General features: G+C 56.1%; 57 protein-coding genes and 1 non-coding gene across 58 annotated transcripts in view; 29 read left to right on the forward strand and 29 right to left on the reverse strand.

Moving 5' to 3' along the window:
* Nucleotides 1-4,717: 4,717 nt before the first annotated feature.
* On the reverse strand, nt 4,718-5,815 carry VTJ04DRAFT_522 (uncharacterized protein; the record flags this gene model as incomplete). The annotated part of the gene is made up of 2 exons (XM_069363312.1): nt 4,718-5,440; nt 5,501-5,815. The coding sequence occupies 2 exons, from the start codon at nt 5,813-5,815 to the stop codon at nt 4,718-4,720; spliced, it is 1,038 nt and encodes a 345-aa protein (XP_069223132.1).
* A 1,756-nt stretch (nt 5,816-7,571) lies between these two features.
* VTJ04DRAFT_523 (uncharacterized protein) lies at nt 7,572-8,679 on the reverse strand (the record flags this gene model as incomplete). The annotated part of the gene is made up of 2 exons (XM_069363323.1): nt 7,572-8,312; nt 8,374-8,679. 2 exons carry the CDS (start codon nt 8,677-8,679, stop codon nt 7,572-7,574), a joined length of 1,047 nt encoding a protein of 348 aa, XP_069223133.1.
* An 838-nt stretch (nt 8,680-9,517) lies between these two features.
* On the forward strand, nt 9,518-9,787 carry VTJ04DRAFT_524 (uncharacterized protein; the record flags this gene model as incomplete). Its single annotated transcript, XM_069363334.1, has 1 exon — nt 9,518-9,787. One exon carries the CDS (start codon nt 9,518-9,520, stop codon nt 9,785-9,787), a length of 270 nt encoding a protein of 89 aa, XP_069223134.1.
* Nucleotides 9,788-9,821: 34 nt separating this feature from the next.
* On the forward strand, nt 9,822-10,605 carry VTJ04DRAFT_525 (uncharacterized protein; the record flags this gene model as incomplete). Its single annotated transcript, XM_069363345.1, has 2 exons — nt 9,822-9,842; nt 9,982-10,605. The coding sequence occupies 2 exons, from the start codon at nt 9,822-9,824 to the stop codon at nt 10,603-10,605; spliced, it is 645 nt and encodes a 214-aa protein (XP_069223135.1).
* Nucleotides 10,606-10,925: 320 nt separating this feature from the next.
* VTJ04DRAFT_526 (uncharacterized protein) lies at nt 10,926-12,109 on the reverse strand (the record flags this gene model as incomplete). The annotated part of the gene is made up of 2 exons (XM_069363356.1): nt 10,926-11,456; nt 12,047-12,109. The coding sequence occupies 2 exons, from the start codon at nt 12,107-12,109 to the stop codon at nt 10,926-10,928; spliced, it is 594 nt and encodes a 197-aa protein (XP_069223136.1).
* Nucleotides 12,110-14,819: 2,710 nt separating this feature from the next.
* On the forward strand, nt 14,820-16,267 carry VTJ04DRAFT_527 (uncharacterized protein; the record flags this gene model as incomplete). Its single annotated transcript, XM_069363367.1, has 3 exons — nt 14,820-15,265; nt 15,291-15,837; nt 15,899-16,267. The coding sequence occupies 3 exons, from the start codon at nt 14,820-14,822 to the stop codon at nt 16,265-16,267; spliced, it is 1,362 nt and encodes a 453-aa protein (XP_069223137.1).
* A 1,227-nt stretch (nt 16,268-17,494) lies between these two features.
* Nucleotides 17,495-20,857, reverse strand: VTJ04DRAFT_528 (uncharacterized protein; the record flags this gene model as incomplete). Its single annotated transcript, XM_069363378.1, has 9 exons — nt 17,495-17,711; nt 17,778-17,834; nt 18,327-18,532; nt 18,616-18,822; nt 18,885-18,958; nt 19,028-19,068; nt 19,122-19,297; nt 19,360-19,624; nt 19,689-20,857. 9 exons carry the CDS (start codon nt 20,855-20,857, stop codon nt 17,495-17,497), a joined length of 2,412 nt encoding a protein of 803 aa, XP_069223138.1.
* Nucleotides 20,858-21,603: 746 nt separating this feature from the next.
* On the forward strand, nt 21,604-22,030 carry VTJ04DRAFT_529 (uncharacterized protein; the record flags this gene model as incomplete). Its single annotated transcript, XM_069363389.1, has 2 exons — nt 21,604-21,632; nt 21,688-22,030. The coding sequence occupies 2 exons, from the start codon at nt 21,604-21,606 to the stop codon at nt 22,028-22,030; spliced, it is 372 nt and encodes a 123-aa protein (XP_069223139.1).
* Nucleotides 22,031-22,297: 267 nt separating this feature from the next.
* VTJ04DRAFT_530 (uncharacterized protein) lies at nt 22,298-22,774 on the forward strand (the record flags this gene model as incomplete). The annotated part of the gene is made up of 1 exon (XM_069363401.1): nt 22,298-22,774. One exon carries the CDS (start codon nt 22,298-22,300, stop codon nt 22,772-22,774), a length of 477 nt encoding a protein of 158 aa, XP_069223140.1.
* Nucleotides 22,775-22,849: 75 nt separating this feature from the next.
* On the forward strand, nt 22,850-23,260 carry VTJ04DRAFT_531 (uncharacterized protein; the record flags this gene model as incomplete). The annotated part of the gene is made up of 1 exon (XM_069363412.1): nt 22,850-23,260. The coding sequence occupies one exon, from the start codon at nt 22,850-22,852 to the stop codon at nt 23,258-23,260; it is 411 nt and encodes a 136-aa protein (XP_069223141.1).
* Nucleotides 23,261-23,555: 295 nt separating this feature from the next.
* Nucleotides 23,556-24,995, reverse strand: VTJ04DRAFT_532 (uncharacterized protein; the record flags this gene model as incomplete). The annotated part of the gene is made up of 1 exon (XM_069363423.1): nt 23,556-24,995. The coding sequence occupies one exon, from the start codon at nt 24,993-24,995 to the stop codon at nt 23,556-23,558; it is 1,440 nt and encodes a 479-aa protein (XP_069223142.1).
* A 1,023-nt stretch (nt 24,996-26,018) lies between these two features.
* On the forward strand, nt 26,019-26,394 carry VTJ04DRAFT_533 (uncharacterized protein; the record flags this gene model as incomplete). The annotated part of the gene is made up of 2 exons (XM_069363434.1): nt 26,019-26,032; nt 26,193-26,394. The coding sequence occupies 2 exons, from the start codon at nt 26,019-26,021 to the stop codon at nt 26,392-26,394; spliced, it is 216 nt and encodes a 71-aa protein (XP_069223143.1).
* A 25-nt stretch (nt 26,395-26,419) lies between these two features.
* Nucleotides 26,420-26,968, forward strand: VTJ04DRAFT_534 (uncharacterized protein; the record flags this gene model as incomplete). The annotated part of the gene is made up of 4 exons (XM_069363445.1): nt 26,420-26,527; nt 26,587-26,665; nt 26,731-26,801; nt 26,870-26,968. The coding sequence occupies 4 exons, from the start codon at nt 26,420-26,422 to the stop codon at nt 26,966-26,968; spliced, it is 357 nt and encodes a 118-aa protein (XP_069223144.1).
* Nucleotides 26,969-27,197: 229 nt separating this feature from the next.
* On the reverse strand, nt 27,198-27,675 carry VTJ04DRAFT_535 (uncharacterized protein; the record flags this gene model as incomplete). The annotated part of the gene is made up of 3 exons (XM_069363456.1): nt 27,198-27,404; nt 27,474-27,533; nt 27,625-27,675. 3 exons carry the CDS (start codon nt 27,673-27,675, stop codon nt 27,198-27,200), a joined length of 318 nt encoding a protein of 105 aa, XP_069223145.1.
* A 1,707-nt stretch (nt 27,676-29,382) lies between these two features.
* VTJ04DRAFT_536 (uncharacterized protein) lies at nt 29,383-31,347 on the forward strand (the record flags this gene model as incomplete). Its single annotated transcript, XM_069363467.1, has 2 exons — nt 29,383-30,689; nt 30,768-31,347. The coding sequence occupies 2 exons, from the start codon at nt 29,383-29,385 to the stop codon at nt 31,345-31,347; spliced, it is 1,887 nt and encodes a 628-aa protein (XP_069223146.1).
* Nucleotides 31,348-31,490: 143 nt separating this feature from the next.
* Nucleotides 31,491-31,715, reverse strand: VTJ04DRAFT_537 (uncharacterized protein; the record flags this gene model as incomplete). Its single annotated transcript, XM_069363478.1, has 1 exon — nt 31,491-31,715. One exon carries the CDS (start codon nt 31,713-31,715, stop codon nt 31,491-31,493), a length of 225 nt encoding a protein of 74 aa, XP_069223147.1.
* A 340-nt stretch (nt 31,716-32,055) lies between these two features.
* Nucleotides 32,056-32,988, forward strand: VTJ04DRAFT_538 (uncharacterized protein; the record flags this gene model as incomplete). The annotated part of the gene is made up of 1 exon (XM_069363489.1): nt 32,056-32,988. The coding sequence occupies one exon, from the start codon at nt 32,056-32,058 to the stop codon at nt 32,986-32,988; it is 933 nt and encodes a 310-aa protein (XP_069223148.1).
* A 2,254-nt stretch (nt 32,989-35,242) lies between these two features.
* On the forward strand, nt 35,243-36,018 carry VTJ04DRAFT_539 (uncharacterized protein; the record flags this gene model as incomplete). Its single annotated transcript, XM_069363500.1, has 3 exons — nt 35,243-35,265; nt 35,408-35,633; nt 35,923-36,018. The coding sequence occupies 3 exons, from the start codon at nt 35,243-35,245 to the stop codon at nt 36,016-36,018; spliced, it is 345 nt and encodes a 114-aa protein (XP_069223149.1).
* Nucleotides 36,019-36,663: 645 nt separating this feature from the next.
* On the forward strand, nt 36,664-37,491 carry VTJ04DRAFT_540 (uncharacterized protein; the record flags this gene model as incomplete). The annotated part of the gene is made up of 2 exons (XM_069363512.1): nt 36,664-36,739; nt 36,806-37,491. The coding sequence occupies 2 exons, from the start codon at nt 36,664-36,666 to the stop codon at nt 37,489-37,491; spliced, it is 762 nt and encodes a 253-aa protein (XP_069223150.1).
* A 352-nt stretch (nt 37,492-37,843) lies between these two features.
* VTJ04DRAFT_t6 lies at nt 37,844-37,943 on the forward strand. The gene has a single exon. It is a non-coding gene; the product is annotated as a tRNA-Leu (tRNA).
* Nucleotides 37,944-38,884: 941 nt separating this feature from the next.
* On the forward strand, nt 38,885-41,094 carry VTJ04DRAFT_541 (uncharacterized protein; the record flags this gene model as incomplete). The annotated part of the gene is made up of 3 exons (XM_069363523.1): nt 38,885-39,570; nt 39,620-40,500; nt 40,574-41,094. The coding sequence occupies 3 exons, from the start codon at nt 38,885-38,887 to the stop codon at nt 41,092-41,094; spliced, it is 2,088 nt and encodes a 695-aa protein (XP_069223151.1).
* Nucleotides 41,095-41,518: 424 nt separating this feature from the next.
* On the forward strand, nt 41,519-42,820 carry VTJ04DRAFT_542 (uncharacterized protein; the record flags this gene model as incomplete). The annotated part of the gene is made up of 1 exon (XM_069363534.1): nt 41,519-42,820. The coding sequence occupies one exon, from the start codon at nt 41,519-41,521 to the stop codon at nt 42,818-42,820; it is 1,302 nt and encodes a 433-aa protein (XP_069223152.1).
* A 335-nt stretch (nt 42,821-43,155) lies between these two features.
* VTJ04DRAFT_543 (uncharacterized protein) lies at nt 43,156-43,502 on the reverse strand (the record flags this gene model as incomplete). Its single annotated transcript, XM_069363545.1, has 2 exons — nt 43,156-43,335; nt 43,422-43,502. 2 exons carry the CDS (start codon nt 43,500-43,502, stop codon nt 43,156-43,158), a joined length of 261 nt encoding a protein of 86 aa, XP_069223153.1.
* A 706-nt stretch (nt 43,503-44,208) lies between these two features.
* VTJ04DRAFT_544 (uncharacterized protein) lies at nt 44,209-45,334 on the forward strand (the record flags this gene model as incomplete). The annotated part of the gene is made up of 3 exons (XM_069363556.1): nt 44,209-44,301; nt 44,391-44,485; nt 44,578-45,334. 3 exons carry the CDS (start codon nt 44,209-44,211, stop codon nt 45,332-45,334), a joined length of 945 nt encoding a protein of 314 aa, XP_069223154.1.
* Nucleotides 45,335-47,669: 2,335 nt separating this feature from the next.
* Nucleotides 47,670-49,738, forward strand: VTJ04DRAFT_545 (uncharacterized protein; the record flags this gene model as incomplete). Its single annotated transcript, XM_069363567.1, has 3 exons — nt 47,670-49,174; nt 49,266-49,640; nt 49,711-49,738. 3 exons carry the CDS (start codon nt 47,670-47,672, stop codon nt 49,736-49,738), a joined length of 1,908 nt encoding a protein of 635 aa, XP_069223155.1.
* Nucleotides 49,739-49,780: 42 nt separating this feature from the next.
* On the reverse strand, nt 49,781-50,049 carry VTJ04DRAFT_546 (uncharacterized protein; the record flags this gene model as incomplete). Its single annotated transcript, XM_069363578.1, has 2 exons — nt 49,781-49,890; nt 49,953-50,049. 2 exons carry the CDS (start codon nt 50,047-50,049, stop codon nt 49,781-49,783), a joined length of 207 nt encoding a protein of 68 aa, XP_069223156.1.
* A 21-nt stretch (nt 50,050-50,070) lies between these two features.
* On the reverse strand, nt 50,071-50,849 carry VTJ04DRAFT_547 (uncharacterized protein; the record flags this gene model as incomplete). Its single annotated transcript, XM_069363589.1, has 2 exons — nt 50,071-50,243; nt 50,732-50,849. 2 exons carry the CDS (start codon nt 50,847-50,849, stop codon nt 50,071-50,073), a joined length of 291 nt encoding a protein of 96 aa, XP_069223157.1.
* An 891-nt stretch (nt 50,850-51,740) lies between these two features.
* VTJ04DRAFT_548 (uncharacterized protein) lies at nt 51,741-53,932 on the forward strand (the record flags this gene model as incomplete). Its single annotated transcript, XM_069363600.1, has 5 exons — nt 51,741-51,827; nt 52,184-52,267; nt 52,400-52,461; nt 52,539-52,720; nt 52,821-53,932. 5 exons carry the CDS (start codon nt 51,741-51,743, stop codon nt 53,930-53,932), a joined length of 1,527 nt encoding a protein of 508 aa, XP_069223158.1.
* Nucleotides 53,933-54,590: 658 nt separating this feature from the next.
* VTJ04DRAFT_549 (uncharacterized protein) lies at nt 54,591-56,498 on the reverse strand (the record flags this gene model as incomplete). Its single annotated transcript, XM_069363610.1, has 1 exon — nt 54,591-56,498. The coding sequence occupies one exon, from the start codon at nt 56,496-56,498 to the stop codon at nt 54,591-54,593; it is 1,908 nt and encodes a 635-aa protein (XP_069223159.1).
* A 1,265-nt stretch (nt 56,499-57,763) lies between these two features.
* Nucleotides 57,764-60,521, forward strand: VTJ04DRAFT_550 (uncharacterized protein; the record flags this gene model as incomplete). Its single annotated transcript, XM_069363622.1, has 7 exons — nt 57,764-57,939; nt 58,008-58,811; nt 58,876-59,288; nt 59,347-59,507; nt 59,563-59,628; nt 59,709-60,148; nt 60,350-60,521. 7 exons carry the CDS (start codon nt 57,764-57,766, stop codon nt 60,519-60,521), a joined length of 2,232 nt encoding a protein of 743 aa, XP_069223160.1.
* Nucleotides 60,522-63,805: 3,284 nt separating this feature from the next.
* VTJ04DRAFT_551 (uncharacterized protein) lies at nt 63,806-64,385 on the reverse strand (the record flags this gene model as incomplete). Its single annotated transcript, XM_069363633.1, has 2 exons — nt 63,806-64,215; nt 64,265-64,385. 2 exons carry the CDS (start codon nt 64,383-64,385, stop codon nt 63,806-63,808), a joined length of 531 nt encoding a protein of 176 aa, XP_069223161.1.
* Nucleotides 64,386-64,684: 299 nt separating this feature from the next.
* Nucleotides 64,685-66,844, reverse strand: VTJ04DRAFT_552 (uncharacterized protein; the record flags this gene model as incomplete). Its single annotated transcript, XM_069363643.1, has 1 exon — nt 64,685-66,844. One exon carries the CDS (start codon nt 66,842-66,844, stop codon nt 64,685-64,687), a length of 2,160 nt encoding a protein of 719 aa, XP_069223162.1.
* An 81-nt stretch (nt 66,845-66,925) lies between these two features.
* Nucleotides 66,926-68,663, reverse strand: VTJ04DRAFT_553 (uncharacterized protein; the record flags this gene model as incomplete). The annotated part of the gene is made up of 5 exons (XM_069363654.1): nt 66,926-67,139; nt 67,185-67,380; nt 67,429-67,648; nt 67,851-68,265; nt 68,545-68,663. 5 exons carry the CDS (start codon nt 68,661-68,663, stop codon nt 66,926-66,928), a joined length of 1,164 nt encoding a protein of 387 aa, XP_069223163.1.
* A 4,540-nt stretch (nt 68,664-73,203) lies between these two features.
* On the reverse strand, nt 73,204-73,443 carry VTJ04DRAFT_554 (uncharacterized protein; the record flags this gene model as incomplete). Its single annotated transcript, XM_069363665.1, has 1 exon — nt 73,204-73,443. One exon carries the CDS (start codon nt 73,441-73,443, stop codon nt 73,204-73,206), a length of 240 nt encoding a protein of 79 aa, XP_069223164.1.
* An 829-nt stretch (nt 73,444-74,272) lies between these two features.
* On the forward strand, nt 74,273-76,007 carry VTJ04DRAFT_555 (uncharacterized protein; the record flags this gene model as incomplete). Its single annotated transcript, XM_069363676.1, has 3 exons — nt 74,273-74,318; nt 74,552-74,592; nt 75,339-76,007. 3 exons carry the CDS (start codon nt 74,273-74,275, stop codon nt 76,005-76,007), a joined length of 756 nt encoding a protein of 251 aa, XP_069223165.1.
* Nucleotides 76,008-76,210: 203 nt separating this feature from the next.
* On the forward strand, nt 76,211-76,435 carry VTJ04DRAFT_556 (uncharacterized protein; the record flags this gene model as incomplete). Its single annotated transcript, XM_069363687.1, has 1 exon — nt 76,211-76,435. The coding sequence occupies one exon, from the start codon at nt 76,211-76,213 to the stop codon at nt 76,433-76,435; it is 225 nt and encodes a 74-aa protein (XP_069223166.1).
* An 877-nt stretch (nt 76,436-77,312) lies between these two features.
* VTJ04DRAFT_557 (uncharacterized protein) lies at nt 77,313-77,721 on the reverse strand (the record flags this gene model as incomplete). Its single annotated transcript, XM_069363698.1, has 2 exons — nt 77,313-77,360; nt 77,530-77,721. The coding sequence occupies 2 exons, from the start codon at nt 77,719-77,721 to the stop codon at nt 77,313-77,315; spliced, it is 240 nt and encodes a 79-aa protein (XP_069223167.1).
* Nucleotides 77,722-77,996: 275 nt separating this feature from the next.
* VTJ04DRAFT_558 (uncharacterized protein) lies at nt 77,997-78,881 on the reverse strand (the record flags this gene model as incomplete). Its single annotated transcript, XM_069363709.1, has 1 exon — nt 77,997-78,881. The coding sequence occupies one exon, from the start codon at nt 78,879-78,881 to the stop codon at nt 77,997-77,999; it is 885 nt and encodes a 294-aa protein (XP_069223168.1).
* Nucleotides 78,882-79,205: 324 nt separating this feature from the next.
* On the forward strand, nt 79,206-79,999 carry VTJ04DRAFT_559 (60S ribosomal protein uL23; the record flags this gene model as incomplete). The annotated part of the gene is made up of 4 exons (XM_069363720.1): nt 79,206-79,230; nt 79,432-79,496; nt 79,558-79,850; nt 79,912-79,999. The coding sequence occupies 4 exons, from the start codon at nt 79,206-79,208 to the stop codon at nt 79,997-79,999; spliced, it is 471 nt and encodes a 156-aa protein (XP_069223169.1).
* Nucleotides 80,000-80,314: 315 nt separating this feature from the next.
* Nucleotides 80,315-80,584, reverse strand: VTJ04DRAFT_560 (uncharacterized protein; the record flags this gene model as incomplete). Its single annotated transcript, XM_069363732.1, has 1 exon — nt 80,315-80,584. The coding sequence occupies one exon, from the start codon at nt 80,582-80,584 to the stop codon at nt 80,315-80,317; it is 270 nt and encodes an 89-aa protein (XP_069223170.1).
* An 84-nt stretch (nt 80,585-80,668) lies between these two features.
* Nucleotides 80,669-81,190, reverse strand: VTJ04DRAFT_561 (uncharacterized protein; the record flags this gene model as incomplete). Its single annotated transcript, XM_069363743.1, has 2 exons — nt 80,669-80,919; nt 81,055-81,190. The coding sequence occupies 2 exons, from the start codon at nt 81,188-81,190 to the stop codon at nt 80,669-80,671; spliced, it is 387 nt and encodes a 128-aa protein (XP_069223171.1).
* Nucleotides 81,191-82,927: 1,737 nt separating this feature from the next.
* On the reverse strand, nt 82,928-83,452 carry VTJ04DRAFT_562 (uncharacterized protein; the record flags this gene model as incomplete). Its single annotated transcript, XM_069363754.1, has 2 exons — nt 82,928-83,140; nt 83,198-83,452. 2 exons carry the CDS (start codon nt 83,450-83,452, stop codon nt 82,928-82,930), a joined length of 468 nt encoding a protein of 155 aa, XP_069223172.1.
* Nucleotides 83,453-83,484: 32 nt separating this feature from the next.
* VTJ04DRAFT_563 (uncharacterized protein) lies at nt 83,485-86,373 on the reverse strand (the record flags this gene model as incomplete). Its single annotated transcript, XM_069363765.1, has 2 exons — nt 83,485-84,256; nt 84,320-86,373. 2 exons carry the CDS (start codon nt 86,371-86,373, stop codon nt 83,485-83,487), a joined length of 2,826 nt encoding a protein of 941 aa, XP_069223173.1.
* Nucleotides 86,374-89,889: 3,516 nt separating this feature from the next.
* VTJ04DRAFT_564 (uncharacterized protein) lies at nt 89,890-91,134 on the forward strand (the record flags this gene model as incomplete). The annotated part of the gene is made up of 3 exons (XM_069363776.1): nt 89,890-89,938; nt 90,097-90,554; nt 90,622-91,134. 3 exons carry the CDS (start codon nt 89,890-89,892, stop codon nt 91,132-91,134), a joined length of 1,020 nt encoding a protein of 339 aa, XP_069223174.1.
* A 1,026-nt stretch (nt 91,135-92,160) lies between these two features.
* VTJ04DRAFT_565 (uncharacterized protein) lies at nt 92,161-93,453 on the reverse strand (the record flags this gene model as incomplete). The annotated part of the gene is made up of 3 exons (XM_069363787.1): nt 92,161-92,600; nt 92,657-93,037; nt 93,096-93,453. 3 exons carry the CDS (start codon nt 93,451-93,453, stop codon nt 92,161-92,163), a joined length of 1,179 nt encoding a protein of 392 aa, XP_069223175.1.
* A 72-nt stretch (nt 93,454-93,525) lies between these two features.
* VTJ04DRAFT_566 (uncharacterized protein) lies at nt 93,526-94,024 on the reverse strand (the record flags this gene model as incomplete). The annotated part of the gene is made up of 2 exons (XM_069363798.1): nt 93,526-93,791; nt 93,997-94,024. 2 exons carry the CDS (start codon nt 94,022-94,024, stop codon nt 93,526-93,528), a joined length of 294 nt encoding a protein of 97 aa, XP_069223176.1.
* Nucleotides 94,025-94,314: 290 nt separating this feature from the next.
* Nucleotides 94,315-95,562, reverse strand: VTJ04DRAFT_567 (uncharacterized protein; the record flags this gene model as incomplete). Its single annotated transcript, XM_069363809.1, has 2 exons — nt 94,315-95,370; nt 95,431-95,562. 2 exons carry the CDS (start codon nt 95,560-95,562, stop codon nt 94,315-94,317), a joined length of 1,188 nt encoding a protein of 395 aa, XP_069223177.1.
* Nucleotides 95,563-96,519: 957 nt separating this feature from the next.
* Nucleotides 96,520-97,239, forward strand: VTJ04DRAFT_568 (uncharacterized protein; the record flags this gene model as incomplete). The annotated part of the gene is made up of 3 exons (XM_069363820.1): nt 96,520-96,549; nt 96,672-97,049; nt 97,123-97,239. 3 exons carry the CDS (start codon nt 96,520-96,522, stop codon nt 97,237-97,239), a joined length of 525 nt encoding a protein of 174 aa, XP_069223178.1.
* Nucleotides 97,240-97,672: 433 nt separating this feature from the next.
* On the reverse strand, nt 97,673-98,550 carry VTJ04DRAFT_569 (uncharacterized protein; the record flags this gene model as incomplete). Its single annotated transcript, XM_069363831.1, has 3 exons — nt 97,673-97,764; nt 97,838-98,306; nt 98,371-98,550. The coding sequence occupies 3 exons, from the start codon at nt 98,548-98,550 to the stop codon at nt 97,673-97,675; spliced, it is 741 nt and encodes a 246-aa protein (XP_069223179.1).
* Nucleotides 98,551-99,879: 1,329 nt separating this feature from the next.
* Nucleotides 99,880-100,447, forward strand: VTJ04DRAFT_570 (uncharacterized protein; the record flags this gene model as incomplete). The annotated part of the gene is made up of 3 exons (XM_069363843.1): nt 99,880-99,964; nt 100,035-100,159; nt 100,226-100,447. 3 exons carry the CDS (start codon nt 99,880-99,882, stop codon nt 100,445-100,447), a joined length of 432 nt encoding a protein of 143 aa, XP_069223180.1.
* Nucleotides 100,448-101,949: 1,502 nt separating this feature from the next.
* VTJ04DRAFT_571 (uncharacterized protein) lies at nt 101,950-102,855 on the reverse strand (the record flags this gene model as incomplete). The annotated part of the gene is made up of 1 exon (XM_069363854.1): nt 101,950-102,855. The coding sequence occupies one exon, from the start codon at nt 102,853-102,855 to the stop codon at nt 101,950-101,952; it is 906 nt and encodes a 301-aa protein (XP_069223181.1).
* Nucleotides 102,856-104,965: 2,110 nt separating this feature from the next.
* Nucleotides 104,966-107,539, reverse strand: VTJ04DRAFT_572 (uncharacterized protein; the record flags this gene model as incomplete). Its single annotated transcript, XM_069363865.1, has 1 exon — nt 104,966-107,539. The coding sequence occupies one exon, from the start codon at nt 107,537-107,539 to the stop codon at nt 104,966-104,968; it is 2,574 nt and encodes an 857-aa protein (XP_069223182.1).
* A 116-nt stretch (nt 107,540-107,655) lies between these two features.
* Nucleotides 107,656-108,785, reverse strand: VTJ04DRAFT_573 (uncharacterized protein; the record flags this gene model as incomplete). The annotated part of the gene is made up of 2 exons (XM_069363876.1): nt 107,656-107,957; nt 108,743-108,785. The coding sequence occupies 2 exons, from the start codon at nt 108,783-108,785 to the stop codon at nt 107,656-107,658; spliced, it is 345 nt and encodes a 114-aa protein (XP_069223183.1).
* Nucleotides 108,786-112,867: 4,082 nt separating this feature from the next.
* VTJ04DRAFT_574 (uncharacterized protein) lies at nt 112,868-113,091 on the forward strand (the record flags this gene model as incomplete). The annotated part of the gene is made up of 2 exons (XM_069363887.1): nt 112,868-112,894; nt 112,954-113,091. The coding sequence occupies 2 exons, from the start codon at nt 112,868-112,870 to the stop codon at nt 113,089-113,091; spliced, it is 165 nt and encodes a 54-aa protein (XP_069223184.1).
* A 767-nt stretch (nt 113,092-113,858) lies between these two features.
* VTJ04DRAFT_575 (uncharacterized protein) lies at nt 113,859-114,191 on the forward strand (the record flags this gene model as incomplete). Its single annotated transcript, XM_069363898.1, has 1 exon — nt 113,859-114,191. One exon carries the CDS (start codon nt 113,859-113,861, stop codon nt 114,189-114,191), a length of 333 nt encoding a protein of 110 aa, XP_069223185.1.
* Nucleotides 114,192-117,061: 2,870 nt separating this feature from the next.
* VTJ04DRAFT_576 (uncharacterized protein) lies at nt 117,062-117,522 on the forward strand (the record flags this gene model as incomplete). Its single annotated transcript, XM_069363909.1, has 2 exons — nt 117,062-117,267; nt 117,399-117,522. 2 exons carry the CDS (start codon nt 117,062-117,064, stop codon nt 117,520-117,522), a joined length of 330 nt encoding a protein of 109 aa, XP_069223186.1.
* Nucleotides 117,523-122,232: 4,710 nt separating this feature from the next.
* On the reverse strand, nt 122,233-124,741 carry VTJ04DRAFT_577 (uncharacterized protein; the record flags this gene model as incomplete). The annotated part of the gene is made up of 4 exons (XM_069363920.1): nt 122,233-123,614; nt 123,671-123,813; nt 123,866-124,651; nt 124,719-124,741. 4 exons carry the CDS (start codon nt 124,739-124,741, stop codon nt 122,233-122,235), a joined length of 2,334 nt encoding a protein of 777 aa, XP_069223187.1.
* Nucleotides 124,742-125,543: 802 nt separating this feature from the next.
* The window catches only part of VTJ04DRAFT_578 (uncharacterized protein), a gene marked incomplete at both ends in the record, with an annotated part of 1,929 nt that continues 274 nt past the window's right edge, over nt 125,544-127,198 (forward strand). The window contains one exon of the mRNA XM_069363931.1: nt 125,544-127,198. This exon is cut by the window's right edge and continues 274 nt beyond it. Coding sequence (XP_069223188.1) covers nt 125,544-127,198 — 1,655 coding nt within the window.

Below are 127,198 nucleotides of genomic sequence, written 5' to 3' on the forward strand. Positions count from 1 at the left end.
GGTTTTCTTTTTCGGTGCTTTTCGGTTTTCTTTTCGGGCGTCGGGATGCAGGAGGGGATGGAGGGAGGAGGCACTTGTATGAGATAATTCAGTTCTGCGCATCATTTCGCTCGGGTATGTCATGGAGTATGTAACAACAAGTGTCTCATCACTCTTCCGTCCCCATGTTCTCATGAGTTCTCTCCAATGACACATGTTTTTGATTCGGTCTCCCACACTCTCGTCCATATCTCTGATCCCGAGGATTTGGGCTCAAACACACTGTAGACCTTCCCTTTCGTGCCCGGCTCATCTTGGCTGTTGTGCTTCTTCCCTCATGGTCAGTGTTCGACCTGGTGTCAGTGGGTGAGCAGGGCAACCGGCGGTTGCACCCTCACTTGACCGACGCCTGTACCCGTCATCAACTCGATGCTGATCGGCCATGTACTCTCCAGGCGCCTACGACGTCCAAAGATTCTCTCACGCAGATTCGTAGCTAAGATATTCCGCACTTCCTCCCGACTTTTGCATGAGCAGAAGGCCCCATCTCGACGGGTCGATGGGGTGAACATGGTTCAGGCAATCACCATGGCCCGAACCCTGCCTGCTCAGCGCCCCTCGTCACATCCAGAGGCCTTGCGCAAGTGGACTTGCTCCTCAGTACCAAGGTCAGGCCTCCGCGGCTGGGAAACGGCCTCAGGTACTGTCGTGACCACAAGATTGACACCCTACCTCCGTGAACACTGGCGCTGGAGCTAACCATCTCTTGAGGCAGCCAGCCATCCCTTTCCTTACCTACAACGAGCATCTTCTAACGACGCCGGCTCTTTTTAACGGCACTCCAGATCCTCAACTGACCAACCGACCACCAAGACCGACTCGTCCGAAGCTGCTCTTCTCTGAGAGTTCAACTGGCCGACCTCATCTCCAAACGGGACCGATCTGACAACATCTGGAACTCGGTGATGGGTAACATCCTTGACATCCTTGACGATCGACTGGGGAAGGTGACAGCTCGGGCAGCAGCCGGTCGGATGGTTGGGATACCGGGGGAGGGCTCAGGAGAGTAGCTGCTTTACGTAAGGAGTTCCGGCTTTGCTGGGAGAAATGAGGTGACGGAGGGCATTTACACGGAGGAAGTGGCAAGTGGATGGAGGGAAGCCTTAGCCGCATGGTGCTTGAGGTAAGTGTAGGTAACTAGCTGATCATGTACCGGTATTTCAGGCGGCCTGGTTCTTGGGATAAGCGGTGGGCTGGCCTTTTGCTCATTTGCACATGGGGCTCAGGCAGCAGGGAAAGCCATTCATTTATTAGAATCGACTCAACTTCACAGGACCGTTCCCTTTTCTCTGCTCTTCTCATCGTTTACATCTGGAGCAGTGTACAGCTCTCATGCCCATTGACTACTCAAACATATGCTTCAACAAACATCGCGGCCCGATGACTCCTCCAGATCCTGAACTCCGGTTGGCGATCTCAAGACACAGCCCCGCGCTCTGCCCCAGCGGATGGATGGATTGGGCAGTTAGAGGAAGGGAAATGCTGAGCTGCGGCTACAGCCGGCAGAAGAAGGGGTCAGCATAACGAAAAGGTTGTAGTGACGGACACGTTTGTTGGACCTTGTGTCCTAAGACTGGCAGACCAACTCCCATGGTTCGGTGACTGGCGATGGCAATCCAGGACGAAAACACAAACAACACCCCCATTTGCGCGTTGGATTTGCCGGTGTTCAGGGCCCGATAGTCAGCACGTTCTAACGCATCATTTGGTGCTTGTCATGGTTTGTCCATGGCACAAGCATGACCATCAGGTGGATTTCCTCATTGTCGATAGCTGTCCTCCACGTCTTTTTAAGGTTGTCTCTGTGACTCACGGCGAGAGACAACATCAAACCTCAGGAAGTCTCATAAGTCTGCTCAGCTGGCGGTCCCAATGACAGGATCTGTGGCTGAGAGAGTTTGTGTGGCAACACGCAAGGTGAAAGCACACTTCAGATGCATGGATTGGATGGACGCGAGCTGGACAAGGCTGAGTCAACACACAGCGCTTGTTATGGGACTGTCTCCTACTTGCTTCTGAGTGTGACTCTATGGGGCAGGCAAAGCCATGTATAGGAATGTCGGACATGTTCCTGTCCCGGGCCTTCCAAGAGGCCACACGCCAGAACAGCCACCATCACCAACCCGATCATCCATATCACACTATATACCCACTACATTTCCTGATGCTACTACTACGACCCCGCACCCGTCCTCGGACTTGGATCGCTTATCCAATCTGGAACGGTCCTTATCATCTCACAGCCGACTGCCGCAAGGATTTGGAACACACCTCGATTTTGGGACGGCCGAAGCTGGAGCGATAGTCGCTCCCTCAGAAATCGCCATCTCGTTATAGAGAGCGAGCCAAAGGCGGCGACGCAGTGGGAAACACAGCCCAGTAAGTAGCATGGACCCCAGTGATATAAAGGCAGTCCAGTTTAACTTCCGCATCACTCTAGGCGGTGGAACCCGGGTCACCAGAACTTTTACCAACCACTTCCGGCCGTACAAAACGACGGTGGTGTGCCAATGTCAGCCAAATCCAGGGACGACATGATCAACGGCCAAAGTTATGCGCCCGCAGTCGAGCGTGCTTTGGGCTATTGCAAACCTGACAGGCCTGACACCACGTCCGGCCATCTGGAACGGGGGGATTACCATCACTAATGATGGTGGTGTTGCTGATGTTAGTCAAGTTCAAGGATGGTCCAACGTGGTGGGCGTGCCGCACCCGGCAGCCGCTGCCTCCCCGGATGCCCCTATCCCGGTCCCCCCGGCCCTGCCCAGCGCTCCGGCTGTCACTCTTCAGAGCAGGCCCCGGCGCTTCGGGTGCCGTTCCAGGGAGTAGGGGCGGGGGAGGGTAGAAGGTCCTGCTTTGAAGGATGAGGTTGAGTAGGGTATTTGAGGAAGCAAGCATGAAGAGGAGCACGGAGGGGTACGATGACGGAATAACGGGGTGGAGGTCCTGTCCGATGACGGAGAAAGAGGAGGACTCAAGATGTGTTCAGAATGGGCATGGACAGGACGATGATGGGGAGGAGGAAAGCTTGCCTTACTCATACGGCTGCTGGGCCAGACCAGAGGAATTTGGGATTGATCAGTCTCGTGAGTGCGTTTACTAAACTTGTCAGCTCTCTATCAGAATCGACTTCTTAACCAAGGTTACAAGTCATAACGAAATGTCCCCAAAAAAAACTCCCATTATCTGCTTGAGGATATCCTCTGTCCTGGTTCAAAAACCTGACGACGATCCTCTCTCCAGAGCTCCTTAAGGCCAACCTCGTTCATCTCTACCGTGATCACCCCAGACCACAGCATGACAACCTTCAAACAGGGTTTCAAAGAAGCCACAGTCGTCTCGAGAAGAAAACCGTCCTCCTCGTCATTTCCTATGCTGCTGCCTTACCAGGAGAGAAAACAAGATATATATAACAATGATACAAAATACTTAAACAATCTCTGCCAGCGCTCTCTATCCCCTCCACTTCCTCCCCTTCCTCTGAACACTCCTTGTAGTTGACCGATTCGTGCTTAGGATTAGTCCTGATTACGCAGAAGGCGCGATTCCTTGCAATTCGGTGGGGGACAGGCCCGGCGGTCGGTGGCAGTTGGGATGAACAGAGGCGGGCGCGGCCGGGTCAGCGTCCGAGCGATGAATTCTCGTCGAAGACTTCGGCGAAGTTCCCATCGTAGTACTCGTCGTGGGCCTCCTAGTAGTCCTCGACGTAGTCCTCGGCGGCGAATTCGATGTGGGGGAAGCCAAGGGTGCCTGCGAGGGCGGCTGCGTCGCCGATCTGTGCAAGGTCGGCGGGTTTGGGAAGGGCCGCAGCGTTGCCACCAATCTGGGGAACGCCAGCGGGAGCAGGAAGGATAGTCGTCACCAAACTGGGGGAGGCCGGCGGGGCCAGGGAGCGCCGCAGCGTAGTTATTCTGGGGAGACAGAACGATGATGGGGTAGAGCAAAACTCACCTATTCATACAGCTCACTGGGCAGACCGGGGAACTTTAGGATTGATCAGTCTCGCGAGACATTCACAAAACATATCAGCTTTTGATCATAGACCGACCAGGTAGCCAAGGTTACGAATCTCCGGAAAATACGGTCAAAAGAAATCCCATTAACCGACAAAGGTACCTAATCTGTGCATCTGTCCCGCTCCATTAACCGGACGATGCTCCTCTCTCTAAATCACCTCCACTCCAATCTCGTTCATCTCGATGATTCCTCTCCCAACCAAACCATGACGACCATCAGAGAGGGCTTCAGAGAAGCCACAGTCGCCCCGAGAAACTTGGCCTATCCTCTTCATCCTTGCCTTTGCTCCTAATCTGCTGGGAAGGAAAACAAAATAATACATGATCTGACAACCGAAACTCAACAATTCCGTACCAATTTTTCCATCCTCCCTATCATTTCCCCTTTTTGCAATCCCGCCCCTAGAAATCACGGACCCGTGCTCAGAGTACTTGAGCTCCCCTCCGCCGACCTCAGTGCTGTCTTCATCGTCCACTCAGATCCATCCTCCTAGCCTCTTAAGTTGTTGGTACTTCGAGGTTGGCCTCTGCCGCCGTGGTTGGAAGGGCACCGGTTGCGAAACAGTGCTGTCGCCTTGGTCGAACCATTGAGGGGGAGAAGGTCGGACTAAAACTTGGCGATCCAGAAGCGGTCGCAGTGGCGGGAGGTTATGCGCAAGGGTTTAGGGAGCGGGAGGGAAGGCAGCCGGAGGGTAAACACCGGGAGGGTAGGCGGCCTGAGGGTAAGCCATCAGAGGGTAAACAGCCTGCGGGTTGGCACCCGGAAGGTTGGCGGCCGGATGGTTGCCAGGGTTGGCAGCCAGAAGGTAAGCCATGAAAGGGTAGACAGCCGGATGGTAGACAACCGGAGGGTAGGCAGCCGGAGGGTTGGCAGCCGGAGGGTTGACGGTCGGACGGTTGGCAGGGCTGGCAGCCGGAGGGTTGGCAACGGGAGGTGCCTCGGCAACAGCTTTGCCGGCGAGAGCTTTCTCGGCAAGAACCTTCTTGAGGAGCGCGTCGATCTCGGCAGGTGTGCCGGGGAGGGCGACTGGGGCCTCCACAGGACCAATGATACGCATAACTGAGCTCCAGACTTGGACTTGGGCAGACCTCCCCACGGCATTGTCATTAGTCATGACGTAGTCAAGAGGCAGCCCGTCCCAGATGGCGTTCCTGGGGCGGAGTTTGTCAAAGTTCAGAGCATTCCAGGCGATGTGATGGCGCACGCGGGTCAGCGTCCCCGTCAAGATGTCGTTCAGAGTGTAGTATGACGTGATGATGTATTTCTTGGTGTCAACGGTGAAGCTGATTGTCTTTTTAATCAGTCCATCGCGCTTGGCGTTTGCCATGCCGACGTGGGCGGCCAGCAATGGATGGTAGATATTCTTCATTTGGGTTTCCTGAGTCTGAAATCATTGTCAGTATTGTGTGAGGAGAGGATACTGTTGACGCGTACTGGGACCTACCGTGTCGTGGACAGGCTCATCCTTCTTGGCCTTCTCCCGGAACACCAAATATCCATTCTTGAGACGGCGGCTGCTGCTCCAAGAATGGCCATCGCGGAAGCGATTCTTTTCGTACTTGAGCGACGTCTTGGGCCTTGCGATGATGATGATCGAGCCACTAGCAACCACGTCATTGAGGAAGTTGGTTGAGTCGGGGTTGTCGTGCACCGTGATCTTTCCCTGCAATGCCGCCTCCAATAGCAGCATGGCGTCGTAAGGAGTCGCCAGGAAGCCGTGAAAGGCCAAGCGGGGATCAAGGCCCGGGATGAGACTCATGGTCGGTATCTGCGGGTGAGAGAGAAGGGAGAATCGTGGATGAGATCAGGTCAGAGGTGAGGTTCGGGTTGAGTTGTGCTGATGCAGGTTCCAGGTTCTGGATGCCTTGGCAGGACTTCTTGGAGTTCAGGGAAGAAGATCTTGTTGGCCTGACAGAACTTGTTGGAGGAAGAAGGAAGAAGTGTGGGTGAGTACTGATGTACACTGCAAGTAAATCCTCTGTTAGAAAGCGACTTGCCGGCGAATGGGGCAGTTAGGTTCAGGCTTGTGTAGAACCTAAGGAATAAGGTATTTATTCTTATCCCAACTCAAACTACACTTGCTAGGACACTAATTAATCTTGAGGAAGCAGAACCTAATCTTAGAAAGATCTACTCTTAAGTTGAGATAAATAGAAGAAAGGACTCTGCTATCGTCGATGACGGCAGCGAGGGGAGGACTTTCCAGGCTGAGGTCTGGACGAACGTGATCGAGATTCAAGGCCCTGGGGCTGCTGCACCAACTGGCGCTGATTCCCCTAGGACGATGACCTCGCCGCGCCCCCTTCCGACCACCCCAACTATCAGCCAGATTAAGAATGTTTGAGAAACTCTATGCATTGAACACCTCTCTTGATGGACAACCGCTGAAAATAGAACAGGTCCCCTCTTGCAGAAAGGAATCCTGTCCTCGGGTTGTATGTTGCGTCTCTCCAAATCAGCGGAGAGAGACAGATAGCCGGGCGAGCTACGAAAGATGGGCAGTCTGTTGGTACAACGATTGTTCAGCGACCTGTCCCTCACCGTATTTCTAGGACTTGCGCCTCCTGCCCGATTAAGACTACAGTCACTGCTTCACTCCAGGCGTCTATCCGGCACTGCAGCAGGAACTGCTGAGGACAACCGACCGCCAACCAGACGATCATGAGGGATTAAGATGATGGACTCCCGTCTTACGAGGACGATGAAGACGACGGTGAGGTTGACAGAGGAGCAGCCGACTAACCTGAGCACGACTCAGTTATTGGCAGGGAGGGGATCAAAAGAAGAGGAGGAATTGGAGAGGATAGTCGCACTGGTGTGAATTTGTTGAGCTTCAATTCTCATTGTGATTATTACCTAATCTTGTGTTCTTTTCTGCGAAGTTGGTAGCACTGGAAAGGATGAGGAGGACTGACTTTCCTTCAAGACGACTGTGGCTTCTCTGAAGCCGTTTCTGACGGTCGCCGTACTCTGGTCTGGAAGATAATGGCTGAGACGGAAGAGATTAGTCTCGAGGAGGTTTGAAGAGAGAACATGGTAAGCAATGGCACTAGAGCAGGGCAAGCGGAAAGAACAGGTCACTGAGGCTACACGATCGCTGATAAAAGTCAAAGACACGCAGAATCGCGGGCGATTGCGTATCACAACTGTTGGGATAACAGGAAAAGGCGATACGCTCGATGAAGAAGGAAAGACTGGTGAGATATAATACACTCATCTGACGACCACAGGAGAAGAATGCTACCCGGCGCAGCTGAGATACAAAACATCAAACAGATACAAACTCCTCTCATGCCAGAGCATCCACTCTGCCCTCCTCATCTTCATCATCAAATATAAAACAATGCTCCCCGTGCCAGTTGGGGTACAGAACGTCCAACAGATAACAACCCTTCTCTCAGATCGAAGCACCCATGATATCCTCACCACGCTCGTCCTTAAAAATCCCAACTATCCTCCTGTCTCATCATCCAACCACACGTTCCACCTCGCTGGTACTCTGTGCAATATCCATCTCAAAACTCCTCATCATCGAGTTCATCCTCCCCGTCACCATCTTCCTCTTCGCCTCCAGTCCCCGCCGGCGCAACGGGGGCACCCGGAACAATGGGAGCACCCGGAATGCTTGGGTAGATGGCGGCCGAGAGACCAACGCTGGCCGGGATGTTTGAAGCGACCGAGAAGGCGGCGGCGAGCTGAAGGCCGGGATGGGCAGTGGTGGCCGGAGGGGCCGGGGCGGCCGGACCCACTGGGAAGGCTGCCGAGGGACCAAAGCTGGCCGGAATGCTTGGAGCAGCCGGGAAAGCGGCGGGGCCCGCTGGGAGCGCGGCTGGCTGAGGGCCGAGCGGGGCCGGTAGGATGGGGGCGAACGGGGCTGGTAGCATGGGGACGATGGGGGCGATTAGGGCGACAGCAGCGGCGGGGGGCGGCACCTGAACCACGTTTGCCCATCTTTGCACCTGGTGAACATGGGCAATACCACCATCATTAGTGATGGTAATGCCACTGTTCCAAATGGCCTGACGTGGTGTCAGGGCCGCCAGATTCGCAATAGCCCAAAGCAGGCTCGACCGTGGCCGGACGAGCTGCCCATTGACGATATCATCCCTGGTATAGTAGCAATTAATGGTATACTTTGTGCCGGCAATGACGAAGCTTATCGCCTTTTTAACGAGACCACCTTGTTTGAACCCGTTCCGGCCGAGGTGGGAACCGAGGATAGGCCTGTATAAGGCCGGTGCGCCCAGCTCGGGTGCCTAAAGCAATATATAAGTTAAACTGGGTCGTCTTCATGTCGCTGGGGCCCGGGCTACTTACTGTATTCTCAACAGGGTCCGCGGCCCTTGCCCTCTCTCGGTATACCAGGTAGCCGTTGCGGAGCGAGCGGCTGTCGCTCCAGCTCCGTCCATCCCTGAACCGAGGCGCGTTCCATATCCTCGCCGCGGTTGGCTGCGAGATTATGAGGACGGTTCCGGATTGGATCAGCGATCCAAGTCCGAGATTTGCTGGAGGACTGTGGTAGATCGGAATCAGTCCGCGAAGGCCCAGCTCCAAGAGAAGAGCTGCGTCGTAATTCGTGGCCAAGAAGCCGTTCCAGGAAGGTATGACAGGTGCGGCCGCCATTGTGATCGAAGTGAGAGTCGCCGAGGGTGAATGCCGAGGCGAGTTCAAGGGAAATGAAATTCTCTGGTGAAGAAGGATTGCCAGGAAATTATGTGATGGTATGGCTGGAAGAACTCCACTTTCTCCAGGAAGGTGAATGGAGGGGTTGGAGAGTTGACTGGTCGGTCTGGAGATTTTGGAGTTGGGAAAAGAAGTGTAGGTGAGTACTGGTGCATCCTGGACTAAATCATCTGTCAAAGAGAGACTCGCCGGCGAGCGGGGCATGTCCGGGGGAAGTTATTCCCGGTGTTTAGGTTTAGGTCTGTCCAGAATCTGGCACCAGTTCAAAGGGGGATGTTTGCTTTCTATCCCAACTCTGGCCATGGTTGCCAGGACACCCACAGACACTTGAGAGCAGAACCTAATCTCAGCAGGACATACTCTTGGAGTTAAGATGAATAGAGCAAAGAACCCTAACCGCGTGCGCCGGTGACCTCGCCGGCGACACGCTAGTGAGGCCCCCATCTCGTCTCGCCGGCTAGAGTGAGCCACCCTCTTTTTATCTGGTGTTTTGAAATCCATCTGCTTCTCTCTTCTTCTTCCCCAAGCAAGGCCAGTTGAGAGCTCACTCGGTTGTCAGAAACAATTTCGACTCCCTTCATCACTTCTTTGCCTGCTTCTCACATCTCAACAGCGATTCATCCTCACCACTCACTTCTGTCCCTTACACCAGCTTCTGTCACTTTACTCTCCGCGACCAACCTGTTGAGCCAAAGCCTTCCCTCACGGCGACGACGCCCCTCTTGAGAACTCCTCGCAGCCACACATCCCTTCTTGAGACCAAAAGGACCCGATCAAGATGAACACCCCCAACCAAAACCCCGACCTGGTGCCATCATGGTTCGGATTTCTGGCCACCATGGTGGACGCCGCCATGGTGGTCCAGGCCGCCATCGACGGCCGAATTTACCTTTACCAGGCCTCCCCAGGCCAAGACGTCCTCCGCGAGTCCATCCAAAGCGGATGGATTTTTGTTATTGAAACAATGCTAAACTCCCCCAATGCTATCCAACGGTGGAAGGACGGTCTGTCCTGGACGGACCGCCGCACCCTTCCTTCTGGTATTTGATCTCTACGGGGAGGTCACCACTAATCCCCACGAAATGGTCGGGCCCTACGGCCGGGTAAGTCATTCCTTCCTGCTCCCAACGCTCTTCCACTGTCCATGCTCCTGCTGGACCTCTCTTCTTGCTCCGATCCCCATCCCATCACTTTTCCATCTCCTGCTCTTCTGTGTTCAGCCGTCACTGACCATCGTCCCAGCAAGTTGAGCTCGACGTCGCTGATGGCTGGACACCGTACACCGGGTCACACGTCGGTCATCCAACGGCAAAGCAAGGCGGTCTCGCGAAAAGAATCACCTTCTTTACAGTGGGCGGCCGCCGATTTGGCGTCGTCGCGTACTATTCCGTCGCAGACGCCTTGGGGAACGACGCTTGGCTGCCTCGGCCCCGACATCACCCCCGTTGGAACCTCGTCGGCACCACCGTCGCGTCGTTGGACCCCGGCCTCTGGGGTCCGATCCCCCGAGGTCAGGGCTTCCGCCCACGCCGAATGCGTGACGACAACGGCATCGGACGAACAAGCGAATTTGAAGTTTGGACAAACGGCAACGATGTCCCCGTCCCAGCAGCGCCCCCTCAGGGCCAGGCCAACGCCGCCCTCCCGGCTGCAACCGGACCGTGGCTGCTCAGCGATCGGTCGTTCCTGACCAACGCCGACATGTCTCCACAGCCAGCCCCCGCGGCGAACCCTCCTGCCGCTGCCCAACCTCCGGCTGATGGCCAAGCTGCTCCCCAGCAGCCCGAAATCTTAGAGAACTACTTTGAGGACTCCGATGTTGAAGTGTGGGATGGGGATCTGGAGGCGGAGGAAGATGATGAGTAGAGTACGGAATGGGGAGTTTGAGACGGAGGAGGATCGTCGGTGCCTCGGGAAAGGATAAGATGAATGATGTTGGTCTGATGACTCTTTCATCGCGAGGATTTGGGATGTCATGGGGGGAGAGATGCCCAATGCTGTGAGAGCTCTGGCTGAGATTGATCGCGGGACACGGGGAAGAAGATGGTCGGTGGTGATGTGATGATGGATCATGTACAACCTTTTCACGAGATCCCGGGGAGAGATGAGAGATGATGTACAATACTTTTCTTTCCTGTACTAAGCTCACTGGGTTCTGGCAAAGTGCCTGTCCCGGCAGGCGCCCTTCACCCCATCATTGCGGCCTCGGCTCCCACCGGTTCGTGGCTGCGAGCAGCAGTCAGGCGATAGTCACCAGCGCCGACCTGCTTCAGCGAGCCGGTGTCGCTCATCACCCGGCCGTGGGCCAGATCGAGCCAGTGGTTCCGCCGGTCCAGACCCTTTAGCACCAAACCACAGCGTCCGCTCCGCTCAATGCCGGGAGCCAGATCATTCCACAAGTCGTCAGCCAAGTTCTGTCTCAGCCTACCCAGCAGGAAGCTGCCGGAGCGTCCGTCGAAGCATGTTCCCTCCAAGACCGGTTCGGCATCCGGCTTGGCCAATCGGTCAGCAAGCGGCTCTCCAGAAGCTCGGCGATGGTCGACTACAACGAAGAGGTTCAGCGTCACGGGGTCCTGTCCGAGGTGGATAATTATTTCGAGGAGAATTCCTAGGAAGATTATCAGTGACAGGGGGAATACGAGGACAGATGGGAGAAAGGGTAGCTTGGTGATAGAGACGGTGGTCGCAGCGGCATCTTGATAAGGTGGGCTGAGGTTCTGCGTCTCCACGATGTTTCAGCACATGGTGTTGCTTGTCTTTCGGGGTGGGACGGTTCAGGGGATGACCAGGAACAGGGACAGAGAGGATTGAGATGATGGATCATGTATTCGATATTTTCCTTGCCGTACTGATTCCTAGCACTTCTGTGATTTTTCGGGCATCTCAACACATCAAGGGTCAGGAAGTCGGTCGACCGACCAAGCGACCGACTGTCAGTGGTAATTGACTTTTGGCCCAACCTCTCCATCATTCTGTAGCACAGGAACCTTGTCTCGTGATGTCTTCATGCAAGCCAATTCTGTCCCACAGTTGTCGCTTGAAGCCCAAAACCTGCGCAGCTCTCTTCATCATCCATCCTGCAAGCCCGGAGGTCAACACTCACCAAGATGTCTCGCCAAAGCCAGTGTCTTCCTTCCCTTCCCCAGCTTGGTTGGACTTCTCGCCCTGGGGACTGGAGCAGAACTTGATCTTCGATTGTGCCCGCTCGAGTTAGAAAAGTGTTGCGTGGACCACTGCTTGTGGCCATGATGCTGGCCATCGTCTCTCCCATCTGGAGTGCAATGTGTGACAAGCTGAGGCTTCAGACCTGGGGTCCTGGCCCAGAGAGAGGCTCATTGGACAGCTTCACTCCGGTTGTGATGTTGCGCATCGGTCTTGGGGCAAGGACCCCAGAAGGTGCCGTACCAATTGCATGCATCAGACAGCATCAGGCTCTCTTGAAACGGACTTCATGTGTCCAGAGAAATGGTTGCAGACAACAACACGACTGGAACTGCACCAGGTTGACTAGAAGGGAACCAAGGCAGTGAATGGCTTGGGCATTCTGCCGCGCCCCATCGCCCTCTGTCAACTTGCAAGAACGTGAGACCAAAGAGCTGAGCCAGCTTGCGGCCTCCCTCGCTCATTGATGTTGCCAGCGGACTTGACGCGTCCGAGTTCTTGCCATCTTCAAACGCCACCGAATCTCCAAACCCACTTTCACCAAACCATTCAGGCCCCACTCAAAAACCCGAGTCTTAGATGTTTAAAAACATGCTTTGTTTCCTGCCGTTATTGAGGTACTGGCGGTGATGCATACTCTGGACGTTGCAGGCCAAGACGCATGAAGTCGAATTAAAGTTGCTTGGCAAGACAGATCCGTGGGTCCTGTGCTTGGCTGCGGCTCCCCTTGTCTGGTGTGGGGCTGTCAAACAGAGCCGCAGCGGGGCCAAGCAGGGGTCAAGAACCAGGGTATCCCGCTGCATTCCAACATCCGCGACGACATGCATTCCAACGCCATGCAGCCTGCATTCCAATGCCTCGCAACTGAGTTCCAACGCCCTGACAGAATGGTGGGGTGGACTTCTTTATGGCCGGACAGAGGTTGATGACGGTGGATGAGGGCCTCAGTCCAGCTCTCGCGCTTGTGTGCGTCCCGTCTCTCTTGAGTCCACTCTCCAGGGACACAGCAGTCTTCATGTCACTTCTCAGCGGGGCTGCCCACTGTCCTGCTTTGTTCCCACCTTCCTTCTGCTGGCTGGAGATTACCAGAGGGTTGGGGCCAGACAAAGAACGAAAATCGTTAGGGGTCTAAGCAGTGCTCACAAGTAACACGCTCCAGTGGTACAGGATAAGATGAGCCTGGCAGATGGTGTTCAAGATGTTGAAGTGCCCGGTCTTATCACAAAAGTGCGAGGTAATCCTGAGATTTAAGTACTGCCCTGGTGTGCCTGTCATGATGGAGAGGACGGAGATTAAGCAGGTAGATAGTTCCTTGAGTGGGACTTGGGATGACTGCTCTACTTAGCGCGGTCCTCCCGGGTAATGAGGGCTGGCTTATCACGGTCATCCCAAGGAATTAAGGTTTCTCTAATCATAAGGTAAGGTTGCAGATATGCTTAAGTTGTGGAAGTACCTTGCTGTTGCTGATTGTCTTAAATTGTCGCGGAAGATGCTGTAGAAAGAGGTTGTGGGAAGGTTTACTCAAGGTCACACACGCCGCGGATACGCTCTGAGGAAGCCCTTGGCATGCTAACTTCCTACTTTAGGCTGTCTTATCGGCGGTCTTGTCTCGTTGAGGTCATTTTGGCTTGAATCGTTTCTAAGGGTAAATTAGTAAGTTGGTACATGAGAGTCCCATGGTTTGTCCAAAGTCTAGGAACTCAGTCACCAACAACACCATGAGTAACAGAGCCACATTGGGGACAGAGCAACTTTAGGAGCAGAACAGCAAGGCTTGTTTTCACACATTCCTAATAACTTCGTAGATCGTGATCATTTAGTCAAAATCAACCAAGATTGCTTAACTGGTGGAAGGAAAAAGTGGTAGTGACCCAAGGCATGAGCAGGAATGAGAGGATCTCAAACCTCAACACTTGACAGAAGGCCTGGTAAGGAAGTAAACCATCAAAAGAAATTAAGATCCCCTTAAGGATGCTCCTACATTAAGGGAGTGTCTCGTCCCAAGACAACATTTGAGGTCTGGAAAGGAATGTCACTGATGAGCCATCTCTCCCACCATGAAGTGAAATGGAGGTGATATCGACCTGTTGACGGGGAGGAAGTCAAACATCCAAGGAGGATGGCTTCTTAAGGGTGTCTCTACGCTGAATGGGCATTTTGAAAGCATTATTTAGGATCTGGAAATGAAATCTCTAAGACCATCTCTCTCACCATGAAGCGAGATGGGACCGGTACGGCCTGTTGGAGTGCAGCTCTCTTCATCAGCCTGTTGTTTGATATTGGAGCATGACTTGGAGCCTGGATTGAAAGGAATCTCTCGTAGAACCATCTTTCCCATCATCAACCTACCGGGCTGATGTCGGCCTGTTGGAGTTACACACTTGCCCTCAGACCGTTGAGACTCTTCATCTGAAGATGAGGAGGGCAACAATGGGATCAGGGGAAGGGCACCTATTGTAGGTAAACAAAGGAAGAGATCAGACGATGGAAAGAAAAGATCAGATGGTGGTTGCCCGAATGGGGGCTCTGGCGCGGTTCATCCTTCGGAATCCGGCTGTATATAAATCCGGCTCTACCCATCTTAAACGCGGTTCTTCCCATTTGGTACCATTATTGAACGCGTTTCTTCCTGTTTACCATTATTCAACGCGTCTGCTATTGTACTCGCGGTGGTCAATGCGTCAATGGGTGCCCATTAGGCCAACTCCGGCAGAATCCCAAGATCCGGGTCGATAAATCCCGAAAACCTTTTCGCTCTCGCACACTTCCTACCTTTTCCTCTTCTCTTCCCCGAACCTCGAAACAAGTTTTCCGACGACCCCAACAACCTCCTCCGCAATTCTCGCGCGCTTTTTACTTTTTTCTTTACAACAAAAATCCGCGGCTCACCCGCCAAAAACTTTTGTCTTTTTTTAAACATGAACCCTTGCCACTTCAAGGAGGAGGACTCGGGGGACCAGCCTGCGTCCCCCTCCACCCAGCAGTACCCCCCCGTTCCCGGGTGGGGCTACGCGGGGGAGGGGTACCAGGGGACCCCCCCCGAGGACTCCGGCACCCCGGCCGCCGCCGCCGACGCCGTCACCGGGCTCGGCCCGGCAACTTTGACGCCCCTCCCGCCGGCCGCCCCTGTGCTCGCCCCCGCCGCCGTCCAGCCCCCCGCCCCGGCCGGCAATGTCGTTGGGCATGTTGGCGACAACATGCCCTTCGACCTCCGGCTGGTCGACCCTCGGCTGTTGGGGACCCAGCCGGGTTCCCCATCGGCTGAGGGTCCGCAGCTGGAGGCGGGCCAGCAGCAGCAGCAGCAGCAACAGCAACAGCAACAGCAGCAGCAGCAGCAGGACCAGCAGCAACAGCAGCAGCAACAGTGGTGGGCTGCTCATCAGCAGCAGCAGCAGCAATTCGGGGGCCTCGCCCCACCCCCACCATCACCACCACCACTACCACCATCACCACCACTACCACCACTACCACCAGCTGCAGCTGCAGCAGCAACCCCAGCAGCAACAGCAACAGCAACAACAGCAACAGCAGCCGCCGGCCCTGCACCCTCACCAGGGGCAGGTGCCCTCCCAAGGTCTTCCCGGCCCACGTCAAGTGATGTGGGCGGACCCCGTCGTTTTCCCCGCCCCGCTCGTCCCAGTGGACGACCAGCAGCAACAGCAGCAGCAGCAGCAGCAAGGCCCCCCGCAGCAAGCTGCTGAGGGGGAGAAGAAGAAAAAGAAGAAGAGACGCGCCCCGCCCCTCCCGCCCAAGGTCATCGAAATGGCCAAGAAGGACCCCAAGTACCGCCGCCAGCTCGAGGAGATGAGGAAGGAACTAAAGCGGTGCTCGAGGTGCAAGTGCTTTCACACGCTGGACAAGTTCATCTCCAAGAGCGGGAAGACCGGCCGGCTCTGCGCAACCTGCTGGGGGTGCCGGAGTGCGCCCAGAGCTGGGGTAAGTGACCTAAGGTTTTTTTTTTTTCCAGACCCACGAAAAGATGCTAACCATCGTGTAGCAATGGCCAGAGAGGAAGCCGGAGAAAAATAATCACGGTAAGAAGGGCAAGCTCAAGCTGCGCGCCGGCCGCAAGAGCCGTCGTATTGCCGAGCCCGAGGACGAGGAGGCCGACGAGCATGACGACGAGCCCATGGACCAGCCGGAGGACGAGGACAAGGACGACCAGGATTCCGAGCCTGGCGAGAGCGACCATGATGAGGATGAGGATGAGGATGGGGACGCGGATGGCGAGGCTGATGATGATGATGATGATGCCGAGCCCGACGAGCCCAAGCAGCCTGAGACCCCCAAGGGACGCAAGGACAAGGACGGCGATGACAGCTCGCCGCTGAGCAGTGCAAGCTCGGGCTTGTTTGTCACGCCTTGATCCGGAAAGAAACCCACCCAAGCCAGGGCGAGGGCGACCATGACCAAGGGCCGGGATCGGAAGGATTGGGAAGGGTTGAGTTCAAGTGTGCAATTGGCAGGGCCTGTCTTTAAGGAATCAAGTAGTTGGGATGTTTGGGTGTGTAGTCGGTCCTCTGAACTTTACCCACCAGAGGTACCGCACCCACTTCCCCGATATTTCTCCCCCGGGTCGGTCAATTGTTTGTTTGTTTGGGCGCTGGGTTGTTTTAAGGTTCTGGGTCTGGTGGTGGGCTTGTGATGAGTTTTAAGGAGGTCGCGGAGAAATCTTGGCCGCGGGTTGAGATGTTGCGGAAAGTCAAGAGTCGCGGAATTGAGCTGGTTTCGAGCCTTAAGTCGCCCGCTGTGATTAAGCGATTAAGTTTGAGGTCTCATGTCGCGAACAGTGCTGAAGCTGTAGGGATTTAAGTCGCGGACCACGATGGAGGTTGGGGATCTTCGGATCGTCGCAGGCTCTCCTCATATTCCCGCTTTCCTAAAGTCAGAAGTTAACTTTCTTTTGGTATGCTGAAGCAGGCCGCCGCGGACGAAGTGGTTTTGTTGTTGTTAGAGTAGTCAAAAAATCAGTGGCCGTGAAGCCAGAGACGCACTTTATCACCGGCTTCTTATGGCCGTCCCGAGGCGTATGGCGCGTTGAGTCAATCCATCAACCTAGCCCATTTTCCTGGGCTTTTCGCGATCCTATTCCTTCTCCAAGTGAAGGGAAGATTCGAGTAGTAACCCTGCGTCTTCAAAACACCATCGCCGTGATTCTACGCGTAATGTTGCCCACCGATGTCTTTAGAGCAGACAGCCCATTGGCCCGCACCCATCGATCTCGACCGATCCAAGGACATGAACTGCCTGCTGACGGGATCAGCACGGCCAAAACCCCCAGGCGCGACGGGATCAACACGATCAAAACCCCGAGGCGCGAAGGAGTGTCTGATCGATGATTCTCATTATTACACTCAAGGTAGAACTCATCGACCTCGACCGATCAAGGGACTTGAACTGCCCGCCGACGAGATCAGCACGATCAAAACCCCCAAGGCGCGAAGGGGTACCCGACCAACGACTCTCATTATTACACTCAAGTAGGTCTTCACACGATATCACGTACCAGACAGGGTGAGGAATCCCCTCACTCACCCAAAGCCAAAAGCAAACACGCCAACTCAAGCCCAACGCGATCCTCAACCCCGCATCTTCAGTTCTCCGAGTAAAACCAAGGCGTCACTGCAGCTGCGCTGCCACCACCACCACCACCTCCCGCCGCGAACGACCGACCAGGCCACTCCATCGGGACTGGCACTCGACCATCAAACACGGCGCTCAGCGCGTTGGAACTGTTCGCGACCGGCTGCTCCAGCTTCACCTCCAGACCTGGGACATCGTCACCCACGGGGATGAGGACACCGCACTCCCTTCATCATGTCAGTCCTCTCGCTCACATTAATCAGAAGCCCATCGAGCTAAGCCCAGGTACATACCAGTTGCGGCAAGTCATCTTGGGTCGGCCAGTGTTGGCATCTTTGACGAGACGGCCCCTGTGGTTGACATCGATTCCGTTAGCAGCGTTACCCAAGCAGATGTATTCTCGAGCCGTCAAAGCCAGTCTTAAACGCGACGTAGACAAAAGGACTCGGCGGTGGACCCCTTTCGAGACAACAATCGCACACGTGACTTTCACGTGATTCTCTCAAGACACGATCAAAGCCGTGACCTTCGAGACATAATCGCACGAAGTGACTCCCGAGAAACAATCAGACGAAGCGACTCTCAAGAGGCAATCGGACGAACAATCGAACGAAGTGGCGCTCAAGAAACAATCGGACGAAGTGACTCTTGGACGAAGCGATTCTCAAGAGACAATCGGACGAAGTGACTCTCGGACGAAGCGATTCTCAAGAGACAATCGGACGGGTGACTCTCTCAAGACACAATCACACTTGTGCCCTCGATCCGTCCAAAGACCCGACTAACAAGGCCCGGTCATCTGCAAGAAAAAGCATGACGACAAAAAAGAAACCACCACTTACCAAGCACTCTCGGACAGGTTCGCGCTGCCAACATACGCAAAACTCTTCGTCCGCGACGTAGCAGCCGGGACACCGCTGGGCCGGACAAAGATCATCTTGCTGTGCATCAGCACGCCGGGACGGACATTCTTGCAGTCGCGAAGGAGCTCCTTGGGGAAGGTCGAGGCCTGCCACCACTTGGACTGGAAACAGATCGTCCCGGCGCCCTAGAAAACATCAAGACTTTCCATCAGCCATCCTGTACAACATACACCAAGAGTAAAGAGAACACGGGTGTGTGACCGCTCACGTCTTTACCGCCCTTGCTCTGAGCAACCGTCTCGAGCGAGGGGAAGAAGATGCGCGTATGCGCTTTGGCAGCCGCAACGGCTTGCCCCAGGGCCCGTCCTTGGCCTTTTGACGTGCGAAGCTCGTACTCCTTGAGTCCGGAATCGCCCTGACAGGCGTGATAGAGAGCCGTGATGAGGCTGTTGTTGACGTTGCCAAGAGAGGCGCACTTCCCCATGGTCAGCAACACCTCAGTCAGACGCTCAGATTGTTTCTCAAGACGCCACGTACCACGATGTCCATGTCGATGGGATCCGAGGTGCTCAGCCCGAGGGCGCAAACTGCTCGGCCAAGGCCACAATAGCCTGCACCATGCTCAGTCAGTCCTTCTCTCCATAAGGTCACCACACAACATGGCACGGTGCAACACCTACCAGTTCTCTTCCAAGCATCCTCCGAGCCATGAGTTCCGGCACTGGCAAGGTCAGCTCGGCTATCACCCATGAAAAGCAGACGTGCTCGACTCACATGGTATGAACAAACTGATACCGCGCCGTCTCGCTGAAGTCATAATGCCGCAAGCTGGCGATGAGCTTATCGTCAAGCCCCTGCTCTCCGAGGAAGTAAAGCAGCTCATCCGCAAACGGCGTCATCTTCTGTTCCGCGTCGGGCTGAAGTTTCGGGAGGTCGATGAGGAACACCATCTGCATACCACCTCGTCAGCACCCGTCATTCATCCGCGCAGAGAAGAGAGCAAGCAACCTACATTCTCCATCGTCCCCGTCTCTCCCCAGTCGTAAGACATCAAGTTGCCCGTGGGCACCACAATCCGAATGTACCCATCAAACTTGAGAATCATCAGCTTGGAATGCATGCTTCCCATAGTACCCATCGGCGGGAAACAGAACCGGATCCGTTCCCGGGGCACGTTGGCGCGCATCTGCTCCTGCTGGATCTCGTCAGCCGCGTAGGCGACCAGGATAAGCTTCGTGCGTGAGATGTCGATCTTGGAAAGGAGCCATTCTTCGTCCCTGGAGAGCATCAAACGTCAGCACCAGCCAGTCTTGGGTTCATGCACCGGAGAACGGAACTTACCACTGGTACGAGCTCAACACCGCCAGCTGCAACTGCCCCTTCTGCAGCACCTCCTCGATCTTGATATCATCCCCACGTCGCGGCTGGCCAAAGGCCCAAGTCTTCTTGACCAACCCGCGCGGGAAGGGCACCGAACCCCTCGCAGCCTGTGAAGTTCCCGCCCATAGTCCAGAACCTAGCCCAGTTGTCGATGTTGCTGCCGGCACCGTTGGGCCCAACATTCCACCAGCCGCTGAGCCCTCTCTCCTCACCGTCACCGGCTCCGATGCTGGAGACACAGGTTGAGCCGACCCCAACACCCTTCCTCCCCTTAGCCCACCACCATCACTCCCCGCCCCCGGCGGAGGGGGAGGGCGAGAATAAGGCAGATTAGCATAAATCACCTTGTCCGAAGCTGTCACCGACGGCGGCGGAGCCGGCGGTCCTTTGTATGCCGGCGGGGCAGGCGGCGGGTTTGACGAGTCCGACGGAAGCGTCGCGAAGGAGGAAGATGATGCGGAGGAGTAGGACGGGACAAACCATGGGTTCGCCTCCAGTCCGAGGATGTCATCCATGAGACGGGGGCGTTGGGCCGGTCTATTAGCGCTGGATGATGGGGTTGAAGTTGTGGTTGATGATGAACCGGAGACGGTGGTGGTGGTGGTGGGCTCGGCGGCGCCCAATTCGGCGGCCTTGCGCTTCCTTATGCGCGCGAGGCGTTCTTCCTCCATCTTGCGCCTGTCGAGGCCGAGGGCGGCGAAGACGGAGGCAGGTTCGCCTGCGGGTGTTGCTGTCCGAGAAGGCTGGGTTGGATGTTGGGTTGCCGGTTGGACTGAGGGTGTTGATGTTGGCATTGCTGTCGCAGCTGCTGGTGGTCGCGATGAAGATGGTGCTGGAATTGAAGAGGCGGATTTGGTGTTTGTGCTGGTGTCGCGACCGACGCTTCCACCCCGTCCACTGCCGCGTCCACTACCGCGGACAGCGACATCCCCATCCTCATCGTCACTCAGCGTCAAATCAATCACCGCACCACGCCCACCCGCTCCAGTCCCAGTGCCGCTGGCCCTCTCATCCTGCACCGCCGTCCTCCTCTGGCCAGGATCCTCCCCCAATGAGAGGGCGATGGCGATTCTCAGAGCCTCATCCTCGTCTTCATCGCCATTGATGCTCGAAACCCACGGATCCGCCATCTCGGAACTGCCGCTCAGTCGATGACTAAAAGTCCCAAATAACGACAAGCCGGGTTTTGGATGGCGGTGGCACTAAATCAGGGGCAGGCGACGCTCAGGAGTTGTCGCCCAGCAGGAGGTGAGCGATGAGAGATGTCGTTGGTGGTCACGTGACAGCGCGTTCCCCAAGACCTGCACGGGGATGGGGGAAAACGAAAGAACGCGAAGTCGGATTATTTGGGAAGAGAGTTGAACGGAAAAGGAGATGCGCATTCATGCGCAAAGCGCGGCGATTCCTCAGGACTGTTGAGTCGAGATCTGGACGGAAAGTTGATTGTGTGTGGGTAGTTTGTGTTGGGAGGAGATGAAAAGGCAAACCGTTGACTTTGGACAAACAAGGGCGCCCCAGCAACACTTCCGCAACCCCTTCTCGCAACCCCTTCCGCGACACTGAGGTTCCGCAATACTGTCCGCAACCACCCCCTCCATCCCATTTTTGACATGACTGCTCTTGGGCCCAACCTTGAACCTTATCCTGTTGCGGATACCAGATGAGGTAAATCAGCAACTACAAAACCTAAGATCTACGGAAGACTACAGAATACGACGGAACTACATCTGCCAGACAAAGCCATCCTCACTGAACCTCAACCCAGCAACACACAATGGGAGACAAGTCGTCCTCATTCATGACATCTAAAGACTGCCCTAGCTAGGTACGTAACAAAGCCCGCAACGGCGGCGACGGCGCGTCTAAAAGTGCTATCATGATCATCTTGCCCGGAAAGTCCGACCCGTATATGCCTCCCAAAATATTTCTTTTTTTTCTTCTTTTTTGTGTCCGTTTCTAGGTTGTCCGGTTTTTCTGATGTGGCTGTGTCGTCGTATGCCCCAGAGGTCGTTGATGACGATGATGAAGGTGTTGATGATGTCAAAGTCGGGTCGTGTCGTCTTGTGAGAAACCGTAGGAGGTACCGGGAAGTCGGGGGCTCTGGGGCGGCACAGGCTCCGGACAGTCCGTCGTTCAACGACTTGGAACAAGACTCCCTCCCCAGCCGCGCTCGATATATCCTCCCTCCCTTCCCAACCGGGGAGAGGAGGTTCCAAGCAGCAAAGATGGTGAGCAAAGTCCAGGTCCACGAGGGACCTGCCTTCCAAGGCCGTTCAAACCGGACATGTCCAGGGACAGTCTGAACAGCCCCAGGCCGCTCTGCGGATCTTCCCGAGCTTGGATCCCCGCCGATGTCCAGGAAACATCCCAGAACCCGGGGCGTCCATCTCACGGGCTGTAATGATAATGAAGAACCAACCCAAAACCCAATCCTCCTCCTCCCAATCCACCCACCCATCCATCTTCCACACCACCACCTGCAGAACCAACCACCCCATCCCATTCCAAACATATCTTTCTCCAACAAGAAAAAGACAAACCCGACATGACACCGAAGAACCCAAAGACAGATGGCTCGCCCAGCGGAGCGGGATGTACAGCACGTATGTCATGACCCGAGGATAACCACGATCCCTGCCCTTTTGCGCCAAATGGTTGAACCACGCCGTCCCCAAATCTCCAACCCCGCCATCACCATCCATCCCAACCCCAGTGGCGCCGATCCACAACCTTCTTGCCATCCCTCTCCAGATCTGTCCATCGATCAGAGTCATCCGCCGGGCCGAACCGAGTCCCCGACCTGTCCGTCCGCCACCACTCCCACCATCAGTGTTGATGGGTATTTCTCGTGGGAAACACCACACCGTGAGACATCGGGTGCCAGAACTGAGAAGCTCCCTAATGGAGGCCGAGATCTTGGAAACCCGTCGTCTTCATCGTCATCGTCGATCTCGTCGTCGACGGCGGGGGGTGGCAGCAGCGAAGAGACCAGTCATCCAAGGACAGCGCACCAGCAGATGAAAACCGAACAGAATACTCAAACATAAAAACCAATCCCACACACTTCACCAATACACTCCTCCCCCCACAAATCCCTACCAGAACCAGGCCCCCCCAAGCAAATGCATCCCGATGCAAGCGATCATCAAGAGAGAGTGTGCAAAGCCGTAGAGGAAAATGACAAGACAAGCCGAGACAAACCAAAAAAACGCGACCGCCGTGCGCCCGTGCACCTGTGCCGATGTGATGACGATGATGAAAAGCGACCGACCAACCAACAACACAAACTCACACAAGGGAACCCGTGCGCCCGCGTCCAAGAGAATCCGTCTGTGCCGTGCCGTTTTCCCAACGCCCCCGCTTGCGCCGAAAAAAAATGCCGATGCCGTTGTTGTTGCGTTCGAAACCGAAAACCCCGTAGAAAGAAAAAACAAAAACAATCCTGCGCCGTCGCCGTGCCCGTGTCCCGATTCCACGCCCTCCAGCAACCGCCGAACCGCCGAACCGAGAAAGACCGACCGACCCGATTGTAGAGAGAGAAGAAGAACCGGAGGACTCGCCACCAACGCCGAGATGAAAGCATCGCGAATAAGAAAAAAAGGAAACGAAATGTAAGAAATGAAACAGAGAACGAGGAAAAAGAAACATAAGAAAACAAACAAGATAACTCAAACATCCACGACTGGATAGAATATCGGCCGCGAGTCAAACTTCACTGGGAAACTCACCCAGCAGGAAAGCTCATGTCGGACCTGCCATAGTAGGAATCCTCACAGAGCCAACCCCACGTGAATCCCCCCCAGAAGTCATGGCCAGCGTCTCCCACATCTAAGAGCTCTGATACCCGCTCGGAGGAACGGTGGCTGCAGGTGCTCCACCCAGGTTGAGAATCCGCCTGAGACTCTCCTCCATGCGCATGATCTCCGCCGCGTGATTGTTCCTCGAAGGGCTGCTTTGCAGATATGGCGCAGCAGCAGAAGCAGCAGCGCTGGCAGGCGCAGCGGCGCGCGGAGCGAGAGGGGGCGGGATAGTCGAACCCTGCGGCGCGAAACCAGGAGAGAATGGAGACTGCGGCATGGCAGCACCGTTTGGTGGGAAACCCGGGCTAGCAAAGGGCGAGGCCAAGTCGGCAGGAGGCCGGGTTTGGTTGCCGTTCGACAAGGTCAGTGGAGGCGGCACGCCAGAAGTCAACGGCTTCGACAATGGCTGGACAGGAGGGGCGGATTGCTCATCCGTGACAGACGGAATGGCGAGGAATCGCTTCAAACGCTCCGTCATGTCCATGGCGGATTCCTGCTGGGCCAGGTTGGGTGGCTGCTGGGCTCCATTGGGCTGCCGCTTGGCGTTCAGCGCTTCACGGATGCGCTCCTGGTACGGCTTGGAGAGGGCGGGCCCGATGAAGTCGGATGGAGTACCGTTGAGCTCGCTGGCGGGAATTCCACCCGAGGGTGTGCGCTGGAAACCCGCGCGGCGGTTCCCTGCAATGCCCACGCCATTGGGGACGGTCTTGGGCTCCGCCGGAGATCGAACTTGGGAGGGCGGCGAAAACGCGAGCGTGGAATTGCCAAGAATGTTTGCGGAACTTGCTCGGCGAGCGCGCTCCTTCTCCTCACGGTCGGCCCGGAAAAAGATGTCGAGAGGCGACTCTTGGCGATCGACAGCCTGAGCGAGAAGACGGTGCTGCGGAGTTGGGACGGCCTCAGTGTCGGTGGCTGGGGGAGAAGGTTCCCGAAGGACGCGGCCGTTGGCTCCCGCCGCGGATGGAGGCGAGTCGAGCGCTTTGGCCAAGAAGCTCGGGATCGGGAGCGATGAGGGCGCCGGAGAAGCGTGGAAGGTGGCGCCAGCGAAGGCGGCTTCGGCGATCGGTTTGGACGACGCTGACTGAGGAGGAGTCGTCCTGCCTTGCTTAACTGGTGCTGGAGACGCCGGTTGTTTACCGCGCCGGCCTCCATTCCCGTTTCCGTTGCCGTTACCGTGACCGTGACCGTTCCCAGTTCCATTGACATTCCCATTCACGTTGTTGTTGTTGTTGCTGTTGTTCCGTGGCGGCCTCGGTTTGGACTGCGACTTGGATTGTGATTGTGGGGCCGGGCTATTGGCGGCCGACTTTCGCGGTGTCAGCGGACCCCCCAGCTCCATGGGAAAAGTCACCTCGTTCGGCACGTCATTCTCGGAGGCATAATTCTTGCGGGCTGGGGAGTTGACGGGCCGTTTTTGCCGACGGCGAGCCGGAGTGTTCCGTTGAGCCTGTGTTGTCGGTTGCTCCATCAGGGGTATGACTTGACGGGAGCATTCACGGTGGCGGAGAGTTGTGCTAACGAGGTTGGGAGACGATCCTTGCGAATGGGGAAAATCGTCAAGAGAGAGAAATGGTCGATCGAAGGGTTGAAGGTTGTGTGTATGATGAAGTTGAAGCCGGAAGGAAGTGTCGGAAATTGGAGTCTGGCTCGCTGGGGTTAGGTTTGGGGTGGCCTCAGAGTTGTTGCGTTTGCGATCGGCGGGACAACGAACCTGTGATTGGCGCAGGGCAACCCAAAGCAAAACCGAAGGGACGCAGCCCAACCTAACAGACGACGAGGAAATGGGAAAAAATAGGCGTTGAAGAGGAAGTACCAGTCGTGCAGAGAATTCTAGGTTGTTCTCAAACCGTTTTTATGGCATGGTCGCGTGCTTCTAACTGGTGAGGTTGTTGTCAGGGAGGCGGAGAGAGAGGGAAGGAGGAACGAAAGTGGGAGGTGGGGAGGGAGGCCCTGGGTCTTTTGTTTGGCGGGCTGCAGGTGACAGGATCGACAGCGGCGGTTGGTCGCCTGGGCAAGACAAGGCTGAAAGCGCAACCCAAACATGGCTTGGGCAGTCACCTGAACCTCACCTTGACACACCGAGGTCCTTCGTCCTAGCAACAGACGGAAGCCTATAAAAGCCCCAAATAAAGGTGATGTCCACGGGTGGGAACAGCTGAGTTTCTGAGGATTGTCTGGAAGTGGTAAGTTAATGTCTGGAAATTTCCAACATTGTTGCCGGTCATAGAAATAAATGGTCTCCCTACGAGTACTTAGTCCGCTGGCAGTGTGGAGTTCCTTCGGCCGGGATGGATGTTGTTGGAGAGAGTACATCAGCATGCAATTTTCCAGGTTTTTATGGGGAAAATTAAAAGAAAAATAATAAAATAAGAGAGACAAAAATGTACTCGTGGTGCAAAGAAAAAGTCAGATTGTCTGGGTGTAGTAATATGATGTCAAAGCCTCGTTGTCTTCCTGTCGTTGAAGAGTGGTGCAGAGGAGCGCAACAGACATGCGCGTATCGGGGTGCGATAGGCAAGATAGCGGGGCTTGGTGCCTGCAGCCTCCAACATCAAGCTGCGGCTGCTTGCCTGTGGTCAGAACTGCCCTGGACCTCTTGCTAGCCTCTGACCGACCACCACCAACTCCCTCCTTCATTTTCCTCTCTCTGTTGGGTTTCTTTTAGCCGAGCAGGCGTCGACCTATTTCCAAACCACTACATCAAATTTCTTCCCTTCCCGACCAGGTTTGCCACCACCAAACCCCAAAACAACACCCATCAAGCCGGACCCCGCGACTGGCCAGCGCCCAAGGCATCCATCCGACCAACCGCTCTGTGTCGCGTGCCTTCAGCCCAATCTTTGACGGCATCTATTACCATTCTCTGAACTCGAGACCGGAATATCCAAAGCCATGGCCGACGTCGAAATGACCGACGCGCCCACGTCGGCGGCCGTCACCAAGAAGAAGGGCGGCGATGGCGAGGGGAAGGAGGGGAAGAAGCGGTTCGAGGTCAAGAAGGTACAGGGAGCTCGATTCCCCGCTGCCGCTGCGTACGGTCGCTGACGATGATGCTCCAGTGGAATGCCGTTGCGCTCTGGGCGTGGGATATCGTGGTAGACAACTGCGCCATCTGCCGGAATCACATCATGGATCTCTGTAAGCTGGCCCCCTTCAAACTCGTTGTCCCCATGCTGCTCGCTGACCGTCTCTCTCCCTCACAGGCATCGAGTGCCAAGCGAACCAAGCATCCGCTACGAGCGAGGAGTGCACAGTGGCCTGGGGTATCTGCAATGTAGGACCTTCCCCAGCATGATGCGTTTGTGATTCATCATAGCTTACTGACCAAACCTCCGTCTGTAGCACGCCTTCCACTTCCATTGCATCTCTCGGTGGCTCAAGGCACGTCAAGTCTGCCCACTCGACAACCGTGATTGGGAATTCCAGAAGTACGGAAGGTGAAGAGTGGGAGAGTTTATTACACCAGCGCGAAACAGCCAGAGGTATCAGGGAGGGCAGAAGGCGGGAAACTCGGATATGGGCGCCACCAGCGCCGTTCTTCGACAGCGAATGATAATCCATCCATGGGACACACTGAGACGCACAATAAATGGCGGGGAGTTGGTCTTTTTGTGGTTTAATCGCAAAATGCATCCCGTTCCCTGCCTGCCCAACTATGTTTTCCTCTCTCTCAGGTGCGCGGCACCATCTTTTCATCAATGACCAAGTTTGCTGGAGCTGTGAATCCCCCTCCAACGGGCAACCATTTTACCGGGTTCCGGTTGTAGAATGGCCATGGCGGAACGACGAGAACAAAGACGGCGGCGGTGCCAATCAGACCAATGTAGACAGCAAGCTTGATGTCTTGGAGGACGTAGCCCACGAGGAAAGCGACGGCCTGCGGGAATGGGAAGCATCCAGGTTAGAGGGTGACGGGAGTAGGGCACGCAGAAGCGAGAGAACATACCCCAACGAGAGACAGGGCGACATTGACGATGAGCTCGACCAGCTTTTGGCCCTCAAAGTCCTGCGGACGTAGATGTGTTAGTGGATCCCTAATAGTCTGTGCTGGAGCTGGAGAGGAGAGGTGGTGTGGTGATGGGGAGGAAAACACGGACAATCTGCCCCTCAACCACGTCACGGATCTGGTCCAAGAGTTGTTCGGCCATCGCGATGACACGGCGAACCTCGGTCGTGTCTGTGTTCAAGAATTGGAAGATGATGGAGGACCAACCGTCGAATTGCCGTCGCCGTTGAAGATCCAGGTCCAGGTCCAGGTCACGTTCACTTTCTCCAAACGTGGCTTCTGAGTGAGGACGGTCCGCAGCTGCAGACCGTCTCGCTGGCCAATCATATCGCCACAAGACATCAGTTGCGGGACCCACCGTTTCCGGGTTGACTTCCCCCCTTTCCGCAGCCAACCCTGGACTGGATAAAAACCCCTGCCCCCCTAGCAAGCGTCACGTTCACGCCCAATGCTCCTGCATTTGCGCTGCAAGTGCCGACTGCATCCAGCCTATGATGCAAGTCTGATACTTATCAAAGATTCCCGGTGCGTGGGTGCGGAGGCCTCGACTTGCTGGTTGATTTTCCAGGCTTTCTTTGGCGAAAACATGAGCATTCTGGATTCAACCAGCTCGGACCGAAGACGAGCAATTATTGCTGTCACTCGTCTCTCGGGCTGAGCCTCCGCATGGATACCCGACGCGGCGGGGAGTATCCGATGACTAACAGTTAAAAGGATGGGGGGGGCTTTGCGGAGTGGCGAAACTTTTGCCCCCATTGTCCAAGGAAAACCCTCATTCCTTTTCAACATCAAACCACAATTCTTTTGACCTCGAATCTGTACTCTTGTAACTAACCCTCCCGACTCAACTTTCGATTTTCCTGTTGCAAGCCGGCATCCGACTCGCTTTTTCGCCCATGTGCGACCGTGCTTTGTGCTAGTTAGTCTTGTTGGACGTGGTTCTGTTTGGTTGCGCGGCGCACCCTCTCCCTCGCCTCGACCTCCAGCTCGGTTCCCTGTGCTGTGGCACGCTCCACAATCTCCCGCGAGATCAAGGAAAAGGGGGACGTCATTCCACCATTCTGCCCGCTGACCGCTCAGCCTGTTTCTTGACGAGAAAAAAAATCTCTCTCTTCTAAACCTTCTAAACCCATTCTCCTCTCAGCTCTGGACAAATTCAGCCCCTAGACAAGCTTCACTCGACGACTCGATCCTATCTCTCGCCTTTGTTTGCCTTTGCATCGCTACTACTACACGCTCAGCTCAGCTCACTCGCCTCCGACGACAGCTCGACCCGCGCGACGCCTCTCCTGATCCGGACGTCGCACGTCGCCGACTGACCGCCTCGCTCCATCGAAGAACGAAAGCCAGCAAGTTGGCGGCCATCAACTGCACCCAGTCCTCTTCTCGCCGTTCACTCCTCGGGCCGGACCTGGTCTACAGCGGAGTGAACAAGCAGCCTCCATAATTGGAGCTTGGTTTCCGCCCTTCTGCGATTTTGACCTCCCGCGCGGCAACCGTTTCCAGCCTCACTCTCCTGCTCTATATTCGCCCATCCTGTTTGTGGGTGAAGCTCAGCTCAGATACCGACCACCGCGTTGACGCAACCACGCCCCGTCTCCGTCGCGGACGGCGTCCGGCCGTTCGCTGCCTGCCGCTGGTGAACTGAAACCGACGACATTCGCGCACGCCAATATGCGCCCGGGCTAAGTTGGCCCAAGGGCGCGCTTCGAGGGCTGTGTTTTGGCAAGGAAGGAAGGAAGTCGGATAAGGACAAGCAACAAGAGCCACGAGCAGCCAGGAACAGCGACAGTTGTCCGAGTGTCTTGACGACCAGTTTGTTAGGAACGGTGAAGTATTACTAGCAGCCATGTCGTACCACGAGGAAGTCGCCGCGAGCTCGGGGTACTCGACCCCCGTCCCCGAACTCGACGATCACCGCAACCAGACGGCATCCGTCCAGCGCCCCGACCGCGCTCGCCGCGGCACCTTCGACTCGCTGTACGGCGCCCGTGTTATGGCCCCGGGCGGCTCCGTCAGCGAACCGAGGGTTCGCGATTTCGAAGAAGCCATTGCTGATGACGATGGCGCCGGCGCCGGCGCCGGCGACCAGTCGCCCACCGCGCGTCGCGCCCGTCGCGGGACCATCGGGTCGGTCTCGGAGAGGTCGCAGTCCCCGCCGAACTCGGTCAAGGCTTTCGCCGAGGCCCGCCGCCGCGAGCGCGACATGTCCTTCTCGGAGCCCCGGCAGCAGGAGCGCAAGGCCGAGGAGTGCGAACTGCAGCGCACCGCGTCGGTCGCCAGCCGCCAAAGCTACCGCAGCAGACAGCACACGGTGGCGACCGTCGGTCCGGCCAACGATGCCGCCAGCCTCGCCACGAACAAGTCGGCCGAAGAGGATGTCTGTTTCCCCGTCCAGAGCGAGCAGCGGGGCGATCGCCTCCACATCGACTTCGACTACCTCGAGAACTTTATCCGCGCCGAGGCCGAGGCTCGCGCCGCAGCTCGTCGCCCGTCCGCTGCCCCTCGCGTGTTCCCCGACTTGCGCCCGTCGTCGAGCGAGCCTGCCTTGCCCCTTCCTACGCTGACCAGCGAGGGGGACTATGTGGGCACCCCATTCGGCAGCGAGGGGCACAACGAGAAGGAGAGAGCAAGCGAGGAACAGGAGAAGGCTCCGCCGCCCCCTCCCGTGGACCACAGCCGCGTCAGCTTCTTTTCCTCTGCCTGGGAGTCGACCATCCACGCGGCCGATCTCGAGGGTCTGATCCTCCCCGGCGAGGATATTCGCGGGCTCTTCACCTTCCCCAAGGGCGAGACGGACGGCGTCTGGTGGCTCAACATCAACAAGCCGCCCGAGGAGGAAGTCCGCGCCATCTGCCGCGCGTTTGGCGTTCACCCGCTGACGGTCGAAGACATCACCACCCAGGAGTCACGCGAGAAGATCGAGCTGTTTCCCTCGTACTACTTTGCCTGCTTCCGGTCGTTCTGTATCGAAGACGACCCGGAGACTGGCGAGCGCGAGTTTGTGCCGTTCAACATTTATGTGGTCGTGTTCCGCGAGGGCACGCTGAGCTTCAGCTACGCCACGAACCAGCACGCATCGCATGTGAGGAAGAGGATCGCCATGTTGAAGGATTACGTCTCGCTGAGCAGCGATTGGATTTGCTATGCTTTGATGTAGGCACTTCCCATCCCATCCCTGAGTCATGCTTCATGCAAAACAAGAGCCTTTGGTTTACTAACTGCTGCCGCTAGCGACGACATTGTCGACTCCTTCGCCCCCGTCATCAGCAAGCTCGAAGTCGACACGGACCAGATCGAAGACGAGGTCTTCGTCGCGCGCACCGACGACATGGCGCAGTTCCTGCGCAAGATCGGCGTCGCGCGCAAGCACACGGTGGCGCTCATGCGCCTGCTGGGCGGCAAGGCGGACGTGCTGCGCGGCTTCACCAAGCGCTGCAACGAAAACTACAAGGTCACGCCGCGCATGGACATCGGCCTGTACCTGGGCGACATCCAGGACCACGTCGTCACCATGATGAACAATTTGGGGCATTACGACAAGATGCTCTCGCGCGCGCACAGCAACTACCTCGCGCAGATCTCCATCGACGGCATCGCGCAGGGCACGAGCACGAACCGCGTCCTGAGCAAGATCACGCTGCTCGCGTCCATCATCGTGCCGCTCAACGTGGTCACGGGCCTGTTTGGCATGAACGTCAGCGTGCCCTGGCAGAACGAGGAAACCCTCGTGCCGTTCTTCACCATCCTCGGCTCGGTGGTGGCGTTTTGCACCATTTGCGTCTTTTTGGCGTACAAGCTGCGGATGCTCTAGTTGGGTTGGTGGGATGAGTGAGTGGATGGTGAGGAGGTGTCCAGTTCACTGTCTCTTTTTGTTGCTGTTGTTCGCCGGTTGATGTTGTGTGTGTGAGATTTCTTTTTGGATGGTCTCTCTGCTCAACTCATCGATTTTCATGTTCATGGCGGCGCGGAAGAGGGTGTTAATGGTATTGCGAGTAATGGAGTTCCGGGGGTTTTTGTCTTATGTGTTGTTTGGTGTTTTGTAGAGTTTGGGGAGTCCCCAATGAAGATGACATGGTTCATGACTGTTGTTAGAGAGGAGAGAAGGTTGGGGTCATCATCATGGGTTGTGCTGTGATATGGGAGATCTAACGTTTCAACACAGATCAAGACTACTATCATACGTTAGGGATAAAAGCATCAGACTTGACAAGACAGCTGCTTTGGTCTTTCTATTTGATGGCATTCGCGCATCCCCGTTTCTGGTTTCCAGGCAAGTGGGTACTCCTTGGTCAGATGGATTGTTGAGAGGAGCGTAGTAGTACGCCTACTGGGAGCAGAGTGAGGCTCTGCCATCAGGCTGCGGCCGACGTGGCACAAATGACCCAAGGGCACTGCCTCCTATGAACAGCCTTCGAACTTAACTCCTCATTGCGCTCATCTGTTGAGCAAGATAAACACCAAAAGACTCAACTCCGGCGCACCTCGCCGAGTTCCTCCCCTCAAAGACTCCTCCATCGATATGCTTTTACATCCGCTCCCTCGAATCCAATCCACCTATGCGACAGCAGCAGAGCACATCGACAGATGCAGCATCAGCGCGGACCTATACGTCGCATGGCCCAGCTCCATTCGCCGACCGAACGGCCAGTCTATCGATATCTCGCGGGTAGCCGTCGCATTCGAAAACTCTCCTTCTCGGGACCGTGCCGTCTACCTGCGCTTCGCCCGCCGCGGCGGCCACCCGGGCCTGCTCTACTCCTTGGTCCCGGCCGACCGCATCCCGCGCGTGGCGGAAGACTTTGGGCTCGACGGGCCTTGCGAGACGAGCATCGGGGGGTTTTTCAGACGCCGGATCGCCGTCGAATCAGGGGATGGTGGTCGTTATTGCCACGGCTGCAACAGGTATGGCCACCCGGCGCAGGACACATCAGGCTGGAATCCGGACGCGCAAGCGGGAGAGGTGAGGGCGGTGCCGCCGCGGCTGGCGCGCCAGTGGGCGATCCAGATCGCCGAGGCGATGGCGTTTGTCCACGCCTCGGGAGTGGTCCACCGCAGGTTAAGCTGCGAGACCATCCTCCTGGACCGGGAGCTGTGCGCGAAGGTGGTGGGGTTTGGGTTTGCCTTGTTTGAAGATCCGCCGACGGTCATGAACATACAAGAGGATGTGGAGGCGTTTGGACGGGTGTTGTTCGATATTTTGATGGGAAGGCCGGACACCGCGAGGGGGACTGTGATGGGTTGTCCAGCAGTTTCGTCACCCCCGGGAAGGTTAGCTCGGATGCTTGTCCAAGCGGAGAATCTTGGGGAGTTGGGGCGGGTGGCGCGGAGGTGTTGGATTGGTTATTATTCGGGGTTCGATGATGTTGTGAAGGCGTTGAAGGAGGTGGATGTGGATGGTGGTATGGATACGAAGCGTGGTGAATTAACGGGGTTGGCGAGGGATTCAATTTAGGGATGGTCTGAACCAACTTCCGGTGTAGCTGGGAAGTGTTCCTCGTCCCATTAACACTTTCACATTCTCCGGGAGGAGGAGGTCGGAGTCAGAGAGACAGTTGGTTAGTAACTGTTTACGTTCTTAATAATTACTAACTGTGGCACATGCGGTATGGTCTAACAATGTTTGGGGGGCCAAGAGACTACACAGAAGCCAACTATCACCTCCCTCTTCTTGGGCTGCTTTCTTGGGCCTCTAGAGGACGAGGCTTGGGATAGGACGAGAGGTGTGGCTGTGCCATCTAGCCCGGACCAAGCCTTCTTTCCAACCAACCTCCGGCCTCTCATTGCTGCCCAGTCTGCCCAGTCCATGACCAACAATGTCCTGAAAGTAGTTGGTTGGACATGCTGCTGTCGTCCATATCCATAACCTTGACAAGATCACCTGTACTATGCAATGTTTCTACAGCCACTTCCACGGATCAATCCCACCTCGATCAAGGCAAGTCCTCATCACATTGACAAACACATGCCCAGGCTCTGTGTGTCTTGGCTCAGCCTGAGGCACAGAGAGAGATGTTCGGTCGTCAAAATCCACCGAGCACTCGCAGAGACGAGGGATGATGGTGATGAGAAGAGCGACATCGAACACACCGTGTACTTACGCTTCGCAAAGCGCGGCAGCCACCCCGGACTCTCTTGCTTCTACGGCGAGACCAGCGACGCCCCGACAATTCCGGCCGGCTTCGGCCTCAGCGCGTGGCGGGACGTGGACCTGAGGAGCTTTTACAACTGGCGCCTGAAACTGGACTATGTGCGGCGTCGTTACGATTTTATGGCACCCCGTTCCAGAAGCTGACTTGGTCTTGGAAGGGGTGGTGACGCGGAAAGTGGCGCGACGTTGGGCCGTCCAGATCGCCGAGGCTATGGAGTTTGTGCACTCCTGCGGAGTGCTGCACAATCACCTGGACAGCCGCAGCATTCTTCTTGCTCACAGCACCCGGCTTGGCCTAGGGCTACAGCCCAAGGTGGCCGACTTTATGCTCGCGACGCTGGAAGATCCTTCCCTAACGCGTGACCAGACACGGGAGGATGTGGTGGCGTTTGGGTCTTTGCTGTTCGAGATTGTGACGGGCAGACACGTAGGCCAAACTGCTACTGTGGTGATTTGGGGAAAGTATAATGACATGCAAAGTGATCTGGAAGCTCTGGGGCTTGGGGTACCGGATACGGGGAGTTTAGGGGGGTTAGGGGAGGTGGTGCGCAGCTGTTGGGCATGTTACTATTCTGGGTTTGATGAGGTGGTGAAGAGTTGAAGGACTTGAGTGTATTTGGGGATATGAGGAGGAAAGATAGCGAGTTGGGACGTGTTGAGGGAGGTTCGGCCGAGGCACGGTCTGAAAGGGCTTCCAGCGGATTAGCTGGGAAGCCTTCCTCGTCTTGATGGCACTCCATTTCATGTTGTTTGTAGAGAGGAAGGACGGGTTGGAGTTAGTGAGGCAGTCGGCGAGCATTATTCACATATGGAACATGCAATAATTAAAACCCAATGAGTTGGCAAGATACCACGCAGTGGCCACCCCTCCCACACCGAGAATCCAAGAAAGGTGTACCCGGGGTCTCGACAACCAAGCCATGGATCTTAGGGTTGTGGAGGAATTGAAAAGATTCGATGACATGGAGGGGGATGGTGAGATAAACCACAACCAGAGGGTATAACCCGATGTACTGGGACAGTTTCCTGGGCACCTAAGATGGATCCATGATGGGGGACCGGTGAAAGGCCTCAGGCAGTGTAAGCAAGAGGTTGGAAGGGTAGGGATGGTCGAGCAACAAGAACAAAGACGGCTTGTCAGGAAGCGGCTAGATGGGTAGGAGAGTGGCTGTTTGTGGTTCTCGAGGACGATGCAGCTCTGGTGATTGAAGTGGTAGCACCATAGATACGAGGCTCATATTGCCAGGGGCGGTTTATATGAGGAGATACGACTCTAAGCAGCCCAGGGAGTTGGGCCGTGCTAACTATCAGTGGGCAGAAAAGAATATCTGCCTGGTCGGAGGAAAATCTACCCGAAGACAGACCTGTATATACCCCAGCACTGAACATATCACAGATCTCGAGTCAGCGCTCAACAAAGACCATCTCTGGATCTGGCCGGTCTCAATAATCTCAATGCCCTTCAAAATGCTTTTAAATCTCTTCCCAAACTCAACTATATCCAACCCACACCGAAAAAAGCTGCAGACCATGTCAACAAAGCCAAACAACCACTCAGATGGGAAGACAGAAGGGACGGCAGTGCGTGCTACGCATGGATATCTAGAGACCCTCTGACGAATTATACGCTGGCGATCGATATCCACCAGTTCAGTGATCACCGGTATTATCAAGGAAGCCTGACCGGACCGAGGGATAGATTCGCATACAGACGGTTCCGCAGGAACGGTGGTCATCCGGGCCGCCTCTACTACTTCGGACACCCCGACTACGCTCCAAAGACGCTGGCCGACTTTGGAATCGATGCTAGGGAACGCGCAGACATGGCATGCTATTACCATCCCCATCGCCGCAAATACTACTTTCGCCCGGGTTCAGAGTCTGAGGGCCCCGTGACGCCAGAGATGAAGCGGCGGTGGGCGCTTCAGATCGCCGAGACCATGGCTTTCGTTCATTCCTGTCAGTGGGTCCATAGAAACCTGACCAACTTCTGCATCCTCATAGACCGGAAGCGGAATGCCAGGGTGGTGGACTTCAGATACGCAAGTTGTGCTGACTTCTGGAAGAGAAGGGAACGCTATATGGATATTTCTGCGTTTGGGATTGTTGTATAAGCTTCTCACCGGGAGGTAGATGGGTTGGCAACCAGTTAATTATCTTTGCCTCACGGTTCCAGATGCTTCAAGCTTGGGGAAGGTGGGTGAGGTGGCGAGGAGATGTTGGACTGGTCAATATCAGAGCTTTGACGAGATTGTGGCGGACTTGAGGAAGATCGGTGCTTGGGAAGGATACGTCAACGTCGGCGATCTTGCGACCGGGGGATCCGGTGAATGAGGATGGTGTCTATTCGGCCCATCGACAGTTGTACTTTGTTGTTGTGAACACGACCTGAAGTACTCTTGGGAGGAGACATGTTGGCGTGATGCTCGACGAGACACCGGGAAATGTACCTAATTTTTCCTGCGTAAATGAGTCACCCGCTCGCTCTTCGGGTCTCCAAAGCCCTTGAGACGTCGGCAGACCCGAAGGGTTTATAGACTCCAATTAAAGTACCATTGTGGGAAGATGGGGGGAGTTTCGGGTAGACTACCATATGATGTTTTGACACCTATATCAGGTAAGTGAGGAAGGAGATGGGTGTTGATCTTGGAAGGTTTGGTGGTTGTGGCAGGACGGGAGGGGTGGGGAGTTGGGAAGGCTGACTGACGCTGGAAGGCTAACTGACATTGAAAGGCTTCCGACTAACATGTCTGGCCTTCCACGCCCAGAGATTTTGCCAGCAGTATAAGATCTCTCCAAAGCGGGGCTGTGCTAAGTCTAGGCAGAAAGACAACCGATGTGACCACAAGGGACTCTCTGCATTAATATCCAGATCTCCAGCTGCCCAGCAAATTTCCAGGATGGACATCTCATTTGATCTTCAAAACTAAACAACCCCATCTCTGATGAATTGACCTCAACAATCTCAATCCCCTAGCTATGCTTCTACATCCCCTTCCCCGGACCACACCCTTCCAAAACACGGGTACAACAGCGGCAGAAGACATCGACAAAAGTAAGTCCAACGACAAAAACGACCAGTTGTGCCTATCATGGGTATATACGGCTGCACTGCGGGTAGATATCCAGCAGACGATTATCTACCGTGACAAAAAGAACTACCTCTGGGGTCTTGAGACAGCTGCATACGCACGGTTCGCCGAAAGGGGTGGATATCCGGGTCTCCTTTACTACTACGGGCATCCCAACTATGCCCCAAGAACGCTGGTCGACTTTGGACTAGATGGCCGGACACGCGCAGATGTTCCGTGCTTCTACAAACCCCATGACCGCAAATACTATTTCAGATTCTATTCGGCCTCAGAGGACGCTGTTCCCCAAATGCTGAAACGGCGATGGGCGATTCAGATTGCCGAGACCATGGCATTCGTCCATTCTTGCGGTGTGACCCACGAGCGCTTGAGCTGTTTCAAGATTCTCATAGACAGGGATTTGAATGCCAAAGTCACCGGCTTCACGAACGCACAGGTGGACTCTCCTTGGATTCTGCGAGATATACATGCGGATCTTGTTGGGTTTGGGCTTGTGTTATTTGGGCTCCTGACAGGAAAATGGCCGGGTTTGGATGTGTGGCAGATGTTCCAGGATGAACGGCGTTGGGGAAAGCCTATTGACATCAACACGTTCCCTGATACGGAAGGCATGGGTAGGCTAGGAGAGGTGTCGAGGAAATGTTGGAGCCGCCAGTATCAGGGCTTCGAAGAGGTTGTGGCGGACTTGAAAATGGTTGATGTCAGGCTGTGGTGACGTTGATGATCTTGCGACCTAGGTACCCAACGAGCGAGGTACCCTGGGGAGTTTCAATAAGGATCTGAACCATCAACACGAAGCTCCGTTGACTTGATGTCCTTGAAACATTAAGCAATCTACAGCTGTGTTCCGTCACGGACAGCCACCTCCCCAATATGGCTTTAAGCAGTTCAAGTCACTCGAGACACTGGCGAGTCATGAAGGTCTACAATACCCAACTGGAACACGCGATTGTAGAATAAGTTGCTTTGTTGTTGATCTTGTCAACGTGGGGTGGAGGAATCACTCAGTCCGTCATCCAGTTACAGTCTCTGTAGCACGATACCGTGCGGAACTGCCGCAAAAGTTTGGCAAGGTGGCCGAGTGGTTAAGGCGCTGGTTTTAGGATTCGGCTTCGGCTGCAATCACACCAGTGGGAAACCGCGCGAGTTCGAATCTCGTCCTTGTCATGTTTGTTTTGCCTTTTTGCCTCGATCAGGTAAAGGTCATTGAAGTAGACAACATACAAACAAAAATGTTCTTGTGTGTCTACTTCCCGGTCATTTGTTCCCAAACCACCTTTTTAGAATGGCAGCAATGTTACTAGGGTGGGGGGATCTGGGGCCACCTCAAAAAACAAAGATGCCCGTTTCCAACTTGGGAGCCAGACAGCTTTTAAGGGACGTGCAAGCTAGGTTTGAACAGACAGCGCCGTTTTCTCTCTCACTTTGTGTAAAGCCAACAATCGAACACATCCTCCAAACTCGTAGAACTTTGTCGACTCGAGAGGAAGTCCCGGAGAGGAGACGGAGCAGCGTCGGCCCCGCGCCGAGACCGCTTATCCGGGCAGCCCCACTCACACGGGGCTCATTCGGGGGCCCCCTCGGCGGGGTAAACAATGGGATGAGCTTCTCCGATGAGGAGTGGAAACATTCGAGGATTGAGTGGTCCCTGAATTCTCGGCGTCCTGCTGGTGTCAGGCCTGGCCCCCTTTTCTCAAGCAAAGCTGCAGGTGGGGTTTGGGGCGGTTGGCAGGTGGGAGGTATTCCCGCTCAGGACAAACCCCCTCTGTTTCAGCTGCTGGACAGGATGCAGAAGTGAGCCCAGCGTGATCCTGCTTTGTGTGACTTGACTTGGACGCCTGACGCAGCAGCGCTGCTGCTGAGCCTGACCACCAACCAACTTGCTTCACTTCGTCTCAGTCACTTGCAACTTTGTTCCTACCTGACCGTCAGAGGTTCTCAAGTGAAAGAAAGCTGCCCAATCCCCCCCTCGACTGCGTGAAATTGGTTGGCAGTCTCATCTTGATCAACACCTCCTGAGCAGACTCTCGAGCTGTCCATCTGTCCTAACGCCTCCTTCAGGCCCAAGGTAACCCAACTCGTAACAGCACCACCTCGACTAAACCACCATGGCATCTCGCAAAGCTCCTCCCACCCATGCCCTTCCTGACGGGAAGCATCAAGCCGGCGGTGGTGTCTCAGGAAAGGTTCACACCATCCGCACTCTGAATCCTACTGTCACCGCCCAGCTCAAGAAGATCTACGCAGCCCACGCTGGCGGCGAGGCAACCTGGAGTCCCGAGAAAATTGCTTCCTTCGTCAAGGACGTTCAACGCGACACTGATGCCGACCGCACCCCCGAGCTGGAGAGCGGAAAGCCATGGGACTTTGACGCCTTCGTGGGATACATGACGTCGCACGTTGCCAATGTCGTCGCACCCCCTGCCCCCGAGGACCTGTCGTGGCCGCTGTCGGCCTATTTCATCAGCTCCAGCCACAACACCTACCTGACGGGCAACCAGCTGTCGAGTGACTCGAGCGCCGAGGCGTACAAGAACGTGCTCCTCCGCGGCTGCCGATGCATTGAGATTGACGTATGGGATGGTGACGACTCGGCTTCTGAATCCGAAGAGGATGACGACGCTACCAGTACCACCAGCAGCAGCAGTAGCAGTAGTAGCAGCAGCAGCAGCAGCAGCAGCAGCAGCAGCAGCAGTGATGCTGAGGCCAAGGGGGGGCAAGGCCAAAAAGAGTCGCCTGAGCAAGATGAAGGACAAGCTGTCGCTCAGCAGCCGATTGGAGAAGACATCGTTGGGTAAGCACTTCCTGGTCAAAGTCATGAAAGGCATTGGCTTACCATGGAGTACAGACCCCAAGTCGAGCCCAGCGGCACCACCGGCTGAGGCAGCTGTGGCAACGAAGGCCGAGGAAACGAGCAGCACGGCAACTCCATCCACCGCCGCGGCTGCTCCCCCTGCAGATACCAAGCTGAAGAAGACGCCGAGCCAGAAGGAACCGCGCGTCTTGCACGGCTACACCCTCACCAAGGAGGTGTCGTTCCGCTCCGTGTGCGCCGCCATCCGCGACTATGCCTTTGCTGTGACCGACACGCCCCTCATCGCGAGCCTGGAAGTGCATTGCAGTCCCGAGCAGCAGGAAACCATGGTCCAAATCATGAAAGAAACATGGGGCCACCTCCTCGTGCCCGAGCCTGCGGAAGACGCCAAGGAGCTCCCCTCGCCGGCCTCGCTTCGCGGCAAGATCCTCGTCAAGGTCAAGTACGTTCCGCCCGAAGGCCCCGGCAGCCCGGGAGGTGCCGACAACAACGACGAGCCGGTCGAAGGCGCCGCGGCCGCCCCCGCCGGCAGCGCGGCGGCCAAGAACAAGAAGCCCTCCAAGATCATCCAGGCGCTCAGCCGGCTCGGCGTGTACGTGCGCGGCGTGTCGTTCAAGAGCCTGACGCAGCCCGAGGCGAGCATGCCGACGCACATCTTCTCGCTGTCCGAGGGCGGCGTGATGGACGTCCACGAGAAGACGCCGCGCGAGCTGTTTGAGCACAACCGCCGCTTCCTCATGCGCACGTACCCGTCCGGGTTGAGGATCCGGTCGTCGAACCTCGACCCGCCGACCTTCTGGCGCAAGGGCATCCAGATCGTCGCGCTCAACTGGCAGTGCTGGGACGAGGGCATGATGCTCAACGAGGGCATGTTTGCCGGCACCAACGGTTATGTCCTGAAGCCGGAGGGTGCGTTTCGCTACCTCCCCATCCGTCCCCGTATTACCACACATCAGACTGACCTACTAACCACCATCCACAGGTTACCGCATCCCCAGACCCCTCCCTCCAGGCACCCACCCCAGCGTGCAAACGGTCAAGCACTACACAATGGACCTCGTCATCGAGGTCTTCTCGGCGCAATCCATCCCTCTCCCGATCGGCGACACCAACCCCGCCGGGTTCCGGCCGTACGTCAAGGTCGAAGTGCACGTCGAAGAGCCCGGCGAGCGCCACGGCACCCATGGTGGGGACTCGGCCGCTGCCGCCGGCCACGCGCACGAAGGCGAGTACAAGGCCAAGACCAAGTCGCTGAAGGGCTGCGACCCGGACTTTGGCGGGCAGGTGCTCAAGTTTTCGGGCGTGGCCGGGGTGGTGCCCGAGCTGTCGTTTGTCCGGTTCCTGATCCGGGACGACGAGGTCGGCCGCGACTCGCTGGCGGCGTGGGCTTGCGTGAGGGTGGATCGGCTGAGGGAGGGGTACAGGTTTGTGCACTTGCTGGATGCGGAGGGCGTGGAAACGGAGGGCGTGGTGTTGATTCGGGTGTCGAAGAAGTTGTATTAGATGTTACCTACGGAGTACAGGAGTCATGTACGCACACAGAGGAGTCGATTGAGCGATGTCAGAGGGAATCAAGGGAGTTTATGGTGTTGGTCAAGAGTGGATGCATATGACTGGAAGTTATCACACATGGAGGTGTTCGTGATGTCTCACCAGCAAGCTCAGAGCCATCAGTTTGCGAGAAACCAATATGAGGCAGACGGGAGTTCTGACTCTTTTTATGTACGGTCCCAGGATGGCAGTGCAAAAACAGGCGTGTTGCCTGGTCTTGGTACAATTAATTGAGCAGGTCTGATGACTCAGCTGCGCCTTGGCAAGCCAAGAGCAAGACTTCAGTGGGCCGCCAGACGTCATCGCGCTTCAAAGGTTCGATGTTTACTTCCCCTTTTTTCCTTCAGTTTGTTGCCATCAACCACAACCCAGCATCATGAGCAAACCATTCTCCTTCGGCCTGAAAAAGGCCAACCCCCTGGCCAAACCCGCACCTCCACGGAAACCAAACGCCTTCAACAAATCCAGCGCCTTTGACACGCCCGCCGAAGCGTCCGACGGCGAACCCCAAGAAACCAACGAAGTCGAAATCACCGAGCTCTCCACCACCACCTTTTCCTCTTCCACAACCTCCAAAGGCGACGACAAGAAAAAGAAGCTCTCCAAATCCACACAGCCCCCATCACACCCACCGCGCCCCAAAAACGCGCCCCCAATCGAGTCTTCTTCCACCAACAACCCCTACGGCGACCTCTCCAGCGCCATCACCTCGCGCAAGCACGCCGAATCCGCCGCCGCCGCGGACCCGGATATCTACGACTACGATGCGGCCTACGACAAGATCCAGGCCGCGCGCAAGGCCGCGCGCGCCGCATCCCAAGAAGCCGCCAACCAGACCGACGAGCACGGCAACCGCAAGCCGAAATACTTTGACGCGCTGCAGGCGGCGGCGCAGCAGCGCGAGCGGGACCGGCAGCTGAACGAGGAGCGGCGGCTGCAGCGCGAGCGGGAAAAAGAGGGCGGGCAGTTTGAGGATAAGGAGAAGTTCGTCACGGAGGCGTACCGGAAGAAGCAGGAGGAGTTGAGGAGGTTGAGGGAGGAGGAGGAGAGGAAGGAGTTGGAGGAGAAGAAGGCAAGAGAGCAGGGGAGGGGGATGGCGGATTTTTTCAAGGGGGTGTTGGCGAGGGAGGAGAAGGAGCATGAGGTTTTGGTGAAGGCGGCGAAAGGGGAGATTGAGTTGCCGACCACGGCGGAGGGAGAGGTACAGGAGAAGAGCGCCGAGGAACTGGCCAAGGAGATCAACGCCATGGGCGGGAACGTGCTGGTCAACGAGGATGGCGAGGTGGTGGATAAGCGGCAGCTGCTCAAGGGCGGGCTGAACGTGTCGGCCAAGAAGCAGGCCGAGCTCGAGCGGGAGCGGGAGCGCAAGCGGGCTGCGGAAGAGGCGGCCGAGCGGGCGAGGAGGGAAGCGCGCGAGCGTGAGGCAAGAAATCGCGCCGTGTACGCCGAGGGCGGGAAACGGGCCATGCTGGAGCGCCAGGCGAGGATGCTGGAGCAGCAGCTCGAGGAGTCGAGGAAGAGGGCCAGGGAAGAGGCAGAACAGGAGGCGGCGAGGCTGCAGATGTCGACCAAGAGCAGGAAGACGGAAGCGGAGATTTCGAGCGCCAGGGAGAGGTATCTGGCGAGAAAGAGGGCGGCGGAGGAGGCGAAGAAGAATGGGCAGGCGGAGCTGCCGTGAGGATTTCCGGATTGTCCGTTGTTTTGGAGCCGGAGCAATCCGACATGTCCAGAGGTGTATCTTGTATTAGAATGGTCATGCCAAAGGGTATGTGGCCAACTTCTGGCAGACCAGTGATACCCGAATTCACTTTTTCGACATATGCCCAACACGTCTGGGTATCATGTTTCCCTCTAATTATCGTACAATTCCACCCCAACCCCGTCCTGTCCGGTGTCATCTCGAGCCGCATTGATCCAGCCCGATGCTAGAGAACCATATCAAACATGCTGTCATGGCCATGTCGTTGCTGTCATTACGTAGACATCCACCAGCGCTCTGCCCCTCTTAACCCTTCAAAATCCTTGCTGTCCATTCTGCACCTCGTGTTGTAACCTCCGCACATAGGCGTTGTTCACCTCGTTCCAGGCCTTGATGTACTTCTCCATGCACGACTTGACGCACTGCTCTTCGCCACTCGAGAGGGAGGAGCCGGGGGTCGGGACGCAGTATTCGAAGCAATGCTTGTTGATTCTCTGTTCCGTCAAGGTGTGTCAACAAACGAGGGAATGGCCAGACATAGACAGGGTTGGGAGGTTGTGTGTGTAGGTTGTTGGCTGACCTGCATCAGCATCCGGGCGTTCTGGCCGGCGATCTCGGCTTGGACGCCCCGGAGGAATTTCTTGGCTTCTTCGGACTCCATGGCTGCAAGTTGGATGTAAATTCTGTTTAGTTAAGGGCGTCAATTGGTGTTGACGAGGCCGGGATAGAGTTGAGTTTTTGTCGATGTTATTGGTGTTGAGCCTTGGAAAAGTTACCAAAGTGTGGCGCATCAACCGGGCAGTTGAGGCTGGTGTCGGCGCAACTGAGCCCCACCTCGCCGATGGAGTGGAGTCTTCCGTCCAGCAGGCAGTGGACCGATCAGGGTAGCTCCAACAACGCCCGGGCCGGAGCCAAGACAGGCTGCAAGGGGGAGAGAGGGACACTGCGGCTGCTTGGGAAAAGGCCAGCTAAGGGAATCCGTCACAAGTCCCGACGGCAACGAAAACGACCACAACACACACCACGACCGACCGACCGACCCTCTGGCCGGCTGATCGTCCCGAACGGCTACTGGACACTTTCGCGCATTCGTTCGGGTAATCCCAATTGGATCTTGTTTTTTTTCTCTACTTCTTGTCTGTTCTTTTGCTGCCCCGTGGCAAGCTTATTCTCGACGATATCCCGAGGTCTCTATCAGACCTACAACCACACCACTATTTTTTTTCCTTGAACGACTGGGCTACCCTCTTGGTCCTCCTCTCGGTTTCTTTCTCCCTTGTGCACACACAAACGAGACCCGGCCGTTATCCACCAGACCTACGCCTCATCTTCAGCCCAATCGTCCTCCGAGCAGCGCCCGAGCAAACATGTTGAAGTCGACGCTGTCAGCCTTGTGGCTGGCCACGCTGGCCTGGAGGGGGGTCCATGCGTTCGAGGAGGATAACATCAAGAGCATAGGGGTGCGGTAGCTCCTTATCTGCGTTGGTTGGTATGGTGTGGTCGCGGAGACGGGCATCAGTGCTGACGGGTCTGGCTGCGTATATTATAGCTGCGAACACACACGCTCGTCCAGCCGTACCTTGACTCGGACATGCAGAGCCGGTGGTATGACTTTGGAGGCGACACGATTATCCGCACCGATCAGTACGATCTCCTCCTCTTCTTCTGAACTGGGTCGACTCCGATAATGGATGAATGAACGGATGGGATAGCCTAACACTGTACTACAACCACAGATACATCCGCCTCACCAGCGACCACCAGTCACAACGAGGCTGGCTCTTCTCTCGGGTGCCGCTGACGGCGACCAACTGGGAGATTGAGGTCGAGTTCAAGATCCACGGCAAAAATGCGCTGTACGGCGACGGCTTCGCCATGTGGATCACCAAGGAGCGCGGCAAGCCTGGACCCGTCTTTGGCATGAGCGACTACTTTGAAGGACTGGGCATCTTCTTCGACACGTACAAGAACAACCGGCCCGGCGTGGTGTTCCCCTACGTCATGGCCATGGTGGGGGACGGCAAGACGTCGTACGACAAGGACACGGACGGCAAGAACACCGAGTTCGCCGGCTGCTCGGCTCGCGGGATCCGCTACGCCAACGTGCCGACAAAGTTCCGCTTGACCTACTTCCAGGACAAGTTCCTCAAGCTGGAGCTCCAGTACAAGGCCGACGGCGAGTGGACCCTGTGCTTCCAGACCACCAACCCGCCGGCCATCCCGCAGGTCGCCTACCTGGGCTTCAGCGCCGAGACGGGCGAGCTGAGCGACAATCACGACATCATCTCCATCAACGCCAAGAACCTCTACCATGCCCAGCCCAACGACAAGCCCACGCCCGGCAGCAGCCGCGCCAAGAAGCTGGTCTCGAAGGAGGGCGGCAGCTGGACCTGGTTCTTCACCAAGGTCTTCCTCTTCTTCCTGGTCCTCGGCGGTGGTTATGTCGGATATACGGCGTGGCGGGCTCAGAAGGCGAGCCGTCACCGGTTCTGAGGGGGGTTGGTCAGAGGATGGAGCAAGGTGAGAGAGAAAGAGAGAGAGGGAGAGCTTTGGGGAACCTGGAAGGGAGACTGGAGGAATGTGTTGGACGTTAAAACACGGCCAGACAAACGGAACCGCACAAAGGATATACCGCATCTATGGCACACCGTCTGGCTCTCCTGGTTTGGTTGGCGGCCCATGTGAGTCTGTTGTATTGATATGGACTTGTTTCTGTTGAGGTGTCTTTTTATGGGATAGGTAGGGTAACGGCGGTGTTGGCATTCTCTACAGTGTGCAGTACAGCGAGGTTTTTTCTTGTTTCGTCTTTCGTTTGTATATTTTGGCTCGATGGCTTGCATGTGACTGATGCTTAGTGAGCAATGACGCTGTTGCGTGCTACGTGCGTATGCGTAGGTATTAGTATGTACGGTGTATGTTCATACGACAAGCCAAGGATGGGATGCTGGGAATGACAGGCTGTGTGGGATTGGGCTCGAGACTCGGTCCGACGACCCAGCAAACCCAACCACATCGCTTCGAACTCACACAGCACACAAAACCACAAGGGATATATGGCATGTTTGATTAACGTTGGGGGCTTATTCTTTCACTTGTACTAGGTGCTGTTTCACTGGCGCTGACCGCCTGTTTCCTCGCCTCATTTCCCTCTCCGTTCAGGTTATTTTTGGAGCAAAGGATGGCGTGTCTTGTCAGTTTGCTGTCAGTTTTGGAGACGGATTGGGCCCCCGGTACCTCCAACTTCGATGACGATGTGAAACCCGCCATCACTCGATCTGGTCAGGCGCTGATCCCTGCGCAGCGGAACTCGACCCCACATGGGGGAATCGAATCGACGTCGGCGGGTGCTTGGGGCGTTTCAAGGGCTCAAGGGGAGCTGTTTTCGGGGGAAAGAAGAGACAGGAGGAAAGCAAGGCTGGATGGAAACAAACAAAACAGGCGATGCAACGGCTGAGGCAATGTCTGGCGATGGAAGGGCTGGAATGTGCTGGATCCAATCAAGAAGCGAGCGAGGAGGAGGAGGATGGGTGAAGTCAGTGAGCTTGTCTCCCCCGCAGCAGCAAGGCGAATTCGATGCCAAGAACTCGGGACAATGGGGCCGGTGCCGACGCCACGCTGGATGTGTCCACACGGCGGGGAAGAAGCTGTCTGATCCTGTTCTCCATCGACCTTCCTGGAACTGTGACATGGTCTTCTCAGGACAGCTCAGCACAGCTCTGCTAATCTCCTAAAGCTCCAAAGGTCCAGACCGGGGCACGCAAACCCTGAGGTGAGGTGTATTTGGGGAAAATCGAAGATCGAGTGCTTGAATCTATCCATCTCGCATCCCTTGACTCGTCCTCTCCGCCATTTTTGATCTATTTTGATATTTTTATTCTTTCCGCTTCGCTACCTACCTACCTGGCCTGACCTCCAGATCTACTGACCTAACCTACAGCTCTTTGAGTCTCGCTCCACATTGGCATTGGCATTCTCTCTACCCTTACGGCATCATCTTCTTTCTCACTCAAGCCTTGGCGAACTGACAAGCTCCAACCCGCACAACGCAAGGTGACAGACGGATAGCCGGGACACGCGCAGACAGCGTCGTGGCAGCGGGCGGCTCATATCTGCGCATCTCCCCGGGCCCTGACGCCCATCGCCTACACCCGACGGGGACGGTACATTGTCAGTCTAGGTCCCGCAGCCCCCTTCCGGGCCGTCTCAGACGACATCGATTGGCCGATTGTTTCTCTTTGTGCCCCTCTTGTAGTCGATCCTCCTCTCTTAGGTCTTCAAGCCTCCGTTTCCTGTCGACGTTCCGTTCGCCGAGAGCAGCCGGAGAATAATTGCATGCTGCAACGCCGCCTTCTCCTCGTCTGCTCCACCTCCACCACCTCGTCGTCATAACGGGCCGAACACCTCAGTCTTTGCCCATTCTTCCTCCGTTTCGATATCAAATTACTACTTCCTGGATCAAGGCCAGATCTGGCTGATTATTTCCTGGGGTCAACATCCCTAGAGGCCAGCAGGCCCTCAGCACCAGTGCGGCTCCCTACCCCCTGCGCTGCGCCAACAGCTTTCTTTACCCCTCCGTGTCACCACCCCGCATCCATCACGACGTGCTCGGCCGGTCCAGTCCACCACCACATCACCCTCGCTTGGGAGTGTGAGCCGGCACTGGCCCATTGGCTCGTTCCTTGATTGTTGTGCAGCAGCCCCCTCGCCCGCACCGCTGCCACACCTTTTTTACCCTCCCGGTCTCTGGGGAACAAGCGCGCGCCCCTTTGTCCAGTCAGACGGCCTGGGGCTTTCCGCCGGTCGCCTGTCTCCGCATAACCACGCGTTGATGCACGCTCTCGGTGGCCTGCTCAGGAGGAAACGGACGAGGGAAGACAAGGCCGGCCATCAAACCCCGAGCAACCCCACGAGCCCTGTGTCTCCGCCAGCAACAGCTACCACTTTCGACCGTCATCATCACCCGCCGCAGCCGCAATCTTCTCAGCAGGTACCCCGCGGCTCCCGCTCCAGCGCCGCATCGACTCAATCCGCTCAACACCACCAACCTCCCACCTCCACGCCCGCCGCTGCCGCCGCCGCTGCCCCTGCCCCTGCTGCGGCGACCGCTCCGATCAAGCCAGCCGACGCGGCGGCCGAGCAGCAGCAGCAGCAGCAGCAGCAACAACAACAACAACAACACCAGCAGCAGCCTCACGAAGAACCCCACCTCCACCCTCTCCAGCAGAAAGGTCTCGAGCAGACGCAGCAGGCCCAGGAACATCCTCACCTCCATCCCCTCCAACAAAAGGCTCTCGAACAGCAGCAGCAGCAGCAGCAACAGCAGCAAGCCCAAGCTCCAACCCAATCACACACACAAATGGATACCCTACCAGTCCAGCAACCTCCCTATCAGGCGGTGCAGCACACCCCATCGCCAGGGACTGACCCACAGAACGTCACACGCATTGCGAATCTGATCAACCCGCCTCAGCCAGTGTCCGGTGGTTATCAGGAGCAGAATGACGGACAGTATACTTATTACCATACCAGCAACACCGCGGCAACGACAATGCAACCAGGGCTTCACCAGCAAGGGCTAGCCCTCCAGCAACATCACCAACCGACACAGCAGCAACAGTATCAGCAACCATTGGTTCAGGCCCAGGCTCAGACACAGGTGCAACCGCAGCAGCAATATCAAGAACAGCAACAGCAGCAGCAGCAATTACAGTTACAACACCAACGCACACAATCCTCGGCGACTCAACCAGGCGAGGGCCAGGGCCGCGTGACCAAGGGCAAGTACTCGCTCAACGACTTCACGATCCTGCGGACGCTGGGCACGGGCAGCTTTGGGCGTGTGCACCTGGTGCAGTCGCAGCACAACCACCGCTTCTACGCCATCAAGGTCCTCAAGAAGGCCCAGGTGGTCAAGATGAAGCAGGTCGAGCACACCAACGACGAGCGCCGGATGCTGGGCGAGGTGAAGCACCCGTTCCTCATCACGCTGTGGGGCACGTTCCAGGACTCCAAAAACCTGTACATGGTGATGGACTTTGTCGAGGGCGGCGAGCTCTTCTCGCTGCTCCGGCGATCCGGCCGCTTCCCCAACCCCGTGGCCAAGTTCTACGCGGCCGAGGTGACGCTCGCGCTCGAGTACCTCCACTCGCGCAACATTATTTACCGGGACCTGAAGCCTGAGAATTTGCTGCTCGATCGCCACGGGCATCTCAAGATCACCGACTTTGGCTTCGCCAAGCGCGTGCCGGATAAGACCTGGACCTTGTGCGGTACGCCGGATTATCTGGCCCCGGAGGTTGTGTCGAATAAGGGGTATAACAAATCCGTGGACTGGTAGGTTATTTGTTTTTCTTAATCCCTTTAAACTCAATTCTTGTTTTTTTGTTCCCCGCAAGCCAGAATTGCTCACCTCAAATTTCTCCAGGTGGTCCCTCGGCATCCTCATCTACGAAATGCTCTGCGGCTACACGCCCTTCTGGGACAGCGGCTCGCCCATGAAGATTTACGAAAACATCCTGCGCGGCAAGGTCAAGTACCCGAGCTACATCAACCCGGACGCGCAGAACCTGCTGGAGCGCCTCATCACGGCCGACCTGACCAAGCGCCTGGGCAACCTGTACGGCGGGTCGCAGGACGTGAAAAACCACCCGTGGTTCGCCGAGGTGACGTGGGACCGGCTCGCGCGCAAGGACATCGACGCCCCGTACTCGCCGCCGATCCGCGCGGGAGCGGGCGATGCCAGTCAGTTTGATCGGTATCCCGAGGAGACGGAGCAGTATGGGCAGACTGGGCCGGATGAGTAAGTTTTGTTCCCTTTGTCTGGAGCTAGCTTGCTTGTGACGAGACGTGAGTGCTAATGTGGGAAACAGATATGGACACTTGTTCCCCGACTTTTGATGGATTGGTTGGTTCGAACGAGATTGTTGTCGTCTCTGGTCGTCACGAATTGATGAAAACGAAGAACAGAAAGAAGATGGGAAAGAAGGCGTTGTTGTACGAGAACTCGACATGCAGGCCCCTCGTTCCACTGATGGGTTGTTGTTGATTTGCTAGAAGAAAAGGAGGCAGATACACGACGAGAGAGGATTGAGAGTGTAAGATGGCGGATCACCGCGGATAGGAGTTGAATTGGTTGAATGAGGGAAGAGAAAGGTGACACGATCGATCGAAGGATGGATGGAGAATGGACAAAAAAAGATGGAAGGCATGGAAATGGGGTTACGGAATAGTCAACTATGGAGTTTGGCATGGACATTGGATGGCACCAGGAGATGGATGGTCAGGGGAGGGGATGCAATGGCAATGGGGATGGTGTCCTTACAGTTGGAGGGGACCTCTGTCTTTGCCTTCAGACATTTGTTGTCTCTCTCTCTCTCTCTCTCTCTCTCTCTCTGTCTCGTGGCTGATGGCAGTGGATATACTTAGTCATGTCACAAGTAGTTATCCATTCATTCAATCGATCAACCAAGCCCTGATGTTGCACTAAGGTACCTACTATGGAAGTATGTATAGCCGTGACTCCCTGTCGATGTCTTGGGCTACTTTGAGTCTACGTATAGTTATGTACTCATCTGCTTCACACAGCAAGTGGTTACCTTTTGGTTTGGCATTCTTCAGGGGTGAGTGAAGAGACAGACATGCTTTCGGGGTTTGTGTCTCTGGAGGGTGCAGCAGACTTTGCTGGTGGGGATGGAAACATTGAGTCCAATTGACATTTTGATGATGGGCGATGCCTTTTGTGGAAACCCCGTGTCAATCTGGGGACCGCTTAATCTTTCCCTCCCTACTCCCTTTCCCTACCCCTTGTCACTACTTCAAGGAGGTGGTAACGTAGAACGTAGTATTGTTCTCATTATGAAACGGGATGTTGACACAACGTATAAAGTATACGTATCCGTCGTAGCAAGGCGTCCTGTTGGGCAGAGAACGAGACCTTCACATCCCGCGCGGATGCTGCCGTGATGGAGGGTGGGCTGGGAGGCCTGAGGGGCCTGTGACCGGGTCCCATTTCCTGTGTGAAACAGTGTTGGTTATTCATTCATACTGTCCAAATTATGAGGTTGACAGACTGACTCCCCCTGATGAGTTGGCAAATCTCGCACTGTGCGTAGGGCTACGCGGTACGTTACATCGCTGGACCCAAAGCCAGTTTCTTGGAGAGTCGGGAGGGAGGAGGGTGGCTGGGGGATGGAAGCTCTTCATTTTCATGAGCCGAACCGAGGATTTGCTTGGTTGGCTTCCCGCATTCTCTTCATGCACGCAGAAGCCCAGCTGCTGGAGCTATTGATGGAGGAGCATTGGAGCTAGAACCGGATTCTGTATGGATGGGATGCAAGTTTTGGGGCTTGACTTTTGCATCATCGCTGAGAAGCCAAACTTGAGAAAAGTTTGTCCAGTTGTGTTGTGCTGAGTTTTGAATCTGGAAAACCACCTCCATCTTTTAATAACTAAAAAAGGGGGAAAGGGGGAACGAGACACAGTCGGTGTCGTGATACCCACTAAGTAAGTGCCTGGACTCCATTACTTACCGCCGACGGACTCGGACCCAGGGTGAGCTCTCTCCCATCCGCATCAAGACCAAACAGCCAATGTTTTTGCCTGCCCAATCGTGAGCTTACACATCTGTTACAGAGTCCCTTACCTACCGCTCAGCTGTGCTGCAGAAAAAAGAATCATCACACACAGACGAATGAGGCTAAACCAAATAATCATCAAGCTTCTTGTTCCTCTCCTCCCAAGCCTCTGAGCTGAAAGTTCCTGGGCACAGAGCTTCCCCCCAAAACCCACCAACACCCCGACCGACGCCCCAGCCTTGGTGAATGAACCACCACCCTGTCGACCTACTTAGCCCCAGCGACTTAGCCACAAGCCAGGAGAGAGACCTACGGAGCCAGGCAGGATGGACGATTACATGTTCCGCACCTACGTGCGGGAGTGCAAGTGTGTGAGGGAGAACACCAGCTATTTGGAGATTTTCAACTACTCGGTACGTACTATATAGATTCATCTTTGTTCAAGTGTGCCAAGTCCCGGTTCCATTGTTACTCCCCGATCCCCCACCCCCGATATCCAACGCCGCGCCGCGCCGCGCCGGATCCGAATCCTTTTGCGGACGCATCCGATGCTCGGGAGTGGCAAAGCTGGGTGCTGGACTTGAGGTGGCTCGGCGCAGTTGTTGAAAGTATCCTATCCAGTCGGCTGGGTGCAAGTGAAGACACAGGCGGTCGGCCGTGGTGCTGTGAGCTTGTGTGCTGGTGCTTGTGTTCGCGCTCGTGTAGGATGGAAGACAGTTAGTGACTACGTACGGACACATGACTGACTGATGTGTGTGCTCAATACTAGGATCCCACGTTCAACTCCTGCGAGGAACATAGGTTTGGCCAGGATGAGTTGGCCGATGAGTTCTCCAACTGGCTGCATCGGAGGGTGAGTGAGCTTTTCATTTATTTCGGCCTGGCGAGACTCATCATGTCGAGTTTTTCCGTCTTTCATTCTCATCTTGAGTCAACATCCATTCCAGTTTACAACAAGCATGGGCCAACTAACAAACCTCGTCAGGGAGCCTTCGAGCCACCCAAGCTTCCTCCAGGGGTCAAGCTGCTTGGTGGTATCCGGTTGATGTGAGTCTCCCCCAGAGTCGCGAGTTTACTCAACAGTCAGTCAGTCAGTAGAACTGACACTAAATGATACGTAAAAGCCTCCAGCTGGACGCCAAAGACCCAAACACCTTCTCCCCGGCCTACATATCTCTGACACACGATGCGTACGAGGAGATGGTGCGCGTCCTGCACCTCCCGTTCCGCGCCATAGAAGGCAACAGCGTTGTCGGGCCATTCTTCTGGAGCTCCTTTGACCAAGATGATGAAGATCCGCATCTCCGTATGCTCCCTCCATCCCTTCCCCTCTTATTTTTCCCTTCCTCCCTGTGCGCCATTCCCATCCCGTCCACCCGGCTAACCGTGTCCACTCCCTCCCCCAGAAATCATCTTCCGCAAATCTGACGTCCGCAAGCGCGGCTACACGCGCGGCTGGGAGCTGATGCTGTCGCACTCGTTCCGCACGGGCATCACGTCGGGCTACGCCAAGGGGACCGCGTCGTCCGACATGATCGAGAGCATCCGGCACCTGCGCGCGTGCGCGGCCCAAGTCCAACACCCGCTGCTGCTGCCCGCCATCGTGCTCAGCCACGAGCTGTCCATCAAGATGGACCAGAAGCAGCGCGAGACGCGCGAGTGGCTGCGCCAGCTCGAGTACGCCGTGAGCATGCGCACCGAGGTGCTCGAGCACGAGTCCAAGTACATCCGCGCCGACGCCGACAACACCATCGACCTGGACCAGCTGAACCGCGACCTGGTCGAGTGCCACTCCCAAGTCCTCTGGAAGCGGCCGCAGGCGTACCAGGAAATCGTCCGGGCCATGGGCCAGGCGATGGAGCGGTTCTGGTCGCGCGCGGCCAACGACCCGAGCTACGGCGGGCCGGGGGGCGAGGTGGACAAGCTGCACCGCAGCCTGCTGTCGCGACTCGAGTTTTACCAGGCCAAGCTCAAGGGCATCGAAAACTACGCGCACATCACGCTCGAGCGGCTGACCATCCAGCGCGGCGCGCTCTACAACATCATTGCGCAAAAGGAGTCCAAGCTCGGCTTGCAGATGGCCGCCGAGCAGCGCCGCCTCGCGCACGCCGCGAAAAGGGACAGCACCAGCATGAAGATGCTCTCCCTCATGGGCGCCATCTTCTTGCCGGCGACGTTCATCGCGGGTATCTTCTCCATGGCGTTTTTCGATTTCATCCCGGACACCCCTGATGAGGGTGGTGGAGGAGGAGGAGAAGACCCAAACGGTGGTGGTGGCGGCGCTGCGCACTGGCAGCCCGTCTCGCCGCTGATCTGGATCTACTTTGTCATCACGGCGCCGCTGACCGTCGCCATCGTGCTGCTGTGGCGGTGGTGGGACCGGCGGCGCGAGGCAAAGTACGCCAAGGAGGACGCCGACATTGAGGCGGGCATCGACAAGATGGAGGCGCAGATCATGGCGACCATGCGGAAGAGGACGCTGAGCAAAATGAGGACGTGGGATGTCGGGGGTGCTTGATCTCGCTCGTCGTTGTTGTCTCCTTTTCCAACAATGGTCTTCTTGTCTGGTACATAATAATACTCCTGGGCGGCGGCGTGTTGTTGGGATTCAAAAAGAGAGGAGCTCTAGAGGCGTGAAGGGTAGAGGAGAGGGAGGTATGGCAGTGGGGGATGGATGGCAAAGGGTGTTCATATGGTTGGAGGACCACATCTGGCTGATATCACGGCGACTCGGCGGGGTAGTGTTCTGTTCTTTTCTTTTCAGCTGGCCTCATCCGCAGGAGGGATGAGGTCTGGCAGCGTTGATACCCTCATCATACTACTCGCCTTATGACTGACGATCCTCCAACGAGATAGATCTGAGAACTCTGTACATAATACACAACGGAGTCAGGGGCGAACAGTTTGGATACCAACAAAAAGGTAGCCCATTTTGGAATCAGATGGGCCAATATAAACGACCTTAATAGAAAAACAGGAAGAACATGAGTGGAGAATAGTACTTCAGACGCTTCCCTGCCAGAATATGTATGCCATTTGCAAAGTCGTCTAGAAACCAGCCCAGTTTGGTATCTAACCCTCTCTATATCATCATGCCTCACATAATAAACGTACACGTATTCTTACAACACATACATGTGGCGTCATAGCATCATATCCATCCACCATCCCGCCCTCTAAATCAAAGCCTGGCCCATAAACATGCTTTCCTTCACCTCAGCCACCACATCTCTCCTATCATTCTTCCCCACGAGCACAATACCCCGTCCACGGCGACCCATGCGACCCGCGCGCCCAAGACGATGGATAAAATCAATGGTGGTATGCGGCACATCAAACAACACCACATGCCTGACACCCAGCGTGTCGATGCCGCGCGACGCAAGGTCGGTAGCCACGAGGACCTTAGTATTGGGAAGGAACCGCCGCGGGGCAACGCCGCCCGGCGCCTTGGCTGCGAGCTGCTGCCTCGCCTTCTCCAGGTCCTGCTCCGTCAGCTTGATGGGCTCGTTGCTCGTGAAGGCCGCGAGCATCTCGCTCTGCCTGTTCTCGGGGGTGTCGCGGTGGAGGGCGACCGCATCAATTCCCTTGGAGACAAGGTAATCCGCCACCTCCTGCGTCGTCTCGCGCTCGTTCACAAAGACCATGACCCGCCGCACGTCGGAAACCTCCTTGGGACTCTCGGCCAGCGAGGCGTCGCGGCCGATGGTCCAGATGGCGTCGGCGCAGGCGAGGAGCTTGTTGTTGCGGTAGGGGTCTTTGGAGACGTCGACGACGCCGAGCTGTACGCGGCGCGGGATGGCGTGCAGGTTAGGAGTTGTGATGCGGACCATGTTGGGGAAATGAGCGGCGAGATAGTTGTCGAGGCGGCGCGGGATGGTGGCAGAGCAGAGGACGAGCTGGCGCAGGGAAGGAGACGAGCGGTCGAGGATGCGGGAGGTTTCAGGCGCAAAGGAACGGTCAAAGAGGGAATCCGCTTCGTCGACGACCAGGTGCTGCACGCGAGAGAGGATGTTGCCGTCTTGTTGAGCCATGGCGGCGAGGAGATGAGGAGTGGCGACTATCATGTCAACACCGCCGGCGCTGTACATGTTGTTTTGGATCTTATGTGGCTTCATGTTCGCCGAGATACCGCGAGCCTTGAGTTTGACCACGTGCGAGATCTTCTTGGTCACGGCCAGGACTTGGTCGACAAGTTCGGCTGTCGGTACCAACACAATAGCGCGGGGCCGAGCCTGGTAAGGATGCGGCTCCCATTTGTCAAGCCATTCGGAAGCGGGAACGTCGCCGCGCAGCTTTTTCTCGGCCTCGAAGCGTTCATTCCAGGCCTTCACAAGCTCGTCTTTGGCTTCCTCCTCCTTGAGAGCATTGATGATGGGCAGCAAATAGGCAAGAGTCTTGCCAGACCCAGTTTCGGCGGCCAGAAGAAACTCTTTCCGGGGCTCTTTGGCTGCGGGCTTGCCTGACGACTCAGACTCGAACTCGGACTCGGATGCGGAGCGTCGCCTGCCGAGCTTCTGGCCGAGGAGTGCCGGAATAGCTAGGCGTTGTACCGGGGTAGGTTTGACATCAACCATGCCTTTTAACACCTCATTGTACACGGCCTCTTTGACGGTGGGTAGCAGGTCAAACTGCTCGAAGGACTCGATGTCGGTGATGCGGGCCTTGACCCGGACGCGTTCGCGGTAGGGGATGGTAACCAAAGCCCTCTGCATCTTGAGGGCTTTGCGCGGGTCATTGTCGAGGGACTCATCCTTCTGCCCTCTGCGGGCGGCCGGCGGGGGAGGGCGTCGTCGGGGATCGATATTGGCAACCGTCCTGTTCGTGGCACCCCAGGGACCCTCGGGTCTATCCTTTGGCTTCCTGGTAGCTCTGGACGGACCGGTAGCGACAGTGTCGGACAGCACCATGTGGGAGGGCCGTTCCCTCGCTCGGAGGGCGGTGGTGGTCGAGAGAGCCCGTGGGCCTGGCCATGACGTCGGTGCTGGCGCTGATGCTGATGATGGTGACTGCCGAAGTGCTGGCCGGGCCGCGGCGGCCGAACGGCATATCAAGCACACCGAATCGCGTGCCGTCCTCCACATGGTCGAGAATGCGGGGGGTGGGTTCGGTATATGAGGGTGGTGATGTTCCCCTCCTGTCTTGTCTTGTCTTGGTGCTTTTCCCAAATTTGCCCATGATCCAAATTCAAGGTTTTGGCGGTTACCTTGGAATTCTGCCCCGACTTACCGCCCAGAAACCCCTGCACATTGGCAGAATCCAGCCCCGCCATGCCGCTTGCTTCATGCAGGATTGGGAAGGCGGTAAGGCTGCACCCCGCGGATGCATGATGCATTTCAAGCGCGCAAGCGAATCCCGTGATCGAATTGCGATAAGAGATTAGAAGCTTCTGGCGGTTTATCAGCGTTTCTGCCGTTACTTCACATGACAAGAACCTTTTATGCCCCGAACTCCTGCAGCATTCCCTGTCATGATACGAGATAACCCAGACGCAACGATAACCTGCTTGCAATCCCCCAACGCAATACCACAAAAACACCACCTGATGACACATTTTCTTGTGCAATTTTGATTCATAGAAAAACATGCGACCCACAATATTGCTTGGCCTTGCCCCCGTTCCCCTCATCCGCGTCTCCGCAGCCCCTCATCCGTCCCTCAAGCCTACGCGGGAGAGGCGCTGAGGTCACGCACTGCGGAAGCAATGCAACATGACGTTGATAACTTGCCGAGTCACAAAGCTCCAGGCGGCTCAACCTGCGTCCAACATGTTTATCGGAAGTATCTCCTGATAACCTCGAACCTGGGGCAGCAATGTTCTGGATCAGCCTCGACACTACCTTACCTAAGGCGAAACCGAGCCAGCCAAAGGTAGTAGTGTAGTAGTAGCAGTAGTAGCTCTACCTAGCCAGGGGAGCCGAGCTTGATCGCACACGAGCACTTCATCCATCATCATCACCCATCACCATTTACCAATTCCATTCTGGTCTGCCCATTGTTGGCTGGCGTTTCATCCCATCCGTTACCGGCGCCACCTGGTCAAGAGCCCAGTCCAGATCGTCTCTAGTTTCTGATGTTGTGATCGCTCCACCCTCTCCACTCCGGCTCTTGTCTTCACCACACCAACGGCGCTACATCCCTGTTATTTTCTTGTCTTCGTCGTGAACCGCTCGACGGGGGAGCCTAGACCCGTCCTGGGCCGTGCGGACTGACCCGGGTGATGCCAGTGTTCCCTGCGTTTCTCCGTCTCGACAGCGTTGCGGACGACCTCCCTCACCTCGCCACCCTCGTGTCGATACCAGCCCAGAAGACGCTGTAGGGTGAAGGCAGTCCCAGTCCCCGGAGAGCCATGTCGAGAAACCCGACGACCTGGGATCAGTATGATCGCGGCCGCCTGTCGCGTACCGGCAGCGTACTGTCGACCGCTGTCCGGAGTGTACAATTCGACCCAGACACTCCTTTCGGACGCAGCCTTGATTCAAACAACGAAGATGTAGAGTGGACGCAACAGCTACGGAGGAGAAGGTCCGTCGCGTCTCTCTAGAGAATTCCCCATTCCCCGTGTTATAACCACCAGCTAAACGCTTCTCCAGGTCCTCCCTCACCAACCGCCTGACTGCCCTGACCGACATTGGTGGCGTCAACAGCATCCGCTCCTTCACGCGTAGTTGGCAGCGCGCCGCCGGCTTCACCGAGGTCATTCCCCAGCGACCTTCCTTTGTCTTTGCGACAGACCAGGCACCGATCGCCCCTACATCCGCCGCCGCAGTAGAGGACATTGAAGAAGGAGGAGCGGCAGCGACACCAGCAGTGACACGGCCAATCCAGACATCTCCATCTGGTGGTTCTCCCTCCCTCATCCGTCAACAGCTCGAAGCCGCCCTCCACGGACCCGGTAGCGGCCGTCTATCCCCTCGACCCGAAAGCCCAGACCGCACCACGGGCCGAGACGTACAGCATGAAGGGAAACCGCTCCTGGAGGGTCTCAGCGAGAGGGGGCTCAGCGAGCATTTGCAAGCCGCGTTCCGCGTGGGGAGTTACGGCACCGGGTCCGGCCCCGACTCCATCTTTGGCACCCCGCCGCATCTCGCCACGCCGCCCATTATCGGGAGCTATGGATCCGTCGCCGCCGAATACTACGACTACGGCTCGCTGCGCTCCGAGGGCAGCCGCAGGTCTATGGCGCAGCTGTGGAGGCAACAGGAACAGGAACGGGCCCAGCAAGAGGCGGCCATCTCAGAAGGCATCATTGGCGAGCCTGCTCTTCCTGCGGCCGTCATAGGCCCTGACGAAGAGCTCCCGCCCATCTTGGTGAAGGAGGTGGAGCAGGATGGAAAGATCGTGTTGGCTGTCGAGGGACAATCGACGCTTCCACAGACCGTGTTCAACTCGACAAAGTACGTTTGTTGGCCCTCTGTTTCGTACCGAAGTCATGAAACCTTACTGACCTCTTTCCCCCAGCGTCCTCATAGGCGTCGGCCTTCTCAGCCTGCCCATGGGCGTCAAGTACGCTGGCTGGCTGTGCGGGATGCTCATCCTCTTCCTCTGCGCTGCCGTGACGGCCTGGACCGCAAAGCTCCTGGCCAAGTGCATGGACCTTGACCCGAGCCTCATCACCTTCTCAGACCTCGCATACATCTCCTTCGGCCGCAACGCCCGCATCGCTACCAGTATATTGTTCACCCTGGAGTTGGTCGCCGCCAACGTCGCGCTCGTCGTGCTCTTTGCCGACTCGCTCAACCTGCTTCTCCCTGGCCTGCTCTCGGTCAATGGATGGAAGGTGTTTTGCGCGGTGATTTTGATGCCGTTGAATTTCCTGCCGCTGAGGTTGCTCAGTTTCACGAGCATCCTTGGTATCTTTTCTTGCTTCACAAGTGAGTGCTCCTCGTAAACAGGTGTTAGAGTGCTCAGAACATGGCTGACACTTCATAGTTGTGGTTATCCTCGTCCTCGACGGCCTGATCAAGCCTACAGCTCCGGGCTCCCTCATCGAACCGGCCAAGACGTACATGTTCCCAGCTAACTGGCTCACTCTTCCACTGGCATTTGGCCTCTTGATGTCCCCTTGGGGCGGCCATAGCGTGTTCCCGAATGTGAGCTTTTCAAGTTCAAGCCTCCTGAAAGCCCCGAGAGTCTAACTGTCTCTAGATCTATCGTGACATGCGGCATCCGTATAGATATGCTCAGGCCGTCAAAATCACCTTCTCCTTTACAGTACGCCAGGTCCCTCCCATCAACTATCGCCAACTTGTTACTCCAAGGGTTTGATGGCCGGCTACTAACCGCCTACGTAGTACCTCCTCGACACAACCACCGCCGTCGCCGGCCTTCTCATGTTCGGCGACGACGTCCGCGACGAGATCACCTCCAACATCCTCCTCGAAGCCAGCTACCCACGCGCCCTGACCCTGCTCATGTGCATGTGCATCGCCATCATCCCGCTGACCAAGATCCCGCTCAACGCGCGTCCGATCGTGGCCACGATCGAGGTGCTCCTGGGCCTCAACGACGGTCCGTTCGGCCACTCGCACCATCACCACCATTCTCACGACCCGTATGGCCACCATCCTCATCTGCAATACAGCCCCGCGACCCAACGGCTCCGGACCCTCGCGCGCGCGGCGATCCGTGTGGCGGTGGTGCTGGTGTTCCTGGTGATCGCCATCGCCTTCCCCGCGTTTGATAGCATCATGGCGTTTATGGGTAGCGCGCTGTGCTTTACGATCTGTGTGACGTGAGTTGCCTGCCCACACCCAACCTCACTACTACCCCCTCCTTTATGTACATCCAATACGCGACAGATAGCGCTCCTATTGCGCAACATTGGTCACCCTACCCACCTCGTTCCCACCCCCTTTTCCCCCAACCCAAACCAATCTATCCACCATTATCGAATAAATGTTGCGCATTAAACGGCTGACACGGATCGATGCAGTCTCCCCTTGGCATTCTACCTCAAGCTCTTCGGGCACGAGCTCTCGGCCCGCGAGCGCGCCTTTGCGGTCTTTGTCATGGTCGTTTCTTCCGCCCTGTCCGTCATCGGTACGATCTGGGCGTTCTTGCCGAAGAGCTTAATCGGGGCAGAGGTGGCTCCGCTTCAGCTATGATGGTGATGAAATGATGGATTAGGGGCGTGGGATATTTCTCTTCTCTGTCTCCACTTCCCTACTATGTGTTCTCTATCTACCGAGGTATGGACTACGTATTGCATGTTTCGATGGGCTTGCTTTGGGATTGGATATGCTTGGGCATTTTCACGTATGGGGAGGGTATGGGAATTCCCTGTAATTGGGAAACGTGTGTCTGGATGCTCGGTCTTGTCAAGTTCCTGTTGGGTCATCATGATTTTTGGGCATCTGTTTTTGGTTCGGCTGTTCATGGTTTGATGTTCGTCGTTGTCATTCGTAGCTGTATTTGTACGTCTACATAGGTATCATATCCGGTTTTTGGTGCGGATCTTCAACGGATTCATATGGGAAATCATGTTTAACTTGATCTCCGTGTTGTCCCTGGGGTCTGAAAACGCCGTTCTCCCGCTGACTAACAATACGTCTGACTATTATTCCTATAAAGGTATCTATATCGATGACGTTTTCCATCTTGCATATGTAGCATCACAACTCCTCTGTTGATGGCAACCTTGTCTGAATGGGCCCCCAATCACAATTGTTCAGGACGATCATTCCCTAGGTAGACACTGACATCCCACACTCCTCTGACGCAAGATCATGCACATCTGTTGACGTTGCATATGTACCGTGGTGATGCGGATCCTCCTCTTCACGCGAATCGTTTCCTCACAGCTTGCTGCGCTTCCTTCAGGTTCTCATAGCCACTTGCAATTGTTCCCGGTACTTGCAACTTTCTCACATCGAGGAGAACTAGATGACATAGTTCCCTCCACGACCCTAATTCCTGCTCACCCGTTGTCAAGTCTTGCATGATCCGGTTTCCGTTCAACTTCCATATGACGGCAGCCTTCCAGATCGGCAGAACTTGGGGTTGTCGCTGCTTGTGAAGTTGTCCGGGTCTGGGATCTTTGCGGTTTTCTCGGGCTTGCTCTTGTCAGAAGTTCCACCCCCTCAATCTCGATGGACTGGATCGATCGCCTAGTCGGGGTCGGTGGTCAGGTCGATCAGCTCGTCATCTCCCGCGTCAGCCACGTTGATCGAGAGCGCTTCCGATGTTCTGGGTTTGGATCCACGACTGATCTCGCGCTCGAATTCCGGCAGTAATTGAGAACTTCTTCGCCGGTTGGACGGCCCATGAACTCCCGGTCCCAGTGGTTGGTGGTCTCGCTCATGGACCCAGAAAAACCAAAAGAGCAAAAGGAAAAGGACAGGGGCCGATCAAAGCTCCTGTGGCAGGAGGAGACCAACCACACCTTGGAGGAAATAGACTTGAAGCAGAGATATCAAACGGATCCAGCAGGAACCCAGTGTCCACGTTTCCTCACCAACCTGGCGAATGGAGGGACCCCCAACCACCAACCTCGTCGCTCGTCTCAGCCTTGTTCAGAGTTCGTTGGCATGATGCCGGTATCGTAACATTCGGTAATAACTATGAATGTGAGATAACAGTGAGAACAGGCGGTCCCGGATCGTGTCGCTGTGCCCCTGTGTTCTCAGGCTGGAGGGCAACGCTGGCCGCCGTCGATAAATCCGAACCATGACGGGTGGGCGACCTCAGGCCAGGAGCTTGTGTCGGCACCGTTGACGAATCTGCACGCCTCGGATTCCGAGAAGCCACTCCTCTAATGGCAATACGACATTGTTGATAATAGCTAGCAGCTCCTTGTCATAGATGTCGTAATTGCACTCCTGTGCGGAGTGTTCACTGCCCCAAAACACGGGCCGGTGGCAGTACTCTGTCGTGGTGGTTGGTCTGCAGCGGATCACCACGCAATACCGCCCGTAAGAGGCGTAAGTTTAAAATTGTTTTATATAGCAAGGTATTTGTGACAGAAGTTTGTTTTTATGTGGAATGGGAGCATGGGTCGCAGAAATTTGAGTCGGCCGTATTCTCCATGGAAACCCCTAGGTTGACAGTCCTCGCTCTCCGTCAGAATATCCCCGCTCAAAGATGGCCACGGCAACCCGAGAATCAACCTCGCAATTCTCGAGGTAGTGTTTCTTGAGGGAGGGTCTTCTTCCCCAATTCTCGTCGAAAGTCTACGCCTTCAGAGCTACGGCAAACTGCTGACGGTGGCGCTGACCTGTTTCAGCCATGGACCTAGGTAGTTCTAGGACCCCATCCACCGACATCAATGTTTCTTCTCCAACAGCTTCTCGGGCGTCAACTTATCCGGCGTCGTCTGCATTAGCCCAGTGCTGATGCCCTGAGTACTTCAGCGGTCCTTGCGCGTCCAAGACGTCTTTATGATACGCCTTACTAAAATCGAATCGCAAATCTGTATGCATATAGGGGGTATATCTATCCAGTAAATTCTACATACAACGTGGAGGAAGCCAAAGGGGGAGAGAACGACACCGGGCTATCACGGCAAGATATAATAAGATACAGGGCAACGTATTTCCTAATAATATCGCGGCAGGCAGCTCTCTACCTGTTCCAAGCCGCTCCATACTTATCTCCACCTAGCATTAAATATCCAACTTATTTGCTTCCCTCAAGCTTTCCCTCACTATCTGATTGCAGGCGTGACAGAGTGACGTTCACACGAAATGACTCAGTCCTGTGTTGGGGTGGGTGGTCCAGTGGACTGCTTACTATACTGTAGTAATGGGGGGGGGTGAAAGCTGGCAGAGAAGAAATCCGTAAGACTCGCGCGCTGCGCATGACAAGCATGGCATGGGATGCCTATCCAAAGTTTGCAAGGTAGAATGCTAGTAGGGTAGGGGGATAGGATGGAGGTGTGTTGAGCTCGGACGCGAGATTTGTGAGGAAACATGGAGCGTTGGTCCGAAGTTAGAGGACACAGGATACGACGGCATACTTCACATCAGTCAAGATTGCTTCATCCGACCTGAGTGAGCCCCCAACCTCCAGGTTGCCATACTCTTCTAAAATAACGACAATCAATCCAGTCCCCAATGGAAACATTGGGATGGGATGACACATCTCACAATCGCAACGTTGGCACACAATAGAGTTCGAGTGGGTAACTTCTGGTATTCAAACCCTCCCATCTCTCACCCATGCAAGAGATGAGCAAGGCTATCTAATACACAGAAAGCGAGTTGAAAGCCGAAAATGACCATCATCATCCTCCTTCCTCCCCTTCCCTCCATCCTCCTCTTCCAAACACCACCACTTACATATTTGCCCTTTGTGTGCCCAACTCAAACCACTCCCATCCAGAGTAGTTCCAAACCAAACCAAACCATCCACCATCCCAACCCCCTTTCTTCCCTCCGACCGATCGATCTCGTTATATATGTGTAAGAGTTGAGAGTTGGTGAAAACAACAAACACAATAACACACAGCAAGAACCAATGCTGACACCTTCCTTTCCCCGCTTCGTCTCACACAAAACACCCTCGCTGTCGCTGTACTGCTGCTGTGCTGCTGCTGCTGGTTGTCCATCCCATCCCGTCCGCTCGGCGTCCATCTCCAAATCGCACCGAACAGACGAGCTGAGAAGAAATGAAAATCATCCACAAATGAAACAACACAACACAAACCAACCCAACCCAAGACGCCCATCCCAAAAACCCGACCCAAAGCTCCGTTCAGCGCCGAAGAAAACCCAAGTGCCTCCCGAAAAAAATGCTGATGTGTTTTGCGTTCGTTTCGTACTGTTCTAACCGACCGCCATGCTATGCTTCCAACCCGCGAGACTCAAACAAAAAAGAAAATAGTGAAGTTTGAGTGAGAGGATGGCTCGACAAGCCAAAGGTTGTTGTGTAAAAAAGATATATGTACCAAAAAGACGTCTTCGACTCGCCTCCCACAGGCATATCGATGACGAAGCGAACAGAAACAAACGGTCATGGCGCCAAGCGCCCATAGAAGGTAAAAGAGAACCGGACAGGCAGCAGCAGCAGGCAGCAACAGTCAGTAACAGCTAGGGGTCAGCACTTCTCACACTAAAAGGAAAAAAAAACAGGACAAAATCCGAGATCGATCGCTCAAGGACGGTGAAGACGTCGAGAGTCGTCATAGACGAGGTGAATGTTGGCCGGCGACGGTAGCGGTAAGTGTCGGTGATAGTGGTGATGGTGAAAGCGGTGGGCGGCGACGATGATGATGGTGATAGGCCCAACCACAAGTGGTGACCGGCACTCGAAACGAGGACTCGCTCACAGATTAGGAGCGAGCCTCTTGCCAGTTACCAACCCACCCGAAATAGCCCAAGCCGGGGCGCTTCTCCTTGCGCCAGTCGAAGTTCCAATTCCATTCTCTGTGCTGCTGATGATGATCCCGGTTCTGCTTGGGCTTGTTGAAGGGGCACTCCTTTGCCCCATTGCGATTATTGCTCCACCTTCCCTGGTGGTTATTCTGAGAATGATAATGATGATAATTGTTGTGATGAGCTGAGTGGTTGCTAGAAGAAAACGAAGAAAAAGAAGACTGCGGAAAATCACGGTGGGTATCCAACCCGTTCCGTCCCTTGATCGGCGAGTTTCCGAAGGACGGCGGCCCGACTTGCCGGCCCGCCCGGAGCGGCGGAAGTTCGGGGACTTTAGGCGGCGAGGTGCCATAGGCGCGTCGTCGCTCTCCGAGGAGCGCCCACTTGTCCATGTCGGTGCGCCGTGACGAGGTGCCAGCGTGTCGTGGGTGGTGTGGGAACTGCGAGGGTTGCGGCTCCGGCACCCGATGCGACGACTGCTGCTGGTGATCCTCCTCCTTGGCAGGAGGCGGCGCCTCGTAGAGGAACAGGCCGTCCAGCTCGGGATCCTCGTCAACGACTTGAGACAAGGCAGCGTTGAGGGACGCCGGGAACTTGTTCTCTTCGTTGTCGCGGACCGGGCAGACCGACTTGGTCGCGGGCGACAGGCTCTGGCGGGGAGTGTCCTCGTTATCCGTGGCGAGAGACGGCGTCGCGGTGCTCTCGTGGCTCCACGTCCTCGAGTTCATCTCCTTGAGGGCCTGCAGACGCCTCTGCTCCTCCAGCTCCTCCTCCTCGTCCTCATCCCACAGGTCGCTCCAGCTCTTGGAGACGGGCTCCTTGCGGAAGAGAAGCGACATACCAGACGGGTTCCGGTTGCGGGACAGGTTGATGGGCAGGGACGCCGGCGCCGCAGCCTGCAGCTTAGCAACAGCCTTGGGCGGCAATACGGGGCGGAAGTTGGGGGGAGTGGCGAGGGACTGCAGCGACGCGCCAAAGTTGGACTCGAGGCACGACGACATGGACGGGGTCTGCGCGGTACCCGACATCCAGTCGGTGGCGGCGTCCGACTTGGCGAAGAGGTCCTCCTCGTACAGCTCGTCGTCCGGGATGACGCTGAGCTGGCGCGCCTGCTTGGGGACTGCCTGCAGGGCCTTGGCCCAAGGGAAGGCACCCGTGTCGACTTGCGGGCTCTGGATGGAAGGCGTGCGGAGGGGCTCCCGGTTGGAGGAGGCGACGACCTGGCGGTCGGTGGCGCAGAACTCATCGTAGTCCTCGTCAAGAGTGGTGAAGCTGACGACGCGCATCAGCGCTTCGCGAGCTCCGGCCAGGGAGCGCTTCTTAGGGTCAAGGTTCATGCACTGCACGATGACCTCAAAGGTGTCCTGCGACATGGACGGGAACACGTCGAACAGAGACTGCTTGTCGCGGGAGAAGTCAAGGAACAGCGGGTCCTCCTCAGTGGGCACCGTGAAGGGGTTCCTCGAGAACAGCACGTTAAGCAGGCAGACGCCGATGGCCCAGATGTCCGCCTGGGCGGGCGAGTAGCCGGCGCCAGCTGAGTCGTACTGCTCCGGCGACATGTAGCGATCACTGCCGACGGTGGTCTCGTATGTCCACTCCTCCGCCGTGGCAAGCCCGAAATCACCCAGCTTCATGGACCCGGACTGGGTCAAGAAGATGTTCTCGGGCTTGATGTCGCGGTGGTAGATACCCTTGGAGTGCATGTAGGCGACGGCATCAACCAACTCAAGCATGAAGCGCCGCACATGCTCCGTCTCCAGCGGGCCGCAACCACCGCGGATCGCCTCGTACAGGTCTCCGCGCGGGCAGAACTCGAGCACCAGGTAAACATGGGCCTCCGTCTCGAACGAGTCGAGCAGGTTGACGATGTTGGGGTGGGAACCCAAGCGGCTGTGCAGGGCGAGCTCCTCCGACTTGTCATCGATGGCGAAGTCGCCCTGGAATTCTGGGGAAGCCGACTGTTTCGTCAAACACTTGATAGCCACCGTTTCACCCGTTACCGTGTCCTTGGCCTTGAAGACCATGCCGAAGGAGCCATGGTTGAGCGGAGAGATGGTCTGATACCGGCCGTTGAGCAGGACGCCATCGTGGAACTTGTCGCGAAGGCATTCCATGGCGAATCGAGTCGAGAGATCCGAGCGGGGTTTCGGTGGTGATACAGATGTCCGAGACGACAGTCCGCGGAACCCAAGCCGTCAGCGTCGGTCCGGTGTTACCTGATCGAGTAGAGGCGATTCGAGTCGGTACGACAGATTGCGGTGACTGAGAGGCGAACCGGAGAGGCGAGGAGTTGGGAGAGCCGGGTTTATGCGATAAGTAATGAATAGAGAATAGAGTCGATATACAGGAGCACAAGGCGACAAAGCAAGAAAGCAAACAAAAAAACAAGCAAAAATCCGAAGTCGTTCACTGTCCGAGGCTCATGGGAGGGTATTTTGTTGAGATGAATCCGACAAAGGAAAAGAAAAGAGAATAGAGAGAGGGCGGGTGGAGGACGAAGTCGTCAAGACAACAGGACTTGTGGTCCCGAAAGAACAAGAACGGAAAGAGTCGTTATAACATCGGTACAGACGAATATGTGGCTGACGTGTTGAGTCTGGCGAGGTTGAGTCGAGCGAAGAAGAGAAGAGGGGGTGGCCGAAGGGAGCGACTCAGGTGACCAGGTAAAAATGTTGGTGATGGGGGACCTGCAGTCAACCGAGAAGTCCCGTGGTCGGGGTGCGTCGGGTGCAAGAAGGATGAGTCGAATTGAGCGACGAGTCGTTGACCAAGCGATGTGAGAGTGGTGTCAGGCAGACGGGACAGATGGTGTTTTTGTTGTGGTTGTCGTCAGGGGCACTGGACAAGACAGCGTCGTCGTAGTTGTCGTGGGGGCGCGAGATGTTGGGAGAGGGACCAGGTGGTAGCGGACAGCAAGGCTAGTTGTTGAAGAACGATGCACAGCTATAGGAACACCTGGCGTCTTGTGGTCGAGGACATGCGGGAGCGGCGGGGGGGTCTTTCAGGAACACAGGTGGACGAAGAGGATGACTCTTCGACCCCCTTGTTCGACCGGCGATTGCGTGTGATTCACAGCCGGTGGAGACCGGGCCTTGAACGGAGCGTTCGTTCGGCAGTGACGGAGAAGTCGGGCAGAGTGGGACGACCGGGTCCGCTTATCAGACACGAGGGCGCTCGAAGGGGAGATTGCCACGGGGCGAGACGCGAGAGCGGGAAGAGACGTCGTAGATGGTTGAGCTGGCCTTCGCCGTCTGGCTGCTTGGGGGTTTTGGAAGAAGCAGAAGACGAGGCGACGAATGCGTGGTTTATACGGCAGGATTTGCGGGTCAGCAGCGTTGCCAGGTGGCGTGCGTGCCTGTCCGTCAGCTCAGAGCCAGATTGCGTCGAGTCTGTCAGCGCAGCGCCGAGTCGCAGCACGGTCCGTCGAGGAAGAGCGAGAATAGGATCGAGCAGTTTAACTAGAATGATTTGAATGAATCGCGGACCAAAGCAGGAACAGCAGCGACAACGACAGGCGACAGAGGAACACGACTTGCTGGAAAGGAAAGCGAGAGAGAGGATGGAGAGGAATAGGAAGATGGAGGGGAAGAAAGAAGCTTTGCGACGGGCGTGGGGGGGACGAGTGGGATTGGTAAAGGAGAGGGATGGGTGTGCTGGAAGGCACGGGCAGCAGGTGGAAGGGACCAGAACGGCAAGAATTGGCTTGCTGGACACCTGGGACAGCAGTGGCCAGACCTGTCATCAGCGCCCGTGAAAGACCAAAAGGAAAAGGAACAAGGGAAGACCGGGGGGGTGGGTTGACTCGCTGACTGACTGGACGGCGCCGGACGGGCCCTCTCGGGCTTGGGGGAGCAGGGGTGGGAGGGTCATCAATGCCCGGGAGACGCGAGTGCCTGCCACGGAGGCGAGACGAGACATGGGGGGAAGGTACATGGGACGACAAGGATTGGGATGGCCAAATGTCCAATGAGACGCCGCCTGCCCGAGTCGAGAACGGAATAGCATGCACTGGGTGTTTGCAGACGGAAACTGTGAAAGGCCAACGTATTCGCACCATTGCTCACACTGTTGTGTGAGTGGGGCGCATTGCGCGACGCACCCGGACATGACGAATGGAAGCTGGACACCACCACACCTCGACCACTCACGCATCGCAACGCGGCACACCGCCTTGCCCTGCAGGTGCAAAGCGCGACAGTAATGTCCCGCTAGTACGCGTCCGGCTTAGCGCCGATTCCTAAATTGGCTGGGACTGCTGTGCATCTTTGCCGTGCTCTGCGACTTTCGCAAGTCCAGCATCCCAAGACATCAGCAGCCCGGATCTGGGGTTGGTCGCCCAGTGCCCGTCCCAGTTTTGCCGTCTACTCGACGGAGTAACGGCGACGTTAATGTGCACAGTACACCGCCTGCCTTGGACGTGCGTGTACCTTTCTGGTCTGCCAACCACGGGCACGCGACCTACGCGTTGGGTAGCGTTGCGTCAGGCTGGCTTCAAAGCCAGAGAGCCATTGCCCAGTCGTTGGCCGGCAAGGCCGCGGTACCTGCTCTTTTGCGCGTGTCGCCCTGCGCCCTGGAGAGGCCACGTTCACCGTGGCTTATCCGGCCAGGCTCTTGGGACTGTGTGGGCTTCGCAACTCCACACGGCGAGATGACCTGCGTCGACCTGCTGCTTGTGTTGTGCAGTACCCCAGAGGAAATTTCTCCATCGAAATCCATTTCCCAATTCCCGAAAAGCTCCATGATGGGAAAATCGCAATCAAGGCCGAAGATGAGCTGGAGCAAGACCAAACGGACCCGCAGTGGGCACTGGCCGTTTCCCGAGATGACTCCAGACCGTTGCGAGATTGCGTCTTTCGGAGGATGGGGATGAGTAAACGGGTCCTGAATGACAAAAACGGGGATGCCCTGGCAGAGTGTGAATGACAAGAACAAACAGCGAGAGAAACAGCTTCGCCAACTCATACCTCGGCGCCTGAGGCAAGCTGGCCTTCATTCCATCTCGTTTTTGTTCTTTCTTTGCCCAAGCACTCTGCCCGTTTCACCTGGAGCTGTCTCTCGTCCGAACCACACGTCATCGTTTGGTTTTGGCGGGCCCTCCAGATGAGGTGGGCTGCCCCCTTGGAGCTGCATCCAATGCGACCAATGAGTCCCATGACGACCTGTGGCTCGCGCAATCCTTCTTTGCGGCGCAGGCAGCGGGCCTTTCCCAACAAAGAGACTGTGGCGGAACGACGGGAGGGAAAATAGCAGCCTGCCTCAACATTCCTGGCACCGAATGACACAAGCGGGCAGGTGGACACGAAGTGAAGAAAGTTGAAAGCTGGCCTTTTCTTGCCGTCCTCGTGGGCTCCGAGGCAAGCCTGTCCGCAAGTCAATGCGCTGCCTTCAGGCTGGAGCCTTGTCTGTTTGACCTTGGTGGATGTTGTATTTGACTCAACACTCAACGCTGAGCACCATCATGACCAAACAGTTCACGCACCAAGCAATGGATGGCTGTGGACGACGGACAATGACAGTGCACCGGCTTGGCTGCAACCCCTCGGGAGTCGAAGAAAAGGGGTGGTGTCAAACCGCCGAGTAAGATGCTGCCAAATGGAACAGTGATTGTGCGATGATGCTTCAGGATGAAAACCGTTGCAGTTCAATATCTCGTCAAGCAGCAAGCAAATTGATACAGCCGAGCGAGCGAGTCTCGACCAGGCGACGGATCCTGGCTCTTGGGAATGTAGTTGTACGTACTCCGTACATACAGCACTGCTGTGCTGGACGGATATGATTGCGACGATGCAACGGGATTGGGAGCCAACGGTAACGGAGTTTCCAGTTCCTATCTCTCTGACACCCGCGACTGCGGTTCCTGCGTCTCGTCTCCAGTCTCCAGTCCCGTCTCCGCTGCGGCCGCGGTCCGATGTGCTCCGGCCTGGGAGATACGGGCTGATTGATACCTACCTTACGGATCCGACGATAAGGGAAGCCAGATCATCCCGCGGGCCCGCCGATAACCCGAAACAGCGAACCCACTGATTTCGGGACGCCGACAAAGACGAAGATTCAAGCTTGATGTCGTCGTTGTACCTAGGCAATTCGGTATTTTGACATCGACATCACAACTGTGAACGCACGCTCACCACTGTACACGATAAGACAGATGAGCTATCAGGGTCCTCACCCCGGTCCCAATCATTGGCTGCTGGGCCTGATTCCGTTTCCAACGTTGGGACCCAGTGACGTCGTGTGACCTCAAATCCCCCCAACCCAACCGCCCGCTAGCCTGCCGGCCGCCAAGTGAAATGTGGTGAATGACAAGTGACGGAGGTCACGGGTCCTTGGTCCATCATGCTGAACATGTTTTGGGCTGCTGGACTGGTTTTTGAAACCGTATGGTATACCTTATCCACCACCCCACGTCGGCGGGGTATGTATCAAGACCGGACTATACTGGTAGTCTCATGACCTGCGATAGTAGAGGGTACTGTTATTGATGATGGAGAATGGTCTGCACATGGCGACTGATACATCGACTACACACCTCTGTACATACTAGTGTACTGTCAACAGTACCTCGAGATGAAGGGACCATCGGGAGGTTGGCACTGAGTTAATAACGTGATAATGGCATTGCAGCGTCGCGCTCGTGTCATCGCACCCGCGTTCGCGTCCACTAGATCCCTCCAGTCACGAACGCAATCGCCCAATCTCTTGATGAGGAGCTACCCTCCCTCTACGCAATCTGGACCTCTAACGGTCAATCCTTCTGTCCTGGAAACCACACTCAGCATCAACAACTAACTACCTGACGTAGAACTTGGAACCCGCGGGGGTTCATCAACATCAGATTCCAGGTTGCAGAGGACGGGACGGGCTGGATTTGGGTTGCGTCCATCCCATCCATCCATTTCATTCATCCAAAGGGAACGCTTCCCGACCTCTCGCCTACCTAGGTCAGGTCCATACAAACAGTACCTATCCGACTTCGCGCCAACCAATTGAGAGATGAAAGCAAGAGGAAAACCGGTTTTTGTCGCTGGGGCACTGGATGGATCGGCGCGCCAGAGAGTAGGCCACGCACGTTGGCCCGGCTGGCTGTCCCCTCGGCGCTCTCTGATTCTGCATTTGCTTTCTTCGGCGTCTTGTTGCCCAGTGCTTTTTTAAGTGCCGCTTGCTACACAGCAGATGCAGGCAGGCGTAAAATCCTGGCGCTTGCAGACGCCTAAGTTGGCTGTGTATGTAGCCTGCCAGCTGGCATCGGTCCAGTCGAGGCACTGACTGCACTCGCAAGAGGTCGTATACTGTCTGTACCGAAGTTCATGTAGGGCCGATACCTACTTAGCTGCTTTCTCCGGCCAGAACCCGGCTATGCTTGCAGACAGGAGGAGACGAGACGGCGCTTCTCTCCTGAGCTCTGCATGTTGTTTTGTTTACGGAGGTGCTGTGCTGCAGTGCCCGACTCTGGTATGTACACACTGTACCAGCGTCTTGATATTTGAAGCCCAATGGCATCAGTCGATGCCTGCCCTCGTTCCGTCTCTGTTCCAGAAAAAAACATGCTCAATCTCAAACTCTCTCCATTCCACAAGGGATCCTTCAATTGATGAACCAACACACAAGTTGTCGGTGTGTCGACGTCGCGAGGTGATTTGGCGGCAGATCCGCCCATCAATCGGCGCATGATGGACGATATGGAGAGATGGATCCGTCTGCCGTCTGCGATCCTCTCTCCATATGTTTTGGCTTGATGGATCTCCATGCGCCAGTCAGTTCTGGTCCGCCCTTCCTCCTCCTCCCTAGGGCCGAAACCATCAAACATGGAGTTATCGTGATAGTATGTACTATGAAACTTATCAAACAGCCCACTTTTTTACCCATCTTGCTGCCAATGGGCCATCCGGGAGTTGAAGACAATGCGGGGTTCCCCAGGTTGTGTGTCTTGTCTCAGAGGCTGGACCGGTCCTCTCCTGCGACTGTGGTGTGGTGGTGGTGTGTGGCTGGCACCGCCACGGGCCTCGTGACGGCGACGGGAGAGGTGATGGGACGGACGGATGGATGGGAGCCCGCGCTTCGGCGTTGCCATGGCTATCATCGCCGTCGTCGGGAATGTTGTTGACGCAGCGACCAGCCCAATCCGACGTCGTCCCAACCCTTCACCTCAGGCAACCCCAATTTTAGTGTCCCAGGATTCCTGCAGTTTGCTGCTCGGCACACTCACACAACCGACGGCGGACATGGTCGGTGAGACATGCATAGGGTGTTGCAAGACGAGAGAGCTTGCTGATGGTTCGGTCGTCCGCAGTGGTTCGGCAGTCGATGTCGAGCCATGTTTCGAAGGACGACGACACCATGGTCCCCCCCCGACTCTGTCCTCCCTCCAACAGAGGGCCATCGCTTGTGTTGTTGCAGGTTGCCGCATGAATTGAGGTCTATTTTGCCGCTGCAAGGGAATGGCTCGGTCGCTGCAGCTAAGTTAGAAAAGTCCCTAGGGGACGCCGCCAGCTCTCCTGTGCCGTGCATCTATCCAGTGCAGCAGCAGCACGGGACGAGGTTTGGGATCCTGTTGCTTGGGAGCTGCTTGACCTGGAAAAACAAATTGGCGGGCAAGTCTTGGCATGCTTGTGGTGTCCCGGAGACGGGGGACGGTGGACGGACTGGACGCCTCACCAAACTTGCTCGGTGCCGGCGTGGCCGGGACGGTGCTTGGCTCCGTTCGGGGATCCATCAAACTCGTCCCACTCAGCCCCGGATTCCGGAGTTCAGGTGCACTGCACTCACTCAACGGCAACGACGGCTAAGCACAATGCGGGATGGGCGGTGAGCCATGTGCTGTGCTCCATGTGCTGCTGCAAACCATTGTCGCGTCGCATCAACATCCAACTTAGCTCCCACCTCGTCTCCAAGTCGCATGTTGGGCGCATCACACCCACATAGCAATGAGGTGATGGATGCTTCTCACAGCTTCCCGTGTCTCCTGTCCTTCTTGACCGCCTTTCGTCTTGGGCATCTACTGGATCCATAAAGAGCTTCAAGTCCAACAAAACGCCGTTGTCAACCCCAACCCGCGAAGCGAGCTGCACGGGGGCCGCGCGTGCATGCTTTCGATGTAACTTCGTCTCATGTGTTTGCTGCTTGATCATGCACAGGGACGCGGCCAACGGGTCGGGCCATAAACTTTTGGTGTAGCGATCCACTCAGAGGGCTTCTGCAGAGCAAAAAAAAAGCCTTCTTCAGTTTTTTTTTTCTCACCGCCTGATCCAACTAGCCACCACCACCTCCATCGCCACCACACAGAGCAAGCCACGGCAATCACACGGCATTACCAAAGTGCGATTAAGGCCCGGGATCGAATTTTGTCCTATTGTCCCATCCTGCCGGCGGTCAGCCCCGTCCTCGTGCGCGCCCCGCCCCCACCTTCGGCCGGCTCGCTCCGAGAACCCACCGCCGACGCCGATTCCGACTGGCCGTCCACCTGGTTGCTCCTCGACGCCGGCCTCACTGGACGTCCCGGACCAAGTAATCCAAACGACCAATAGATCACCCTTATTGAAGCCATGGCCACCCCAATCAAGCAACCCCGGATTGTGCTCCTCGACATTGGTATGTACGAGACATGCCGATTCTCTGTGTGTTGTTGTTGTGTTATGTTGCTGCTGTCTTGTTTGGTCTTCGTCTTTCATGTTTTCCTATGTTTCCGGGGTACAGCCCGGACCCCTTCCCCGGGGCCGCATGGTCATGTTGCATGCTTCTCACAGGATCTCACACTTCCCCATCCACGCTTTTGATGCCGGTTGGCTAACATGCGCGGACTCGCTTCCCGACTCCTCGAGCAGAGGGCACCGTCTGTCCCATCTCATTCGTCAAGGACGTCCTTGTGAGTCGATGAAAACACATCACGAGCAACCCATCTCGGGAAGGAGGCTGGTGTGTTGTCCAACCCAACCCAGCCCAACCTCCGTCCCGGTCCCGTTCCCCCAGACTATCCCGTCCCAAATCCTGTTTCCCGGTGCCGTTCCATAGCATTCCCTCCTTGTCCACGTCAGCCTTATCCAGACTGCCTTCCACAACAATCCCAGCCTTCCCAGCCTCCTCATCCTTTGCAAGGTCTGAGCTAGTACTGGCTAGTCCGTCTTCCTACGTCCCTGCCTCTCTGCTACGGTTACCGGAGTCTCAACCCAGCAGCAACGTGGACAAGGGGAGCTGGGTGACATCGGTGGCTGGAAGACGGCGACCTGGTCGCCGTGGGAATGACATGGCTGGATCAGCCTTCGGCCATTGTACCAACTCGCCTCGTCCTCGTTATACTCTCGGCTGTTTCTCTTTCTCGGCCGTCATACACAGGGAACAACATAGCTCGCTGAGGCGGATGAGGGCAGGATGGGATACACCATTGAGTAATGGTTTTGCGGAATGGCGGGCTGGGACTTACGCAGGCTCTCACACATACCCCTTGAACACTCACTTACGCCATCAACCTTCTCACCTCCCAGACACACAAGCACAAATACAAGCACAAACACAAGCACAAGCATCACCAGACTCTAAACATCCAAACCCATAGTACATCCATACCTAGCTAGGTACATACTAACCACCCACCTCAACCCGCCTCACGTTTAGTTCCCCTACGCCCTCTCCGCTCTCCCAGGCACGCTCCAACGGGAATGGGACTCCCCAACCTTCCTTCCCTACCGCCAGGCCTTCCCGGCTGAGCACGCCTCCTCTCCGGACGCCCTGCTCGCGCACGTCCGCGATCTCATGGCGCGCGACGTCAAGATCGCCTACCTCAAGTCGTTGCAGGGCTACCTCTGGGAGAGCGGCTACGCGTCGGGCGAGCTGCGCGCGCCGCTGTTCCCGGACGTGGCGCCCAAGATTGTGCAGTGGACCGAGTCCGGTTGGGGACAGAGTAAGGAGGAAGAAGAGGGGGGAAAGAATAAGGTCAAAGTGATGATCTACTCCAGCGGTTCCGTCCCCGCGCAAAAGCTCTTCTTCGGGCACACCGACGCCGAACCCTCCGACTTGCGACCGCGCATTAGCGGGTGGTTCGACACGGTCAACGCCGGCCCCAAGACGGAGGCAGAAAGCTACCGGCGGATTGTTGCCAGCGACGAAAACGTCGAACAAGTCCCCGCCGAGGAATGGCTCTTCCTCAGCGACAACGTGAAAGAGGTCGAGGCCGCCAAGGAGGCGGGCCTGCAGAGCTTTGTCGTCGAACGGCCCGGCAACGCGCCGCTGAGTGATGAGGTGAGGGGGAGGGAGAGGGTCATTAGGAGCTTCGATGAGCTCTAGCTACCTGACCTGGGATGCGGCCTCCCATCCCGTCGTCATGGCACGCTGGTACTACTACTAGTGCGAGACCCGTGGGGGTTGGTATCGGAGTTGGAAGGGAGATCCTACGTAGATGGTCCGATTGATTGATACCAACGGCGGGGTTTACTCCATCTCTCCCCTCACTCTCTCTGTCCGATAAAATAAGGTTACCATCAACCATCATGGACACCGCCAGATACGGACCGTCCGTCGGCATCACGGAGTCCCGTCTGAATGGAGCCGATCTCGTGGCGATGTCACGCTGGCAGTCGGGTACTTGGGTGGCTGGCACAGGTGCCGAAAATAGGATGCCAGATGGATGGCCAACTGTTTGGTGGGAGATGCTTAATGCATTGGGCTTCCGGTGTGTTTTCTTTTCGCTCAACCCGGTGATGTTTGTGATGTAATGTGTTTGCTATGCTCGCCCATGTTGTTGAATCCCATGTCCGCCCCTCCACCGAACTCCGAACCCCTGACTGAGCTAGCGGACCTACCCCAGTTTCACGGTGTAGTGTAGTAAGCCTCAACTCCACAAACAAAACAGTCCCAACGACATCACAAAAACTCCGATAGGCCATCGCCGTCTCACGCGACCGACCCTCCTCCTCGGCGTTGGGACCTGACGCTCGTCTCATCACAATTGATGTCGGTCAAGTGAAGTCACCGGGTAGTGCACTTCAGTAGAAAAAGAAAATCCCAACAAACGTCACCTTGGGAGCGCCAAGACGCCAGCGTTAGTTCCCTTTGCTGCTAGTACGGAGTAGGAGGCAAACGTTTACCCCTCAGGACTGCAGCCAGCCGCTAACCCAGGTGTGGCTGGCCTGCACCCCGCAGGAGATACCGGGAGGTAGGTCTGTATCCCCTGGGACGGCGACCTTGTCATCTGATCATCTTGGCCAGGGCCCAACTCAATTCAGAACATCATCACGGGGTCCCTTGATGTGCGGTTAGGTGCGTCAATTAGGCTGGTTTGGTTCCATTGTTGATCGCCTCCTCCATTCAACCTTCGGTGGCTTTGGAGCCCAATGTTTGCGTGGATGGGACGAAGGTGTCTCCTGATGTTGTTATTGTTGTTGTTTAGGACTTTTACCTGTCCATCTGCCGGGCTACGTATGCGCGGGACATTGGTCCAGGAGAACCAATGTATTGGGAGATCCCGAATCCCATGGACGACCGACGACAGACCGAAAGGCCAGAGTGGCTATGGTTGCGGCCGTTTGCAGCCCAGCCCTCGCCACTCCGACTTCCACTCACCCGTCCCCCATGGGGAGAGAAGGGGTCACCTTAGGGATGCTTGCTATTTCTGGTTACTGCGGGGGATTTCTTTCTGACCTGTGCCCCAAGTCAGCACTTTGCTGACAGAAGCGCGAGTCAGACAATGCCATGTAGAGAGTCATGCAAATTCCCACTGAGCTTCATAACTCTGGCTCAGAGGCTGATGTGGTTTGTATCCAAGTTGTTCGAGCCCAGGTCCCTCGATCGTGGTGGGTGTGTTACGTACTGATCGTGACGTCTTGGAGATCGGGAGCCACTTTCCCTGTCCGTCCTGCAAAGGTCCGGATTCCCGATCTCCAGCCCGTGCGCGCGGGGGATACCGATGCCATGGCGTGTGAAAATTGAACACGACAGGGCCCAAGAATGTCCGGTCCTCGACCGGCCACTCGACTTGCAGCTGAATGCATGGCTTGGGCATGGACGATTGGGTTTGATCAGCAGACCAAGCCGCTTCGTCGTCCCGACTCAGCCGAAGTGCGACTGTAAGTGCAAGTCGGCAGCAAAAATCTTCTCAAGAAGACTGATCAGGAGGACGCGATGGTGTGTCGCGGTGTGAACGGCGGTGATAGGGAGGCAAGGACACTGGCGGCATGCCGAATGAGGCAATCCGTGAATGTAGATGCAGGCAGGACTTCCTGATGCCTGAGTCTTCGGGATGCTGAACATATCTCGGGTCGACCCGGTGACCATCATTCAGCTCAAGACCACCGCAAAGTTGTTGCGCGTTGACCCGGACCGGATCTCCTTCTTTGGGAACGAAGCCTTTTCCTTGCAGACCTTGTTCAGCCGCCACAGGTAATAGACCAGCCGTTGGGTCATCTTGGAGGCCACCTTGACGTATCCGAGGGATTCCATGATGGCGCCCAGCCGTTCCTCGTCCAGGTATCGCGAGTTGGTCACGCACGGCGCCGGCAAGACGAGGAAGAGACTGGGGAAATTGGCAGCCACCTGAGGGTCGTCGCCGACGTAGCCGCCGGGAGCACGCAGGAACTGCGTCGTCCGGCGAAGCATTTCCCCCCTGTCCTTGGGTTCGGGGACGTAGTTGAGAACGAGCGAGAGAGAGATGATGTCGAACCGCTCCGACTCGTCACGCGGGAGAGGCCGCTCCATGAAGTCCTGCTGCAGGATGCCGTCTCCCTGGCTGTTGAGGTCGATCCGGACAATGTCGAAGTGGCCGCTCTTGGAGCATGCATTCTGGGTGCTGAGGGCGCCGACCTCGAGCATGGATAGGCGGCGGCGCTCCGAATCCTGCTGCTGCCGCTGCTGCGAGCGAGTCGAGAGGCACGGAGTCAGCCACTGCATGAGAATTCGGGAGCTGTCCCCTCCTCGGTCCTGCCGCTGTCCTTGAAGACTGGCCTCCTGGTACGTCTTCAAGCCGCCGAGGGCCTCTATCTCAGCGTCGATTGCAGCGACTTCGACCATGTCTCCCTTTGCCATGGCCTGGCGCTTCCTCTTCTGCAGCAGGTGGTGCTTGTTGATGAGGGCCTTGGTTGCGCTCCGCGACATGGACTTGGCACGGTGAGCCACAGGGGGTCGTCCGGCCGACAGGCTTTTTGGCCGTTTCCTTTTGGCTGCCATGAGGGTGCCGTACCGTGTGCTCAGATTTGGGATCGTCGTCGAGTGTGGTTGTCGAGTACTGAGTTGTCGTTGTCGTTGCCTCGTTGCTGTGTGCGTTCCCAAGAAATCTTTATCTTATCGTAGCTATCGATACCACAAACCCAGCTTCAGCCACAACTCCCGTTCGGCGCCCATTGGCTGATTGGCCCCACTCCAGCCACAGCACCAGCCGCCAATCGCTCCAATTCACACACAATTTCTCAAAAATTCTCGAAATTCCCAGCATTCCTCCTCCATCTTCGACCGATCGACAACTTCGCCCAGCGCCGACACCAACCACCAGAAATGGCTCCCAAGGACGTTAAGAAAGGTACATGAGCGCCTCTATGGACCTGGCAACTCAAGAATTCGGCCGTCGCTCCATGCGCGCCCTCGCCGCCGTCGCCATCGTCGCCGCGGCGGCGAGGTGATCGCATGTAAAGCAGCAGCAGATTTTGCGAGTTTGGACAAGTCGGGTCTTCCCCTTGTTCAGGCGAATGCTTTACTGACGACTCTCTTTGCTTGGTAACAGGCGGCGCCTCCAAGGCTGCCAAGGGCGCTCAGGCCAAGAAGGCTGCCCAGGCCGCCCTCAAGGGTGTAAGTTTTGATGATGCTAGAACCGAGGAGAAGCTCAGACAGGTGCTGACAACCTCCGCAGGTGCACTCGCACAAGAAGACCAAGGTCAGGACCTCGACCACCTTCCACCGCCCCAAGACCCTCGTCCTGTCGCGCGCCCCCAAGTACCCGCGCAAGTCGGTCCCGCACGCCCCTCGCCTGGATGAGCACAAGGTCATCATCCACCCCCTCAACACCGAGGGCGCCCTGAAGAAGATTGAGGAGCAGAACACCCTCGTCTTCATCGTCGACGTCAAGGCGAACAAGGCCCAGATCAAGCAGGCCCTGAAGAAGCTCTATGACATCGACACCGTCAAGATCAACACCCTGATCCGGTATGTGGTCCAAGAAAGTGTCATTGATCGTTGGAATGCTGCTGCTAACATTGAATAACAGCCCTGACGGCACCAAGAAGGCCTTTGCCCGCCTCACTCCCGATGTTGATGCTCTCGACATTGCTGCTACCAAGCTCGGCCTCGTCTAAACGGGTGTTTTGGTGTGGAAAGCGGAAAACAAAAATAGGGTCGGCATGGAATGGGACATGGTTTGCATTTCGCTCGGCGTCATATACCAGGGATTGGGTCATTGATTGCAATGAAACGAATTGACATGTCCTGGTGCCGTCCTGTCCGTTTATCAGGGGTTCTTTGTGAGATTTGCCTCTTGTGACGCGGTGATTATGCTTGCCTTCCTCCGCCTGCCGTGTACCGTTCATCCATGACGTCCAATTCGTCTCTCCCTGGCCCATGGTATCTCCAGAGTGGAATCTATGTTCGTCGCAGTATAGTAGTACACGGTGCTAGCAAGCACCAGCCCTGCCAAACATCCGCCAGCACATCCGGCCTAACCAGGCATTATCCCAGGTTTCCCGAATAATGGCTAATGTCCATGTCATCGGGCTCATTGGAAGCCGGCTACCGCTGTCTCGGCCCGCTCGAGGACCAGCGAGGATGCCACAAAGTTCCCTTCCATGTGTATATGTGTAGATGTAACCGGGAGTCCTTCCTCTAGGACGTCCAACTGCCCAGAAAGATCCGACCGCCACCGCGTCGGGCCCGCGGCCCTCCATGGATCACTAGGGCTTCTCCTTCATCTTCCTCTAAGAAACCCGTCTGCCCTGTCCGTCACCAACAAACACCCTTCCTTCACCGAATTAATGTCCTCCTCCTCCCATCTGTTTCTGCAGCGTCCTCAGATGCTGCAGCGTCGCGAAATTGGCGTCCAGGAACCGTTCGACGCAGTTGGCCAGGCACTGCCGCTCGGTCGAGTCGAGCTCTGGGCTGATGGAGGACTTGCTGCCGCCGAGGCCGAAGAAACTCGAGGTTGTTGAGCCCGAGGACGCTGAGCTGGAGGGAGACTTGGCGATGCATTTCTTCCAGCACATGGAGGTGAGGGTGTGGGTTTCTAAGTCATTCATTTGATGGACTGGTTAGAATGGGCCAGCGAGATGGCGGTGGTGGTGACTAGATAACTAGGTATGAAGAGCGTGCGTAGTATTAGGAGGGACCGGGAGGGACGGAAAGGAGAAGAAAAACATACGGTTCTGCACCTCAAGCCGCTTCATCTCAGCCGCCAGCCGCTGGGCCAGCTCGGCCTGGTCCTTCTCGCTGACGTTTTTCAGGTCGAGGTCGCCTTGTTGGGCGAGGATCCTGTCCATGGAGGACGAGCCGGACATTTTTGCTGGCGGGGTAGTGGAGGGGGGTAGGTGAGAAAGGTGTGGAGGGATAGCTGAAGCACTGGTGATTGACGCCGAGCTACCTAGGTAGGGACTGGTAGGTAAGTTCCAGGTTGTCCGTTGAGGGTTGATAGAGTGGTGGTGATCGCAAAGCAGGCGTGTGGTTCAACTTTTTGATGGACCACCAAGCGAACTTCCAGCGCCGCCGAGCAATTGGCCAACCACTTACAGGCCGTCACAGCTTGGACGCCGGGGTGGGTCTCCACACTCAACTCAGTTACCACTTCAACCAACCTAGGCCTACCACCTCTTGATGTTCTTTGACGGACAATGCATATCTTCGAGTTTTAACTTGAATTATATTTAATAAAATTTATGTCAGTCTTGTGCATTATTCTTCGTAATGTAACACCACCTGGGAGAACTGAAGCATGGCGAGGCATGGAGATTCAGGGACATCTCCAGACCATGTGGATGAATGTGATAGTGATTAAGATATGTATGGCGCGCAAAGGATGTGCATAATTCCAGGCCATCAACATGAAAGGGATGGACTCTTTTCTTCGTTAGCTTAACAGCCAGGTTGGGTGAGATTCCGGAGATATGGCTCCATACATAAGGTCACGTACTTCCCTGAACTGAGAGGCATTACAGTCTGGCAGCCAAATGCAAAAACAACAGAGGCAAGAAATATTCACAGCAAATGGACAACCTGGAAACCGTTCGAGAGCAAGCAGCTCCTGCCTGATATTGCATTACCCCTACTCCTACTCCTACAACACAACCAACCCAGCCCAGCCTCCGCAACCATCCTCATGAACATCAACATCATCATCATCCCACTACTCTCCCCCTCAACAAACAATAAACCAACATTCCCCCTCTCACCACACCATCACCAACCAACAAACCCACCCGTTCTCTCAAACCTCAACCTCCTCAGACACCCCCCAGACTGGACTGTCTGACCAATTCCAGTCAGTCAGTCGGTCACTCAGCCACTGGAGGGGGCTGGACAACCCAACCTACCTACCTAGGTAACAAACAAAAAGAAGGAAAACTAGCAACTAGGTGTTACACACTACCGCGCCCGGTAGGTAGGTAGGTAGGCAAGTAGGTATAGAAACCCAAAGGGAACAAAAGTAGTAAGAATCATCAAATCATTAATCCGTTAATAAAAAGAAGGAAACACCCTTTCTCTCTCCCTTCCGCTGACCTGGAGTTGCCTAGTTGTCTGCTCACATTCCTCAACCAAGTGAGTAACGACAGAACATCCAACCAACCAACCAGGCCAAACAGAGAGAAGGAAGAAAGTGTGGTGGTAAGTAAACGGAAAACAACCATCATCATGAAACAAAAGGAATTTTTTGTCGTCAAGAAAAAAAATCGCCAAGATTTCCCTCCCCCTTCCTAGAAGATACACCGATTCCAACAACAAAACTCAACAGAAAAGAAAGCAAGAAACACCAAACCCCACCAAAACGCACAGGGGTATCCTTTCCCTTCCCTTCCCAGAAATTTATCTCCTGCCCCTCCTCCGAAAAAAATACCTCATGAATGAATGAATAGCTGACCAAAAAGCCCTCCTAACAAGAGCGATTCTGGTCAAGCTTCAGCTCAGAACTATTGTCCCGGCGGACAGGGTGACCAAATCCAGTCCGATCCGGGGAAAAAAAAGGAAATAATGATAATACACACAAAAAGAAGTCGAAAATAGTTTTTAAAAAAATAAGATGGTCAAACGAGAAAGGAAAAGGTTAATGTATAGCCGGCAAGTCCAGCACGTCGAAGACCGAAGGCGAAGTCGGTCGATGTCTTGAAATGAACGGGTTTGTTTGTTTGTTTCTTGGTGGTGTTTAGCGAGAGAGAGTGTGTGTGTGTGTCCGAGAAAACAATAGTCGTCGTGATCGTAGGTGGTCGTAGCGGCGGTGACGGCCGACGAGTCTGAGTCTAAAGGCGTTCCGTTCCATGATCACCGGACATGGAGAGAGAAAGAGCGACAACGACATAAACCACAGCCTGCCTGTTTGCCTGCCTGCCCGCTGCCCTCTCCCCCAAAGTAAACAAAAAATGAGAGAAACCGTGGCGAGGTGAGGAACGTAGAGAGATGATGGAAGCACAAAAAAGCCGACTCCGTCTTTCTATTCCCAGTCGTTGCCAAAGCGGTCGTAAGCGGTCGTAGTGTGTGTGTATGTGTGTGTAGAACCATCCAGCCACCCGAAAAAAAGGCCATGCGTCCGTCCGTTCGTATATACTTCCCATACCCCAAAACTCCCAATTGATGATCGAGGCGACTAAGTCCATCCCTGCCTCGAGCCAACCACCGCCAACGCAATCATCGCCCCAATCAGCATGAACCCCAAAACCGACATGATCCGATTGAGATTCCTCCACCACCGGGCGCTTTCATAGCGCATCTCATGCACCGTATATTCCCTCCACTTCTTCCGGCGAGCGCGGGCCTGGGTTTCCCTATCCGGGTTACCCTCCTCCACATCCTTGCCCTTGCCCGTCGACGACATCTCGCCGTCCACCGGCCTCGGCGGAAGCGGGAGAAACGCGGCCACCATCCACGCGAAGGGGAAGATGAAACCGACGACAAAGAGAAACACCTGCACGTTGCGCCGGCCAAAGAGGCCCGGCTCTTCGGTCCAGGTCACCTTGGGCGGCTCCCACATGCTGAACCTGTTGGCGCGCCGGTCGGCGTAGAGGTGCGGGGACCAGATGCTGCTCGTCTTTTGCCGGATCGTCCTGAACACGCCATAATACTCGGGCTGGTGGGTGGGTTGAGGGGGCTGAAGGGTCGAGGTGCCGGCGGGAGGTGCGGGGGTGATTTCCATCGAGTCGCGGCCGGCGGCCGCAGCAGCAACAGAGGTTTGCGAGTGCTGATGCTGGTGCGGGCGCTTGCGCGGGCTGAAGAGGGTCGTGGGGAAGTTCTCGGAGCTGGGCGACTCGCTGCGAGCCGGGACGCCCGAAGATGACGGGCGGCTCTCGGAGACGTCAGACATGGCGAGGAAGGAGGGCTTGCGGCCCAGGAAGCGCCGCTCGCCGGAGCCGTAGTAAACCCTGCGAACTGGTGTCAGACAAGATGAGGAGACAGACAGGAGGCTATATCCCAGTAAAACGTACCTAGCCCAGGCGGGAATGGACGAGGTGAAGCTGTTGCAGCGCGAGCTGGAGCCGGAGTGCAGGGTCCAGTTCGACCCGTTATTGAACATCGCGGACAGTCCCGTCCTGGAGGGGCGGTGGTCCAGATCAGCCAAGCCATCGCCGTGCTCGTCCTGGTCACGCACCATGCGGACCTGGGCCCGCGCGTGAGTCGGCTGGGGCTGCTCGAGAGACTCGTTAAGCTGCTCGGCGATGGAAGACGAAATGCTGGCCATCTGGCGGTGGCTGTACATGGAGCTGACCCAACCGGTGCTGCTCCCGCGGCGATGGCGTTCCGGGCCGCTGGTGGAATTGGAGAGCGGCGAGACGGACCGCGCCGGGTCGCTGCCGGGCTCGCTTTCGGACATGACGGTGGAGAGCTTCGAGCTCCATTGATTGGTGGGGTGTGACCGGAGCATGGGTGCCGGTAGACGCGGCGAAGTCGTTCCCGTGGGGCTGGCGGGAGGGCTAGAGGTGTCGGCCTGGGTGGTTTCAGGGATGGTCCATGGGAGGTTAATTTGCGCGGGGCCCGAAGACGAGGGGTCGAGACTCGAAGTGGCAGAGGGGGTAAAGCTCTTGACGGACTGGAAGGAACCGGTGCGGGAGCGGAGGGTCTCGCGCGAGCGCTGCTTGTAGTAGCCGAAGCGCTCGTTCGACCTCCTCTTAGTCGGCCGGAGGGGCGCGATGGGCAGGCTCTCTTCGGAATCGGCAGGCCGCGGAGGGTGACGGACGACGGTGCCGACGGACGCTGAAGATTCCGAAGGGGTGCCGTGAACGACGTAGTTCTTCTCGCTGTCGTCGACGGTGAGGATTGAGGGCGGGCCGCTCGGAAGCGGTGCAGCAGGGGATGACTGGCCGAGGATCTCCCAGTTGGATTGGCTGGTTTCGTTGAAGAGAAGGCTGTCGTTAGATTCCTGTGCCGCGACAGTGGCGCGCCCATACACCTTGTAGTTGGTCGTCTCGGAAATGGTCTCGACGGACTGGTTGGACAGCTCGGAAACGAACGAGGGCTTCGGCAGAACGGAGCGGGTGGGAGTGTTGTCGTCGTCCTCCTCCTCCTTCTGGTCCTCCGGGGTCGGGCTCGGGCTCTCGGGAAGGGTCGCAAGCTGGGTTTCGGACGACGCGGTCGAGGTGTTGTACGCGGCCTGCTTGCCCTTCTCAGAAGTCGAGGGGACCTTCCGCACGCCGCTGACGAGGCGATAGTTCCAAGGCGACGAGGAACTCGGGTCGTCAGCCAGCGCTGGCGGGTGGGCGGTCGAGGAAGAAACCTGCGACAAGGGCGTGTCGCACGTGTCGAGGACGCTGGTGCTGATGCCGGTCAAAGGAGTGCTCGCACGGCGACCCCGTTCACTCCATGTGTCCAGCGAAGGACGATCCTGGGCGCTGGGAGAACGGGAGGCGGACGGAGTGGCGGGCGTTGCCAAACTGCTCGTAGCGAGACTATCGCGGGAGTCGTTTTGGGGCTCGTCGGGGACCAGCGAGAAGGTGCCGTTGGGGTGAACGGCAAGGCGCAGGCGTCGGCGCGACTGGGAGCGCGTGCGCTGGGATGACTCTCTGTTGGCGGCTGACTCAAACCTCGAGCGGCGGGCCTCGAGAGACTCGGAAGACCAAATTTTCGACGAGATATCAGACTGAGATCTGAAGTGGGATGGGGATCGCGCAGCACGCGATCCGATTGAGGGGCTGACGAGGGGGTTCACCCCCGAAACTTGTTCGTCCACGGACTTCGCCAATGAAAAGCCGGGTGACGATGGCGAAGTCAATGCGGATCCCGGGAGGGTGGTGGAAGCACAGCTTTCCCTTCGTTCGTCCCTCCAACTCGACCTCGCCGAGGGCAGGCGATCGCTGAAATTCCCAGAGCTTCGACTGGCCGCATGCTCGCGGGATGAGGCCTGGCTAGGGGCGCGCTCGTCGGCATCGGAGAGACGGGGCGGCGAGTAGCGCACAAGGCGGATGCCCGGTTTGCTGGTCATGGAATTGGCTCGGTCGGTGTTGAGGGGCGTAGGCGGGCCATGTCGGGCTGGCGGCGCCGACATGGCGCTGAGATTCTAGGTCGGTGAAAACTGAAAAAGATCAATCCGTCAAAGTTGGGTTCGGATTGAAGAGGAGGCCGATTCGGACGATGATGTCGTTGGCGGTCAGAATCGTCCCATGAATCGGTCATGCGTGCGATCGGATCGGATTAGGGGGTGGGGTTGCTAGCATATAGCGAGTCGTGCGTGCAGTGTGGTGATGAGCGATCGAGATCCGGCGTTGGTGGCGTCAAAGAGTGTGGTCGTGTAGGTGAGGTGAGGTGTGAGTGTGAGGGCGATGATGAGGTAAGGCAGTCCAGCAAATCCAACACCGATTAAAAATTAACAAAAATCGTCTTCAAGCAGCTAGGTGGTTGAAGACGAGCGCGGAAACGAGTGCGCCGAGAAGAAAAAAATGGTGGTAGTACAGGTGTGTACAGGACAACCCCAATGAGTTGGAGCTTAACGACAGACAAGAGGTCGACGACCTGGTGGGTAAAAACGAGTGACTGAGAGAGGCAGAGAGATTATTCAAGGCAGCATGGCGGCGGGAAGGTTGGCCGGCGTTTGACGAAGCAGACGAAGCATCGGGGCCCAATGAATGCAATGCGATCCCAAGGAAATGGGACGGGCCGGGAGAGACCACGGACAACCTTGGAGAGACACGGGCGCCTAATTTCGGACACGACCTAGTGTCCGCCGGCCTGGGTCGCCTCTCAAGCTTGGTGTTTCGCCTTGGCCGAGGACTGACTGCCTCGTGGTAGAGAGTCAAAGGAGTGTGTGGTGTGGGAGGAGGAGGGAGAGAAACGTCGAGGAGAGAAACATGCAACACCAGAGGAGTTGCAGAGAAGTGGATGCTGCGCCTTTTTTGGTGGGAGAGGATCGCGACGCAAACACAGCCCCCTGGTTTCTCTTCTCTGAGAGAACTACGCTGACCGCTTCCTGGAGCTCAGAGCAACGGTGAGAGCCCTGAACGGCCCACTAGCAACGACGGTTCGGGGGATTCGGGAGCTGCGATAGGCACAGAGCAGCTCCCCCCCTGGCAGCTTCTCCGGGCAGTTTTGGCCGGATCACTCTCGCCTGGCCCTGTTCCTGGACTTGTTCCTGGCTCGAGCTGCTCGCCCTGCATGGGCTGTCCGGGGGCCTGGGGGGGTTTGTCCTTAGCGCGAACCTGAGGCGGACGGGGGGTTCCCTCGTTTGGGCAGAAGAGCTGCACATATGCGGTTTAGCGGCACCGGTCGGCTCCCCATGAAGACGACGCCAGAAACCTTCGTCGACGCCTGGGACCTCCTGTCATGTCGTCTTCCACGTCTGTGTCCCCGGTCCGGTATTCTTCATCTGGGCAACGACAAGCGAAGAAACACACACAGGCACTCGCGAAACCCGAAGCCAAAAACAAGTCGGAAACACTTCCGTCCAGATCTCCGGTATCACCGGCTGTTGGCCCTGTCACCAATGTCTCGGGTCCGCCTGTGTGTGGAGGGGACTGGAGAACAACGCTGGAGAAGGCTGGACGCAGTGAAAAGACACGACGCGTCTCCTGCGCTTCTGCAATCTGCAGCTTGTGGTGCGAAAAAGTGGCAGCATGCAAGATTCCACTGGACTGAACGACATCACTTTCAAACCGCGTCGAGAGGCGCCCGCAGGTTGGACATTCTCCACAAAATATGCAGGAGGACTTGCTGCCAGGAACACAAAGCGGCGATCTCCTGCGCTGTGCATCCTCGTCAACCTGGAATTGAATCTTGACAGTGGTCGGCCACCGAGGACGGATCCACGGAGGTGGGTTCCCAAAAGAATGGAGCCTCCATTGTAACCGCAATGTCTCTGCCGCGTGGGTTAATCACTTTCTAAGATGAAAGCCAACGGTATGATGAGGCGCTTAGTTAGGACTCGAGACCCAAGAAATTCTATGGAAGCTCTAGCTTAACTACAGTCAATTAGTACTAGGTAAGTATAACCAACCACGTGGTTGACCACCATCACCATCGCCATCGGAGGCCAACTCTTCCTGTGTCGCGTCTCCCCTTTTCCCTCAAGGCCGCACCCTTCGGAGCCCCTTCCGACCCTCGAGGCCGCGACAATCGCGTGGGCGATCAGAGAGCTCTCGCGGCTGTGGTGGCATGGCCATGGGATGAGCGTGGGGTCAGCTCTGCTACGTGTCCAACGGTGGTGGCGGCTCTTTGGTAACGAAGATGCAAGCCACGAGGCTCGGCAGGGGTTGAGGCTTGGCGACGACCGCGACGAGTGCGACGAGCGGTTGGTGAGCCGGGGACAGCAATCAAACGTTCAGAAGCCCGCGACTGGGCGCCCCTGATTCGCGCCCGGCTCTTTTCGCGCGCGGAAGACCTTTTATGCCGTCGACTATTTTGTACCCACTCCTCCTACCAACCAGATGGAATGATGACTCGAATCGCTGGATGGGAGGTGGTAGCTGAAGATCTCGATGCGACTTGACGGCGATGTTGAAGTCTTGTGTGTGCAATGGCAAACAAGAAGGGTGTTGATTGCCCTGGGTGCAGCAAGCTGGAGGGTTGTACAGAGTGTTGAACTGGACGAGCCGCGGATACATCTAGATCAACAGTACTTAGATCGAGTTGCCACAAGCATGGAGTGATGCAAAGAAAATCCCGAAGTCATCCATTTTGCATCCATCTTGCAGTTGTTCCATTGATCTGAAAGCGATCGCCTAGCATTGTCTTGGACTACGACAATGGGCGTAACTTGGTGCAGAGGGCTGTAAGGGAGTTGCTGAGGCAAAGAGTCAATCAAAGAGGAGCCGAGGACGGAAGAAGAGCCAAGCACTGTTTGTGTTTGTTTGTTGTGTCGTAAAAATCCTACCAACCCGAATCCCTCGCCCCGACTTTTTACAACATCAACAGATCGTCAAAACAACACCATCCTCATCTTTCAGCTCCTGCTTCTCAGTCACAACCATCCCCCTAAGAATAGCAGCAGCCACTTCAGCCAAAGTCCGGCGCACCTCCGGCCAGCCTTGCCACGTTCCGGAGAAAAGTGGGTCCAGAACGGGAGCATCCGTCCGGGCCACAAGTCTTTGTTCCGACCCTGAATCCCCGCGCGAACTCCAACTGGAAACTGGGAACCCTACCTGACGGGAACCCAGGCCAAACTTCAAACCACCCTAGGTACCAATTTTGGCGGTTCGACATCATCCGGGGGAGGACCCATTGCCGCGGCCGCGCTTCTTTTGTGTCAAGCAAGTCCGAGACCGCGTCTCCGGATACGGTCAGAGGACAAACGGCCAACGACAACCGCCTCCGCGCTTGTTCTGACCGCGTTTAACACAATAGTCGTGGTTGCGTGTGAGGTCCAGACTTGGGGTTTGGAGTTTGGCTTGAGTTTCGACCGTTGTGCTTCACTCATTGGGCAGCACCGTGGACTTCCGACGTACACGGGGTACCTACGGCCAACCATACACAGGACTATCCTGCATTGATACTCCGTACTCGGAATCCTTTGACATTTTAGCCATACATCTACACCATCCGTACAGACACCCAGGTGTCACCAATTCCCAACATGCCAGCCATCGCGGATGCTCTCCGCAAACTCAACCCGTGGCACAAGGGCAAGCAATCCTTTTCCACCCCCTCCCAATTAATCATTCACTCATTACCCCTCATTCACTTAAACCGACTCCTCCTCTCACTCATCTCATCTCATCTCACCATTTCATTACACTACCTAGGTTGACATATCAGAACCCTGAACTAACAAAACTCCCAGACACCCCCCCGCCACCGCCGCCCATCACCCCCTCCCTCGCCGCCGTCCTCCTCATCCTCTACGCCCTCCTCTACTTCATCCCCTTCTACCTCTCCCCCTCGACGCGCCCGTCCCCGACCCTCTCGCGCGACGCCCCCTCCGTCATCCGCGCGCGCGTCCGCTTCGTCACGCTGGCCAGCGTCTTTTGCACGGCCGTGACGTACCTCGTGCTCGTGCGGTACGGGCCGAGCAATGCCGATGGTGTTCAAGGATTGACGCCGCGGGAGGCGCTGCACTGGCTGGGGCTGTGGCCGCTGGCGATCCGGGATTCGGCGCGGGTGCTGGGGCTGACGGGCCTGTTGTTTCTCGGGCCGGTGTTTTTGTATTTTGTGGTTGAGAGGGGGTGGAGGGAATGGCTTCGCCTGGAGCCGGTGTGGGAGGTTTGGGGGGAGTGGACGGCGTGGAGGAATTTCGTTGCGGTATGTTTGTTGTTTTGTTCCCTCTACTTTCCTCTTTCTCCTTTTTTGTCTAACCTCACCCTTCCAGGGCCCCATAACCGAAGAACTCCTCTTCCGCACCGCCTCCCTGCCCCTCCTCCTCCTCGCCGCCGTCCCCCCGTCCAAAATCGTCCTCCTCGCCCCTCTCACCTTCGGCCTCGCCCACGTCCACCACTACTACGAGTTCCGCCTCACCCACCCGCGCGTCCCTGCCTCCGCCGCCCTGCTCCGCTCCCTCTTCCAGCTGGCTTACACCACCCTCTTCGGCGCCTACGCCTGCTTCCTCTACCTCCGCGTTGGTTCGTTGCTGGCTGTCTCGACCGTGCATACCTTTTGCAACAGCATGGGGTTGCCGCAGGTTTGGGGCCGCGTGGAGCGGCCTCCCAAGGATGGGGAACAGCTGCGGGAAGGGAGTGGGAAGAGGGCGAGTATATTGTGGTCGGTGGCGTATTATGTCTTGCTCGTCGCTGGGGCGGTGTTGTGGTGGAAGAATCTGTGGAGGTTGAGTGAGAGCGAGAACGCGTTGGTGGGTGTTGAGGCGTTTGGGAAGGCCTCTAAGTAAGTGAGGTGAAGAGCTTTGGAAGGTACATATCTACCTCTAAACCGGATGTGTCATCGATTATGGGATTGGGTACTATGAGTCCTTGGATGAATGACGGTCCATAATCAGCGGGTAATGAGCGTTTTGCTTTCGTACTTGGGAACGTCAGGTCTGGAGTTGGGTAGCTCGCAAGATCAACCGCCTGCGATATGAGCCGCTTGATCAATGGAACATTGAGCAACACAGAATACGTAATTATGCGTCTCCGTCCAGGCACTCCCAAGCGCCTGATGCTGTCACGACAGAACTTCTTCCAGGTTGTACCCAAGAAACACCAAAACTTGAACAATAGCCAGTCTATTCAGGGGCCAAGCACGTATTTCACCGATTGCTATCTCAACGACACCCCACAAAGAGGCACCGGACATTGGCAACTAGATCGTCTCTCCCACCCGTTCTAGCCAGCCTCTCCGCTCCTAGGTACCGCACCCCAGCCTGTGAATCAACCTTCATCATACACACAAATCCGGACACCGCTCTCGCTACCTATCCCACCCACGCCTGTCCCAAACGAACCCGACCTCACAAAAAAGAAGACCGTTCTGCTGTGGACGCTGATGAAGCCCATCTCGCACCCATCCATCCATCCATTGCCAAAACGCCAGTCATGCGCCCCTTTATCTCTTCGGAACCCTTGAACAAGAAATCTTGAAGAAGAAACCGTTCACCGGTTCTTGTGTGAAGGGAAGAGAGAACAGAAAAAAGGAAGCGAGTTTGAGAAGAACAAAGGCCCTAGCCTGTCCCCCCGTCAAGTACCAAAAAAACAACAACCTCTATGTAAAAGTAGATCATGGACTAAAATGGCTAGGAAAAAGACGGGGGGTTCGAATAAAGACATATACATGAAGCGGGAAGGAAAGGAAAGCAAAGAAAAGAGAATATTTTATCCTTTTGTCCTCATTGAGCCTTGATCTCTCGGTTTGTCATGAACGAGTATCCTGCGTAGCTCCCACGTTTGAGACAACCAGCGCGTTAATGCTCACCACTCTACGAGTTGGCATCCCGGTTGCTCTGGGCGCTCGCGCTCATGGTGGGCTTATTGGTGGTCGGGAGAATACCGGCCTCCTGGGCCTTCTGACGGACCTTGGCCCAGGCGAAAACAAGACCGCTGATGAAGCCAACGAGGATGGCCGTGACGCTGCCGAAGGTGACGGGGGCGTCGAAGAAGATGAGGCCGCTCAGAGCGATGGGAAGCTTGTTCAGGGCGCCGACCATCGAGTACGTCGTCGAGGAGGTAACGCGGATGCACCAGGCCGAGCAGTACGAGATGAAGATGGCGGCCAGACCCGAGTAGACCATGCTGATCATGAGCTTGTTGCGCGTCTCCTCGGGGAAGTTGCGGGCCAGGTTCTCGGCGGACCAGTCCTCAACGATGAGCGAGCAGACGATGAGGACTGGGATGGTCAAGAGGTTGTTGTAGAACATGGCTGGAGTGGTGAGTTAGCAAACAGTCCATACTCTATAGCGCAGCGGGTTTACCTACTGTCATAATCCTTGAAGTTCATCTGCTTGATGACCTTACGCATGCCGAGCAGATACGCCGAAGAGCAGATGACGTTCATGCCCATCCAGGCGTAGCCGGCATTCAGGGTCGCAAGAGCAGCCGAGGACTCGGTGCTGTGGCCGATGCCGTCGATGGCGGCCTGGATATCAGCCCAAGCAGCAATGACGGAGCTGAGGACCATGAGAGCGAAGGAGAGCAGCGTGAGGGGCGTGACGCTGCCGCCGAACCAGAGGACCTCGCCATAGGCGATGACGATAATGGTCAGGTTCTTGAAGATGGTGTAGACGGGAACGGACAGGAACTGGAGAGCCTTGGCTCCGGTGTAGATCATGCCGACGAGAAGCAAAGAGATGGGGAACCCTGGTAAAAGGTCAGCAACAAATAGTGTCATGTCTTGCGGTGTGTCGTTTGCACCCACATTTCCTGGCCTTGACGGGATCGAAAGGCGCGAGGTTCTTGATAAGGCCGGTCTGACGGAAGATAAGGATGGCAAGCGTGCAAACAAGAGACTGAACGGCGAGATAGAAAAAGTTCAGGTTCCACGCCGAGCCCGACACGACATATTTGTTCACGACCGTCATACTAATCGACGACAGGCAGTAGGCTAGAATCGAGGCACCGGGGCTATGGTCGAGCTTCTCCAGGAAGACCGACACGCCGGCAGAATCGCGACGGCGGATCGGCGAGGGAGGCTTGCCCAGGAAGGGGTCCTTCTCGCCGCCGACGTCGCCATCCCCGGCCCTCATCTCGATGTCGTCGATCTTCTTGTTCGACATGGCGACGGCTTCTTTGTTGTTAAATCGGCTAAACGAGCGACGGGGAATAAAAGGGTGGGATAATCGCGGCGTCTATACGTTCGTCCGGCGGAGGTGTAGTCGGTGTCCCGGAGCGATCCTGAGAATACCGAGGCCTGGTCTGGACGACGTCCAGATCCGTGTTGGAAGCGACACGAGGAAGAACGGTGTGGCGTCAACGGGGCAGTGCTCTACCCAACGACTCAGGCGGCCTAGGGCTGCGAGCAGGCTGTTGTCGTTGTTGTCGTCGTCTTGACACCGGAAAAAAAGAAACGAAAGAAAACGAGGAGGAGGGATGTCTTGGACAGTCGAGGTCGAGACTGGACGGGGTGAAGACGCGGGTCAGGGGAGTTGGCCAGGAGGAAATCTTGGTGTTAAATTGCAAAGCCGTCGAAACCGGCGCTCCAAGGCCAGCCCCTGTGGTTCGGAGTTCGTGGTTTCCCCTTTTCGCCCTGATCGCTTTGCGTTGGTGGGACCGATGTGGGGCAAAATGCCCGTTTCGGAAGATTCGATTCGCGTCTGGACTCGGATCCGATGCGACACCGTTATCCATCTTGCCAACGCGTCCGGATGCGTTGATATGTGCATATCTATGCTAGGTAGCTGCATATCGATATGATCCAGTCCTTGAAACTCTCACCGCAAGCAGGCCGCGGCGTGAAGGTTGAGATGGGAGTGAGTGACGGTGAGCATTATCTATAACTTCATAGCATCGTTTCCTGTCACTGACTCATGACCTCGGTAGTTCTGTATGAAACGCACTTATCCAGCTCGTCAACGCCCAACCCAGGAACTGTACCCTTCAAACACCAATATGAAAACCATTCACCGTACTGTAGTATATCAGGAGGATTCCCCCTCTTTCACTTTCTCCGGCCCAACATCAATGTCCATAGCATCCTCATTCTTCCCCTCCCCCTCCTTCTCCTGCTCACCGTCACCTTCCTTCTCCCTGCTCTCTTCTCGTTCCCCGCTTTCCTCCTTACCTTCCTTCTCATCCCCCTCCTCGCGCTCCTCCCTATTCACCTTCTCGCCCAGCTCCTCCAGCTGCGCATCCGGAGGTGGCGGGTAGTTGAGATGCTTCCAGTCCTCCAGCTCCTCAGTCACCGACCTCAAGCGATCGCGGATACTCTCGATCGCGTAGCTGCCCAGCAGCAGCCTCAATGGCGGGTAGGAACAGTGCGCCAGCTGCCAAACCAGTTCGGCGCACTTGACTGCGCTCGTAGGCTGCCGGTCGCCCAGCCACTGTACCATGCGCTTCGCATGCAGGGCCGGCGACGTGGCGTGTGAGTAGGCTTCGCTGGCCGGCTTGATGAGAAAATGGCCCCAGGTCGGCAAGGGGCTGTCGCCCGTGTCTGGCTCATCCCGCCGCACCAAGCCCGGTTCGACCAGCGTCGCCTTGATGTTGAAGGAATCCACCTCGTACAACATCGCCTCAATCAGCCCCTCCACCGCATACTTGGTCGCACAGTAAGGGCCGAGACCCGGCACGCCCAGCGCGCCCGAGGTCGAGCTGAAGATGAGATACCGCCCGCCGCCGTTCTCGCGGAAATAGGGGAGGCTGGCCTGCACGATGTGCAGCGTGCCCATGAAGTTGGTCTCGAACTGGTTGCGCAGGTCGTACTCGTCCTGGTCCTCGCACGCGCCGATGACGCCGTACCCGGAGCAGTTGGCGATGCAGTCGATGCGGCCGAAGCGCTCCAGCGTGCGCTTGATGACGCGCGCCACCGAGGAGCTGTCGCGCACGTCGCAGAGCTGGCCATAGCACGTCTCGCTGTTGAGCGCCGCCATGGCTTGCGGCGAGGTTTCGTGGATGCGCCCGACCGTGGTGACGAGATCGCCGTTCTTGAGGGCGCATTTGACGAGGGACCGGCCCATGTGGCCTGTGCCGCCGAAGACCTGGGATGGGGCTGTCAACGATCATCCATGGCATCAAGAAACGGAGCCGGTAGAACCTACAATCCAAACCATCTGCTTTACCGGCGCTCCTGGTTGGGGTGGGTCGCAGCTCGGCGGTAGCTGGGGCCTGGGTTTGGACGAGTCGGACCCGGCGACCGACGGCGGCCCTTCATGGTTGCTTCGGTTGTCCATGCTCTGAGCTATCGAAGGAGTTGAGGGAACGGGAATATTGCCTCGAAATAGTTTCTGAATGAAGTCGATGCCAGTAGCTAGTTGAATCCCACCCAGGGGCGAGCGATGCTAGTCGCAGTTCGCATGCGCCCAACAACTCGGTTTCAGCTCATGATACGCAGTTCATCTGCCCCGCCAGCAAGGAATAGACACCAAGTCACCTAAGTTGGAGTTGGTACTTAAGTTGACAATGCCAGAAAATGGAAACGCGGATGAGAGCAACCGGGTGAATTCACATCCCAGGTAGGAGCTTGGCAGTTATCGGTCAATCGGGGCATGTCGCTTAAAGAAGATGAGAAACATGAATCACATCGGTCATGATGGCAACATGATCCAACGCTCACCGGTAGTTCCTTGAATCCAGAGTCATGGAAATCGCAAATCTCCATCTTAAAATAGAATCTCCATAATGACTTCAGTTCTTGGGAATGTCCGGTCGTCGGTGGCTGTGTACGGCGCTCACGTGATGGCATCCCGCCGGATGCAGTTTCTTGGCAACTGACCTTATCGATAAAGAATTGCGCAATCCCCAGGACCGAGGAGCAATAAGACGAGGTAACCAACCTCTCGCTCTCTTGGGCCATGAAATGGTGCGTTCTTTGCGTTTCGGACGTTTCTGTAGAATCTTGGATATCCAATAAAGGAATCTCACCGTCCGTCTGATCGTGCCACTGCAGAGCGGTTTTAGCAGGACCGCTCGGGAAAGTCGACCGAGGGAGTGTGAGAGAGAGATATTTTGTCTGCCCCTCACCACCAAAATTTAAGCTCACAGCCCCGCCACATCCGGTTCATGGATTGCATTTCCGCTCGTCGCACTGGATTGTGAACTCAAACTGCGTGTGTGAAGGCTCCCGGCAGCAAACGCCACTCTCTCATCAGCCACATTTCTGGTATCACAAAGATTTCAAAAGTCTCACAATGAGGGCCTACTACTACGACAACCTTCCCGTGTGTAACCCCTGAGTGACATCTTGTGTCCCCTATTTCCATTGTCACTTTTCTCCTTTTATAATAAAACCAGACGCCCTTCTCAAGCTGCACATTTAACAGTTTACTAACCCCTTCCCCAGGGCGACCAGCGTCTCCCGCACGAGGACACGAGCAAATCCCCGCTCACCGAGGCCGAGTTGAACAAGCTGGGCGTCCTCTACTACCGCTTCGACGACGTGGCGGGCGTGGACGCGCTCGCGGCCGAGCGCGGCTACAAGAACCGCGACGAGATCACCGTCTCGCCCGAGCGTATGGGCGACGCCTACGAGGCCAAGGTGCGCATGTTCTTCGACGAGCACCTGCACGAGGACGAGGAGATCCGCTACGTGCGCGACGGCCGGGGTTACTTTGACGTGCGCGACCGCGAGGACCGCTGGGTGCGCATCGCCGTCGAGAAGGACGACCTGCTCATCCTCCCCGCCGGCATCTATCACAGGTTTACGACCGACGAGAGCAATGTAAGCGAATCGCAGCATCCTTCTGTGTGAGGCATGTCAAGAAGAGATGTGGTAGCTGACGATTATGCCACAGTACATCCACGCCATGAGGCTGTTCAAGGAGGAGCCCAAGTGGACGCCCCTGAACCGGAGCGAGGAGCTGTCGTCCAACCCCTACCGCAAGGAGTATGTCCAGCAGTATCTGTCGTAGGCGGTAGTGAGAAAGGGGGTTGATGGAAGTGGATGATGGGGTGCGATATCTCGGTTGAACACAGTATTATCGATGGGTTACTCAATGTTGTACTTTACGCTTCATTCCCAGCCATGTCTTCTGTACACATGCCACGTTGCGACTTTGTGCTCTTATCCCCTCCCTCCAACGCCAACAAACCGGCAGGGCATCCAGCGCTCCTCGCCAGATGCGTAATGGCAGGAGCATGAGTGAGTGCTACTATGTGCGCGTATTCCTACATCTTCACGCACCACTGTCTCGGTCTCAAACCACCCGGAAACACGAAACGCCAAACCCAAATGCAATGCCATGACAAAATGCCGTCCCTGATGTGTAACAACAAGATTGCTCCAAACGCCGCAAATGAAGGAACCCAGTTGATCGCTTCATGTACTTCTCTTGCATCTTTCAATCATCGCACTTCTGGTGGCGCCATCTCGGCTGCGGCGGCCGCGATCTCATTGTTCATTCCGTTCGCCGACTCTTCTTCACGAGGCCGTCCCTCTGTAGCAGCATGGGTCAGCAAATCGGGTATTCCCAATGGCATATTTGTCACAGATGTGCAGCCACTACTTACCAAACAACCGCCTCCACCACATGGGCGGATCCAACGGCCTCGATCCCCCATGCAGCGGCGGGTACACGTCATTAAAGAAATACCAAATATGCCCAATCACCACGCCCATGATCTCATCCTTCGGCACGGTGCCATGCATCACAAAGCTCACGCCCATCAGCACCCACGGCAGGTATGGCGCGCGGAAGACGAGCAGGCCCAGGAAGCTCATGAGGGTATCCGGATTGCGGCGCGACCATATGTACACCAGCGTCGAGGACAAGGGGTGGCCCAGGAAGGGCATGGACACGAAGGGGGATAGGAGCAACAGGCTCGTCATGGCGTAGACGAGCAACCATGAGAAGTAGGCGGGGGATCGGCCGGATGATTCTTCGAGGAGTCGGGCGTAGCGCTGGAGGAAGTAGACGTGGAACAGGAGGTCGATCGAGAAGGGCCCGAAGTAGAGGAATGTGGTGACTAGCCGCCAGTACTGAAGGAGGAGGGGGTTAGATAGAGCCGAGCGAGACTGGGCGTTTGAGGCAAGATGAACGCACCTGTGACTTTTGGAATACAGCGCGATAGCTGTAAAAGAGTTGGAATGGCGTCAGGAGCTTGCACTGGACGAGCCCGCTCATGACGACGGTCGCCGTCGTCCACCACCGGGTGCAGATGGGCATCTCCCAAAACCACGTCTCGAGGGGAAACCCCCCGTCGCCAGCCACTAGTTGATCCATGGTTCGATGTGGTAGGATTTACGCCAGAATGTGTCGGTGGTGGTTACAGGCAAAATGTGTTGTCAGCAGGCGGGGTGGTGTCGGGGTTGCCTCTTGCGAGACAAGTTGCGCTCGTTGGCGATGGGGTGTTATCGATTGCTGCGATGCGCGGTACTTAGTTCGGTGGCTTGAGAACCAGTTAGGAATTCAGCAGAAACGGCGCATGTAGTCGCAGAGAACCGGGGATACCGCGGGAAACACAATAACCAACTCTGGGGCAACGGGAATACAGGAAAGTCGTGGATGGCGAGAATGCGAGGTGGTGATGAGGTGTCCTTTCTTGCCATCACCTCCAGATAGCTCCGAGACGTCAAGTGGCCAAGACGGCAACATGGGGAAAGGGTGGAGGCCAACAGGGACGGCAAGGCTGGCCTTGGATCCGGCGCCAAGACCATGGATGCATTTACCGTGTACACAAGAATTAACTTATTGAAGAGAGGACATGCATTTATCCGGTTGCTGGCGATGACTTGAGTCTGCAAGGAAGGTAAGATGTCTTCTTACATTATTGTTGTTCGAAAGTCTAAATAAATATGAGAGAGCCGAAGTCTTTCTTTCATTTTCTACACTCCGCATGTTTGCTAAAAGACAGAGCAATCTCGGAGGTTGACTTGGTTCCCCGCGCGGGCTGCGAGATTGATTCCATCCGGATGTTAAGAGACCGAGATGCTGGCGGGGACAGCGGGTACCTTTCGGTGGTCTTGCTCCGCCTCGTCTCCGCTGGCCAGTGTCATGACAGCGGCCGTTACCGTATCGTTACGCCGCTCTGTACCGTACGATACCAGCTGAAATCTCGTGACGTGCCAAGCGTAACAGAATACGAAAGATGGCTCGGGGTGTGGCTGGTGGGGTACATGATGTCCCGCTGTCCAGCCACCCCATTAAAACCCCTGTTCGCCAAGCGCGTCGCGAGACCGCGACAGTCGTCTGGTCGCGTCACTCTTCAAAGAGCTTGAGACGAAGCTCTCCCCAGCCTCCGCCGAATTGAGCAATTCTTCACATTCTTCACATTCCAACCAACTTTCGAGAAAAAGTCCAGCTTCCAACCCGAACCCGGGCTCTTCCATGCAACTTTAGCATCTCTTCCAATTATCGACGTGTCGCGATAACTATCTTCCTCTTCACTTCCATTCTCGAGCTTCCGCTTGCTGAGCGACCGACCAGCACCAGCTTTGACACCCCGAATCGCACCACCACGTCGCCAACTGCACCTCGCTGAACCATTATTGACTCCATTTGCGGCGCTTCAAAAATCCAATACCACCACCCATCAGCGACCAGCTCTTCCCAATGGCTCCGAGAGTAGCACAGAAAACCCTGCCCTCCCCGCAGGGCGCCCGCAAGTCAGTAGGGGGAAGGCAAAGCAACGTACAGCGTATGTCTACTCACTTGTCTCCTCATGTCACGGCTCCCAAAGCCCAATTGCTAACACCCACCCCAAATAGCTGGCGACCCGGTGCCCCAAGCCCGCAGGCGCCGCTACCGCCCCGGCACTCTCGCGCTGAAGGAGATCCGTCGCTACCAAGCCAACACGGACCTTCTCATGGCCAAGCTTCCTTTTGCGCGTCTCGTACGTATCTTCTATCCCCGCCCACTTTCTCACCAGAGCCCCCACTTACGCATTCTCCCTCGACAGGTCCGAGAAGTCGCCCTCCAATTTCAGCCCACGGCCGAGGAACTGCGGTGGCAGTCCCAGGCGATCCTGGCCCTGCAAGAAGCGGCCGAGGCGTTCCTCGTCCATCTCTTCGAAGACACCAACCTCTGCGCCATCCACGCCAAGCGCGTGACAATCATGCAAAAGGACATCCAGCTCGCCCGGAGGATACGCGGTGTCTGGGGCGGCGCTGGGTGGGTGTGATCTTGGAAAAACAAAAAAGCAACGGAGAGGAATTGAACCGAGTCCGGCCGGCCGGCGGCCTCGGACGTGCGCTCGAAGATGGGAAGGGGGAGGAATGGTGCATTGAGGGAGAGGGGTTCGCATGTGGCTGGGAGGGAAAGGAGGCAGAACGACAGCAGGAGATGGAGAGAAGGTGAAGGGCGCCGACAATGATATGAACAACCCGATCCGACGCCCGAGACTTTGCGCAACCTGCCCGTCGGCCAGTCAGTCAGCAACATTTTCTGGGGCACCGCCCTATTCCGGCGGGGAAACGGCACTTCCATCCCCATCATTCGACCAGCTCATCTTCGATCCCCCGTCATGTCGGCCAAACCTCTGCGCACTGCGCGAGAACCCTCCCTCTCCGGCCCATGGGTACGATTCTTGGCCCATGTTGAGATGCGTCAAAACGACCATTGCCAGCTCTCGGCGCGCCCACGCTGCTGCTTCCATCTTCGCTGCAAAGATCCAGTGACCGATCCACCCATGATCTCAAAACGCGGACGGCAGCGAGAAGCAGCAGCAGGATTCCGAGCCTTACAACCGTCTCTCCTCATCGCGCCAACGTAAAACCAATCCCGCCAATGGCCATCCCTCACTCCATTTGGGTCGGGCCGGGCCGGGATGAAGCGTGGCGCCCGTGTTTATCATATTCGCTTCTAATTTTTGTTCTTCCATGGGAGATCAGCTCGCCGTCAAGTAATGGCTCGCACGGGCGCTTTTTGGGCTTACAGGGAGGGGCAAGAGGAAAGAGAAGGGAGGGGGGTAAGAAGGAAGTAAAGGGACTCATACCATCTATCAAGGCGGAGCACGGCGTTCAATGGCGTTCAGGCAAAGGCAAACATGGGTGGCGATTCCCGGTTTAAGCTTGCTTTTAACTTTTCATAGCAGCGTGTGTAAACTGTGTATATATACTAGTACCTGGGCCTGGGAGTTTTTGTTTTGAGAGGATATCCAATTGGGCATTGCGGGGAGGAGTTTGGGTTTGTTCTGTTTTTGTTTAAGATAGCTAGCTACAGACCAGGGTAGCAGCAGTCCGTTCTAGTGTTTGCCTGCCTGAGGGTGGCCAGTCTTGGGATTGACTTGTTCTGCTCGCATAATGGGAGTCTGATATGGGGATTCAATTCATGTCGTCTGATGGCTTCGTGTTGGAGATCATCTCGTGGCGGTTAATACTCTACGTGCACACAGCTCCTGGAAATTTCTCTTGTACAACTCGAACATCGTGCGGTTGTCAAGTCAACGGAACTCTACAGTTCTTTTCTCTGAATGTTTCTCGCTAGGCTTATTAGTACATACATGTATTCGTAATACTTCGCTCCCGTTAACCGATCCAACACACTCCCTCAAACCTCACAACCATCCCAGTCAGTTGACCAACTTTCCACCCCAACAACACACATCTCGTTCCACCCATTTCCATACCAGCCCTCTTACTTCTTATCAGTCTCACTCTCCTCCCCATACTTTGCACCCTCCTCCTACTTAGCATCCACTTTCCCCCTCTGCGCATCAACTAACTCCCTCACCCTCTCACTCAATTCCCTCACCGCATCCTTCAACCGCTTACACTCCCTGCGCGCCTCCTCCTCCGCCTCGGCGAGCTCGTCGCCGTCCATCAGCAACCGCGCCACCTCATCTCGCAGGTCCTCATTCTGTGCCCTCAGCGCTTCACACTCCTTCCACATCTCGCTCCCCTCCTCTGCCAGGCGCTCGATCTCGGCCCAGAGCCGGCGCCGGTCCGCCTTGAGCGCCTCCCGCGCCCGGCCCAGCCGGCGAATGTGCCGGACCGCCAAGTCGAGAATGGCATAGCGGTGGACGCGGCCGGTGGTGGGTGTGACGAACCTTTTGCTGGCAGCGTGATGATGATGGTGAAGATGATGAAGATGGTGGCCCGGGATGGGGGAAGAGGAGGAGCTGTTTTCGGATAGGGATCGGGAGGAGGCGAGAACAGCATTCATTAGGCGGTGGTGTTGGGAGGTTATTTGGGTTCGGTAGTGTTTGTCCGAGGCTCTCTTGCGTTTGAGCTTGTCATCCGCGTCCGAGGGGTGGTGGCGGCCGTGAGCATGGTGCTTAGGATAGCGCGTTAGGGGCCAGAGAACAGGGTCATACATGGTGACGCTGGGGTCGGATTCGAAGGTATCGGAATCCTCTCCGTTGGGATTGAAAAAGTAGTTGTCTGTGTCAACGGTTTTGGTGGAAAAGTGTGAAGGCGGTGTTTCCCGGACGTCGTGGCTGAGGTGTTTGTTGAAAGTGCCCAGCGTCTTGGGCTCGAAGGGAGAGGAGGGATTGCACACCAAGGAAGAGGAGCTCGAGTACTTTGATTTTCCGTGGTTGCTACTGCTGCCGAGGCCTGGGAGAGGAGGCAACTCATAGGCGACAGACATGACTTGGGGACAGTATGTGCGTAACTGTCCCATCGAGCTGGGATCGTCTCCATCGCTGTCATTGGCATATGATGGGAAATAACCCCGCTCAGGAGGAGGAGCAGTGTGGCTGGTGATGGGACACACAATTGGTTTACTGACGAGCTGAGAATCGGGTGCTTCCCGAGCGTAGTTCTTGACATTTTCTGTCGAGGTGTTTGAGATCGGCTGAAAGGTCTGGATGGCAGAATCTGCGCCTGACTGGTGTGTACTTTTCTCCTTGACAGCGTCCGGCTGTAAATTCGAAAGTCGTGGATGGCCTAGCGGCGTCGGCTCTTGTGAGTTGATGACGCTGGACTTGCGAGACGCCTCTTGTTGCATCCGGCCATTGTCTGTTCGAGCAGCTTTCCGGGCTTTCTCCATCCTGGCCTGTCTCCAGCTCTGCGTTAAAGCGGAGGCTTCCTATACTCCATAGTCGGTGCTGGGATAGAACCCGAGGCGGGATGGAGGTCTCTCGAGCTCCTCGGCCTTGCGTTTGCCCAAGGAAGACGGACAAGCATCTGCCTCGCTGCCGTCGGCGTGGGTCTTGGAAGAGGGATTGGGGGAGTAAAGGGACATGGTGCTGGATCTTGACACAGTAAGATGAACAAAGAGTGAACGAAATGACACAGATGTATCGATGAACGAGCGGATGGTCTGATGCCACAGAGTGCTTGGCTGCCGTCTGGGCTGTGGTAATATGGTGGATGGTGGCTTCGGGCGGTTGAGGAAGGCAGGTGTTCCAGGTTTGACATGTCCAGAGAGATAACAGACCGAGGTAGACATGGGCATAGACAACTCAGGGTCTCAGCCGGAAACGGTACCCGTCCTTGCCAATGGTGCCTGACTTACGTGGACACAACCCTTCAGACATGTGCATGTTCGCCAGGAAGTTCAGGCTAGTACCATCCTACCTGTACCTACCGAGATTCGTGTCCAACATCCCAGGTCTCTTGGGAAACCACCCTGTTCTGCCTTACCTAGGGAGGTGTGTTCAAACCAGCTAGGAAGCAGCGGAGCGAAAACCAGAGTCCCATGACCAAGGTATTACAAAGCATCCAAGAAAGAGATATCTGAGGCACCTATTGGACCAAAGACTTCCGATACACCCCCCCGGACTCATGAAGCTAATGCAGGTCCCAACATCCATCGACCCTAGCTCGATGCTCCCCGCATCACGAACTTTTTTAGACGCACGTTAAAGGTAATCGATGAATCACATGAAAATTCTCATTACCTTCCTCGGCCGGACCAAGGGATGTATCAGCGTGTTGGTCACAAGTGTCATAGGCAGGAAGCGTTTGAACTTGGGAGACTCTGTGGGAAAGAAGTTGATGATCGGAACTCTGGTCAGTCGGAGGGAACTCGGGGCCGGAACTCGGGATACGAAGGTGATAATCCTGAAAACGCGCAAAGAGGCTTTCATCGACTCAGTGCCCATTGGAAGGTAAGAGGTGTTGTTCTAAAGGCATGGCCGCCAACAAGCGTAGCTTAGCATGGGCATGACCATGATACCGGGCAGGACAGTCCAACACACTCAAACAAAGTCCCAGATACAGCAGCTGCATGTATTCTGATTTTTGTATTTTATTTTCTTTATCAAATATTCCACCGCCTGCCATCGCACAGCGACACTTGTAATATTGCGAACATTCAAAATTGTACACAGACCAGGCACCATCCAGGGGTGCATCCAACCTGATCCGACCCTGCCTGCCATTCCAATCCAGTCCATCCCAGCCCTTGAGAACCCCCAAGTCTAACCTGATATATATAGGTAGGTATATACGCGAAAAACCAAAACGAAAATCCCATCCAAAAGCCGACAATGCCCGGTTTAGAGGTAACGACAGTAGGTTTTGTTGTTCCAACACGACAGAAAAAGGAAACCGAGACAGAGAGTGTGTAGGTATGAGGGAGAGAGATAAGGGAAACGGTTATGGTGTGTACCCGAATGGGTGGTGCTCTCCGCGGAGAGGACATGCTCTTTAAATTGTAATATGTCCATGGCATCATATGTAGTAGAGATGGGTAGATAGGTAGAGATGAATATGGCACAACCCCCTTCTCCGCCGCCGCTGCTCGGACCTTTTCAAATCCGATTCCCAGTCAACTGCACCGACGGAAACAGCGCATACTGGTTCGGCGGAGGCGGGGTGCTGAGACTGGTGGTGCGCGCGCGGCCGCGCTTCATGATGGTCGCCGCGGCCGAGGACGACTTGGCCGCCGTGGCCGTCGTCTTCAGAGGCCCGACCTCATCCATCCCCGTCAGCCGCGCGAGATTCGACTCGCTGCCGCGGCTGCGGAAGTGAGGCGGACGGCTCGGGCGGCGGGTGGACGAGCCCGCAGACGGCTGCCTCTCAACGCCGCCAATGGCGACGCCGACGGCCTCCGACTCGGGAATGGCCTCGAATGGAGGGAACTGCTGGAGGGCTTCGGTCGCCGGGGTCGTCACGGGCGCGGGAGAAGCGGCGGCGGTGGTGCCGACGGGAGGGCAGGGCTCAACGCCGTCCAGCGATGACACGCTGGCGGTCATGCGGGTGTAGTCGGTCGACGAGGAAGCCGTCGAGTGGTGCTTGTTGTTATCGAACGCGGAGCTGGTGCTCTCGAAGGTGCCGGTCGTGGAAGCGCTGCTGCGGTAGCGGTTGAGGAGCGCTACAGGATCCATGTTCAGCGTGGGCTCGCCGAAGTGGGTGTCATGACGAAAAGCAAAGTCGGAGGACTCTTGCCTTTCAGCCTGGCAGGCCAACATCTGCTGATGGTAGTCGGTGGGAATCAAGAGCGACGGCGAGAGCGTGAAGGTCTGCGATTCACGGAAGCTCTTCAGGTCCGAAGGCCGCCGCACGTGGAGAAAGTCCGGCTGCTTCTTGGACTCGGCCCTCGGCAGCGAAAAGTTGGCCGCCTTGGGGTTGACCACGCCCGTCGGTGTGATGGCTTCTTGTGGTGTTGCAGTCGAGGCTTGGCTGACGGGGCTCAGAGCCGGCAGATCAAACTGGGCCGGAGTCAGCATCGTGGGCGAAGCCTCACTTGACGAGAAATCGTTCACGAACTGGTCGTCAGAGGGCGCAGTTGTCTCGGCGTCCCGGACCAGCTCGAAGGAAGCCCGGTCCCATTCGTACTCGCAGTCGGCTTCGGCAGCGTGGTCGTAGCAATAGTCGATATCCTCTTCCCATGCTTCCCTCGGCAGCACGTTCTCGCCCTCGTTCAATGCTTCCCTCAACTCCCGCTGCATAGCAAATAGGTCAAACCGACCGAGGGTGTCTGAGCCGTCACTCATCCGGCGGCTGGCGGACCGCAGCATCGGGACGGACTGGCTTCCGCGGAGAGACGAGTTGCTCGCGATGCTGATCCGCTGCTCCCGAGTCACGCCGAAAATCTCCTCCTCCTCCTCCTCCTCTTCCTCCTCGGCCACGTGAGGAAGAGTCTGCTCCGATGCCGAAGCCGTAGCGCTGCCTGAACTCGGAAGTGGCCAGTTCTCGTCGTCCCTCGCGGGACCATGCTCGGGGATAGCGTCCATGTCTGGCGGCTGCGCAAGCCCATACGACGTCGCGGGAGGGCTGGGAGCGTCGACATTCGTTTGTGACTCGTCGATCGAATCAAACCTCTCGTGGCGTGCGGAGGAGCGGCTAGAGCCTCGTGGCGGCACCATCGGGGCGCCCGTGAAGGACATATCAATCGGTGACCTTGGAGGACGCGGCGGTGGAATCCCCATGCTCATGTGTTCTTGTGACTGTGAACGCTTGAGCAATCGCCTCGAGGCTGACGGATTCTTCTTCAGTACGCGTGGTTGTGGGGCCGCCGTTGGTTGAAGCTCCGAGCTGGCGGCGACCTCCCCTTGCAGCGGGAGTGAGTCGGACGAGAAGTCGGCAAAGTGCATATCCTCCTGCCGCGACGGCCTTCGCCCGGGCATGAAGTCCTCCTGCCTCGACGGCCTCCGTCCGGTCAGGAAGTTGGGAGTCTGAGCATCCAGATGGCGGAAGTTGTAGGGCTCCGAGATGTTGGGTCGGCGCGTCTCTGAATCCTGTCTCGGCCGGCGCAATCCGAAGAGAGCAGGAAGGGTAGAGTCCCGGTTGGAGGGAGCGGATGTTGTGGCGGCGCCTGGGTCATTGGCGACGTCGGTCGAGTACAATGAGCTGGAAGAGCTGGGAATGCTGCTATCTCGCCGCCCTTTGCCTTTCCTGCCAAAGATGCTCTTGCCAAAGATTTGCACGCTGTCGGGTCGGTCCCGGAAGGGCACACTGCTGCTAGACCGCCCCGAGGACTTCCTCGAGATGGAGATGTTTTCCATCGTGAAATCCCACGAAGGTCGCCGGTCCGAGGTTAGTGACTTCAAAGAGGAGCCCGAAGAGGTGACAGGTTGGTTGTTGTGAGTGTCGAGGCCGGATGCTGCCCTCATCTGTTGGTTCAACTCGCGGATGCTCTCAGGAGACGGCGGGCCTGCCACCGCGGGATCAAGGAGCCCGTCGATCGAGCTGGCGTCATGTGGCACGGTGGAAGACGACATGACAGGCCTAACGGGGGGCGGCGCGGCGACCCTTTGTGGCCCTTGCAAGCCGAGGAACCTCGACTTCTTGCCCGGCTTAGGGCCTGACTTAGACGCTTTTGGCGGCCGGGTATCCCGGTCCACCCGATACACGGGCATATTAGAAGCTGCGTAGAAGTTCATGATGGGCGATCGTCAACTTCCGTATGTCTCACAATCGTGATGAGATGCGACAGCAGCGAGACATCAGTTGTGAAAAGCCCGGATTATAGCGGCCAGAGGTCGACGAGGTCTCTCGTTCACTGACACTCGGCACTTATCCGCTTGCCTGGGATGCGGCCTCCCCGGCGCGTGGCCGATGGCATCCGCAGATGGAAAGGGTAGTAGTCGAAGGCGTGGGTGAGAGGTATGTATGAGACAGACGTTGCGGCGTATAAGCTGGGACTGGCGTGATGCGTGTGCGGGATGAGCGGGAGCCAGCGACTCGTCAGTGAACGGCGCTGACTGACTGACTGCGCGAACCCTTCAAATCGTCGGTATGCAGTCAGCAACGAGCCGCGACCGATGCTGAGAACTGTTACAATGTCGAACAGTAACCGCCCTGTCGTATCTTAGTCGTGGTGAGATCCCAAGTGAACAGACAGCATCAATCAATCCTTCAGAGAACACGCGGGCAGCGCGGGACGGGCCTGGGGTTGGGGGTATCCATATAAGTCCTCTGTCTTCACTTTCACGGTCTGGCGGACCATCACCTTTGCTCGCCCGGGGGTCAGCGACTGGCAAGGGGGGTTCGACCGGCTGGGACCAACCTGGGAGCCAGGACCAACGGAGCCAAAGGCCAGGTACCCTGGCCTTTCCAGCCCGCCATGCCGACAAGGGTCAGGGCCTGAAGAAAAGTCTGTGGAACCAGAAGTGGATCGCGTGCAGCTCCTTCTCGGCCAGGGTCTCTCTCCCGGTCATGAGGATAGCCTCACCCCCGTGGTGCCCTTCGCAAGCTAACCACTAGCGTGGCACCGTTAGTACCAGCTCAGCCACAGGACACCAGCAAATGGTTCGCAGAAGTGAAAACGGTGAGCCTTCCCCGTTGGTCCAGCAGTCTCTCTGAACGGGCGTTGCCTCCCCGAGTCTACTAGTACGCATCCGTTTAACCGCGAAGTCAAGTGACGACAGGCCAGCTCCGAAGCTTTGTTTGCCTTTCTGTAAAGCAACACCAATGTTGCTAGTCTGCCACGAGGCGCGACAATCGAGAAACCCCTCCTTTTGGATGAGTTTTGACACCAGCATTGGGTTTCAGGGTGTCTCAGCGGGACATTCACCCGGAATCGTGGGAGAGCAAGCGAATCCCCCGTTTCGTTTCCTCTTTCAACTCATCAAATATGTACATACATACATGGACGCACAGCGCAAAATTGGGGGACCATGGCTGCATTGCACCCCGCGGGAGGAGGGGGGTGGAGAGGGAGAGAAAGTCTTTGCTGAGGTGAGTCGACAATCATCCACCACGAGGACGACAGGAATCGGTGCTGCCGCGCGGGGACGGGCCGGAAAATAACTAATGGTTGCACCACAAGACCGACGTAATTTTTGCAGCAATGCCGCTGGATATGCAGCCCATGGTGACGAGGTGAGAGATACGGGCAACTAGTTGTCGTTGAGGAGGGGATGGCCTGGACAACCGCAAAACGCCATATTGGCGGGACCAAACTCCGATGGCATTGTGCCGGATGCCCGCTTGGCACATTGCGAGTCGGGACACGGAAGAAGACATCAGACCTCGAGGGGCAGCGTCACGCAGAGGAGTACGGAGTACCTGACAGAACATGCAGGTAGCCAGCCGGCTGGCCGACCAGCTGACTAGCTGTTCAGGCCGGGACGATTGATGGGTCGTGAAACATGCTCCTGGGTATTCGATGGTGCTTCCAGAGCATCCAAAAGGTCCCAGGCATGCTGTCGCTTGCCGGTCGCCTCTGCGGATACAACGTCGCAGGTTTCGTGCGTATAGGCAAGCTACCGTCCCGGGCCCGACAATGGGTATGACGCCCGCGATAAATTTAGTCTTCCTCAGCTTCAATGATTCGCTCACCATGACGACGTGGTGCAGCTCTGGCATGCCGGCAAGTATATAGCTGCCGCATATTCATTACGGCTGTCCTGAAGTAGGTGGTGCGCTGAAGTAACTGTCGGCGAGATACAGTATTGCGCGCTGATGGCCGAGGCTACCGTGAGCCCGAACTCCAGGAGCAACAGTCCGTCCTCCGGAATGGGGCGTGTGAGAGGAGGGAAAGGTGTGGCCAACAACAGTCACCGACGGTCCGAAGAGTGAGTTACAGATTTTTAGCTCCGTCACAGCGAAAGGCCTCCCTTCCATCAGTTTGCGGCCGTTGGCGACGATCGGCCCCAATGGTTCGATCCGATGAAAGTGGATTTGTCTGCGATTTTCGGGTCTGGGGAAGGCCCGTCATCCCCGCACATCGAGACATACCGTAGCATCGATGGCCGAGAAAGGGCACAAGTGCCCGGGGAAGCGGGACGGGGACCCTGGCCCGGTCCCAACAGGAGATCCAAGTCGTCACGCGACAAGGTAACGGAAGTGAAGCTCTCGGCCATGAGATGGAGGGTAGAAATCGAAGCATGAGAACTGACGAGAGTTATGCCGGCAGAGCGCGTGGTGCCATAGGTGCTGTACCATGTGCGCCAAGTTCGCTCCCTTCTCTCTCTCTCCCTCAGGCGACGAACCCTGAGTTCTTGATAGGATAAAGCGTATGCATCTTCATGAGGTTTCATGACTGTATAATACATAATACCACCCAGATGGGTTGCAGATCTGGCGAGAAATCCCAGTGAGAGAAGCGAAGTTGACCATGACAAAATCCCAAATCCCCGCCGGAGATTGGAATAGTTGGGTTTCTGTGAGGTGCAACGAAAGAGTTTCCCAGTTTGAAAAGCTCCAATCGATGCAAATCGACTACAGGAATCGGCTTCCAACCTTCCTTCCTCTTTCTTCCATGAGTGAGAGATTTCCAGGTGTGTTAATCCACCAGCTCCTTCCCATTTCTCTGCACTGGAAGCTCGGTTCCCGCAAAGTCAAACCGTCATGTCATGCCCTTGCACAAAATTCAGAGCCAACCAGAATTTTTCTCGAGGATTTTTTTCGACCTTTTTCTGCCCTTGCCCGAAATTTGTTCAGCCACAAACCGATTTTGCTCTCAAGCCACTCATCGACCCGTCTTGACCTGACCTCTCTATGTTTAGCTCTCAACCCCAAGTCGAAAAATGAAATTTCCCTCCTTTAACTCCGAAGTACATTTCAAAACCCCAGGGTGAGCCGGCTAAATTGATTGACGAGAGGCTGAACGAATTTGGAACAGAGCTGCAAGACATCGACATATCGGCCCTACATGCCGTCGGTCAAGGTAACGTCGATGTGTCCTTGGGTGCGCCACAATGGAACCCCACGAACCGTCAAGCCGCCGGCTTGGCAAGGTCGATCGAGACGCTAACGCTGGCTTGACATGGCCAACAGCGCAAAAGAACATTCCACTGGGGATGTCAGTGTGTTCCACCCTTAACAACGGTGGTATCGCACTCAAGGTCAAGGCCATTTCCTCACTCGACATGATGCTAGGCAGCGGCCTTGACCACCAATTCATCACCTCATCACACGCACGGTCATGCCCGTAAGTACCGGATTATGAGCTCGAATCGGTTTTGTGCGCCGACCAACGCCTGGACCTTGTCCAGGTTCAGGCATCCTCCCAGCCCCGGAAACACCCAACATCACCATCAAACAACAGCCTCATTCCCGGTTGTTGGCTTCTGTATGTACACACATCGGGCCGCAGTGTGTTCGCAGCTCAAGGCTGTGGCAATGCGAGGGTCGGCCCGCCTGCTTCCATTTACCAGCCGCCTTCCATCTGCCCAACAAACAACTCAAAGAGACCACCGGGTGGAAGTCGGCCATCTCTTCCTGTTCAACCGACCGTCAGACGCACCTCCAACAAGGAGATGGAGCCAACTGTGTGATCCTACAGGATACCGTTGGACTGGTCCGCCCGTCGGAGCTACTTCTGATGTTGGTCTGAACTCCGCTTGTCAACCTAGCAATATCACCCGGATATCGTTGCGGAGCACGACCAACCCCGGACTCGGTTTGGGGCAACGTACTTCATACTGACCAAGGAAGGCAAGTGGTGTATTTTTTTTCGCGGGACGCATCGATCCCTCGCGCCATTTTCTGTCTCGTACGCACAAAGGCACCCGTCTTCATTTCTTCCAATTATCGCTCTTATCATCTTGGCCCTCGACGCTCAACAGATGCAGATGGTCCCTGAGGATGAGAATTCTCCCAAGGATTCCCTCGATACGCTGCTGGGTTGTTGGTTCATGGGAGATGAAAACTACCATCCGCGGCCCCTGCGTGTCGAGAATGGTTCCCAATGATGCACGCAAGGTCTCATCGAGGCTCTTGTCTGGGCTCGGCCCCTGCAGCAGTTGCCGCCCATTCATCGGCAGACCCGTCTGTTGGGTTCCCACGGGCGTCCCCCCCCCCAATCGAGCATGTCAACATTGTTCCAAGCCTGGGTTCAATGTCGCGCGTGACATCAGGTTTTGTCTATTCCAAACAACAGCTGCAGCCTGAGGATATCCAGGTCACTTTTTGATCGACGGCAATTGGTGAGAGTTGACATCACTCGGCCCTGGATATGCTCAAGAACCTTCTAGGGTACTATCAACATCCAGCTCAAGGCGGAAGATATATTACATTACACCACTATAAGCAACAGCTCAGGAAGGCCGCCTACTCGGGTTCCACCACTTCGCTTTCGTATGAAGTTATGACATGCTGACCCTGGACAGGGCGTCAATGTTAATTGTCAGAGCTGACCTGACAGACGGCAGCGAATGCTACGGCAACAAGCGTGTCCTTTCGTCGACAATCTCCTTGCGCCTGGATTGATCGGCAAGCAGAACATTCACAGTAAAATTCACGCCAAGGGATCGCATCCTTTTTCGCGTCCAACGAAATTCACCTCGGCATCCCCCATTTTAACCGCCACCGACTGACGAGTTCGATTGATACCGCTGATACTTCTAGAGTGTCCCAAGCATCCCGCCGTCGTAGAGGGCTTTAAGTGAAAGCTCATCCATCCCACCAGACCTCCCGCCTGTGATATTCCAAGAGTCTATCATCGGTCGCTGATAACAAAAGGCTTGGCGATGTGTGGCGCCTCATTGCAGGTTTCGCCGTTTGTGCCCCTGGACCGTTTTGCACGTCCACGTCTTCTGCAAGGGAAGAACGCCCGGGAACTCAAGCTAACGCTCCCAAGGTGATTCCACTCTGTACCAATTCCAAAATGAAGCTGTTGGTCGCTAGTGTAACTGACTCGCCGAGGACGATGGGAGAGGTGAAAAGAACCCGTTCGAACCCACCTTCAAGAGCCAGGACTCCTGTGAAGGTCCGCGACCAGATGATCGTTGAAAGAGAACCGTCTACTTCAAGGTACCGCAACCATGTGTCTCTTACGGAACACGTCGCGAGTCGGTAATATCCGCAACGCTCCGCCAGTCGATTGTTCTCTAACCACACCATCGTGTAGCGCGGTAGGTCTGTTGCAACGGACCGCGAGGCTTTTCCCAGCGCGGCTGTCTTCAGCAGCCGATCAGTGGAGCACATTGTCACGCTGCGACCGATCCGCCAGCAATTGGCGCGATCCCGAGCGATCAACCGCCTGTGAATCGCAGATCGTGAACATCAAAAACACTGTCTCTTTTCCTGTAAGCATCACCACCCTTCCACACGCAGTCCGTTTTCCCAGCAGCTTGACCAGAACGGCAACAGTTTGGACGACGTTCGATAACTGGGTACGGAGGCCCCCGGTCGTTTGGTCCACCAGCAACAACAGCTTCCTTCGGCGGGGGCAAAGCTCCCAAGAGCTCGGCGTGGATGCTGCCCAGACCAGGCCCAGGGCTTGGAGCTCGGCAAGGGTCCTCCCTGACCCCCGCAGACCAACCCCGCGGGCTGTGCCGCCTTACGCCTGACTGACCTCCACGGAAGCTGCCCGGGCCTGAAGAACCGGAAGCTGACCTGCATCCCGGCTGGACTTCCATGGGAAGCTTCAATAAGCCCTAGCTAACGAACTACCTACCTTCTGCGGTGCGAATGACCGCACCCCGACAACACCAAGAGGGAAGCACATCTGCATGTGTTGCAATGGGTTATGCAAGTTGTGCAGTATTTCGAGTGTTCCCAATCCGGGCTGCAGGATATCCCACGATACACAGACTTAACTACTGATTTGGCCAGACGACATTTCCCAATTCCCTCACCACGAGAAGCAAGCGAGCTTCCAGGTTGGCACACAGCAACACAAGCCTTTCTGGATGGAATCCCGCACCAGGCTTGTCCCTAACAGGGCTGGACAAGGTTCACGCCGCACGAGCCAGGCCCCTAGGGCTCACCTGCGGAAACCGGGGGGGGAACGCAATCGCGAGATCCTCAGACATGCGGTGTGACGAGCACGAGGTGCCCTGGCAAGAAAACAACAGCCTCGAAGACGGGCGAGGGGAGATGAGAAGGAGCTGGAGACGGTTCGAAGCCCTCGCACTCGGCGCAGGTGTTCGATGGATCCAGGGATTTGGGACCGCCAGGGGGCCAAGAACTAGTGGCGCACCGGGTAACAAGTTCCTGCTGCACCTTCAAGGCACGCAACAAGGGAGGTCCATGATCGACCAGACGCTTGGGATGTGGCCGCGACGCCCGCCGCGCTGGTGCTGGACAGCTTTTTCTGCTCGGAAGTTAGCGGCGCGGATGGAGATCGCGACGACCCGGCGGTGACCTATCTCCATGTCGACGACAAGTGGAAGGCCGGCGAGAGAAAAGAAGGCAATCTTCACGAGAGATCGACAACAAGTCCCGACAAGAAACACGATCCCACACCTCGTCCATGGGTCGAACAAGCTTGAGGTGGAGCAGGTTCTCCGTTTCCCCTGCGTCACTTCAAGGTCTAGCAAGCTCTTCGAGTGAAGAAACGACCCCACAAAGCCCATGTCAAGCGGATGTCGTCAATGCCGCCTCGACGCGGGGTGACGACGAGCAGCACGCAAAGAAGCAGACGCACGGCTTGTGCGAGTGCGGTGAGACTCCCAAGCTGTCGTGTGCTAATATGCAGGTACAGACAGTGCTTACATGTATGAATAATGTGTATTCGATGTGCATGCCCTCCAGGACATTATTCAAGTACCAAGAAGCGTCTTCCCTGTCTCTGCTCCGTGCGGTCTGACAGTTACTGCTAGTAGTGCTATGGTTCGCTGACGCGGCAGCGGGCCTGATCAATGCCGACGCAAACACACAGACTATAGTGACGATACCTATGAGTAAGGATGTATACACTATGGGTCGTCAAGGTTCGGGATGGCGGAAGCCAGGAAGAAGTAGGTATACATAGACGAACAGACCAGGCCCAGGACCAGGGCCAGCGACCGCAAGCAGAGCAAAGCGCGCCGTGGGATGTAACATCATCCATCTGTGGCTTGATCCGGCGATGCAGATGGGCCCCTTGTCGAGCTTGGCCTCGCGATGGCCATCGTCATCGGGGTTGATATGAATGGCAGCAGCAGCAGCACAACTTTTTTTTTCTCACAGGCCCCTCGATTTTGGGGGAGGAAAGAAGAAGCCAGATTGGTGAGATGCAGGCTTGGTTCGTGGGGTACAGAGCTCTGGCCAGAGGCGGGACACGAAAATCCCACTTCCAGCCTAGTGGATGTGACCGTCGCACACCGGCGGCGGTCATGGCCAGAGCTTCCGCTGACCTATCACCGATTTTTGTGAGAGCCGAATGTAACGGAGGGGCCATGGACAACAACCTACCTCTAGCACTATACACAGTACGGGACGAGGAGACAACATGAGAAAAGCATAGCTCCTGTTGATGAATCACGAACCAAGATCGACGACGAAGGAGCGGTCAGTTTCTGGGGACTCGGCAGAGGGGGAAAAAGATGACGCAGTCCGAAGTGCTCTGGAAGAGCTGAAGACCCCGTGCCATCAGTTGCAACCGCAATTTTGGCTGGGCTGAAACGCAGGATGACGACGGCAATCCCTCGCCATCACCTCACTCTTCTCATCTTCCAGCACGTATTTCTCCCACTTTCCCATGACTCCATCCATCGCCTCCCACTCAAAGCTTCTGCGTGGCGGCCATCATTTGACGCACGTCTCCCACCGCCGCGCCCGCGCTAGGTGGTTAACGCTGCTTGGGGGGGCAGACGGCCCTGATAACAAACCCAGCAGCAGCCAGACCGGCCACCACCACTACCATGAACCTGACGGCGTGCGGGATGCACCGTTTTTTCCTTCCTGGCCGCAGGTGACGACACTGGGGTGCAGTAGCGCCATGGTCACGGGTTTTGCCTCGCCTGGATGAAAATGAGATTGGGTGCGGGTGAAGCCGTGGCGTGGTGGCGGCCGCGGTTCAAAGACCATCAGCAACCTAGAAAAAAACAATTGCATCCAAAAGCAAACAACACAGGCAATGGCGAGTTTGTTGGACGCCATCGACATCGACCGACGAGTCATCCACGTCACCACGGCACGTGAGAAAGAGAGTGAAAAAAAAGAAGCAATATCACGGCAATCCCCGCCGGGGAACCCCGGAGGTGTCCCTGGAGAACGGAGGCGGCGCTCGGGGACAACCAACCCTGCTGCACACCTTCCCCCCCCTCCCCCCCGTCGGAAGGCCGGCAGTCGATGGTGTTCGGCTGGGCCTCTGGTTCGTTCCCTTGTTTGCCGACAAACTCCTTGTTGGTGACGGTGATGGGCTCTGAAGAGACAGGCCAATGCCGAAACCAGCCCCTGGAGAAAGACAACGTGACGCTGTCTCCAGCGCAAAGAACCACCCAAACATCCGTGCCACCCTTGGACGAAATACAACACTAACGGTGACCAAACGGCCACTATTGCGGAAAGCCCTTGAAGCGCGTGGGTGCCGTGTGCTCAGTTCGCGTATCTTTTCGAGGCGGAGAGACGCGAAGAGCCCGACGACGACGGAGCGGGACAGGCAGGGACACACATCACAAGACGGACGGATCCTGACACAAAAAAAAGTCGGGTTTCACCTGTGGTGTTGGAGAGGTGAACAATGTCAGGGACAGACCAAGAATGAACCATGGTTCGGTATCAAGGCCGGCCCCAGCTGCCTCCCCCATTCGCTGTGCCGCCGCCGCATCTTGACCCTGACCCTGGATGGCGCCGGTTGGTTGTCGGTCCTGTCCGGGGGTTGTTTTGCTGGCTGGCCGGGGGTAGCGAAGCTAAACTACCGGAAACGGACCCCTTGCTTAACCCTCTTCTAGCTCTTCTAGCGCGTTCTCTTTGGAGGATCTTGTTTGCTCCATCTTCCGGGGCTCTGTTTCTGTCGTGGCCGCTTCGGATTGGGGCGATTTTTGGGTCTGTTCGTCTACATGTGGAAACAAAACGTCCATGGAACAACTCTAGTCTGTTTCTGCTGTTTCGGGATGTTCTTTGGGGGCTGAAGGTTTCCTTTTTTGGGGGGTCCGTCGGTTGTCTGTGTGTCTTCCAAAAGAAGACTGAGACCGCCGACCAACGACTCCCGTCGCGCCGTTGCATCGTAGACGTTAGACCGGTAGCAAAGTTCCTGAGCGCGAAGTCGTATGAAGTAAAGCTGAGTCGGAGAATTAAGGGACAAGCGGATGCACGATGGCGACTCCGGATCGGACGACATCGAGATATGGGATCGGGATGCGCGACGCGACAGTGCGCCAGGCCAGGCCGGCCATGTCAACACAACGTCGCCGGTTTCGCGCTCAATCGCCAATCTCGCATTCCATGACCTGTCCACTTCTGCGCTGCTGACCTTGTCGTATCTTGCAGGCAATGGTCGATTCCCTAGTCTATGGTACTTTGTCACTGACACCATCAACCTGCGATGCAACTGTCATCGAGTGCAACAGAGATGAAACAACCGCTACCAGGACTCTCCCAGCTGGATCACCACCATCATCCCGCGTCTGTCACTGTCTGTCCCAGCGGTCTACACATCGTCACCTGCTACAAGTCACAATCCAGCAGCCCAGCACTGAGGCAAAAGTTCTGGCAACCTCGCGAGAGCAACCATACGAAACAAGGGGCTGCTGCATCGGTCGAAACCTGAGGAAACGTCACGCGGTTCCGCTGTGTCGGTTCACCTTCACCTCAAGGTTTGTATTCACCCGTTGGTTGGGACCGTGTCAACAATCTCGCTCCTGTCCCTGGAGCTGGCCATCACCGCTTCCACATTTAGCAGCGACGTAGCGATTATATTCTGCCCAGTCGCTACTCTTCCCGTGTCGGTGTTGTTGGTTGTGGGGGGATGGTACGGCGGGAACAGCCTTTATAAAACAAAATTGATTGACAGCGGGACGCAACGGCTGTCATTAAAAGACGGAACTTTTTGCGGTGTAACGAACCAACAGTGCTGACTACCTGGCGCGCTCTACACTACGACGGCTCACGGTTCGGTACTGTATGTCTGGAGAAACAGACGAGGGCTTTTGTAGACGCTGAGTGGAGATGAGGGGATCCTGTGCCGTGCAAGGCCGTACATACATGCTGACCGAGCTGGAAGGAGGAGGAGTGGGCTCACTTGTCGAGATAGTCATGACCATCTTTTCATGGTGCCGAAACCCCTTGTTTTGAGATGAACCAAACATGAGCTTGACACACCCTTCGGCGCTCGGCGATACTACTACTAACCACTACTTGTAAGCACGTTGCACCTTAGGGCGGGTTGATGAATCATCAAGTGCCATTGGATGCCGTCGGCAAATCCTACGTGATGTCAGCAGTGCCTCAGAACCTAGTAGTTAGGTTCAGTCACTTTCACTCAGACGCTATAAGAATTTCTGGCACGGAGTAGGAAGCACATACGAGTACGGCGGCAATGACCTCCGCAGCTGCGTCCCAACGAACCGCCGAACGGACGGAGTCCCGGGTGTTGGATCCGCTATGGACGCCTCAATGTAACGGCGCATCGACGCAACAAGGGGGGACTTACATGACCCAGAGAGAGCCGCCCCAGTCATATCACGGGTTTGATATAGCTAGGGCAACGACACAGTTCCATGGTCTAGACCTGGTTTGACTGGTGAGGGGCACGGAAGATCAAAGCTTGACTCCCAAAACCGTTGAGATTTGGTACGACAGAGTATCAGTGGAAGTGTCATGTCTCTTACAACATGTTAGCAGTTTTCAACTTCATCCTTACAGTACTTCTACGTACATACTCCACAGTTTGTATTCTTAAGTTTGTTTGCGCTTTTGAACAAACAAACCTCCTTCCCCCCACCTCACCTTACCGCCTCGATCCCGGCACCGCTCCCGACCCCTGGCCGGCACTTAACTGCTCCGGACGCCGCAAGGCCGGGCACGGACGGGCACGGAACGGCGACAAGGGGCAGAGGAGCAAAAAAGGCGGGGTTGCTAGACTGCACTTGACTTACACCTGCTCACAACGCCCTGGACTCCGGGGCTAGAACTCCGCAACATCACATACTGTGCCTACACCTCGTGCGGAGGAGTAAATGCCTAGGAAGCTTTATTTTTGCTCACACCAACATAATCCCGTCCGATCGGGCCGCTGTTTTGTCGTGGCGGTGTCCGGGATCGAGCGAGCCCGCTTTTGGGTAACTACAAGTTGTGGAACGAGAGGGACGGACCGGGAACGGGGCACATGCTCCTCGCCGCCGGTTTGCATATGCGTTGTGGATGAGGTTTGTTATTTATTGCTAGAGAGAATGAGTGACCCGGTGATTCGGGATTGAGTGAATGTAGCAACCAACATGACTATGAGTTGGAGGCGTATGCAAGTGCTGTTCTCTTGTTGAACAAGCAGATAAAGAATAAATTGAAGCAAGGACTTGGATACGGTAGGATATGCGTTACGAAAACTCTATCGGTCTTCGTATTGCTTGAGGAGGGCTGGAATGGAGAACGTATTTTTTGTCAGACAATTGCTGTGTACCTAAGGTGTTCCCAGTAAGTCATGTATCGTCCCAGTGCCAAACAAACCTCCAGGAAGTAAGTCCGACCTCTCATCCGGGCTCCGTTAGACTCAATCTCTTGATGTCGAGCAAGCTCCGTAGCCTCAAGCCACCAGTTATACCCTGTGTCACCAAGACTATGTGAAAGTCCGGGGGAGGGAAATGTGCCCCGAACTGTCGGGTGCTTCAGAGCCTCGGGGAATGAAGGAAACCGCCCACTCAGCAGCTCATATGTTCCTCCTCCGGGTCTCCGTTGATTCTGTGTTCCGGCTGTTGTACCTGCCGACATCTGCTCCCGGGTTTACGACGTGCGTTTGCCCCGAAATGGGAGCGTGAACACAGGAAGTCGTCCAGTTCCCAGCTGAATGTGAAGGTATACTTATACGGGCCGAAGTGGCCGCCCGCTTGTATCACTTGATATGCAAGCCATGCTGGTTAAGCTTCTTCCAACAGCCCCGTCTGTGCAATGATGACATGACCTCGATGAACCACTGAGTCTCTGCGCGGTTTGTGTTTCTGTGGCTTGACTGAAGACGAAGAGGAGGACCCCGCGTCCGAGGGCTGCGGGTCAGGTTCTACTGCCGCTGGCAGCAGATGCTGAGTTACACAAGAGTCCGATGATGGTAACGGTGGCTTTATAAACGTTCCTGTTACGCCTCGGGTTTTCTTGATGTCTATATTTCGGTATCCTCTCGGGCCGAGGTTCGTGGCAGTCATTGGTGAATGCATCTCCTCGGGCCTCCGAATCAGCCAACGCACTGCATATCGTACATATCACCGTCGGAGAGCATCGGGCCATTCTTGCCTTTCATTGAACTAGCAAGTTGGTAAGCCGATAGCTCGTGTCTTGAGTCCCGTCCATGTCATTCGGGAGACAAAACACTAATACATATTATCTTATTTGCATGGACACGTTCGTGCTCCGAGTCACGACCGACAAGTATTGCCAATTGTGTATCACGAAACTACCTTATGCCACTCGCCTTGCCTTACTTTCAATGGATCTTAGTAGATGGGCTGAAAAGCTGTCTCCCTAGTTACTAATCCCCGATGTATGTCAATCGGGATAGAGGAGATTGGCCCGACCTACAACTTCGTACCCCTATTCCTCACACCTGATTGAGACGAAGTTCGTCCACAAGATTCCCCATGCACCTGTCTTTGAGGGGCCAAGTCATCACGCCCCCTCCCACCCTCCGTTAACACCTCTCCCGACTCTCTGTGACATCGTCCACCAGCCAGCCACACCTCCCGATCCAGACGCGCCGCGCACATTTGAGTCATAGCGTACATCCAACACCGCTAACTCAAACAGGCCCCAAGAACGAGGCGGAGCTTGTACTCACCAACAATCACCAGGATTTTGACCCTCCCATCCCTCTGCATACGCAGATGCACATGCAGGATGAAAAGTTGAGGTGAAATCGCACGTGTTTGTGGCGTCCCGGTGGTGCGGTTCTTGGTGTTTCACCACGCCCACACACAAAGCTCCAACATCAAACTCACGATCTACCGATTGCCGATCCTAGTGTAAAACCCCTGTACGACACCAAAGTAACAACCAGATGACAGAGCGGTTTCATAGATGTTTAAGAGCACAGACATACTGTGTAGAAATACTCCTGGAGATCGCAAACAAAACATGTGGAGAGCATGAAGCGGGTGGGCGATCAGATCCCCCCATCTCTGCTGCTTGGACGAAACGCATAAATGTGATGAAGTGAATCAACCGCCAAAACATGGTCTGTGACTCTAGCTCAAAACTCTATCTGGACATCCATCACATTTACTCCCCATCAAGCATATCCCCTGTGAAGGAAGTTTTTTTTTTTTTCTCACCAAAACTTCATCATGTCTCAACTAGGCAGTACGTAGTAGTATCTAGTATCCTCGGCGCCGAGTACATCATTATTCTGCCCAGACAGGTGCAGATATGTCCAGCCAACATCCCTGAGGAGCCTTCCGTTTGTCTGGACGTAGTCGCTGCGTTCAGCAAGCAAAGCCACTCCTCCGTTTTTACTAGCACGCACCTTACTCTTTTTTCCACAGAAGGCGAGGATGGCTGTTCGATGCGAACTAACTTCCCTACCCCCATACCTATCTGCAACATGCTTGATCGACCTTCCTAACTGGGTGGCAGACGAGTGTGGCGGACGAGCCTGCCAACCGCGCCGGCAACAGCAGGACGAAGTATGGCCAGACTAGGTATAAAGAGACATCGTGACGACCAGGTAGGCAGGTATCAACTTGGATCGATTGCGTGATTGTGTGTAGAAGAAAATCGCAGTCGGACGGACTTAAGGCAAGGCAATACCCAACGATGATGGGAGGAAGAAAAAGAGAAGCTTCCAAAGTCAGAAAAGAAGACGCGTCGGAATCACCGTCGCTTCGCCTACCCGAGATTTCTTTTGCCTCCCAGCTTGTTGTGTGCATTACCGGTCATGCATCCAAGCCATTTGTCTATCTTCGTTCATTCATCCGCATCGTTGGAGACAGAGACATGCGTAGGTTCGACTAAAAAGCCACCAAGTCCAAAGCAGAAGGCGCCATTCCAAGCTGATGGTATCCCCAACGAAATTGGATAGCAGTTCTGTCCCATAAACCGTCATTATTGCCGCCCCCTCGTCACAAAGCTATGAGCAAAACCGTGAGCACAGTAATGGCCAGCCACTGATCATAGGTGGACGTTCCCGGCCCCGGATTCACCCCTAAGTTTCTTGTATCCCATCAACTTGTAGAGAAACCAAGGGAAGAAAGTGTAGAAATTCCAAAATGCCCCAGGAAAAAAGGTTCAAACTTGATCCAAGCCACAGTACTCTTCGCCAGCAGAGAACGTGCAGAGCTCACACCTTCTTCATGGGCTGCAACCCAAAGATCTGATCCGCCGACAACGGCCCGCCGCCATCCGCTGCCCCGTCGGCCGTGACCTCTCCAAACAAGAACGCGTTACGCTCCCGGCTGGGATTGACGCGCTTTTTGTGCGCGGCGACGGGTCGACGAGGGGAGGAGGAGGCCAGCGGGGAGGCGTTTTGCCGGGGACTGAGCGGCGAGGAAGTCGTGGTGTCCGGCTCGAGCATCCACGCAAACGAGGACTGGGCGAGGGTCGAGCGGGCCGGGATCGGTCCTTGGGGACGCTGTGGCGATGGCTGTTTTTGTTGTTGTTGCTCTGTTCGTGCCGCGGCAGGGCGTGGTGGAGTGTCGGGCAAGACCTCGGTCATCACGGGTGGTAAGGGGGGAGAAGCGGGGAGCTCGGACTGGAGAGGTGGAAGGGTGTCGTTTTCCTGGAGGTCGGTGTCCATCTTGTCTGCCTCATCGGCTGGTGGTTTTTGCTGGGAGCTCGGCTGTGGAGGCGAGGCAATCGCGTTGCTGCCCTTGCCTGAAGAGACGGATGGGGATGGGGACGAGAGCGCTGTCCGCGCGTCTTCCACGGCAGATGAGCTTGTCACAACGGGCGTGGTGTCCAGGGCGACGGTTGGTGCGTTGGCCTCGATGGGGCTTGACATTGAGAGGGTAGCAAGAGATGGGACCTCGTCGTCCGGAGGAGCAAGCGTAGAATCCTCCAGACAAGCCTTGACGAACTGAACCTTGGCTGCGGCGATCTCGATGGCTTCTAGGTGTTTGGCCTTATCGCCGTCGAGGCCTGACGCCACGAGCTGTTTCAGGTTTGTGACTGAATCTCCGAGCATTTTGGCGAGCTGTAAATTCCTCCTTTCCATTGACGCAATGGCGAGGGCGTGATTAGGCAGTGGTGGAGGCGTTTCGCCAAAGAGAGAACGGGAACTTCTGCTCGAGCTGCGCGATTCTTGCATGTTGCGTTTTAACTCTCCCACCACATCACGCACAGCCTGGTTAATACCAAGCTTCTCTCCCTTCTCTAGCATGCTCTTGGCCGCTCCTTGGAGGAGTGCTTCGACACCACCTGGTTGCTGCAAAATACGGGCAGAGGTGGACAGAGGCGACCTGGCGCTGAGGGTGCGCGGGCGAAGACCGTTGAACTTGGGGAAAGACGGCGTTGTCGTACGCGGAGTTGGCGTGGGGCTCGTCAAGGTTGCGTTAGCTGGACTCTTGCCTGTGTACTTGAAGATCAAAGTGACTCCGCCAGCAGAGTCGAGGTGACTCTTCAAGTACAAGGCATCGTCTACGAATGTATGCGGTCCATGCGGAGGTAGCGGTGTTGGGTATTTGAGCATCAACTGAAGAGCAGTGGAGTGATCGGCTTCGAGCACTGTCTTGGGTGTCAGCAGCGGCCAAATGAGTCGTGCAGAGACACTGGAGACCTACAAGCCCATCGGATCCTCAGGAGCATGGCAACGCAAATGAGGTCGACCAACTCAAGAGAAGGATCATGGGCAAATATCGTATCCCAAAGCGTCAGTAGTTGCTCAAACTCAAACTCCCTCCCAAATAAAAGGCGCGTCCATCGACTGGTCGAGTTAGCCCCTGAAAGTGAAGAAGAGCATGGAAGTGGCAGCTCACATAACAAATATCTGAGGAAGAACCTCAATTTTCTGCAAATGACTTGCTAATTCCTCGTCGATCTTCATCAGAGCCACTTCGTGAATGTATCTGCTCCGTTCCACAATGGAGATGGTCTGAGGAGCATCGGGGCCGGCAGAGCTCCCGACATCGTAGAAGGCCGAGGCGCTCTCCATCAGCTTAGAGAAAAGGGCAAAGGCGTCATGCTCAACGAAAGCCGAATCAAGAAGCTCGGCGAGTGTCCCCTCAACTGAATCACTGGTGACTACCGTGCTGCGGTCGACGGCATCTTGAGCCAAAACCCACACCAATGGAGCCAGCAACTCATGCATGCCCTGGCGGTAACCTCCTAACGTTGGGTTGAGCTTGCAATAGAGGAACAAGACATCGAGGATCAGAGTTTGAACGCGGTCCTCGTGGTAGAAGGGGTCATCAGGCAGGCGTTGGACGTCCTGCAAAATCTCTGCCCGAGCTACCTCATCCTTGCGCAAGGCGATCCATGGCGAGTCGGGATCGTCCGCCAGAGGGTCGATGGCAAGAGCAGTGAGACGTTCTGGATGGCGGATGAATCCTAGATATTGCTCACACAGAGCCGTATAAGCAGCGCGAGACTGGCGGGTCAGGTCGAGCCATTGGTCAGGGGGTGTGTTGCGCCAGAGAAGAAAGGCCTTCCAACAGATGGAGCGCAGGCCGGCTGCACATGAACTGTTTGGGCCGTTGAACTTGATGGAGCGTTGGAGATCGGCGATGGTAGAGCCGTCCCTGAAGGTTTCGTCCCATCTCGATCTGGCTCGGGGTTAGCCATGGAGGTTGAAAGACACAAAGCGGATCGAGGGAGGGGTTGGATTCATACTTGGCCTCGGCTAACGATCTCATGGTGATGAATCAAAAAGAAAAAATGGATATTAAAACGGGTGTAGAACAGCGGAGTCTACGCAATGTCATGAGGGCCTTCTTGGAGCATTCATGTGTTTAATATGGTTTGAGTTGATTGAAATGGCGGTGCTGTTGCTAAGTACCTAGGATGCTGCTTGGATGACCTGTTCAACGTCGATGCTACACATAGGCCAGACCGAGTCGGACACTGTCTGACGATGAGTCGCCCGTTGTCAGCGGATCGAGAACGATCGCCAATGGCGGGGTCGTAGTGGGCTTCAAGAACAACATTGTAGCCAATCATCTGCGGCGAACCAGGGTGCCAACACCCTGTCGCGGATCCTCTGTTTGGCTGCAACAGCAGTCCAGCCCAGACAAGTGTCTGCCGTTTTCTCGACTTCCAACAATCCTCAGGCTCCGAACCTTCAGGGAAATCTTGAGGAAACATCGAGCCCAAGTCCAATGTTCGTCAATTATCAAATAAGGCTGCATTGAAGTTTAGTTACAGCTGGTCTGTTTATCACGCAGCTCTTTTGGCGAAGCCCCACTGCAGATACTGTGTAGGCCCGGGCTGCACGCCCGAGTCCATGGATGGTCTCCACTGCGAAACAAGGCAGCCCAACCATTGATGAGGTTATCTTGACTTGGCTCCAGCCCTGTCTCAGCCGACCATCAACATCCACCTCATCCCGACAGCAGAGCCGATGAAAATGCTCATGAAAAAATCAGCTTCCTTGTACGGCACATTCAGATATACAGACAGCAGCAGATCTACAGGTTGAAAGACGTTTAGACGTTGAGGATGTCGGCCGACCTCTTCGCGGCGTTTGGAGATTTGTCTCAGACATCAACATCGACAACGCAACAGCCCAACAGGAACCAGGGGAACAGTTCAACATCGGCAACCCAGGATCTCTTTTCCCTCCTGTCACCGACCACACCGGCAACACAACAACAGAGCAGTCAACCGTCTTCAATATGGCACCAACCAACGCCAAGCACTGGCCAGACGACTTTCTTCACATCGCCCTCCACGACCAATCCTCCAAGCCATTCTGATCCATGGTCCCAGCTCAGCCACCTAGGGGCCCAGGGAGCTCCTCAGAGGAGTGAACCCTTCCCTCCTCTCCAGCAGCAGCCAGTACAGAACGACGATGACGATGGCTGGGGTGACTTTGTTGATCCTGTGGATGCAGCCCCCCCACCGCCTCCTCCTCAAACCATAGCCTCGACGGCTACTACCTCAACTCCCACACCCCCCCGCTCTCGTGTTACCAGAGCATCCACGATCGACTTGATGACCAACAAACTCGTGGACCTGGACTTCTCCACATCCACTCCGGAACCTTGGCAGCAACGGCCGTCGTGGGAAAAGGACTCCAAGCCAGAGAAACCCAAGAAGCCTGCCCGCAACCCAGATCCAAATGTGCTGTTTGACGCCGATTTCGAAGCAGAGAATGCCCCGGACGACGATGATGAGTTTGGGGACTTTGAAACAGGGACACCGGCCACTTCTGTTCCTCCCATCGCCTCAACTTCTTCGGCATCTTTTGACTTCTTGTCCCTTGGTTCAACTCCGGCCCCGTCAGCGCCGCCAAAAAGGCAACCTCCGGGATTGAATCTGGCGAATGCATCATTCACCGCGAACCTATCTGCTATTCCAGAGGGTCCAAGGTCCCCTTATCCAGAGGCCCCTATATCTCCGTACGGGTCTTTCCAGGACCGGAAGCCAGAGCAGGTGAAGCAACTCCAGGTGAAAACCCCAATCGCAAAGCTCCCGAAGGACCCGAATGAGGCATCTGCGTCCCCAGTAACGGCTTGGCCAACCGTCGAGGAGGATGGGTTTGGCAACACTTGGGACGAGTTTAAGGACATCCCAGACACGAAGCCGACCACCTCTCACCAAAAGTCTAAATTACAGTCGAAACCCGCCCCTACCTCTACGGCTCCCTCATCTGACTGGGACTGGCAAGATTGGGCAACCGACGCCAAACCCACCACCACTGCCACCACCACTGCCACCGCTCCTGGCCCAGCTGGTCCACCTGAAAACAAACCTGGGCCACCACCCACCAACATTCCTCCACCGGCTATCCTCCTCTCCCTCTTCCCTTCTCTCCTCGACCTGGCGTCTGCCTCCCTCCTCAAACCCCTTCTGACCCTCTCGCCTTCCTCGCCCGCCTACCAACGCGTCGTGGCTGCCGAGTCTACCCTCAACTTTCTGCGCGGCTATCTTGCGCTCGCCACTGTCGCCGCGCGCATCATTGCGGGTCGCAAGCACCGCTGGCACCGCGACAAGTTCCTCGCGCAGAACATGTCCATCTCGGCCGCGCCCGTCGCCGGCGGGCAGAGGGGGATGAAGCTGGCCAGCATCGACCGCGCACACTCGGCGCACGACGACCGGGAGGCGACCGAGGTGGCAGCCGTGTGGAAACGTAACGTCGGGCGGCTGAGGTC

This window comes from Mycothermus thermophilus (assembly GCF_041956435.1).
Source record: "Mycothermus thermophilus strain CBS 625.91 unplaced genomic scaffold VTJ04scaffold_1, whole genome shotgun sequence".
Classification (NCBI taxonomy): Eukaryota; Fungi; Ascomycota; class Sordariomycetes; order Sordariales; family Chaetomiaceae; genus Mycothermus; species Mycothermus thermophilus.